The 116,857-nt window shown below is 31.9% G+C and overlaps 3 protein-coding genes across 6 annotated transcripts; 1 reads left to right on the forward strand and 2 right to left on the reverse strand.

The window, feature by feature from the left end:
• Positions 1 to 5,342: 5,342 nt before the first annotated feature.
• On the reverse strand, positions 5,343 to 18,524 carry LOC143072890 (DENN domain-containing protein 10-like). Of its 2 annotated transcripts, XM_076248032.1 has the most exons (8): positions 18,457 to 18,524; positions 14,632 to 14,828; positions 13,303 to 13,531; positions 11,641 to 11,758; positions 10,588 to 10,728; positions 9,927 to 9,994; positions 8,707 to 8,801; positions 5,343 to 6,546 (listed from the first exon to the last, which is right to left on the reverse strand). In XM_076248032.1, exons 1-8 carry the CDS (start codon positions 18,503 to 18,505, stop codon positions 6,373 to 6,375), a joined length of 1,071 nt encoding a protein of 356 aa, XP_076104147.1. In that variant the 5' UTR covers positions 18,506 to 18,524; the 3' UTR covers positions 5,343 to 6,372. The 2 variants fall into 2 exon arrangements, with proteins under 2 accessions (XP_076104147.1, XP_076104148.1); XM_076248033.1 differs by lacking the exons at positions 14,632 to 14,828; positions 18,457 to 18,524 and adding an exon at positions 13,709 to 13,920.
• A 5,691-nt stretch (positions 18,525 to 24,215) lies between these two features.
• On the forward strand, positions 24,216 to 76,763 carry LOC143072891 (eukaryotic translation initiation factor 3 subunit A-like). 3 transcript variants are annotated; one of them, XM_076248035.1, is made up of 23 exons: positions 24,216 to 24,361; positions 35,628 to 35,818; positions 36,521 to 36,657; positions 37,310 to 37,473; positions 38,065 to 38,123; positions 38,428 to 38,568; positions 39,082 to 39,290; positions 40,308 to 40,479; positions 46,895 to 47,086; positions 48,631 to 48,747; positions 49,090 to 49,275; positions 51,255 to 51,392; positions 51,977 to 52,186; positions 52,809 to 52,913; positions 56,271 to 56,384; positions 56,987 to 57,109; positions 57,502 to 57,655; positions 58,241 to 58,415; positions 61,118 to 61,243; positions 67,226 to 67,686; positions 67,750 to 68,049; positions 72,535 to 72,603; positions 76,445 to 76,763. In XM_076248035.1, the coding sequence occupies exons 1-23, from the start codon at positions 24,313 to 24,315 to the stop codon at positions 76,495 to 76,497; spliced, it is 3,645 nt and encodes a 1,214-aa protein (XP_076104150.1). In that variant the 5' UTR covers positions 24,216 to 24,312; the 3' UTR covers positions 76,498 to 76,763. The 3 variants fall into 3 exon arrangements, with proteins under 3 accessions (XP_076104150.1, XP_076104151.1, XP_076104149.1); XM_076248036.1 differs by having other exon boundaries at positions 67,226 to 67,641; XM_076248034.1 differs by having other exon boundaries at positions 67,226 to 68,049.
• A 7,807-nt stretch (positions 76,764 to 84,570) lies between these two features.
• Positions 84,571 to 94,239, reverse strand: LOC143072893 (uncharacterized). Its single transcript, XM_076248037.1, has 5 exons — positions 94,171 to 94,239; positions 93,121 to 93,751; positions 91,675 to 91,713; positions 90,932 to 90,986; positions 84,571 to 86,864 (listed from the first exon to the last, which is right to left on the reverse strand). Exons 2-5 carry the CDS (start codon positions 93,748 to 93,750, stop codon positions 86,065 to 86,067), a joined length of 1,524 nt encoding a protein of 507 aa, XP_076104152.1. The 5' UTR covers position 93,751; positions 94,171 to 94,239; the 3' UTR covers positions 84,571 to 86,064.
• Between the last annotated feature and the right edge of the window lie 22,618 nt (positions 94,240 to 116,857).

The following is a 116,857-nucleotide window of genomic DNA, read 5'->3' on the forward strand; positions in this document are numbered from 1 at the left end:
AGTCAACTTTGAATCGTTTTTAGTCAGAATAAAAATGTCTCTTGCATTGCCATTACCTTTGCTAACTGAACACACCAGACCTTTACTAACTGAACACACCAGACTAACACCATACCTAGACGCTTTGCAGACACAAGACCAAGACGCTTTTCAGACACAAGACCGAAACGCTTTGCAGGTAATAAAAATTGTCAACCTACGAAGGTTAAATAGGAAAAATTTAAAAAGAAATGATAAGAAGTCCGGAAGAAAGAAGCCTAGAGCAAATGACTATGACATTGATGTGGTACCAGCTCCAGATTCTGAGGCAGTCGCAACAGAAATTTCATCTCCTCCTTGCAGCCCTGTTAGTTTGTCACCAAGGACACCTAAACAGCGTAAAACACCTACGGTAAAAACTCCATGTACAGGAAAACGACTACGCTTTGCAGACAAACAAGCAGATATACAACCCATTTCACCTCGATTTACATGCCCACTACCAGTGAAAAAAAGGAAACTTTCGATGCAAAATTTTTCAGATAAAACACCATGGGTTAGTGATCTTACGCTCGAGCACAAAAATAAAATACTTACTAATACATGGCTTTGCTCAGACATCATAAACACTTGTACCGATATTGTACAAACACAGTTTCCGGGAATTGCTGGCTTTCAGGCAACTACATTGGCACCAAGATTCAATGAAAATACAAAGAGTTGGACTCAAGACTTTGGAACTTTTCAGTCAAAACAAGCCCCGTGTGTGCAAATACATCACACAGGAAAATCACACTGGGTTACTTCACTTCAGCAAACAAGAGACACCACAGTTTACGTTCTAGACAGTCTTAACTCTTTACACACCATAACAGCGAGTCTAGAAATACAGTTGGCAGCAATATATGGAGATAAAAAAAAAAACTTCAACGTGAAAATACCAGAAGTGCAACAACAATCGAATGGAAATGACTGTGGATTATATGCCCTGGCTAACTTATTGGAATTTTGTGTGAATCAAAATTTTAACCCTCGTTTAAAGATCGATTACGACGAACAATCAATGAGAACTCATCTTGTAAGTTGTTTGGAACAAGGATCTCTTATTGAATTTCCCAAGATGTTAGGCCTTCCTTCTGACATTCATGTTAAAATACATCAGAGAAAGATTGAATGTGTTTGCTTATGTGGGAAGCCTGATTTATACGAAAATATGATAGGGTGCGAAGCAAAAAGAGGAAGAGTTACATGTAGCAAATGGAGTCATCAAACGTGCGCAGGGGTTACCAGTGATTGGTTTTGTGATGAACATAGGCAGTGTATTTAACTTCATGAATATACAAACATTATATTAGAGTAAGAGTCAAGTTATATGTGATTAAAGTAGACTGTGAATAATATTGCATTTTAATGTTTTTTAGTTTTAGTGTACTTTTACAGTATGTAAACGTATTTTTCTAAAGGCAGATTTTTTTTATTCAATATTTTAATTAAGTATTTTTTAATACGCTATTATTCTAAAATATTAACACTTTTACAGTATGTGGAGTCACTCAGTTTTCTTTTTAATGAACAAAAATCATTTTTTAAGTATTTTTAAGAGGAATATTAATCTTGGATTAAACTTTTTTTAGATTTGTATTATCATTTTGTTTTTATAAGCGTAATTACATGACAATTAATAAATTTGTTCTATAATATTTGTTTCAATTAGTGTTTTCATTGTTATTTATAATGTGATTTAATTGTGTATAATCATGTAATTATGTGTAACTGATAAAAAATCATTTTAAGCTAATCGTTAACATTAAATATTTTTATCACAAGTTGCTTTTGACTCTTCTTGAATAAAAATGCAAATGTTTTATAAGCTATGTTGAATTAACTATATATATATCCAGGTTCATTCAGGACTTCATTTTTCATTCAACAGGTCCGACGTTTGTCACAAAGTGCAGGTTCCAGACTTGGGACACCACAAAAATTGTGACGGGGTTATTGTAGTTTAAAGACACCAAACCTTTTTTTCAATTATTTATTTCTATGGTATATCTCTTTGACTTATAAGTTTTGACATCCGAGTTTTGATTATTCTTTGGTATCTTCAATCTTTATCATATTACTATCTTCTGTCAATAAAAATTAGAGAGATGTGGTGTGATACCAATGAGACAGATCTCTACAAGAGACCAAATGACATCGAACATGAAAAGTTATCAATCATATTTTTCGTCTACGTTTATAATTTTCGTTTTAAAATAATGTGGAATTTTAGGCTCATTCAGATTTTGAATTTTCCGTTCAGGTCCGAGTTTTGACACCCCAACAATATTTTTCACATATTTTTTTTTCATATTATCATTATATTGAACTTTTTGTGTCACAAAATCAAAAGTTGAAAGATATCCATTGAATATTAAAAAAGTTATTGTAGTTAGAATTAGTCCGACATAGATTTTCAGGTCCCTTCAGGTCTTTTCATTTCTCCGTTCAGGTCCAACTTTTGGCATCAAAAAATTGTTTTTTATCTAAATTTTTTAAATTTTAATGAAATATAAATATTTACAATAAATAAAATTCCAACTTGAAGAAATTCCATCCAATAATAAAAAAGTTATTGCAATGGGAATAATTTTAGTCGTATATTTTCAGGTCTTTTCAGGTCTTTTCAGGTCCACTTTCAGGTCTTTAGTGTAACCCCTACTTCCGGTTGTGGGCAGAATGCTATCTTTTTAAAAACGAAATGATTCTGTAAAATTACCAGTTTATTATTTTCATTATCAATATATTTTTAAAGATGAAATTTCACCGAAATAAGTACATTTATTGTTGTTATTAAAAAAATCAGAAAGTCAGAAACTAATTTGAATGAATTCGATAATACTAGAGAATTCCGAATGTATATGGTAACTCTAAAGAATTTCATCGATCTTTTATTTTGGAGGTAAAAAACGTATCAGAATTAGGGGAAAGAAACTGAGTCAATGAAAACAAAATAAATTTACTGCGATGTCAACCGGAAGTAGATACATTGGAAAGATGGTAGTTGAACTTTTGGACATGGTTTAGTGAATTGAGAGTAGATTACCGTGAAGAGGAACACTGTGGGGATTATGAAATTAGTTTAGTGTTAAAGGAAAATATTTACTGAATCGATTCATATAAGGTAGGGATTTTTAGCATTAAGTTGAAGGGTAGAAAAAGCGTCCCAAGCGGAGACTGTCGTGACCTAAAAAAAAATTCGTTAGCCACCTTCTTCTATTTATATGGATAGTCGACCTTCGTATGGATAGAAACAAGTGCCTGTGGTGAGGACCTCGGACCACCGCTAATTTACACACATGCCTCTAAATTGAAAAGCTACGAAAATTTCTTTTTCTAATTTGAGAGGCCCCTCATGGGGGGGTCCTAGTAATCACATAATCACCATTTTTTTGCCAATATAATCACATAATCATTAAATATTTGCTTATCTTTAGTAATCAAATAATCATAAACTAAAAATACAGTCCTAGGTAATCAAATAATCATGAAATATTTGGCTTAATAATCAAATAATCATTAAAAAAACAGCCAAGTAATCACATAATCAAAAACCCCATGAGGACCCTCATTTGAAATTGCCGCCAACAGCATGAACTTATTATATAATAGACTACTGACGTAGTTGTACTACGTATTGATGACAAACAATATCCCTACGACTTTTGCCATTTGGGAAATCTAAACTACTTGTCTTAAGAGATTTTCGGCAATTAAATAGTTCATACAATTGTTCTTTGACATCTTGGCTAGAAGCACAAGTCATAATGAACTGCACAAGGATTCTTAATAAGCACTACTTCCTATGTGTAACTTCAAAACTTTTGGATAAATCGACGATCATTTAAGGTTTTTCTGGTCATATTTTTTGTAATCCAGAATAAAAAGTATTAAAAAAGTGTTCAATTAGTTATATATAACATAGTAGCGAGCTAGGTAATAACAATGGCAAGTATTTCAGCATTTATTGGGTAGAACACAAATCTAGGGTGCGCGCATAATGCAGCTTAACTGCATAAAAATCGAAAAATTAATCAGGAATAACCTTTATGTTTTGATTTATATTATTGATGTAAATCAAAACATCGTGTTATTCCTGATTAATTTTTCGAATTACTTTATTAAGGTTTTGAGAACCTTTGGTGACCCCACAGTTAAAGTGTCTTTGACAAGTACATAGTGAGCCGTGGTCGTTACAGCAGGAACATATATATTAGATATACTGTTTCCAGGTTACAGACAAACGTTCACATAATCTGTCCCAGTCAAAGGGATAATTTAGGTCGTCAATCTATGGCCACAGCCACACTGTTTTGAATATGATTCTATATGGTTCTTGAAATTAAAATGAAATTTCATTTTAATTGATGTTTGACCAACCTGGGTAAGTACCTAGCACAAAAACAACATAGTTTAGGTCAGTGATTATCTTTTGTTTCTCTATGGTTAGTAGGGGAGTTTTGTGTAAAAAGAGATGACATGATCAAGATGAAGAGTATTTAATCAAACCGTTGACACAGATATGTCGCCTTTCTGTTATTTTGATAATGTAATTGTTGAAAACTTTATATTGCAAATATTCAAAGTCAATGAACCATGACTGACGGTACATGGCTTCACATGGGTTCACCTTAAACTGATCTAATCACAAACTAATACATATTAACTAAGCTAAAGTATATGTCAATTGACCGTGACTGAGAAGCCAGGGCCAAATATTCTCCATGGAAATGAGATTTATTAATTCTTATACAATTGCATACCATTTAACATTGGCCTACCACTAATGGTTCCCCTTGAACTGACCTAGTCACAAACTAATACATAATACATGTAAATTAAGCTAAAGTATTAGTCAATAGAGGCCAGGGCCAAATATTCTCCATTAAAATGAGATATGTCAATGCTTATACAACTACATACCAAATATCATTGACCTACCACTAGTAGTTCCCTGGAAACTGACCTAATCAACTAACACATGTAAACTAGGAAAAGTTTCTAAGACAATAGACCATGACTGAGGGGGCAGGGCCAAACAAACTACACTGAAATAAAATTTGTCAACATTATACGAGTGGTTCACCATAAACTAGACATTATCACAAACTAATACAATGTGTTGACACTGCCGCCATCGCTGATGCCAGGAACAGTTACCTATGTCTAGCTATTTGACTCCGTCAAGTGGAAACAAACAAATTGTTCAATTATTTAAGATTGCTTAATGACATATGTACCACATTTATACTCTTTAATAAAATAAAAATATTTGTAGATATTTGAAGGAATAATATAATTTTTTTTTGAATAACTCAAAATTAATTTAAAACGTGCAATTTTAATTCAATAATATTTTATGATGCATAATTTTAATTTTTCATAAAAGACACATGCATAAATAACATATATAAATAATGATATTTTTTTTACATATTTACTTTTAACAATTTATATTAGTAATAATTTTTATAACAATAACATACATAAATTGAGGTGGTTAAATAGTTTTATCTACAGGTAATACAATACAATGTTATTAAAGTATCTTGCATACAATACAGTTTTCATACTATAGGCCAATGGTCTCAACTTGTAAAGAAGCTATATTTTCATTTTTTTTAATTTTCTAAATTGTAATAAAAATACCTGTATGTGATACTTTCAGAGATAAATTGTGTAAAAATTTACTCAAATTTTCTTTTCTTTTTTAATTTTTTTTATCTTCTGCACAGATATATCCAATCTTGTAGTTTCAAAAGATAAATATTTTGCAAAGATATTTGGATATCTTCTTTATATAACTTTGCTTTTAAACTGTGTAACAGTTCTTGAAAAAAAAAATCATATTAATTAGATTACATGATTTTCGAAGAAAAACACTGCATTTTTGCTGTATATTTATCTTATTCAAAAAACAATTCAAAGGTGATTTTTTTTATTTAAAAATTAGTACAAATTAATAATCTTCCAACATAATAAAGTCAAATGACAATTTTAAAAAATTGGAGTCCATATACTTATTTTCAATTAGCTAATGATAAAATCAGTGGAAATATACATCTTTTCCAATACGTATCATTATAATGTCGCAAAAAATACTTTTTCCGATATAAAACCTTAATTCAGTATTGGAATATAAGGAAACATATTTCAAAATTCTAACTTTAATTTAGAATCAATCATATATAACATTCCATTCATTATAACAGTCTTTTAAAAACTAAAATACTTGTATACCTGGTAGTTGGAACAATATACACTACATTTGTATACACATGGAAGAGTGTTTATACATTTAGTATTTCACAATTTTTGACACCATTTGGGTATTTTGTTACCAAAAGCTATTCACATTTGCACCAGTCCTTCACAAGCTGCTAAACTGAAAAGAAAATTTTCCGTGGCTGGAGTCATCTTTCTTTCTCTTAATACTTCTATTGTTATGTATTGTTTATTATCTTCCCCTGTCACTGATAAGGATTTTAAGTTGTTGATTAATTCTCTGGTTTTGGAAGCTATTTCCTGAAATAGAAAATGGAAAATCTGGAAATATACACCTTTATTTGAAAGAAATAACAATAAAAATTGCTGATAATATTAATCCTCTGTCAATTTAATATTATAGTAAGTACTCTGATTACAAATATTAAGGTTAAAGAAAACATAAAACCATGAATTTGATCATTTCAACATGTTCTACCAAAGTTTATCCTAGCAAGGGGAGGTAAGAGTATCCATTAAACTAATAAACATGGTTACTTTTGTAGATAGATGTTTTTGTGTTCTGTTAAATTGTTCCTTTTAAAATTGTTACACGATGATGACTGCTGTACCCATATTTTGAATATTTTATTTATTATTGTCTGTTTAGTTCATGCATCATTGTAAATATAACAGAATTTGATGAGACTGTCATCAAAGGGAGAGGTTTAGCACTATACAACCAGGTTTAATCCACCATTTTCTACATTTGAAAATGCCTGTACCAAGTCAGGAATATGACAGTTCTTGTCCATTCGTTTCTGATGTGTTTTGTTATTTGATTTTGCCATGTGATTATGGACTTTCCAATTAGATTTTCCTCTAAGTTCAGTATTTTTGTGATTTTACTTTTTGCTTGCATTCTTTTTGTATTCAGAATTTTATGCTACTGGTTATCATTTCCAATTCTTGACAATTATTAATTTTGTTTATATACCTTTCATTCAATTCTTTTAATATTTTTCTCATTTTCTAAGACTTCACTTATCTTTGCTCCATATTTCTTCTTGTGGTGGCTCGAGGGTTCAAAAATTTCAGCAAAATTTTAAACATTTTTTTTTTTCATTACAAATTTTATTTATTATACTATTAGTCGTTACTTAATGATATGGAACAAAAATCAAGTTTTGGTCCCAGATGACTATTAAAATGTTTGTATCATTGAAAAGCTCTAAATTATCTCCCTTTGATCCAAAAATGCCATTTTTTGGCATTAAAATTGATTTTTTTTTTAACTCATCAGTCACCTATATTTTTTATGCTTTTTTCAAATAACCTTTACTAACACTAAACAACTCTTTAATTTAAGCAATTTTGGTAATTTAGTTCTTTTTTTATTTCTTCTATTAGTTCAACAGAAAAAAGTACCTTAACAAAAATGCATGCTTCTTGCGCAGTCAGATTGTGAACTTAAATGAACTTTGACCCCATTTTTTAACTTTTTTTCCTATAGAGTATATGATAAAGTTCATTAATAGAAAAAAATAGCAAAATCTTATTAAAAAATAAACGGATTAATACCCTCGAGCCCCTTAAGTTGTATAACATATGAAATTTCTACAGCAATCTAATTGAACTATAGATCCTGTGTCAAGGCTTAGCTTAAAAAAAAGGAACTGAAAATACCACATTCCTCTTCCTGTTCTGGAAATTATTACAAGAGCCAATGAAAGTTTTGCCTACAAATTTTTGAAGGTTCGTATCATTATGAAAAAATGAGAGGATTCCGAAAGATCTTTAAAACAGAAAGTAACATGGAGCATTGTCGGATCAGTATAAGTGTAGCTAGAACAGTATTTAAATAAGATTGTTGCTTCCAATAAATCTTTTTTTCCTGTTAGAATAAGAATGAAATATCCCCTTGTCTACACAAACTAAGCAATCAAACAAATGTCAACTTGAATCTGCAAAACTGAACAAATATAGTATTGCATGAAAAGTAGGCTACCTTGACATAATTTTGCTTGCAGTATTCCAAATTGTTTTTGATACTGTGGATTTATCTTTATAAATGAGATGATAAAATTCTTCTTCATTTCATGGGTACCATTCCACCATAAATTAAAACGCTGTCGAAACAATTTCCCTTGTTATAAACTTGAATGGTTGAATTTGTAAAAACTATGATTTTAAGTAACATGAACCTGAACAGCTGGGGCAAATTTGGACACAATATTCAAGCTTGATACTGTCTGAATTTGGATTGTAATCAAATTTTTGAAATAATATAGGTTTCTGACACAAAATAAATGTGGTCCTAATATGTCCCCCTAATTCCTGCATGTTTGGGGCAATTACCCCCAAACTCAATCCCAGCATTCGCTTTGTTTTATGGAAACGTGTGGTCAGAGAGATTCATACACTTACAAGTTATTCCCCTACTGGAATTTTTTGCAAGACATTGTTCTTTTCTAAACCCACCTTAATTAGTTGTTCATCTGTAACATCTTCTTTTTCAGCACACTGTACCATAAACATAGCTGTATCTTTGTGTAGCTTTCCCATTGCAAATGATTCTGTAAAATATAAGTTGACAAGTCAAGACCCACTGATCATACATTTAGTAATAAAATAAGGAGATGTGGTATGATTATGTAAATTCTGGGGTAAAGTCATCTTAACTTATATCTGGTTCACCTGAGCAATAAAGAAGATATCAGTCCCATAATATAACAAAATTCTTGGACATGTTTTGACCATATAATACAAGAAAGATGTACAGTTCTTTGGGAAAGTTTCTTCAAAAGAAAAATAGGTGCCCTTTTTGTCTATGAAGTGGTTTTTACAACAAAACAAAAGCTTTTATCACTAGGAATTGATCCATCATTTAAGGTGTAGGTATAAATTGAAAGGTTACTCCCTTTCGAGGGGTTGTTCCCAATTTTTTTGAAAAGATTTCTTCATAACGACAGTTTTCTTTTAGTCTAGACCATCGTAAATGAAAAAGTTGAGACGTATAATTACGCTTGAAACATGTCGTGTCACACAAACAACTTTAAAGTACTCTTTAAAAAAAATCAATTATCTATAGCAAAGTCAAAGGATAAAGTTTTAAATCGGAGATTTTTCTTGCTTTTACATTTTTTTCATCATACCAACAGTTTTCTTTTCTGGATTATTATTTAAAGAAGGAGAGGAGACGTCAAAGGCTTGCTTTGAACAGGTGCGTCGCAAAGTAGTTAATAAATGATCCTTTTGTGACATGTGAAGGACGCCATTTAACCATATCATTTTGTCAAACAATATAATCAACACCTTTAGTCCTTTGTTGTCAATATCACAAAAAGCAATCAGCTGATTATTGATTTTCTGTCAAAATCAAATGAGTTCAAGGTGAATTCCAAGTATATTGTCTGATGAGGTAAAATCCGAGAAACCCGAAAAAATGTAAATAAACAAGATGGCTGAAAATAAATCGTATATATATCTCTTTCGCCAAATTCTTTCGCCAATGACTTATTTTAATCGCCATAATAATTATTTTTTCGCAAATGGCGACCGCCAGCGGAAACCCTGATCAACTTCAATACAAAACATGTCTCTGTAGTTTCATATGCAATTTAGATTGAATGGAAAAGGTTTTAATATTTTTTATGGTTTCATCAGGCTGTAAACAAAGTTTGTAAAATATGCATATATACCTTTGGCATGAGTGGCTGTAGTTATCTGGCTGGTCGAAGGATTAACAAATATATCATATAAATCGGTTCTGAAAGCAAATAAATAATAAACTGTTAAAAACTTGATTTCTTATGGGAGCTTTATAACTATTCCATATGAAGGGGGAAAAAATCAAACTTTAATTTTTATGGTCTTTGAAATAGTCAATATTAATACATGAAAACTTCTGTTGGAGTTATCAGGTATACATTAATGAGACTGCAAACTAACAACAGAAAAAAATAAAGACTTTCAGCACAAAATATCAAAGTAAACAAGAGATAAGGTTAAGCCTTTAAAAATTGCTCATAATCTTGAAATTCATTTAGACTTTAAATTTGCTACCTATTCTGAACTCTCAAAGAAAATAAAAGCATTCAGTTTAGACTTCAAACAACCATTGATGACTTGGGATATGAACATAAACATGGAAGCAGGGTTAACATCGTACTTTAGGCTATTAATCTTAATCTGTTCACACCAAAATAATTATATGATATCAGAGAATGCTCACAGTTATCTAAAGCAAGATCAAAGTATTTAAGAAATCATACTCTGCTATTGACTTTAGGTTAAATTTTGCTCCACTAGACAAGCTAAAATAATTATTTATCAACTATATATTATATATTATCAAATTACCTTCCTTCTATAGAAGCATCTGTAAAACCTGCTACAAAACTATGTTTCTGTGATAAATCTTCTAATTCTGTAGAATCAAGCTCTACATAAGGATAGGCTATATCCCAATTCTGTCTATGCCATACAAAGGCAGGCAAGGATCTAAAATGATAATGAAAAAAAAAGTGTATACATTTGTCCTGGTTTTGACCATGATTTAATAAAAAAATGATATTACTACCTTGCAAAAACTAAAAATTAAAACATTTCCAAAAATCGAGACAAAAAGCACAACCTAGAGACTAAATGATGAACAGTCACATAGATGTATTATAGATAAAGGAAGATGTGGTATGAGTGCCAATGAGACAACTCTTTGTCCAAGTCACAACATGTAAAAGTAAACCATAATAGGTCAAAGTACTGTCTTCAATACAGAGCATTGGCTCACAACAAACAGCAAATATGCCCAAATAACAAATAAGCTTTTCTTCAGAACAAACACTGATAAGCTATAGTGGTCCCCAATAAACTGACCCTATCATAAAATAATACACAAGCTGCATCGGATAGACATCGACCTTATGCAAGTGTACGTAAATAAGTACATGTATTAAAATCTGATTGATTTTGGAACATTCATATACAAAATACAATGCAATAAAAGATGAAGTTTGTTCCGTTTTGTAGCATTTGATTAACAATTCAATATGCAGACAGTCCCAGACTTTCCGTTTATTTTTTTTTCAAAACCGAAATAGGTTGAAAGATGTATAGATGTTGATTAGCATAAGGTCGATTTCTATCCGACGCAGCTCACATGTAAACTAAAAGAATATGTGATGACAGAAAAATTTCACAATATGATTAACTCTTCATACCTAACTGTTTTGATTAAATAGGCCATTCTTGACTTCACAGAGACATACTGTATAGAACATTTTGTCTATTGTAGAAGACATTATGTTGACATCAGAAGAATTGTGAGGAATTATTTTTGCATTGCTTGGTTGCTGTCTCATTTATGAACACCTACATCTTCTTTTATTAATGTAATTTCTAATGAAATAGTACCTAATAAACTGTAATAAATCTTCTAACTGGTTCTGAGGATAATAGACAGCTATTCTTTTCTTTAATAATAATGCTGTATATATGAGTATTGTTTCTAATCCAAATGTGGCTACTATGTCTGTAAATCAGAAAATCTGTTATCAATATGTGATTACTCAAAAATAAAAAAATATTATAAAAAAAATAAAAAAAATAAAAATAGAATCAATCAAATAAAAATCACTAACCATAAATTCTGGAAAGGATAATTAAAAAACAATCAGACTTTACTATATGTAAAAAGATAAAATCTGTGTCAGCCATATCAATCACACAGAAAAATTGTTTCTTCAAAAAAATATGCAGCTACTTAATAAAAAGGTAACACTACTTTAAAGCTTATACTTGTAGTTGTAAAATATTGTGATAAGATGTAAACTCTATAGCTCACCAATGAAACCCTTACATCAATTGTCAAGAAAAGAAATAGGTACATAAGTATTACTACTATTTTCTATAAATTTTCCCATATACCATGTATACATCCAACCAATATCCTGTCTTTTTCTCATTGATAATTAAAGTATGCATCCATATAAATTTGGTCACAGATTCAATAATACTGCGAGATCATGATTGATATTGCATGGTGAGAATGTGGATGTACAAGGTGCACCAGTTATTCTATGTTTAAGAAATTTAATAGAAGATGCTTACAAAAACTAAAAATCTACCCTTCCAAACCTATCAGACACTGAAATTGTATGATAGTTTTTCAGATGACAAAACAAAAAATGTCATCTTAATTATTTAAAAAATATAATTTACTCAATAAAAAAAATAATAGTATTTTCAAAGTATATTTTTACTATTAACCTGTGTTTTAATACTTTAAACTTATATCTATCTGCTTCATCAAAATATTACTATTTCGACTCTACTTTGTTAAGGCGTGCTGATCTAAAATAGTATTTATTTGCAAGATCATCCTGTATAAAACATAAATACAAATGAACTAAAAAAATGTATATATATACAGCTTGAAATCGAAAGAGGGATGTATATTGGTATAAAAGCTGAAGACAGAAAATGCAAGCTATGTAAGAACATAGTTAAAGACAAACTACATTTTCTTTTAAAATGTCCTGTTCTAAAAGACACTAGATCTCAACATCTGTCTTATTAAAATTCTAAATTCAAAATTTTAACAAGGTTATCTGATGAAATGAAATTTGTTTGGATACTTTCATCTGCAGATTCATTTGATATTTCAAACTTTAGTCTTATCTAGTTTATTGCACTCACTTTTTGAAGAACAAAAGAAACTCTTAAAAAATATCAATGTAGTTTGAAAAGGTAGAGATTTTTTTTATAAATATATATGTAATAAAATTGATCAGGAGTTGTCTCCCATAGACCAAGGACTATAAAATTATGAAATTTCTCCATGTCACAGTGGCACCCAAAACAACTTTATGTTTTGTCAATAACATGGTTTATAATCATGTTACCTTTTGTGAATGTGTATTCATGTTTTTAGTTTAAATGTACTTTAATCATTCTGATAAGTCTAATCATTTACTGTTCTTTATTTTGTTATTCATTTGATTGTATAGCTCAAATTTTGGGCACCATGATTGGTTAATAAAATTATCTTATCTTATCTTATCTTATGAACTATACCTTTTATTTTTGAATTGATAAAAGCTCTTTTTACATCAAAATCTCGAACAGAAAATCGACCATTTTCATCAGTTGCACATGATCCCCTTGTTAAAACATGTAAGTATAACTCTAACATCGATGCTGGATTTCCTGTTTTTCTGTATTTCATGCATAAAATCTTACAGAGTACTTCATATTTTTCAGGATTGAAGTCTTTTGTCACCAGGACTAGTGAAAAATGTGTTACCTAAAAAAATATGGAAAATTAAAACTTTTATCATACAAGGAGAAAGTACGACTCTGTTGCAAATTTTGCACATATTTGTTATATTGATCATTTTAAAAAAAGAATATTGTGCTTATCAGTTTAAAGAGAATTTAGCAGGGTAAATGTTATATTAATTTAAATTAAATCAAATCTTACCAGAAAATCTTGAAACAGTTATTGATCAATTGGTTACTTGCTGCTGAACATACATCATCATCATTCATGGAGATATAAAATATAGAATTATGATTGCAAATTGAGACCACTCTCCACCACAGACCAAATGACGTAGAAGTAAACATACATGTACATATGTCATCATATAGGCTTCAATAATGAGCAAAACCCATATCAAGAGTATATTTAATGGTATATGGATGAACCCCCCGCAATTTTGCACCTGTCCCAAGTCAGGAGCCTCTGGCCTTTGTTTGTCTTGTATGATTTTTAATTTTAGTTTCTTGTGTATAATTTGGAGTTTAGTATAACGTCCATTATCACTGTACTAGTATACATATTTTTTAAGGGGCCAGCTGAAGGACACCTACGGGTGCGGGAGTTTCTTGCTCTATTGAAGACCCATTGGTGGCCTTTGGCTGTTGTCTGCTCTATGGTCAGGTTGTTGTCGCTTTGACACATTCCCCATTTCCTTTCTCAATTTTATATATATCATCAGTTAACTAGATATAGAAAAATTTCTTTGAAATGTATTAATAAAGCAAATTAATAAATTTTAACATGTATTTTTTTTGGGACTTCATTTATGTATCATTGTCATGTTGATAAGTTTTTTTTGTTATCTATTCTGACATTGGACTCAGACTTGTTTTAAACTAAGTACTGTGGATTCATTTAAATTTCATGGGTACCAAATTTCGTTGATTAAGGAAAACTTCCATTTCTGTGAATATTTGATTTCGTGGCTTTGCCAAAGTCTGCATACTTTCCTATATATAAAATTTGGAATTTGTTGGACATTGAAATATGTGGTTCCAAGGTAACCACAAAATCCACAAAATTGGTATCCAACAAAATTTATAATAATGAATCCACAGTATACATGTATGTATACTACAAACTCTTGATAGATGATCCTCCTCTGTCACTTGATATGTCTTTATGTAATACCAATTTCTTTTCCATTGACTATATATGAAAGGAATTATCCCATCTGTAGTCATGGTCAACTGACTCTTCTGAAGAAAAAAGTTTCTTTCTTCTTCTGAAACATTTGGATAGGACCAGGTCCATAAAACATCTCCATTTGTGTCTCGTTCTAAAATAAAAGTAATGCAGTAATGTAACAACATAAATCAAATCAAAAGCTTTACTTAAAGTCTGCATGTCAAACAACACATATTATTACATTAGATAAACATAAAAAGTCATTATAAAGTGTGTCATCTATGTACTATCAAATATTACATGCCAACATCTTTGAATATGCAGCAATGAAATCCATTGTGTCAACTTGTAAAGTAACAAACTCAGTAAACAATGATCACTTGCAATTTCAAAACTGCAGTACATTCATTACAGTTTAGTCCAATAAATTTGTGTCTCTGTGTATAATTTAGAAGCAAATATGTCAAATGAATGGAATGGACTTATAGAATGGACAGAAATACTAGCTACCATTATATACTATGATGAAAATGTAATGGCAACATCTAATTAAGTAAAACCAGATGCTCCGCAGGGCACAGCTTTATACGACAGCAGAGGTCGAACCCTGAACAGTTGGGGCAAGTATGGACACAACATTCAAGCTTGATACAGCTCTGAATTTGGATTGTGATTAAATAGTTGACACAGCATAGTGTTCTGACACAGAATGAATGTAGTCTGATGAACTTAAATTTTTTTAATTTACCTATTATGGTCCAATATCCAAAATCTAAATACATATGGTCATGGATTGATTCAGCATATCAAAGAATCCCAAGAATTCAATTTTTGATGAAAACAAAATTAAATTTTGAACCCTTTTGACCTCAATGTGGACCAATTTGATAACAGGGTCCAAAAATCTAAATAAACGGTTACATTTAGATATAGCATACCAAAGCATCCCATACATTCAATTTTTGTAGAAATCAAACAAAGTTAAATTTTGGACCCCAATTTGGACCAACTTGAAAACTGGGTTCATTATCAAAAATCTAAATACATGTACATGTTTAGATTCAGCATATATAGCATAATCAATGAATCCCAAGAATTCAATTTTTGTTAAAATCAAACTAACTTTTATTTTGGACCCTTTGGGACATAATGTAGACCAATTTGAAAACGGGACCCAAAATTAAAAATCTAAATACACGGTTAGATTCAGCATATCAAAGAACCTCAATAATTTAATTTTTGATCAAACAAAGTTTAATTGTGGACCTCATGTGGACCAATTTAAAAACGGAGACCAAATTCCAAAATCTTAATACAAGGTCAGATTCAGCATATTTAAGAACGCCAAGAATTAAGAATAAAACCCCATTGAAATTGGTCAAGAAATAAGCAATTTATACAAAGTATTAGAAAAGTATTGTTTTTGGTCCCTTTTTGGCCCCTAATTCCTAAACAGTTTGAGCCAACCACCAAAATTAATCCCAACCTTCCATTTTTGGAATGGAACCTTGTGGTACAATTTCAGAAAGATCCATAAACTTACACACAATTTATTGTCCCAAAACTTGAAAAATACTTATTTTGACCCCTTTTGGGCCCGCCCCTTGTTCTTAAACTGTTGGGACCAAACCCCCAAAATCAATCCCAACCTTCCTTTAGTGGTTGTACACCTTATGTTAAAATTTTATTGATTTCTATTGACTTATACTAAAGTTATTATCAATATACCATCCGTCTTCGGACGACGCTGACGACAACATACAAATGTACCAATATACGACCAATTTTTTTTTTAATTTTTGCGGTCGTATAAAAATTTGTATTATATGTCTTTATAATGGTACTTCTACTTCATTTGTACTTCTATGTGGTTAATCTGCAGTCAAAGTTTCCATAACAAAGATATACATATAGCCATAGGTAATGATGAAAAGTGAAAAATAAATAGATATGGTATGATTTCCAATGAAATAACTCTCCACCAGCGACCAAATGAAGTAGAAGTTTAGAAACTATAGGTAACAGCATAGCATTCAACAATGAGCAGACCCATTGTGCATACTGTATAGCAAACTATAACAGGGCACAGGATGAAAAATGTCAAACAATTCATCAAGAAAACCAATACACCTTAACGCTATTTAGTCCAATCCGGAAATAACTGTCATTCAAACAACTTCCTGTTTGGGTCAACAGGCAAAAAACAAAGCTCACCAGTAATAATTCCAGGAAAAAATTAAGAAAGCGATCTTCAGGAAACTTTGACAGAATGTGATTCATTTTTATGAAACTCTAATTATAGTAAAAAAAGTATTTACGATTGTTTAAGCATGTGAGTTCTTGGTCTAGTGGTTAAGACTGATGACTACAGTGCTGAAAGTCCCGAGTTTGGGGGTGCTAAAAATATCAGTACATTAAATGGATAATTTCCACCCTCTCACACACATGTCTGGTACCCAGACCGGAGTTTAAACTAGAATGGGTACTTTGGGCGCCTCGGTTGGTCAAAGTTGCTCCTGAATTTGATCTGGAGATTAATCTGCTGATATCTCTGGTTTTCTGTTTCCGTTGAGTGGCCTGGTGGTTCTCTCAGAGTATTTCGGCTTCCTCAACAATAATAACAGATACTGCCCGGTGTCCTAACATTCCCTGGTGTTGGGTTGGGGATTGTCCTTGTAGATATTGAACATTGTAACTATGTTAGTATATATATATTAGTGTTGTCAAATCGTACACTTTTGCCTAACCGGTTACTCGGATAATCGTTCGACCGATTAACCGGTTAACCGGTAGTTTTAGTTGGTGCTTGAAAGCCTTATCAATAGTACCCTACACATAGATATAACATGTGGCATGAGTGTCAATTTGACAACCTTTATAAATTGAGTACATTCACATTGGTTTGCATTTCACAATTTTTTAGTTAGCATTTCTTTTAAAGTAAGATTAAGCCTTGCGCGACGGAGGTTGTACATTTAGGTGAAGGTTTACATTATATTAGATCAGAAACGAAATAATGAAGTAAATCGTAAAATTTAATCGCTTACTGATTTAAAGTTACTGTTAAAAAAAAACATGTATACTAATTATGTTTCTTTAAGATCCTGCCCTGAGCTGAGAGACAAGTTCTAATTAATTTTATGTGTATAGGATTAACAATAGCAATCAATTTACTGGACAATTGATCTGTCAAATTAATTACCAAGACGACAATTTTTAAATAAAACCTAACTATTTAATGATTTCAATACAAATTTATATCAAATCTGTCAAAATTGAAAAAAGTCCGGTTAACCGGTTAACGTTTTTGGTATTCGGTATTCAGTAGTTCGACCGATTAACCGGTAACCGTTGACAACACTAATATATATCTTTATTCTCACAAACCAAATTACATCTCCATTAATCCTGATAGGGAGTGTACATGGATTCCACTGTAACCTCACAGCTCTTAAGGGGTTCCTCGGATATCAGAGGATTTTACCAGAACATACATACAAACTTTCATGTCTCATTAAAAAGTATCATTCATGGTGCATTGTTTAAACAGGATCTCAGATTCAATTGGATACAAAAAAGTTGCGTAACTTTAGAACTTATCCGGAATGGAATAAATAGCGATTTGTAGGTGTATAATTTGTATGATTTATGTGATGAATCTAAATCGTGAATACAGTTTTTTTTGCTAGTTCTGTTGAACATTATCTGCACATAAGTATTAGAAACTATAATCTGACTTAATTTAACTCGCTCCAAGTGAGAATTAAGCAATGTTTTACCAATTAGGCCAGCTGATTTACTGGAAATGAAATTCATGGGCGCAGACATTTTGTTAATCACGTGACATTCCCTGTCTCTAGTTTCGGAGTTAATATTTTTATGGTTTTCAGTTATAGGAAGAAAATCAGTAAAAATATGTAGTAACTTACAAAGTAATATATTATTTTATTGCAAAGTTAAGTTATACATAGAATGGTATGTTTTTCTTTTTCTGGCTACCATACTTTGCGGAGACAAGGATTTGTATAGTAATCAAATATATAAATATAAATATGTTATTATTATTTTGAGGACTCTCAGGAAGATTAGTTTTAACTAATGGGATCATCCTCTTGAAATAAAGATTATTTATTTTATTTATTTATTTATTGTATAAATATACGTATTCATGTGATGTCTTCTCTGACGTCCGCGCAATCAACATAAAGTTTTTGGCGAATGCATTTAAACAGATTTTTTTTTTCAAACATTAAAGAAAGTTAAAAAGTGAAATGATAATTCGCTTCTGGCCCCAGTATGGATCAATTTTGTTAGAATAAGCTAAAAACATCGATGATGAATTACTCACTTGCAAGTGAATAGTTCGACCAGATTGAATCCGTATTCATGTGAACTTCAATGTGTCCCCTTAACTTGAGATGGATTACGCATTATTTATGCGTGTTAAGTTATTAAAATAAATATGAAAATTTGGGTCAAATCGATGAACATGATTTTGACAGCTAGTTTAAAAAAATACAATTACGGCTTAGGCTATCCAGGAACATAGTAAGATGTACTGTTCCCAGGGCTATCTCATAAATTATTACTTAATAAACTGAATTGTGTAGTTATAAGACAAAGGGAATATTAAAAAAAATGTTAGTATGATAAGCAAGAATAACGTGTGTCTTCCAACTAAATATCATTTGAATATAAGTATTAAAAGAGGTCTTGACTGAAAGGCAAATTAGTTTTCTGTTGAACGAAATGTTTGAGCCTTATACCATATGGGTTACCAAGATTAATTTTTCCAACAAGGTGCTGTTCATTTCACTGCATTATGGGCATACACTGGCCACTATATCTGTCGTTTTTGCGTTTTTATTTTATTTTTTTGGCAATTCACGGTCGTCGACTTATCATCGAAGTTTGAATATCCCGCCTTTGGTATCTTCGGCCTCTCTCTAATCAATAAAAGGTTGAATGATTTGTTTTTATATTCAGTATAAATTCCTGGCTTATTTATTTATTTGTTTATTCAGTTTGGCATATATTTCATATGTGTACGGTCCGACCTTACTATACTCGTACGGTGTAGTACGAGCTCGACCATACACATGTATATGTTACAGACCATACGAGTATTTGGATCGAACGCGTACGGTCTGAACCGTATGCGTACATTTTCAAAATACGCATACGGTTGGACTGTCTGCCTAATTTAAGATGTTGGTCAAGATTATTAGATACAAATGTAAATTACAGATCAACATAGCTGAAAACCCCCTTATAGGTTTTAAAAAGATTAACTGTAAATGAAATAAAAACTTATTATTTTAACTATTTAAAAAGTCACGTTGATTTAACCGTTAAGCTCCGTGTATTTAGTTTGCCAGTAATTATTATATATCAGATTGAGTAAAGATAATGTTGGAAGAAACGATTTTCGAATGTTTAGGAACTTTACTACAAAATCCGTCAAAGATACTGGACAAAAACTATTAAATAAGTCCATTGAAAATACAACGAGAAAATATAATAAAAATGTGTCGAAAACTAACGCAAAGAATGGATAAGCTAGGTAGCTTTTTTACTGTAATAATACCAGTTGTTGATAGGTTCTTCCTCGATTATGAAAGAGGGTTGATGATATATTTCATGTTATTAATCTAATTGTAATAATTTTAATTTGTAAATTCGAAAGATTTTGATAAATGTTTGTCTGAAATGAACCAATATGGTCCAAATTCATACATGGTCCAGTTCGTCATAGACCGTATGAGTATACTAATATGGTCCGTACGTACGCGTATGGTCGGCCGACCGTACATGTATACGCATCCAAATACTCATATGGTCAGGAAAATATATGAAAACATGTAGGTTGATTTTAGACAGGCATTTATCAAAATCTTAAATTAATACTTTTTCATTTAAAGATGAATAAAACTTTTTTTTATAAAGGAATAAAGCGAATACCCAATCAATTAAAAACATTATTTATTCAATTGTCTATCTGAATCCTTCTTGAGTACTCTAGCCCATTTTTTAATTATAATATTTAAATATTTAAATTATTTAAATTTTAAACGGTCGTGAATAAAAATACTTGTGTGTTTTCAATTCATAAAGCATGATTTTAAATCCTTGCAGCTCACAACAACCGTAAAAATATAATTTACAATAATCACAACAAAATTTAATTACAACCATAATGTTGATTATTTTATACTGTTTTAGTATGGATTTAGAAGTCTTTGCTTATATTTTGTATAGTAATATATTCACATAGTGGAATGTTAGAATTTAAAAGTAGATTCATTCGATAAATAAAATGTCCATCCGTAAATACTTGACATTCGTGTTTATTGATATTATATATATTCAAAAGAATTTGAAAAAAAAGTTACTGACAGGAACGTTAGTTTATTATAAAATTTTAATTCAATTTTTGTTTGTTTGTTTTAATAGTTTAACCTTATAGCATCTACATATTTGTACTATGATACGGTTTTGAAAATTGTATTCATTGTGTTGACCAACTATCCTACACGTCTTGATTCATTCACATTATAGATCACATTTCAAAAGCACACTATCGGTTTGCGTTCTCACAAATTCCGGATAAAATGTCAATGAATCCTGAGTCAAAACATTTAGTGCAGGCCGTTTGACATTCGAATTCAACTATTAGATTAAGATATGTGATGACGCAAATGCGTATTCTTTTCCTGAGCTTTCTATTTACTATTTCGTGCGCTAAAATACTACTTGCATGCAATACTATTAAATTCACACGTGAAAGCTTATTTTCGTTTTTGTTATCTAAATTCAGGACACGGCAGAAAGAGCTTTACATATGACTTTCAAGCACGATCATTACTAACGGTATTCTAACCTCGAGTTGTTTCTCTTTTGTTTCTTTTTTGAGTCACTGTCCTATTATAAACTTTGACCTTTTCGAAAAGCTAAGGATTGTCTACCCAAGGAATAGATTCCTTAACTTTGAAATGTATTTAGCCTTTTAACTTTTTTCATTCGAGCGTCACTGATGCTTTTTTTGTAGACTTAACTCGTGTCTGGCGTACATCGTTTTAATTCTGGTATTTTTTTATATCTACATACCTTTTTATATAATTTTTTTAAAAATGTGCACAGGTTTATAAACTTCTGAATTAAGAAATTCTTCGGCAAAACTAAGCTTCCCTGTAGAATGTTTGAATTGATTTAAGTAAAATCAGGAAATCCTTAAAGATTGAGATGTTTTATGAGACCAAAATAAGTCTCTTCATAAGAGGTCCCAATCAATTGCATGCCATAGGTTTCACCACATACAACATCTAACATGAGTAAAGACAGCTTCAAATACGAGTCGAGAATATAAAGGCACTCATGAAAGAAACAAAATATAAAGATATGATAGATAAGATAAATGCATCCTGAATTCCAGATTATAAAGCAAACTCAGTGCATAAAATATTGCGATAGGTTTGTGCAATTTGCATAAGTCATCTGGTTAGTAGAAATTCGGATAGCCAAAGGGTTATAATCGGGAAAAAAATATGTACATTCCCAAGTGATAAATAAAATAGTCGAGCTTTAAAATAGCTATGCAAATAGAAGCTGTAAATATATACTTTCAACAGGCTTCTTCTATTCACAGTCAATTATTTCAATTCAAAAGCAAACACAAATTCAGCAACAATCTTTTGGTGACCCGGCAGCCAGCGGTCTTAGGTTCATGTATTGCTTTTCTTTTTTTTAAGAAAGCAACTTGTTTTATACATTTATTTGTCTCTTCATGCATATTCCTTTCCATTTGCATTTTTGATTAAAATTTTAAATATATAAAAATAAATTCTTCCCACATTATATATAGGAGCAGTGGCGGATCCAGAAATTTTCATAAGTGGGGGCCCACTGACTGACCTAAGAGGGGGCCCGCTCCAGTCACGCTTCAGTGATTCCCTATATAAGCAACCAAATTTTTTCCCAAAAAGGGGGGGGCCCGGGCCCCCCGGCCCCCCCCCCTAAATCCGCCTATGAGGAGATTGCTTGAACATATTAAATTAACGTAACTTTTCTTAATAGTTAGAATTTTCAGTTTTAATTCCATTTACAATCGGCGAACTTTTTGAATTAATCTAAGATTTCAGACAAGATGATCTTCAATATACATTTGTATTTACTTGACCAACCTCTTAAACCAAATAAGTTGGCTAATGCCAAACAAATTTGTAATTATACGAGACAATGCCTTATCTTAACAAAAATATACTTGTAGTTATATATGTTCCATATCAAATGAGTATTTGGACCGTACGCGTACGGTCTGGACCGTTTTCAAAATACGCACACGGTCGTACTGTACGCGTACGGTCAGTCCGGCTAAGTTTAATCAAGGTCATTGCATGGTCAAGTTTTGTATTCAAATAGATATAGGAAGTTGTTGTATGAGTGCCAACGAGACAACTCTCCATCTAAGTAACAATTTATAAAAGTAAAGCGTTATAGGTCAAGGTACGGCCTTTAACGCGGAGCCTTGGCTCACACCGAACAGAAAGCTATAAAGGGCCTCAAAAAGGACTAGTGTAAAACCATTCAAACGGGGAAACCAACGGTCTTATCTATATAAAAACAAAAAATGTATATTAGAGATCAACATAACTGAAATCTCTAATTAATTTTAAAAGTTTAATTAATACAAAATAATATTTAACTATACTGTATAAAAGAATTAAGTCACGTTAATTTAATTTGTTAAGCTCCTGTATTTAGCATGTCAGCAATACATAAAATTAAACTATGCTAACTGAAATTGAAGTTACCAGAAGTAAACGTTATATCGAAAGATTTTTTTAGAATATTTAGGAACTTTACTACAAAATCGTCAAAGATACTGATCAAAAACTAAAAAAAAAAAAAAAAAAAAAAAAATTAAAAAAAAATCCAACGAGAATGCAATGAAAAAATATAATAAAAACATGTCGAAAACTACTGCAAAAAGTGAATAAGGTAGCTTTGTTACTCTAATGATACCAGTTGTTGGTAGGATCTTTCCCGATTGATTAAAGTTGGGTCTGAGACTACTATTACACATTTTTATAATTATAGTTGACGCCGGATATATTTCACTTTATTCATCTAATATTGTAATAATATTAATTTGTAAATTCTATAAAAAAAAATGTTTGTCTAAAATTAACCCATAAGGTTCAAATACATATATGGTCCGGTTCGTCCTAGACCGTATAGGGTATGTATTTTAATTATGCCGCTTGAAAAAAATGAATATAACTTTGGTAAAATAAAAACGAAGGGCTTCATGATCATGCACCTGCCGGAAGACACAATGTGGAGTTAGATAGACAGATTCAACTGATCTAAAGTATACAACCTCTTTAAAGTATAATTGACACATATTTTAAAGAACGATTGACGAAATTAAATTACAAAGACGGATTTACGTACGGGGTTATCATGTTTTCCGTCAAAGTTTTATAGAAGAACGTACCATGATCTCTTGTTATTTATATCGTGCCCTTTATCTTATGGGTCGGCCATTTTGTACTCCACATGGCCGGGAAGACACAGTGAAGTGCGACCTAAGAAATTTTTATCGGTTTTATACATTATGCACATAAACTGAAAAGATGCCAACATATTTCCAAAGACCAGAGAATGCTCTGAAAAGAGCTAATGGTACTAACCCCTTAACAAATACTCTTCTTCACTTGATGTTTCAATATTTGCGAATAATGATAAATTATGATTGCCATATGTCGTCGACTACGAGTCTATTTATCTGCTGTGTCTGCATTAAGGGTCTTGTAAGGTAGAGAACTATTGATTAATATAACAAGAAAACAAAAAAAAAGTTTTCAACAAATAATGAAATTATACGATTACTTCATTTGTACTTCTCAGTTTATTATTTTTCCCGCTCCATTTACAAATGATTTTTGGGGTTTCTGATCCCGGGTCCCACTTACTGCCAGTCCAGTATGGGATCCATACCTTAAGACAGAGACTGACAGACTTGAGATGGTACAAAGAAGAGGAGCTCGCTATGTATCTAACAAGCATCATAACCACTCCAGCGTTAACTTGATGCTACAACATCTGAAATGGACATCCCTAGAACAAAGAAGGGAAGAAGCGAGACTCACAATGCTATACAAAATAGAAAACAACAAAGTGGCCATGTCAAAGGAAGGTCGTCTAATACCACCGAAAAGAATGACACGAAACATGCATGATAAATCCTTCCAAGTACCATCAGCATCCTGTGATTACCGGAAACACTCATTCTTCCCAAGAACCATCCGGGATTGGAACGCTCTTCCTCCTGGGGTCGTATCAGCACCGTCAGTCGAGGCCTTTAAAGCCTCGATGACAAAGCTGAATTAAATATCTAAAATTTTGGGGGGAGGGGGGTGGTCGAATATGCGCACCAAACCATGGCAGAATAATCAGTCCGTTGATTGTGGCCATTACCTGGCAGAAGCAGAAGTACTGTTTTGTCAGATTCCTGTATCCCGCTTACACTAAGTACCTAAGCAATTTTCATTTTTTTTTGTAATTTCCCATGTCCCCTTAGACTTCATTTCCCGTTTTCACGGCACAATAATTAGATTTTCACGTGTCACGCATACTAAAAATCAGCAATCCCGCATCATGCTTAGACCCCAATGAGACCCACATTTATGATTGTAGACCAGGTTTGTCCGTGTTAGTCCCAAATAATTATGACGTCTAGGAGGGCTATTTTAAATTTTTGCTTTGACACCTTCAATGTCAGACATCTTAAAGAAATAAAGAAAAAAATATATATTGCTTCTTGGCGTCATAATTATTTGGACTAAGCCAAGGTTACAAGAGTACAATTATTCCTAATGCTTTTTTGGAAAGATTGGAACTTGTTCTAAACTTTTCCTTAGGCAATGGCCTCCCTAACAACACAACAGGTTAGCTACTATTACTAAATGTATTCACACTGAAATATATGTAGAGTACAATGACTAGGGTACATGTATTTTCATGTATTTTATTATGACGTGTGATAGACGTAAGATATTTTTGATGTATGTTTTAAATTGGTATTAATAAAGCATACTGTCTAATATTCTGTATTTTTGATGTAAGTTATGATGTAGGAAACAGTAACTGTGTGAAATAACTTGTATTATACTACTTGTAATACTTGTAGTCTGGAACATATGATAATTGAAGCAAATAAGTTTTAATTAACATTTAATAAAGTAAAGTTAGAACAATTATAATATTATGATTCTTGTAGAAATATTGAATTGAATGTCATTTGTATATTTGATTAAACCATTTGAAGTTCATGTTATAATTTACCAGTTCACAGTAATAATCCACTGTATAATCCACAAATAGGTGTCGTCTGCAAATTAGGGCATGCGGTCATCATGCTTGGTTGAATCCAATTTTAACTTTCAGTTGATTAAAAATCGATAATCATAACTTCTCTGTATTGTAAAATCTATGCATTCTATGATTACATCTATCTGTCATTATATGTTGATTTTGGAAGCCAAATGTCTTGTATTTTTGTGATAATCCAATTTAAGCAACTGTAGTAAATTCCACGCACCTGTGCTTGAATTTTATGAATGAAATGTATTGACATGCGCAGTAGAACCCATGTGTCACTTGGGACGATTGTTCAATAAAAACACTATTTTTACGTGTTGGCAACTGTTTTCACATACTCCTTGTAATTCCTTTTAGTATTTATAGTAAACGTCTTCAATGTTTTGTAGATGTTAATGCTCACTATCCTTGATATTTGTCATTTTGGTCCGCCGGTGACACACATAACTTTTCGCAATGTTGTTTACGTATTGTGACTTCCGGTGGCGCTGTATATATTGTTGTATTTTTAGTTACTATAGAAACTTGTTTAGTACCATGCAAACTTTGTTTATTATATAAAGGTTACTAAAATTGTATATAATTATGATTTTTGTAATTTATTTAAGAATGTAAATATTTAGTTGGACGGCAAGCGCGCGATCCAACAATCCAACTTTCCAACTTTCCAACAATCCAACATTGACGTAATTTCGACGCTTGGTCGTCAGTTCTGCTAAAACTTTTGGTTCTTACAGTTAGTATTTTATTTGCTCGTAAATTATTTCAGTAAAAACGGTTAATTTTTCTTACAAATTTCATTTATTTAAAGGTTAAATTGTAAAGGAAAATAGTAAAGTTAGCGTTTTCAAAGTTTAAAAGGAATATTTCATTTTAACGGACTTTTTGAAGTTTTATTTCTAGTTCATCTTTTAAAGTTAGGATTATTGGAATTGTTCATTGAAGTTTATATTTACTGTTAACGTTTGTCTTTTTGTAATAAATAGTATTAAATAGGAAAACATTTGACAAGTAAGGGATAATTTCCTAAAGGTCTGGAAATTATAATAAACAATACAGTTTATGTATGGTATAAACTGTATTTCATTGTTAGTTATTCAGGAAAGGCTCTGAATATATAACTAATAATAATAAACATTTTTTTTTATGTAACTGGTGAGGTATCAGTTACAACTATATATAAATATGTCAGAAAGAGGTCTTCTGACTAAATTCACTTCAAGTTAGGATTTTCTCTTAGGGTAATTTATTTTATTATTAAGATAGCAGGACTCAGCCTTTTTATGTATTTTTCTGACACACCAACATATTATCTCTTGAGTGTAGAGATAAGTTAATAAATATCTCTTGAGTTTAGAGATAAGTTAATGAATATCTCTTGAGTGTAGAGATAACTTTGTACATGTATCATACTGAATAGATTCTTGTCATATCATTTAAATCTATAGTTTAAGTATATTACTAGTTTAAATTGTTGTTTATCTTGAATATAAATGAAAATATATGATTCTAGAAATGAATAAAAGATAGAAACTTATTTACGTGACTTTTAGCAAATGCCTATATCATACTGACCAGCTCATATCTTGTCGTACTGACTTTGTTATTTACAAACTACTCATATAATTTGAGTAAAAACTCTTGGGTCGAAGCATTTCAAGCCCCTGCCCGCTACATAATTTTGGCATCCTCGGTGGGATCCATTAAACTTTATTGGATCCTGTGATACGAACCTTTTGAAGTGTAATAGATAAATAGTGCAATGGGTAAACCAAGGTCTGTTCGTTCAAGAAAGACCGACACATATATTAATAGGGGACATAGTAGCCAATATGACACAGAAGACAGTGAAATTAATACTCTTTATACCACTGATGATGAACCATGTCATTCTGAAAGTGACCAAGTTAACGAAGTTTCTAATGACTTGTCTTGTATAGAGACTGAAGAAGAAGAAACAATAGTCTTAAGACCCAGATCGAAATTGAGTAAGAGGCCAAGTCCTAGAAAAACTGGCTCTCCAAGAAGGTCCTCCAGATATCAAAAGCAAAATGATATAGAAAACAAGTCTGAACCTCAAAATCAAGGTGATTCTGGGGTATATGACAGTATAAAAGTAGCGATACAAGATATGACTGGTCAAGTAGTATCAGCCATTCAAAATGCTTTTACTGGCATTACCAAACAATATAAGCATAATGCTTCAAGTCAGCAACAAAAACATGCTAAAAGTACAACAATTGCTAATAATAGCAATTCTATATCTAAAGTTAGAAAAAGTAAACCAAGTTTTACATCTTATAGTAATTTAGATTTCACATCAGCATCTGAGTGTGATGAATCTGATGATGAAATATTTAGTGATGCATGCTCTGATATGGATACAAATAGTATTGATACAGATGTAATAACCCAAAGTAAACGATCAAAATCTAAATTTGGGTTTTCCAATGCCAAACTCCCTTCTTTCACAGGAAAAGAAAAATGGGAGGTCTGGATAAATAGATTTGAGGCAGTTGCAAATCTTCAAAATTGGGATAACAGAACTAAATTGGGGGAATTGTTAACCAGACTTCAAGGGGAAGCTGGTGATTTTGTGTTTGATCAGCTTAATAGTAAAACATTAAAGAATTATTCAAAATTAGCCACAGAACTTAAGAATAGATTTGGGGTTTTTGAAAATAAGAGAGCATATAAGGTACAATTTAATAGACGTACCCAAAAACCTAATGAAGACACTGCAGACTATGCTGCAGAATTAAAACGCCTATATGACAAGGCCTATTCAAACCGACATGCAAAAATTAGGCAGGAAGACTTGCTCCAAAGATTTTTGATGGGACTGTCGGATACTGAAGCAAGAATTTATCTTGAACTTCATAAAGACCCAAAAACTATAGAGGAAGCAGTCCAAGAGGTCATAACCTATATGGAGACAACTTCTGAACTACATGAGGGCATTAATTCAGGAAGAAATACCAAAGTAAGGCAACTAAAGAAAGAGAACACCAATTTCAACAAGCAAGATTCCACAAGTTCAGAAAAAGATGTAATTTCATTAACCAAAGATGAATTACAGAAAATATTTGACCAAATGTATTTGGAAAAGAAAAGAAATGATGAGATACAGACATCAGTAACGGGACATAGTCGTCATGATGAAAGACAGTTGGACAGACAGCCCTTCAATGTCAACGCCCCACCTTATGTTCCTAATGGGAATTATAGGAAGAACAATTGTGACAGAAACAATAACCCAGAAAACATCCCAAAATGTTACTATTGTGGTCGACCCGGTCATTATGCAAGAAAATGCTATAGCAATCCCAATAGGCAACCTGATTATAGAAATAATATGGCTACTCCTCCAAGACAAACAAATAATCCTTACACTCCCCAAGACAATAATAGTAGCAGGTCACAAGGTGAATTTAGATCAGACGTATATACATTAAACTAGAACGGGTTAACTCAGCTGACCAGAAGTTAGCCCTTAAGTTTAATGAAAACGGTCATAAATTGGATAATATTGGTTTAGGTGAACCAACAAGCAGTATAACTTTTAGTAATAGTAAAGAGGAAAATATTAGCAATAGTAAAGAGGAAAATATTAGTAATAGTAAAGAGGAAAATATTAGCAATAGTAAAGAGGAAAATATTAGTAATAGTAAAGAGGAAAATATTAGTAAAAGTAAAGAGGAAACTAGTAGTAATAGTAATAGTAAAGAGGAAACTATTAGTAATAGTAATAGTAAAGAGGAAACTAGTAGTAATAGTAATATATCTTCTGTCACTTTAGAAGATACAAATTTAGTTTGTTCTAACCCAATTTTAGGAAGTGAACAATCAGTTGCAAGTAATGTTATTGCAAGACAAGTACTCCGAAGTGATGGAGTCTATGTCGAAGGACATATCCAAGGGTCTGAGGTTAATTTTACTGTAGATACAGGGGCAGTCCGGACAGTATTATCCGTGTATGCCTTTAATAAAATTCCTCATGTTAATAGACGAATCTTGGAAAAGTCTAATACTTTAGCTTGTGCTGATGGCAAACCCCTGAAGGAGCTAGGGAAAGCTATTTTTGAAATTAAATTAGGAAATTTATGTTTTAATACAGAAATGATAGTTGCAAATATTGAAGACGAAGCTTTGTTAGGACTAGATGTGTTGATGAAATCTCAGTGGGGTCCTGCTGACATAAAATTGACAGAAGGAAGTTCAAATAGCTATGAATAAATTCCTTGGAGACCTTGCCTATTTGAAGGAGAGTCCAGCTCCTCACAGCTTCAATACAACAATAAGAGACTATGTGCCTCTGTCTCCGAGTGAGAGTGCAGAATTTTGGGCAACCAAGTCCCGTGGCGAGCTAATGCCACCCTTGAATTCGCTGCCATTACCTCAGACCGCTAACAGGTCAAATCCTGTCAGCCTTCCACCTGCTTACCAACATATGCCACCACCAACCCCTCTTGCCAGTACACAACCCTCATATCAGTATATGCCTTCCATGACACCTGCCACACTTGGAAACCTGCCGCCAACTGCTTATCAGTATCTTCCAAATATGTCATCCACCATACCTTCTCATCATTTACCTTCACCAACTATGTCTCAGTTGCAAACTGCCACCATTCCATCACATTTGACAGGACCACCAGTATTTTCAACAGCTACAGCCACCAGTCAACAGCCACAATCCACCATATCATCAGCTTTAACTTATCAGATGCCTACAACCACTCATTTATTTACAGCTGAGCCTTTGGATCCACCTTCAAACACACCATCTCCTTCTGTCAAATCAACCATTACCACTACCTGTACAGCTAACTTGGCATCATACCTCCCAATTGATATGGCTGAAGTCAACGAGTATGAAGCTTTTTCACCAGAAATTGGCTCCCCTACAAGGCAGGTTCTTGAAAGAGAGGTGGTTGCTATGGCCAAAGATGAGGAAGAAATGGAAAGTATCTTGCCACAGTTGTTGGGGGAGGATCCACCAGGTAATTGTAGTAACCTGAATGCCAGGCATGTCATTTCAACAGATGAGGATTCCAGCCACAAATTTATTCAGGCCCTGTTTAACTTGAATAAAAGTCAGCAAGTTATTTTACAAGAGTTGGGGCATTTAAATAAATCTGTAACCACTTTGTCTTCGGACATTTCATTTTTGAGAGGTCAATTTAGACAACAAGAAAGGATAATCAATAGGCAGCAGAGGTTACTGGACCGTCTCAACACCACTTACAACTTAAATAATAGAATAACACGACCCAACGCCCGAACTACACCATACATTAGACCCACTGTTAAGAGGACCCAAAAGAAACAGATGAAGTCCGTAGTTGTTAAAGACAGTTAATATTATAATTAGGTTTAATAAAGTTGTAATTTTATATTTAGTAGAAATTTTAAGAAAATGTTATGTGGGTTCTTTAGCATCAAAAGTTATTAAAGGTTAAAATAATTTAGAATGAAAATTTATTTTGTAAAGTTGAAAAGTTAAAAAGTTATTTATATTAGATATAGTCAAAGCTTTTTCAGTTTTAATAGTTAAATTTTGGGTGTATTTTTGAACTTATATTTAAATATTTTGGTACTGTTTGCATGATAACTAAAATTTTCCTTCAGAAACCTCTGGTTCTTAGCCATGTTCCAGTTTGTTCATAACATTCAGTAATTTTCCACATTTGGTACATATTTATGTCTGTTTGGTATCTACTGCCCTCGTGCTGATGGTCATAATGGTGAAACTTCAGGTGTATCTGTAAAATATAAAATAAAAAGAATATAATCATGATAATTATGTATAATTTTTACATATTTGGTATTATATTATGATGTATTTGGGTTATAATCATAGATTGTAATAATAAGAAAGCTAATTTCATTCAGTTTTAGAAATAATTTCTTTTTAAGAAGAATATGTATTCAAGACATAGAAAAATTTGAAATGGAATCTTTTGCAAGTTTAAAGTATTTGCGGGGACGCAAATAATGGAAAGGGGGTAAAATGTAGAGTACAATGACTAGGGTACATGTATTTTCATGTATTTTATTATGACGTGTGATAGACATGTAAGATATTTTTGATGTATGTTTTAAATTGGTATTAATAAAGCATACTGTCTAATATTCTGTATTTTTGATGTAAGTTATGATGTAGGAAACAGTAACTGTGTGAAATAACTTGTATTATACTACTTGTAATACTTGTAGTCTGGAACATATGATAATTGAAGCAAATAAGTTTTAATTAACATTTAATAAAGTAAAGTTAGAACAATTATAATATTATGATTCTTGTAGAAATATTGAATTGAATGTCATTTGTATATTTGATTAAACCATTTGAAGTTCATGTTATAATTTACCAGTTCACAGTAATAATCCACTGTATAATCCACAAATAGGTGTCGTCTGCAAATTAGGGCATGCGGTCATCATGCTTGGTTGAATCCAATTTTAACTTTCAGTTGATTAAAAATCGATAATCATAACTTCTCTGTATTGTAAAATCTATGCATTCTATGATTACATCTATCTGTCATTATATGTTGATTTTGGAAGCCAAATGTCTTGTATTTTTGTGATAATCCAATTTAAGCAACTGTAGTAAATTCCACGCACCTGTGCTTGAATTTTATGAATGAAATGTATTGACATGCGCAGTAGAACCCATGTGTCACTTGGGACGATTGTTCAATAAAAACACTATTTTTACGTGTTGGCAACTGTTTTCACATACTCCTTGTAATTCCTTTTAGTATTTATAGTAAACGTCTTCAATGTTTTGTAGATGTTAATGCTCACTATCCTTGATATTTGTCATTTTGGTCCGCCGGTGACACACATAACTTTTCGCAATGTTGTTTACGTATTGTGACTTCCGGTGGCGCTGTATATATTGTTGTATTTTTAGTTACTATAGAAACTTGTTTAGTACCATGCAAACTTTGTTTATTATATAAAGGTTACTAAAATTGTATATAATTATGATTTTTGTAATTTATTTAAGAATGTAAATATTTAGTTGGACGGCAAGCGCGCGATCCAACAATCCAACTTTCCAACTTTCCAACAATCCAACATTGACGTAATTTCGACGCTTGGTCGTCAGTTCTGCTAAAACTTTTGGTTCTTACAGTTAGTATTTTATTTGCTCGTAAATTATTTCAGTAAAAACGGTTAATTTTTCTTACAAATTTCATTTATTTAAAGGTTAAATTGTAAAGGAAAATAGTAAAGTTAGCGTTTTCAAAGTTTAAAAGGAATATTTCATTTTAACGGACTTTTTGAAGTTTTATTTCTAGTTCATCTTTTAAAGTTAGGATTATTGGAATTGTTCATTGAAGTTTATATTTACTGTTAACGTTTGTCTTTTTGTAATAAATAGTATTAAATAGGAAAACATTTGACAAGTAAGGGATAATTTCCTAAAGGTCTGGAAATTATAATAAACAATACAGTTTATGTATGGTATAAACTGTATTTCATTGTTAGTTATTCAGGAAAGGCTCTGAATATATAACTAATAATAATAAACATTTTTTTTTATGTAACTGGTGAGGTATCAGTTACAACTATATATAAATATGTCAGAAAGAGGTCTTCTGACTAAATTCACTTCAAGTTAGGATTTTCTCTTAGGGTAATTTATTTTATTATTAAGATAGCAGGACTCAGCCTTTTTATGTATTTTTCTGACACACCAACATATTATCTCTTGAGTGTAGAGATAAGTTAATAAATATCTCTTGAGTTTAGAGATAAGTTAATGAATATCTCTTGAGTGTAGAGATAACTTTGTACATGTATCATACTGAATAGATTCTTGTCATATCATTTAAATCTATAGTTTAAGTATATTACTAGTTTAAATTGTTGTTTATCTTGAATATAAATGAAAATATATGATTCTAGAAATGAATAAAAGATAGAAACTTATTTACGTGACTTTTAGCAAATGCCTATATCATACTGACCAGCTCATATCTTGTCGTACTGACTTTGTTATTTACAAACTACTCATATAATTTGAGTAAAAACTCTTGGGTCGAAGCATTTCAAGCCCCTGCCCGCTACATATAGTTATCTATAGTTCACATGTATGTGCACATAATATACATTTAAACTGTGAAAAATGGGTATTTTTTTGGAGCAGTTCATTCAAGAATAATGTCATTATAATTAAGGTGTGTTGAAGTGAAGGCTTTTTAAAAACATTTTGATGAGGGAATTGAGTATTGATACAATGCTATATGATTGACAACTGTCATTATCATCAAACAATCAGGGACAAGGTGGACCTTTAATTACAATGCCCCACCTCCTAAACTGTCAATCAAATTGACATCATTACTTATCAACCTCAGTCTTACATAATTATACAAACCTTACAATATGCGTCCTAATATACAAATATCAGTGAATATTTGACCTCATAATTGAATACACAAATGTATATTTTAGATGTTTGATATATAAGGAAGATATATTTATTTATTGCCTATTACTTTTGATCAACATTACATAAAGTGATTCTGTAAATTATGTCTGAAAGATAAATGATTATTTAAGGATTAACAAGATCTTAAAAAAATAAAATATAATAAAATATAAAAATGAATATGCTTGAAACGGTTTTAAAATTTTAAAACTTTTAATTATAACAAATTGTTTTTTATTAGTTTATTCCCCATCAATCATTATGTCTATTTTAGTCATTTGAATTTTTATTAGAAGTGAATGTATTTTTTGCAATCAAGAAAAAGTCCACATTTCAAAAAAAATCAGTCTTAATTTGTTTACATTGAAAAATACCTTATAAATTGATAAAAGGCATTCTACAACTTTTAATCTTCAATGGCATATAACCTATGTTTCAACTTATAAAAAGCCCCAAAACAAAATTTTTTAGATTATTTTTGTTGACACTTTAAAGTTTTTAGCTGTTGGTCTAGATCTTATGTCTTACAAGGATAGTTGGTAACATTAACTAGAAGAATTTTCAGTTATAGTGTTTTGTTGTTCTTTTATCCCCACAATACCTTAATATGAAGTTATTCAAACTACTCTTCCAATCTTTCCATGAGTGATTTCCATCACTTTGATTTTATTGGGTACCAGTGCTGTTCCGTTTTTTATTGTTGGAAGTCTATGCATACTAGCGATATAGCAGTTTGTGTTACTAGAAATAGCAGTTTACATGATAACCAAGAAATATACATTTTAAGTGTTCAGACAGCTAAATTTGATTTAAAATGCAGTAGAAAAAGATGGTTATTGTATTTTGCTGAATGAAAAAGGCATATTTTTTTTAAGGTTCATAAATAGACAAAAATGGTACTTTAAACACATAAAAAATTGCTGGCGTCGGGGGTACCACGATTTCCTGAGGATTGCAAGAACAAATTAATATTCCAAGGATAATCGGTTTAATATGACAAAGAACATATAGAAATTATTTTAAAAAAAAATGTTAAATCAAAGAAGCAATTATCTCAAAACTGAATTGTGACTTATCCTGTTATTTTCTGTACTACAGTCATACTTAATTTATTTTCAGAGTTTATAGATGTTGGAAAAAAGCAGAGAGCCTTGGATGCACTTTATGATGTCATCAAAAGTAAAAAGCATCGAACATGGCAGAAAATACACGAGCCCATCATGGAGAAGTATCTCCAGTTATGTGTGGAGTTACGGAAGAGTCATATTGCCAAAGAGGGTCTTTACCAATATAAAAATATATGTCAGCAGGTAGAAATCAATAACAATTGACTTTAAATTTTTAAGGTGGTATTTCATATAAAAAGGATGTGGTATGATTGCCAATGAAATAACTCTTCATAAAGATACCAAATGACACATAAATTAACAATCAACAGATCAATTGAGAAAGGCTTGACTCATCAGATGAATACAAATACTCAAATAGAAATTCTAACAAAAACTGAGTGTATGTGGCCTGGTACTTGTACATCCCAACAATCAAAAGACACTAAGCACAGATTAGTGAGTACTTACAGCTACTGATATCTAGTTCAAAGCCAATAACAACTTATAACAAAATCTTGCAGCTAAGACTAAATTATCAATCAATACACATTCAACATCCATTGGATTTAGTGAAAAGAGGTCATATTTGTATTCATGTCATGCAAGTCATTACATTATATGAATATAAACTTGCATATTTCATGTTTAAACTTATACAAATCACATGACCATTAAAAGGAGAAAAAACATAGTTTTCTTGTTTTCCAAATTTTTGTTAAAAAAGAAATTTCTAAAACTGCAAAAGTCCTAATCAGATTTTTCATTTATGAATTATATCTTAGCCTTATAAGACTTTTAATGTCTTGTGTCCTTCAAGTTACATTTTTATAATACATGTGGCATATAATTACCATTACACTTTTACTAGTATAATTTTATAAACTAATAATTGATATTATCTAGGTAAACATAAAATCCTTGGAAGATGTAGTAAGGAAATACATCAATCTAGCAGAGTTTAAAACAGAGGAAGCAAGACAGGAATCTCATCAAGTTGTTGTAGATATTGATGACTTAGAACAACCAGACACACCTGAAAGGTATAAATAACTCTTCTGCTGTTTAAGCAAGTACTAAACAATCAATTGTTTTAATTTAATCATGTGTTTGAAAAATGTATTACTATTATAAATATTCAGCCGATTTCAATGAGAGTGTAGCTAAATGTAAAATCTTTGGTTAGCTTGCTTGCTAAACCATGAAGTCATTGTTCAGTCAGGTATACTTCTTTCCTTTCGAAGTAGACTAGTCCTACAGACAGCTAGCAAGCAAGCTAACCAAAGATATTAGCTTTGCCTACACACTCATTAAAATTGGCTGTAAAAGTAATGAGATGTGATATGTTTGCCTATGAGACAATCATCCACCAAAGTTCAAACAAAGTGTATGCATAAGTATAGGTCAAATAGTACATCACTATAATAATCAGAAGCTGACTAACCAATTGATGTACAATACAATAAATTGGTTGGTTGAGGTATTTAGCATCACTCATAAAGTCTTTGGCTATATCATGCATGGCTGTCTGTTTTTATTGGAGTAAGCCTGCAGATAACCACATACCTTCAACAGGAAAAAAATCATTTATATTTTAAACTAAATTTCTACATTAAAAAAAAAGCCTTTCTATTATATAACATACATTTTATATGTAATTTGTGAGTCATATAAGACTTAATTTTATTTTTTTAGTCTGTTGTTGAAAGTAGTCAGTGGGGAAGACACCCAGGACAGAACAGATAGAGCAATCCTGACACCATGGGTCAAATTCCTATGGGAATCATACAGACAGTGTCTTGATCTTCTTAGAAACAATTCAAGAGTAGAAAGACTCTATCAGGATATAGCTCAACAAGGTATAGTAACCATATCTTTTATAACAAATCAAGATCACCTATTCAAATATGTCCTTTAATGAGAACACAACATTGGAAACAGTATTTTTCACCAAATTTGTGGTTGAATATAACTTAATAGTTACCAATTATAGGTTTAATGATATCTATATTGTATGAATGACATACAGGATAAAATCTGCAAAATCTACCTTAAAAAGTTGAACAATTTTATCACAAAATAATTAGACTGAGGAAATGTCATAAGCATTCAAATTTAAATGGAGTTTGTGAGTATTTTTCTCTGACAGGTTGTTCCCCCCTCCCTGGCTATATTATTGAACTGGGTTATTTTAGGGAAAACTAATATCTGTATAACTGGAAGCCATTAATTATTTAATATCTGCTTTTATGTTATTCTTACTGACCACTAGGGGAGCTTTAAAAGAATCAGTCTGGAATTCAACCCAGTGTTAAATTTGGGTTCATCAATTTTATAGCATAATTCAACCCTAAAAGTTTCAGGAGAATTTGTAAGAAGTAAAAAAGACTGAATAAATTTGAAATTATCCTAAAACAACTATTGAATTGTGTTTTTTCCTCTGTTTTCAGCATTTAAATTTTGCTTCAAGTATGGCAGAAAGACAGAATTTAGAAAGTTGTGTGATAATGTAAGTATTTGATTTTGTTGAAGTAGATCTATAACCATGAATGAAATGAAGAAATAAACAAATTATTATAGAAATTTGAATTCAATAATTTCAATTATTAATTATGATGCAGTTAAATGGAACCCTCATTAGAAATTTCGAGGCAATTTGGTCACTATAGACTTTTTGTACTACATATAAAATTCATACATACTTTTGAAATTGCATATGTTGTTTATTTTCTGACACCAGAAATTCAAACTCTTATACAGATACATGTATATTACTTGTTTAAACAGTGGCATTTTTTTTCTTGCAATTGTAGCTTAGAACTCACTTGAGCTTGGTTCACAAGCATCAGCACCAGCAAACTGCCATAAATCTTAACAACCCAGACTCCCAGGCCATGCATCTAGAAACCAGATTGGTTCAGTTGGATAATGCTATCAACATGGAACTTTGGCAGGTGAGTATTTTTTTTTCAGATGTTGTTTGTTAAAACATGCAATATACACTATAGAATAATGTCTTTGATGCTTCTTATCTGAAGGTAAAAGACAAATTACAACATAGTGTTGTTTTACCTCATTTTCCAGTTTCTGCATTTTCACATTTGTTTAATAAATTGTATCATTATAAAGAACAAACTACCCTGTAAAGATTTTATTGTGTTTGGTTTAATATATAAACCTTCTATTCTTTTATTGTGAGTATCATTTTGTTGTTTCTGTGTTCAAAAGTTTAGTCCATAAAAAAATATGACTTTTTTCACATTATTTTTTGATTGACAGGGGATGATGAAAAATGTCATCTGCTCATGCCAAAGATATTTATTTTCAGGAAATTTTGAGTGCTCTCTAAACCTGTTTTCTTTTTTCCTGATGTTTAATGAATAATTTACATATTTTGTGTCGGTAATATGGTTAAGTGTTCATTTGTTTCAAAGTTTACCATTTATAAATACCATTTTGTTTTACAGGAAGCTTTCAAGGCAGTTGAAGACATCCATGGGTTGATTGGTTTGTCAAAGAAGCCTCCAAAACCTTCACTGATGGCTAACTACTACCAGAAATTAGGTTTAGTCTTTTGGAAATCTGGTAACCAGTTATTCCATGCATCAACACTTCATCGAATGTTTCATCTGTCAAGGGAACAGAGAAAGAATTTGTCACCAGAGGAATTGCAGAAGTATGTTCTAAGAATGTACTATTTTCTGTAAATTCAGAAATTATTGAGTGCATTTATTATTGCGATTTTGTCATTTAGACTAAAATGTGATTTTAAATTTTGCAATATGAGAAAAATCCTATTTAATTCATAAAAAAAATTCAAAATTAAATTATTGCGATTATAACCCTGTAACATTTTTCGCAAAATTTCTGAATTTACTGTAGAGTACCAGTCTCTTTATTTCTCAATTCACGTCCATGCATTGTGATACCTAATGAGTTAAAACGTTTCTGTTGATGATTTTTTAGAAGCATTTCAACTCGTTAGGTGTCACAATTCATAGGCGTGAATTGAGCCAAAGAAAAGTATAAGTCACCAATCATGGATTTTAAATCCCAAAAGACAATGCATGGAATGAATTTTAATTCCCAGTAAGAGAAAAAAAAAATCAAGTTCTCACATTGCTTTTTATGCAATAGTGAATTTTTCAATTCTTCTCCAATTAGAATAACACTCTTATAAAATGTCTGGGCTGTAGGGCTTGTGGTAAATTTTTTGAAGACGTGTAAGTTTGTTGCCTTGGAGTTGCTAGACTGTATTTCATTACTGTTTTGGTGTAAAACAGGGCAGATATAAAAATTATTGCATTTCTACTTGGGATTTCAGTTGTTGATATTTCAATGATATTGCTTATCTGACAATATATTTATTTTATTATTTTAAAGTTATGTAAATTGCACTATTATATTTCATAATGATATAATAATGTTTAAGATTGGAAGTTTCATTTCTTATCCAATCAGAAATAATTCTCTTAAAATCGATAATCCAATCAAAGATTTACCTAAGCTCTGTTCAAGGTATCTGTAGCTGGTACATTATTGGAATACTTAGAATTTATTTGGTCAAAATAGTTCATTTTCTTCGATAAACATGCAAGAAACAATCACATTATCCCATATTTCGTTTTAAGTTTTACTCCACATTATTTACGCATCAAAGGATTTGTTGTATATGTTTGAACTTTCATTGTAGAATGGCATCGCGAGTGCTCTGTGCTACACTAGCCATACCTATTCCTGCCTCTAGAAATGCTATTGATCAGCTTTTAGAAAGTGACGAGGGATCAATGGAAAAACAAAGACGCTTAGCTCAACTCTTGATGTTACAAAACCCACCAAAGAGAACAGCCCTTATTAAGGACTTAGTAAGTTTGATTTAAAAAAAATTGTAACTGAAGCCAAATGGTTCATGTAATAATAAATCCTGTTATGTTACATGATGAATATCTGTCTTTGGGTGTGTTGCTGAACATACAATTGGTCTTTTCCTTGCTTCACTGAGTGTATAGTTTATATCATTTAGTGTTCTAGGATTCCCATTACCCGTTACCCGGGGTAAGTGGATTAGGACAACGGGTAAGTCATTTTTTAGCCTTTGTCACCCGGTGGTAAGTCAATTTTCAAGTTCGGGGAAGCCGAAAAACTCTTGAAATTTCCCGTCCTCTTCAATTTTCCCATATCTGCTTTTTATTTTTATTAAATCACGAGAAAAAACTTTGATAAAAGATCGAAGATTTTGTCGATATCTATCGGCGCTTTTATTCAAGCACTTGTTTACTAGGTGTAGTCAAGCGCAAAAGAGACCACATTCTTCTCCTATCATTCTAAAAGTCGGTCACGGTGTCGGTAAAATCGGAAAATCCGGATTGATAACTGGTGCTTAAATCGGGACATAAACGATTTTTTTCTTGTCATCGGAGGAAAATAAACTTACAGTTGCATTTATTATAGCTCTTAATAAATGACATAGTAATAACTATAACATATTTGTCAAATTTAGTAAGAAATCGTTTTTTTTAAATTTTGTACAAAATTCAATCGTATCCGAATCCAGCTTTGTTCAGACAAACTTCACAACATATAATTTAAAGCATGTCATAAAAGTTTTTAAATTTAAAATCTATGTGCAACAAATGACTTATCCTTAATCATTAATGTTCAGTGAATCAGCCTGAAAAATATTCAGTATTTTATAAAGAGCATGTCTGATTTTTAAAAAGAGTTGCATGTAAGTCCCTTATTTTTTTTACAGTGGATTATTGGTATGAAAGTCAGTGAAGTACTGTTATAGTTCAATGTACTTTTCTGGTGGTATAGGTATATAGTTACAATTAAGCCATATATTTCAAATACTTTTCAATACACTTTAGTCATCATTGCTTCATACAAAACATCATTTGACATCACAAAAAAGGGTACTTTCTGAAGCATGAAAAAGGTGCCAGGAAATGGCTAGAATGCAGGATTTTGCATCATTTACCCCAGAGCTTCTGGGGGCCTTGAGCGGCCTTGGCGTTGCTAAACTGTATTTTATTGCTGTTTGGTGTCAAACGGGGCAGATATTGAAATAAATAACTTTCTACTTGGGATTTCATTGTTGATTTCTCAAATGGTATTATTTGACAGAACATTTCTTTTATTTTAATTTTATATAATCTGCTATAATATATATATAAATTATGATAAAATAATAATGTTAAAGATGGGAGGGAAGTATGACCATCAGTATGTGAATTTTACTGTTTTATTTTGTAATATTGAAAAAAATGACTGAAAGCTAATTGAATGTTTAATGAATAGTGCTCATAACAAGTAATTATATGGTCTTATTCAGTCATGTAACACTGATTTTATAATCATGAAAAAGAAGAATGAATTGTGGCCACAACAAATGAAGCACATTCATGGTAATCTGTGACTCAGTTAAATCTAATTGGAATAAACTTGTCTTTTTGTCATCCATGCTTATTTCATTTCCAGTCCATAGACATGAATGAGTAAAATATGCTTTAATTTAACATGTTTAATGCACAATTTAATGTAAAGTAATTGTTGCCAATAACTAAAAGATATATCTATTTTTTATTCAATGTCATATATATATAGAGGAAGGTCAGATTTATCTATACTTTGAATATTTTATCTGCTTGAATTGTTTCAACATAGACATGTTATTGCCTTGGCGTTGCTAGACTGTACTTCATTACTGTTTGGTGTCAAACGGGGCAGATATTAAAATAAATAACTTGTCTACTTGGGATATCAATGTTTGATCTCTCAAATGTAGTTTATTTGACAATATGATATTATTATAAATCTGTGTTAAGTGACCAGTTTCTTTTGTGTGCTTAAGTTGAGAATGTTGCCTTGGCGTTGCTAGACTGTATTTTATTACTGTTTGGTGTCAAACGGGGCAGATATTAATTGAATAACTTGTCTACTTGGGATTTCATCGTTGGTGTCTCCAAATGTTGTTTATTTGACAATATGATTTTGTTATAAATCTGTGTTCAGCAACCAGTCACATTTCTGGGATCCAATTAAGTATGTTGCCTTGGCGTTGCTAGACTGTATTTTATTACTGTTTGGTGTCAAACGGGGCAGATATTAAATGAATAACTTGTCTACTTGGGATTTCATTGTTGGTGTCTCCAAATGTTGTTTATTTGACAATATGATATTGTTATAAATCTGTGTTAAGTGACCAGTTGCTTTTGTGTACTTCAGTTGTGTATGATGCCTTGGCGTTGCTAGACTGTATTTTATTACTGTTTGGTGTCAAACGGGGCAGAAATTAAATTAATAACTTGTCTACTTGGGATTTCATTGTTGGTGTCTCCAAATGTTGTTTATTTGACAATATGATATTGTTATAAATCTGTGTTAAGTGACCAGTTTCTTTAGAGTGCTTAATTTAAGTATGTTGCCTTGGCGTTGCTAGACTGTTCTTTATTACTGTTTGGTGTCAAACGGGGCAGATATTAATTGTATAACTTGTCTACTTGGGATTTCATTGTTGGTGTCTCCAAATGTTGTTTATTTGACAATATGATATTGTTATAAATCTGTGTTAAGTGACCAGTTGCTTTTGTGTACTTCAGTTGAGTATGATGCCTTGGCGTTGCTAGACTGTATTTTATTACTGTTTGGTGTCAAACGGGGCAGATATTAATTGTATAACTTGTCTACTTGGGATTTCATTGTTGGTGTCTCTAAATGTTGTTTATTTGACAAGATGATATTGTTATAAATCTGTGTTCAGCGACCAGTCACATTTCTGGGATCCAATTAAGTATGTTGCCTTGGCGTTGCTAGACTGTATTTTATTACTGTTTGGTGTCAAACGGGGCAGATATTAAATGAATAACTTGTCTACTTGGGATTTCATTGTTGGTGTCTCCAAATGTTGTTTATTTGACAATATGATATTGTTATAAATCTGTGTTCAGCGACCAGTCACATTTCTGGGATTCAATTAAGTATGTTGCCTTGGCGTTGCTAGACTGTATTTTATTACTGTTTGGTGTCAAACGGGGCAGATATTAATTGAATAACTTGTCTACTTGGGATTTCATTGTTGGTGTCTCCAAATGTTGTTTATTTGACAATATGATATTGTTATAAATCTGTGTTAAGTGACCAGTTGCTTTTGTGTACTTCAGTTGAGTATGATGCCTTGGCGTTGCTAGACTGTAATTTATAACTGTTTGGTGTCAAACGGGGCAGTTATTAAATGAATAACTTGTCTACTTGGGATTTCATTGTTGGTGTCTCCAAATGTTGTTTATTTGACAATATGATATTGTTATAAATCTGTGGTAAGTGACCAGTTTCTTTAGAGTGCTTAATTTAAGTATGTTGCCTTGGCGTTGCTAGACTGTACTTTATTACTGTTTGGTGTCAAACGGGGCAGATATTAATTGTATAACTTGTCTACTTGGGATTTCATTGTTGGTGTCTCCAAATGTTGTTTATTTGACAATATGATATTGTTATAAATCTGTGTTCAGCGACCAGTCACATTTCTGGGATCCAATTAAGTATGTTGCCTTGGCGTTGCTAGACTGTACTTTATTACTGTTTGGTGTCGAACGGGGCAGATATTAATTGTATAACTTGTCTACTTGGGATTTCATTGTTGGTGTCTCCAAATGTTGTTTATTTGACATTATGATATTGTTATAAATCTGTGTTAAGTGACCAGTTGCATTTCATTTTGTGTACTTCAGTTGAGTATGATGCCTTGGCGTTGCTAGACTATTTTATTACTGTTTGGTGTCAAACAGGGCAGAAATTAAATTAATAACTTGTCTACTCGGGATTTCATTGTTGGTGTCTCCAAATGTTGTTTATTTGACAATATGATATTGTTATAAATCTGTGTTAAGTGACCAGTTGCTTTTGTGTGCTTAAATTGGGTATGGTGCCTTGGCGTTGCTAGACTGTATTTTATTACTGTTTGGTGTCAAACGGGGCAGATATTAATTGAATAACTTGTCTACTTGGGATTTCATCGTTGGTGTCTCAATTGTTGTTTATTTGACATTATGATATTATTATTATACCCTTTTACCCCTGTTTTACCTCTGTTTGTCCATCCATCCATCAGTCCGTCCGTCCCATGAATGTTTTTTGTCGCATTTTTCTCAGGAACTACAATACAAGGATTTCTGAAATGTGGTTTCAGGGTTTATATAAGTCAGCTTTACCATTTGATGCGTTTTCAGATTCATCACTTGACAACTTCCTGTTTAGGCCAAAAAAAAAAATAGGTGTGTTTCCTGTTGCATGCCCCAAAAAATTAGGGTCGGTAGGTAGGTATTTTTTTTTTTTTTTTTTTTTTTTTTTTTTTTTTTTACTGGCCTGCTTCGGTTGTTTTTTGTGTATTTTTATAATCAGTTTGTTATTCTTTCAGGTTATTTTCATCAGTTCATTGTATAAAGTATACAAGATATGAATAGTCCATGTTCAAAAGTTGCAGAAGACTTGGCCAGGACTTCCAGCTTATAAAATTTTCAAACTTTTCAGAACTGATACGCCATCTGTACGGGTCAGGCTATAGTCTTACACAGAAAGCCCATCAAAGTCTGTCTCAGCAAAGACCTGTTTTATAATCAGTTTCTTTCAGACAATTTAGTTCACAGAACTGATGCCAGCTTTTCTACAAATACCAAATATTAATAACATGATAGAGGGATGGGTGAAAATCTTTGAAATTTTGATTATATACTAGCTGTTTAAAAGAAAATCAATTACAAATTGAGTTTTGGGGCTATGGTTGAGCAAATATCAGATATTAAAATTAAATTTAATCCTAAATTGAACGTTTGGCTTCCCTCTTGTATTAGAAAAGACTGTCAGAAGTAAATGCCAAAACATTGTAAACTTGTTATACTGTCAATTTTATTCCTATAAAATTCTGAACAAATTATAAACATCGAAACAACCGAAACATTCAAATACACTTTGACTGATGGCCATAGCAGAAGCCATGCCGTTGTTTGACTTCAATCTGTATCACACAAATGCTTACTGTATTAAAATTTTATTTGAAATCAAACGTTTAAAAGATGCCATTCAAAGGCTATACTAAACAAAAACCGTTTCTGGAAAAAAACGAAAAAAATCCGGATTTTTTTTTTTTTTTTTTTTTTTTCGGGAAAAAAAAGTTAGGGTCGGCGCCAAAAAATTAGGGTCGGTCGGGCGACCGGAAACACACCTATTTTTTTTTTTGGCCTTACCGAACACTTGTATGATTTTACACATGATAGCCAAGTTGAAAATTTTCGTCACATTTTCAGGAACTACAATACAAGGATTTCTGAAATTTTGTTTCAGGGTTTATAAGTCAGCTATACTGTGTGATGCGTTTTCAGATTCATTACTCGACAACTTCCTGTTTACCGAACACTTGTATGATTTTACACATGATAGCCAAGTTGAAAATTTTCGTCACATTTTTCTCAGAAACTACAATGTATTACAAGGATTTCTGAAATTTTGTTTCAGAGTTTATATATGTCAGCTATACTGTGTGATGCATTTTCTGAGTCATCACTCGACAACTTCCTGTTAACCGAACACTTGCATATTTTTATACTATCAATATTATCCACCTGCGGCTTGGGTATCATTAGTGAGCAGTAGCTTGCAGTTTCACTTGTTATGATACTGTGTTAAGTGACCAGCTGCTTTAGAGTGTTTAATTTAAGTATGTTGCCTTGGCGTTGCTAGACTGTTCTTTATTACTGTATGGTGTCAAACGGGGCAGATATTAAATGAATAACTAGTCTACTTGGGTATTCAATTATTGATGTCTCAATTGCTGATTATTTGACAATATTTTATTTTCATTAACCTATTTAAGAACCACTCCCATTTATGTTAATAAGATTTATATGAAGTTGGTTCATGTTTTTCGTTGAATATTGAACTGCATTCAAAAGTATGTGATTTATAATAGATAAATAGGGTTCTTTTGAATCTTACAGTATAAAATTTATATTTGTTAAAATAATTGTCATTGCAGTGTTAAGTTCTTTATGCCTTTACGTTGCTAAACAAATATTATTGGTTGGTGTCAAATGGGGCAGTTAAAGACTTTCTATCTTGGTTTTATTTGAGGTTTCAAGAAAGTAGTTATCTGACAAAATATATTCTATATGATTGTATAAACCATAATAAACCTTTTATGATTTTCATATTTATTTGGAAGATTATCCGGAATAGTTGTGCTCAGGGGGAATAAAACTTTTACATTCAATTTTTGTTTTGTTTTAGGCAAAGTACAATGTTCTCCAGTATGTCAGCCCTGAGTTGCAGAACTTATATCAGTGGTTAGAGGTAGAATTTCATCCTCTAAAACTGCACGAAAGAGTCAAGTCTTCAATGGAGTTCATTAACCAGAATGATGATCTTAATCAATACCTTAACTCTCTTGAAGAAATTGTCATCACAAGAGTGCTGAAACAGGTAAAATACTTAATACAGGAATTGACCCATTCAGGCATGATAATGCATTCTGGGGAATGTCTTAGAACATTTTGATTGGTTCAAGCATCATTTACATGATGCTTCAAGTGCAGCATAATTTTTGAGGAAGTTAAATTTCTGAATTTTCATGCGAAAGTAAACGTTTTTCAGGGGCGGATCCACCCATTTTAAAAGGGGGGGGGTTCCAACCACATGTCCCCATTCAAATTCATTGATCGTCCAAAAAAAGGTGGGGTTCCAATTTGCAATTAAAGTTTTCTGACAAATCAACGAAAGAGATTAAGGGGAAGTTCTGTGCAGATGTTTAAAATGACTGACCAGGTTTTGTGCCTGTAAATAGTCAAAAGTTACAGCAAAGCTTCATAATTTGATTTCTAGATTAATGCACATAGTGATATTGAAATCCTAAATTTCTATTAGTTTCCAAATTTTATAGTTCCACAGAATATCTTGAAAAATCATGGAAAGTGGCAGTGTTAAAAAAAAGGGGGGACAAAAGTGAGAGTGAAAAAACTTAATGGCTTCATATTTTAGGCCTTACTGAGTTATAATATTATTTTTTTTATGTGTATAATGTACATGCAAGTCCTTAAACTTATTTGAAGCTATTCCTCCAAAGAAAAAAATATATCTGCAGAAGTAATTGAGTGCATTTTTTATTGCAATTTTGACATGACAAACCAAAATGTGAGAATAATTAATTTGATTATAGGAAAAGTTGACCACTAAATTATGTGTCTGATTTTGTAATGAGAGTTAGGAGATAACTGTATTGTATTTTAAGCTCCGACGGCATCAATTGGGGATTTGATGGTCGCAAATTAAGTTTACTGGCGACGCGTTAGCGGAGACAGTAAACGGGTATTTGCGACCATCAAATCCCCAATTGATGCCGTCGGAGCTTAAAATACAATATTGTTATCTCCATTCTAATGAAACTGACAGAAAACAACGTTAAAATATGTATTTAAAATATGTCATATGCCGTCTGCGCTTGCGCGTACGTCCCATAGCATCAATTGTCAATTGATGCCATGTAAGAAAGTGACGTTATCCAATCAAAATGAACGTTACAAACGTTGTTGCATTAGAATTCTTCTTATTTCAATAATCACACTACCATTATTTGCAATGACAAATACCTCGCAATCATTCTGAATTTACAGTATACATTGAATTATCAGTTCAAATCAAGATTTTTAAAATGCTCATATAACAGGGTGAAGTAGGAATGCTGCTGCAAAAGTACAAAATATAAATGTATATAGGTGGTCATTGTAAATATCAAATATGATAAATGATAATTGCCTTGGCGTTGCTATATGGCATCTTGTTGCTGTTTGGTGTCAAACGGGGCAGAGATAAACTCAGATGATTTGTCTCCCTGAGGATTTATTTTGTTAAATTCTCAAAAGATACTTCATTTGACAAGTATTGAATTATTGTATTTGTATAAAATTATCTTTGATATGCAATGCATTTCTATTTATTGGACTATATATCCAACGGAAATATAATTGAAGGTGTCACAGGTATACCAGACAATTGAATTCTCAAGACTTGCAGCACTGGTGCCATTTTCATCCAAATTTAGACTTGAGAGGTTGATTGTAGAAACAGCGTTAACATTAGAACTCCAGGTAAAGTATTATCCGATTAAGTAAAAAAAAAAATCATAACTTAATGTATCATGGCTAATAAAAAATAGACAGAAGATTAATACACAGATGTTATTGTGATATCCTGTATATCATGTTCAGATTTCTTTTTAATGTTGGGACAAGTAACTGACATAACTCTTATGTTTTTCTATGTACACCTCAAGTGACTGGACATAGTTGCAAATCAAATGATTAATGATGTGTTCTTGAAATTTGAGGCAAATTGTGTTGAATGTCATTAACATTGGGCAACAACTAGAGGAAAGATGGATTTGTTTTAATAATACAATTACTTATGCTTGCTATGTTTGCATTGTCTAGGTGAGAATTGACCACAGAAGTAAATCATTAAGCTTTGGTACTGACTTGATGGTAGCTCAAAAGGAAGATGTTCCAGAAGGACCATACATACAGAGCATGCCCAGTGAACAGATCAGGAACCAGTTGACATCAATGTCCCGCTGTTTACATAAAGCTATGACACTCATTCAGCCTGAAGATAGACAGGTATGTATCTGCCATTTTAGCTTCAACTTTCCTGTGAATGCAAATGTGCCATCTGAGAAATTGAATGTTTAAACAATGTATAGTAATAAATAATAATATTTTAGAAAAAAATAGGGGAAAACAAATTAGGCCTAAATTAAAATATTGTTTGTTTGCCCTTTTCCGACACTATGTTTTGAAACAGGGTAGGTAGGTAGGTAAAATATTTAATTTTTTTCCCCAAAAAAATAATTTGGCTCGGTATATTTTTTGTCATGGGTAGGCAGGTAGGTATAATATTTTATTTTATATTGCAAAAAAACATGAAACCCTGACGGATTAAAATGCAAACATAGTACATTGTATACACAAGTGACAAGAAACATAATATACAAAATCTGCATAATGTCATTTTTGTCTGTTTTGCTTTTGCTAATAAGTTGATGGGACTATTAGTATAATAGTCCCAGGAAGTTTTGAAAAAAAAAAATATCATGTAGAATGTGAAGTTAATTCATATGCAAGACTACTTTGTTTTCAAATATCAAAATATAGAGCTGTGCCGCATATTTTCAACGTGTATATGCCTGGAACTTTGAAGAGTTTTAACTTGCACTAATATTCTGTACTACGTACCTTGTACGCTGACCTCTACCTAAAGGTTTTCTGTATATTATAAGCGATTACTTTGTCCTGGTAAAATATGTCCGGGCAGAGATACATTACTAGTAGAAAAAGTCCCTAGACTAGAGTGTTTAAATTTTCGTGTGTGTCTGGGTTTCCAATAAAAATGCTACAAGACTTGAACTCAATTCTGAATCTGAATAAGTACGTTGCAGGGCCAGTATATATGGCATCAGTGGCAACGGGAGAGAGGCGCTGGAAAATTAATCCAACGTTGTGAGAGCAACCGAAGTTTAAAGCTCTCAATTGTCTTAGCACACACGAGATTGTCTGGTAGTCTATTCCATTCGGGTACGTATTCTACATCGCAATTTATAAATGATCTGTTTGGAAAACTTGGGAGCTTTTACTGCCAAATATTCTCCACTTTACAGGCATTTGCCACCTTTGGTTCATGTTGGATATAAATAATACAGCAATGCTGGTCGAAGGCATCTTTAACATAATCATCCTGATCTACGGATGACAAAAGGCCATCCCTACTATACATAGAATACAACGTCCGTTTACAAAAAAGTTTGTACACACGTTGATAATTTTGTATTAAACGAACTTTTTTGTAAGTGAACCCTGCTCTCCAAGTATAAAGATACAGAGTAACGTACGTCATATCTAGCTGCGAAAACGTAGCTCTATTGTCCTTTGATTTTTTTTTTTGCCATAGATCTATGGTCCGCAAATATCAAAAATCATCAAAAGGACCTTAAGAGCTACGTTTTCGCAGCTAACGTCATATCACCATGTTTTCTCAAAGCGTTCAACATAGATTTCAAACAAATGCTTTGAAACTCTATATGCAAGTGTTCATGTCAAACGCTCACGAGATACCAAACGGACTAGACCTTATACGGTAAAGATAAAACCCAAGGATTCCGGTAAAAAAGTTTTGAGCGGGAAATACAAATATAAGATTTTTGGTAGGAACGAAAAGATAAAATAAAATAAAATCTTGCTGGTAAATACAAATAAAAGATTTTCAGGCGGAACGAATTGACAGGGTCGGTCGGTAAAGGGCAAACAAACAATATTTTAATTTAAGCCTTATATGTATTCTTTCTCCCCCTTTTAAGTTCATTTCACTAAATGCTGTTAAAAAAAACCCCAACTTATCTACAGAATTTGATAAGGCATCCCTGTTCAATAGTTTGTTTAAAAAGCAAGGAAATTTTTCAGTAAATAACAATCAAATGTTGGTTTTAAAATCTATATCTACTACAGATTACTACATAATTTATATTACAGAAAACTGATCTGACGCTCCATGAATTGGCTTCGAAATATTTTTTTTGATCTGGTCATTGTATGTATTTTTTCAGTCTATCAGAGATGAGTTAAGAGTAAAGATAGCTAACAGCTACAGAATGACTGCCAAGAAAGATCATGTCAATGTTCTCCAGAGAAGAAACATCATTGAACAGAGAAAAGAACAGTTAGAACACATGAATGATCAGAGGGTTTGTAATTCTCAAAATTAGTTGTTATATATCATATTTATGAATTGTCTTACAGCTTTTCTATAAAAGCATGCATAACAAAACTTTGAACGACTTGCTTGCTATGTTTGCTTGTATGTTTGCAAACAATAGGTAGGCGGTGTTTCAATATATAACGGGATTTGATGGGACATGAATTGAAGTTAATGTTTATTGCCCAATCAAATTCCAGTATATAGTATACAGACTACCTATCTGTTGTTTACAAATATTCAAACAAACATAGCAAGCAAGTTGATCAATGGTTTGCTATGCATGCTTTAATAGAAGAGCTGTAATAAACTTGTATTTGAAAGGATATAGGTTTTAAAGATTATAAAACTTCTCGTCAGTAATGCAGTACAGAAAACTTATATAGACACCACAACAGGAAATGTAAAATATGCTCTTAATCTTGTTAAAAAAAATCCGGAAAAAGTGCATTGAATTACAATTGACTGTATATTGGAAAGATCTCAATATCTTAATGAATAGGTGAAATATGTATTAATTTGAAAGGTGAATTAGAAATAAAAGTTGATTATCATTTTTATTTTACAATACAGGAAAAAGAAGAAATGGAGCAACAAGAAGAACAGAAGAAGAAAGCCTATGATGCTGAAATGGCTAGACTTGAACGTGAAGCTAAGGAGAGAGAGAGACAGAGGAAGGTTGAGGAACATAAAGAAATGCAGAAGAAACATGCACAGGAAAGAATAGAGCAACTGAGGAAAACTGAACTTGGTGCTAAAGTCTTACAAAACATGGATGAAGATGTAAGACTTAACAGGGACCTACTCACTAATGGCCCTTAATATTTTGTGTGGGCTCCTAAAGTTTCTGCTTTTCTTGTATAGAACTATATATATTGGCTACAATATTTAAGCTGTTGGCTACCATTGCCAAAACCTGAACTCCAATCCCTGCTTAACATGGCAGAATTGTTTTGGGGGGATGGAAGTTATTTATGTTTGATTTCATTTATTAGGCTTTTTAAAATCAGTTTGAACCTGATATAAATTATGCAATGAAAAGGAATTATATAAAGATTGTGTTAAATCCAATTCAAGTACTAAATAATCTCAAAATGAATATGGTAGTCACAAGAAAACAGTTTGCAAGAAGGCACATCACTCTAGCCAGACCTATTACTGTATTCTTAATACGAGCCTACCTGTCTGCTCTTACTCCTTAATGTTGTGTGCTTAGCAGAAGTAGCATATACCAATTATAAAGTCTTTGGTTTGAACCTAAAACTTCCCAAAATCTAGGTGAACAGAAGACCATCAAGGGCATTCATAGACTATGTTATGTTGAAAATATAGCAGATACTAGATCTTCGTTGTCGTTTTGAAAATTAATTTCAAGAGAGTTTTACAGTAGTAAATTTGTTTTCAGGATATTGGCACTTTAGACATTGAAGACATTATGGCTAAACAGGTTGAACAGCTGGAAAAAGAAAAGAAAGAATTAAATGAAAGATTGAAGTCTCAGGAGAAAAAGGTGGGTGTTGAACATATTCAATGTATTTCTGGTATTGTATGACAACGGAGAGTCAGATATAGAAAATGTTTAGACCTTTTTACCAAGAAAAAGAAGGGACATTTAATAGCAAAGGTTAACCATATCTGATAAACATACAACACTTGTGTCCTAACTTCCCTTATAAGGATCTGACAACACAGATCTGTTAGTTTTAACATGTGACAATGGTATTTCAGCCTAAGCTTTTGAAGGTGTGCAGGGGTTTCATTATTTTTTTAGACTGGTGGTACCTTTCAGATTTTAGGGGGAACCAAACCCAAAGGGCAAGGGGTCTGGGGGCCGCCTTAGGCCCCCATTGGGTCCAGGGCTAGTCCTGGTAGGGGGCCAGCTGCTGGATTTTAGGGATTTCAGCCTTAATTTTTTACTTTAAAAAATAGGGAAAAGTCTGTAATATTTGCTTCAATTTTGGGTAAGTTAACATTGAATTGTTTTTTTTTTCTCGAGTAATTATCTGAAAATACATTGATTATAATTATTTTGTAATCAGTTATAAAATATGTATGACCTATAATGCAGGGGTTTCATGTGAAATGTTGTTTAAATGTTTTGTTTGTTTTTATACTTTTATTAAATGTTTTGCATTTGTTCAATATTGTCAATTTGTGAATGAAATTTCATAAGTTACATACAATGTAGTTTATTATTAAAAAAAAATGATAATAAAACTTGTAGCTTTTTTTTATTGCTTTCAACCTTTTGTTATAATCATAAGGGGGGGGGGGGGGACAAATTAATTATAGGCTTCTTAACTATAGTAAGTAACTGTAAAACTGTACAAGTCCTAAACACCCCTTCTCACACAGACATTACAAGAGGTCCGCAGGTCTTACAACTGGAAGTGGACAATTCTTCTGGCATAACCGACCAGTGTATGCTATTGCTACTTGGAGTTCTAATAACATTGACCATGATAGTTTTGTGTAGTTAGTTATTTATTTTTATACGACCGCAAAAATTTTAATTTTTTGGTCGTATATTGCTATCACGTTGGCGTCGTCGTCTGCGTCGTCGTCGTCGTCCGAATACTTTTAGTTTTCGCACTCTAACTTTAGTAAAAGTGAATAGAAATCAATGAAATTTTAACACAAGGTTTATAACCACAAAAGGAAGGTTGGGATTGATTTTGGGAGTTTTGGTCTGAATATTTTAGGAATTAGGGGCCAAAAAGGGCCCAAATAAGCATTTTCTTGGTTTTCGCACTATAACTTTAGTTTAAGTGAATAGAAATCTATGAAATTTTGACACAAGGTTTATGACCACAAAAGGACGGTTTGGATTGATTTTGGGAGTTTTGGTTCCAACAGTTTAGGAATTAAGGGCCAAAAAAGGGCCCAAATAAGCATTATTCTTGGTTTTCGCACAATAACTTTAGTATAAGTAAATAGAAATCAATGAAATTTAAACACAAGGTTTATGACCACAAAAGGAAGGTTGGGATTGATTTTTGGAGTTGAGGTCACAACAGTTTATGAATTAGGGGCCAAAAAGGGGCCCAAATAAGCATTATTTTTGGTTTTTGCACCATAACTTTAGTATAAGTAAATAGAAATCTATGAAATTTAAACACAAGGTTTATGACCATAAAAGGAAGGTTGGGTTTGATTTTGGGAGTTTTGGTCCCAACAGTTTAGGAATAAGGGGCCCAAAGGGTCCAAAATTGAACTTTGTGTGATTTCATTAAAAATTTAATAATTGGGGTTCTTTGATATGCCGAATCTAACTATGTATGTATATTCTTAATTTTTGGTCCCGTTTTCAAATTGGTCTACATTAAGGTCCAAAGGGTCCAAAATTAAACTTAGTTTGATTTTAACAAAAATTGAATCTTTGGGGTTCTTTGATATGCTGAATTTAAAAATGTACTTAGATTTTTAATTATTGGCCTAGTTTTCAAGTTGGTCCAAATGTGGGTCCAAAATTAAACTTTGTTTGATTTCATCAAAAATTGAATAAATGGATCTTTGATATGCCAAATCTAACTGTGTATGTAGATTCTTAATTTTTGGTCCAGTTTTCAAATTGGTCTACATTAAGGTCCAAAGGGTCCAAAATTAAACTAAGTTTGATTTTAACAAAAATTAAATTCTTGGGCTTATTTGATATGCTTTATCTAAACATGTACTTTGATTTTTGATTATGGGCCCAGTTTTCAAGTTGGTCCAAATCAGGATTCCATATCAAGTATTGTGCAATAGCAAGAAATTTTCAATTGCACAGTATTGCACAATAGCAAGAAATATCTAATTGCACAATATTGTGCAATAGCAATTAATTTTCAATTGGAGTTATCTTTCTTTGTATAGAATAGTAGTTGATAATATATGTTGGAAATTTGCCAGACATGACTATGATGTCATTTTCTATTTTTATTTGCCAATAACTTTATGTAAATAACTTCATTGGAAATTTGCCAATATAAAATGTTGCTGATGAAGCTTTTTTTCCTTATCTTATCTAAAATGTTTTTAGATAATGTATGTTGGACATTTGCCAGACATGACTATGATGTCATTTTCTATTTTTATTTGCCAATAACTTTATGTAAATAACTTCATTGGAAATTTGCCAATATAAAATGTTGCTGATGAAGTTTATTTTATTGTTTTATACAATAAACAATGTATATTCACTTTTACTACCAACCAATCTTTACCATTCAGTGATAACAAGCACTTTATTTTACATTTTAATATTTTATGATGTATTTAAAAGAGTAGTTATTGTTGCAAACTCCATTAGAAATTTGAATTGATATCAGTTTTGGAAAAAGGGAAACGGGGATGTGAAAAAAAAATGGGGGGTGGGGGTTAAATTTTTCTCATTTCAGATTTCATAAATAAAAAGAAAATTTCTTCAAACATTTTTTTGAGAGGATTAATATTCAACAGCATAGTGAATTGCTCAAAGGCAAAAAAAAATTTTTAAGTTCATTAGACCACATTCATTCTGTGTCAACTATTTAATATTAGATTTAAATAAGTTTGAAGAAGAAATCTTTAATTGATTTGTAAAATCTTGACATTTGTTTTGTGTAAAAAAAACCATGTAATGTCAAAAATTTGATCACAATCCAAATTCAGAGCTGTGTCACGCTTGAATGTTTTGTCCATACTTGCCCCAACTGTTCAGGGTTCGACCTCTGCAGTCGTATAAAGCTGCGCCCTGCGGAGCACCTGGTTAAACTAGTAAAAATAAAACCAGGCATATTCTTTCATGCTGAATGACCTTTTCTGGATTTTAACACCAGCCAAATTTTCATCCGTTTCAAGCTTGTCTGTGACAGAATGTCCATTGAAAGATCTTTGTTTCTTACAGATCGACTTCTTTGCTAGAGCTAAGAGACTGGAAGAGCTTCCTTTGTTGAAAAAGCAGTATGATTCAGATCGTCAGGAGTTGAAGGGATTCTGGGAGCAACAAGAAGAAGAAAGGGTAAGAAAAATTTGAATGATTTTTGATAGTGTTTACTTTTGAAACCACTAAATTCATCTTATAGCAACATATATGTTAATCCATACTTATTGAAATAATTGTCCAGCCCTAACAAAAGTTTCTCCAATGTCATAGAAATTTTTTCTTGTTTTACAATGAGCACATTTGTTGTTTACTTTTTATACAGTCTTGGGATTTCGCAGTGATATGGATGACTTGACTACTGGGTTCTTAACACAAAGTAATGTTTTATGAATAGAATTATCACAAAGTCTACTCAATGCAAATAATTGAGCATGTTAAGTGTCCTTCATAGCAAGGGTATAAAGTTATTTTAGAACCAAAGACCAACAACAATAATGTACTGTGATGATGACACAGACCTGTCCTGACATCAGACTGATGACAGATTTATAAATCTGAGTACATTAAGCCACCCCATCTGTTAGGGAGGAAATTTGTAGTGAGAATGCTAGCATGTAAACATTTTACCAACTTGTGAAATGCAAAATGATTTTACATGTGAACCCAGTGTGTGCATTCATATTTTATATTATTAATCAATTCCTTTGTAAGCATTATTCTGCTATTGTTGTTTTTAGATTGAAAAAGTTAAGAAAGAAAGAGAAAATGCCCTACAACAGAGGGATAGACTAAGCAGAATGAAGAAGGATAAAGATGAATTTGTCAACATGTTGAGAGGAAAGAGGAAGGAACAGTTCAAGGTAATTAATGTTATTTAGTTTGGTATCTTCAGCTCCTCTTTAACACAAGAGATATAAATAGAAAAAGATTTTTTTTCCAAGTTAACAGCAGGACAGTTACACCGTTTATTGTTTAAAGTTTGGGGATTTATATATATAAAGTGTCTGACTGCAGCTGAAGCTAGCACCTGCTATTTCACAAATGCAATGTAATGTTAGAAAATGAGAAAGGATGACTATTTTGATATGATAAAGCTTTGCATATTTAATTTTATAAATAAAAGGAATGGCCTGAATATAACTCAAAAGTTTGTCTCTTGCAAAAGAATGGGATTATTTATATAGAATATATGTATTCATTCTGAAAGTAACAGTATTTGCATTTCAAAAATGAATTCAATTTTTTATTAAAGCAAAAAGTGAAAGAGTTTGATCTGAAAATGTCTGAAGAAAGAAAAAAGAGACTGGCAGACAGGAAAGAAAAACGAAAGGAAGATAGAAGGACTAAATGGATTGAGGAAAAGAGAGAAGCTGAACAGAGAGCTAAAGATGAAGAGTTGCTCAGAGGTTGGTCAGGGTATTGAAATAATCTCCAGTTGTTAAGAAGTCTGTCATAAGAACTCTTAACTGTTTCTTAGTCTAGGGTTTCTAGCATCTGATTATATATTATTCAAACAAATTTGAATGTATAAAGTTTTCCTTTGCTTAAATTGCACATTTAGATTGTTAAAATTATTCCTCAAATATTTGATTGATATTATCTTATATAGTGTGTCAATAATAATGAAATATTTAATTTCAGTAAAAAGATAAGTTCTCAATACTGATAATTTGTCAATGCAGTAATGACAGGTTAGGTTGGTTAATCCTTGTACATGCTACACATTCCAGGATTAGACCTATAGATATTGTTACATATTGCTGTGAATTGACTTAGTGTTGCTCTCCACTTTTTGAAGTTGATTCAGAATTTGGACTCAATTGGGATTTGTTTGATCAAACTAAACTGTTAGCTGGTCAAAATATTAACTGCTGTAGAAAACAACAGTCAAGTCAGCAAAAAGCAAGTTGATGAAATAAAGCCTAGTTTCAGAATATTAAGATATGTTTTTTATATTGTTTTTAATATCAGATACATGTATATAATTTCAGAGAGAGAAGAAAAAGAACAGATGGAGAAGGAGAGAATAGAAAAAGAAGAAGAAGAATACAAAGAGAAAATAAGGAAATTGGAGGAACAGACTGCCAAACAGAGAGCTAGGGAAGTAGAGATAGAAGAAAGAGAGAAAAGAAGGAGAGAAGAACTTGGAGGAGGAAGACCAGGAGGGTGAGTTTTGTTCAAAAGTTTATCATAACTGCTTAATGACTAATGTTATTTATTAAATAGAAAATGCCAAATAAAGTACATAATATTTGAGGAATTTTATATGTTGTTTTTGTCGAGCCTGCAACTTTTGTTGCAGAAAGCTCAACATAGGGATAGTAATCCGGCGGCTACGGCGGTGGCGGCGTTAGCTCACTTCTTAAAAGCTTTATATTTTAGAAGGTGGAAGACCTGGATGCTTCATACTTTGTATATAGATGCTTCATGTTACGAAGTTTCCGTCAGTCACATGTCAAATGTCCTTGACCTCATTTTCATGGTTCAGTGACCACTTGAAAAAAAGTTCAAATTTTTTGTAATGTTGAATTCTCTCTTATTATAAGTAATAGGATAACTATATTTGATATGTGCGTACCTTGCAAGGTCCTCATGTCTGTCAGACAGTTTTCACTTGACCTCGACCTCATTTCATGGATCAGTGAACAAGGTTGTCAAGTCCATATCTCAGATACTATAAGCAATAGGTCTAGTATATTCGGTGAATGGAAGAACTGTAAGGTGTACATGTCCAACTGGCAGGTGTCATCTGACCTTGACCTCATTTTCATGGTTCAGTGGTTATAGTTAAATTTTTGTGTTTTTGTCTGTTTTTCTCATACTATATGCAAAAGGTCTACTATATTTGTTGTATGGAATGATTGTAAGGTGTACATGTCTAGTGGGCAGATGTCATGTGACCTTGACCTCATTTTTCATGGTTCAGTGGTCAAAAGTTAAGTTTTTGAGTTTTGGTCTTTTTATCTAATACTATATGCCGTAGGTCAACTATATTTGGTGTATGGAAATATTTTATGATCTTTATGTCAGTCGCGCAGGTTTTATTTGACTGTGACCTCATTTTCACGGTTCATTGCACAGTGTTAAGTTTTTGTGATTTGGTCTATTTTTCTTAAACTATAAGTAATGGGTCAACTATATATGTTGTATAGAAGCATTGTTAGCTGTACATGTCTGCCTGGCATGGTTCATCTGACCTTGACCTCATTTTCAAGGTTCCAGGGATCTCCATGGCCTGTTTAACGATGGCGCCCCGCCATCGTTCAAATGTCTTGCGCCATCGTTAAATTGTCTTGCGCCATCGTTAAATGGTCTTCCGCCATCGTTCAAAACTTCATCGTTTTTTGCAGCCCGACCATTTTTTTTTATCAATTATAATCAAATGCATGTAATTGCATAACCCTTAGGCTTTTTATGTTATAATCCAATACAGTTCTAACGCCTGAGGGATATCCGGATTAAGATCGCTAATCACTTGTACCTGAGCTTGTACAGGTAGATCAACAAACCAGACAGGAGAATACTATCTGAGGATAGACGATCCATTGTCGAATTAATCAACTAAGTTTCAGCAAATGATTATGATAATTTAGATTAAATAAATAATTAATAATCCAGTTACAAAGAAAACAGTTTAACAAGTCGAACACGTGCTTTATTTTGACTTACGCAATCAGAATCCCCCTTTTTTAAGAAGTACAAAATAAGACGCAAAACAGTAAATATTATTTCATTGCAAATAACTCGAGTACTGCTGTAACGATAATTTAGAATTACTTTAAAAGTTTAAAAGTAAAAACTTAAATATTTCCTGTAAAGAAATATCGTATCGTAATTCCGAAATTCATTTCGTATATTACAATCAAATTGTTACATCCACGTTTCCGGTTTCTATTCAGACTCGAAAGATGCATGTTGCACAGCATCAATTTGCCAGATAAAGTCATTAAAAACCTTTTCATTTGTCAATGTTTGCTTTACAAATCTCTTTAACCTTTTACATAACCCGTACGAATCGTTTTGTTGTTGCTGCAAATCAGCCATACCGGTAATGGGTTCTGAATTTGACATAGTCCGAGATTACTCTGACGTCCAACGGCTGTTTTGCCAGACAAGCTGGGGCCGACTAAATTTGACAGTGTCCATGAAAAATAAGCTCCACATCATATGATTTTTAACCCCCATAACAATTACCAAAAATACAAGAAATCTACATGAGGACCTTCATGACAGCTTTTGGTCATTCTCGACTAAGGGGGGACCATGAAGACTTGGCATTTGAATGGTTAAAAACGGCAATAAATGAAAATATTGATACTTCTAATTCTATAATAAAAATTCAAATAAATATAATTTAAATAAGCAATGATTTAGCATGTTCACCATTCCTTGTATGGAGGGATAAAATACTTCCGATCGCGCTACACTGTACAGCGTAGACACGGTTTGTAATGGTGAAAGTTCCTCCATCGTTCAATTTTCATCCATGGAGATCCCTGAGGTTCATTGAAATTGTTCAATTGCTCCCATCATCCTATGGGTAGTTTGTATATTTTTAGAATGCATTTCTGGAATTTGTATATTTTTAGAATGCATTTCAGGAATTTGTATATTTTTAGAATGCATTTCAGGAATTGACTCTGTTAGGTGTGTTTAAATGTAAAATCTTTTACAATCTTGTATTCTACATTCTAATCTGGTCTATTTGGTTCATCAAGAAAGAACAATTACAAGGTTTTTTTTCTCAACATTTTACCTAAAATTTAAAAAATTTACAGTATCTTTGTAGCTATATACAAGCAGGTTTTTTCAAACCCTGTGTAGTATATGGTGATTCAAAACATGAAAATGTAAATTTTGTATTACAGGGCTCCTTCAGATGAGGGTCGTAGATCATGGAAACCATTACAAGGAGGTGGAGGTCTTGGATGGAGAGAGAGGGAGAAACAGAGAGCAGATAGCTGGAAAAGGGATCCTGATGCACCACCTCAAAGGTAATTCATTAGATTAGATGAGTAATACAGAATTAAGTCCATATGTATTGTAAAAGTGGGTATTGAAGTCAACAGATGTTAATAGCTTCATAACTGTAAACAACAAGTATACAATGAATAACCAGTATTCTGGAATAATATGCTTTGCCTTTTAAATGCTGAACAGTAAATATTATTGTTTGGTGTGAAACGGGGCAGAAATTGAATGATAACTTAACGACATGAAATAATCATTTTTGATATTCCATGAAAGTAGTCATCTTACAAATATGTTTTATATCTTATACTAACATCAGTCTTTTTAAGATATTAGTGAATCAGGGATGATTTCAGGTGTTTTCAAATGGGTCCCTTGTCCATCAAATTGGGAATTTCTAACCAATTGGGAATTTTTTATGCATAAAATCTAAGATGAAATAAATCCTATTCTACCTATGCATGCATTTACGATAATTATTGATAATTTATCATAGTTTATCAATGATTATCGTAAATGCATGCATAGGTAGAATAGGAACACAAAGAGGTATATTATGGCCAATAGGAATCTAGTCTGTAAAATATAGGTCACCGTTTTGTAAAAAATCCGTAAAAACGGACATTAAGGTAGACCTGACTTGACAATAATAATTAGCCAGCAAGACACTTGAGTCCAATTTACTCCCAGTTAGCATGAATGGACTGCTGTTACTATAGGGTAATACTTGAATGACAAAGAAACGCAGGTCTGCTTTATTAATGGCACCCATTTTTTTTATCGACCTGCTTGGCGATCTGCTTTTACGAGATCAAATACTCCCATAACATTTTCATCAATTGAATCCGGCTGCTAAAATCGTTTTACCACATGTTGACATAATTTAATCGTTGTTAATAAAGTGCAATCTTTGACAGTATTAATCTTATCCGGACTTTTAAATGTTTGACGACGAACTATGCAAAATTATAGTTGCCTAAATGAGTGAAGGAAACATTTCCGGAAATATCGATTTTTATTTTATTTTTCCAGAATAGGGAATTTATATTCACATAAATTTGTTTGGGCCGCCCGCCGATTTAAGGGCCGCTAAGCAGCCCTAAACTATATAGTGGAATCATCCCTGTGAATGTTTGATAATTTATAAAATTTTAGTTTTGAAAAATAAAAAAATAGCTGCTAAAATCAAATTTATAGCTAAAATAGGCCCTTCTGTAAAAAATAAAATGTGAAATTATGAATTGACAATTGAAAGAATAATATTTAATTGGTAAAATACAAAGGATGTTGTAAAATGTTTTAATTGTAAATTTTAAACATTAAACAAGCTCTTGATTTAAAATGCTTGATGATAAAAGCTTCATAACTGTACAAATATTTATCAAGTTTCACATGCAATTAATGTTTTGTAGTGTTTAGAAAATTTGTGATGATGCTGATGGAAGATGAACATGTACACAATTTCTTATCTAATGAATTTAGTCACGGTTTTGATAATAATATACTTTGCCTTTTAAATGCTGAACAGTTAACATAATTGTTCGGTGGGAAACGGGGCAGAAATTAAATGATAACTTAATGACATGAAATAATCATCTTTGATATTACATGAAAGTAGTCATCATACAAATATAAAAATAAGGAGATATATGATTACTAATGAGACGATTATCCACCTAAAATCAAATAAATGGATGTAAACAATTTTAGACAACTGTATGGCCTTGAACAATGAGAAAAACCCATACTGTTTGGTTGGCTATTAAAGATCTGACATGACAAATATGAAACAATTCAATTGAGAAAACTAACAGCCTAATTTAAAACAAAACAAATATGACGGACATGAACCAATGACTAGCAATGAACTACAGGCTCCTGACTTGGGACAAGCACTTATTGAATAAGGTGGGATTAAATATGTTTGTGAATACTTGTCTCTCCCACTAACGTAACATTACACCATAAGGAAAAGCTTATGTTTTGTAACTCTAGTATTTCATGAATTAACAATATTATTAAATAATATGCTTTGCCTTTTAAATGCTTAACAATTTACATGATTGTTTGGTGGGAAACGGGGCAGAAATTAAATGATCACTTAACGACATGAAATAATCATTTTTGATATTCCATGAAAGTAGTCATCATACAAATATGTTTAATATCTTAAATTAACAGAAGTCTATATAAGAAGTTAGTTTAAGTTTGATAATTAATAAAATTTCAGTATTGAATTATAAAGAAAAAGTAAAAAAAAAATCTTTTCAATTAGTACAATAGGTATTCTCAAATGTTCTAATTGTGAATTTTAAACATTTAACAAGCTCTTGATATAAAATGCTTGTTAATCAACCAGTGATATTGTTTGCCTTAAATTAGTGGAGAATAAAAGCTTTTCCCCCTGGAGACGAATCCCAATTTTAAAAAAAATGGCTTAAAATTATTCCCAAAAAGACAACTTCTTTCCCAAACAGTTCAGTCTCAGTAGTTAATGTGCATGAATGCAAACTGAAAGACACTTTATATACATTTTTCATGCCTAAAATGACTGTTTGTGTAGATTTGAGGGTTTATTTATGTATCATCACTGACAAAAAGGGGTCTTATTTCAAAGCAGGATTTCACTCATGAAAGGGGGTCTGTAAAATTGAAGTTTCAATCAAATTCATGGTTTATTTGAAATTTCTCTATTTAATGAAAATTGCGCATATTTTCCCAATAAAAAAGGGTAGAGGTAGTTTTGAAAAAAGCAAACAATATCACTGTCAACAGATGATAAAAACTTAATAACTGTAAAAATATTGATCAAGTTTCACATGCAAATTAATGTTTTAGAGTGTTCAGAAAATTTGTAATTATGCTTCTGGAAGCTGTTGGTTTTCTATGGAAAAAAAATATACATGTACACAATTTCTTATCTGCTCAATTTAGTCTAGGTTTTAATAATAATATACTTTGCCTTTTAAATGCTGAACAGTTAACATAATTGTTTGGTGGGAAACGGGGAAGAAATTAAATGATAACTGAACGACATGAAATAATCACTGTTGATATTACATGAAAGTAGTCATCATACAAATATAAAAATAAGGAGATGTATGATTACCAATGAGACAACAGTACAACATAAGAAGAAACTATTAAAAGCAATTTTGTAACTCTAGTAACACATAAATTAACAGTATTGTGAAATGTTATGCTTTGCCTTTCAAATGCTGAAGTTTACATAATTGTTTGGTGGGAAATGGGACAAAACTTAATTGATAACTTAACAACATGATATAATCATTTTTGATATTAGGTGAAAGTAGTCATCTTACAAATATGTTTGTATACATCTATCTTAACAGTCAGTTTAAGGTGTTGGTTTAAGTTTTATAATTAATCAATTTCAGTGTTGAAATAAGAAAAATAGCTGCTAAAATCATTTGATAGCTAAATTAGGCCCTTAAAAATAAAAAGTAAAAAATAACTTGTCAATTACAAGAAATAATCATCTGACTGTTGCTGTATGTGTTTAGAAAATTTGTAATGGTGCTTCTTGGAAGCTCATAGTATTCTATTGAAAAAAAGTTGCACAAGAGTGCAATTTCTGATCTGTTTAATTAATTTCAGGGTTTTATATTTTAATTCTGCAGAGAATTTAGATCATTTAAGATATATACATACAGCATAGCTTTATTGTTTATTTCAACTAGTGCTACATGAATTAACAGTATTCCGAAATAATATGCTTTGCCTTTTAAATGCTGAACAGTTTACATAATTGTTTGGTGGGAAACGGGGCAGAAATTAAGTGATAACTTAACGACATGATATAATCATTTTTGATATTCCATGAAAGTAGTCATCTTACAAATGAACTGTGAAGAAAATTTGTAATGATGTTTCTGGAAGCTGCTGTTATTCTATGGAAAAAATATAAACACTAATTAAGGCCAGAGTTATATAATTTTATTGTTTACATATGTTTAATTCTGATTTGAAAAAAGTCTTGAAGATCTATTTATGTGCATATCTTTATTGTGAACTTTGACTAGTGATTCATGAAGTAATGGTATTCTATAATAATTTGTTTTGCCTTTTAAATGCTGAACAGTTAAATTATTGTTTGGTGGGAAACGGGGCAGAAATTAAATGATAACTTAACGACATGAAATAATCATTTTTGATATTCCATGAAAGTAGTCATCATACAAATATGTTTGTAAATTAACTACAGTTAGAATAAGCTTAGAGTGTGAGTTTTCAAATTGATCAAATTTAAGTATTGAAATTAAAAGTAAAAGCTAAACTAGGCCCTTCTGTTAAGAATTTCCTAAGAGTTGTAAGATTGGCATATGTGCATAGTTAACTGAGTATTTCAACTAGAATTCCATAAAGTAAATGTAATATAAAATAAAATGCTTTGCCTTTAAAATGCTGAACAGTTAACATAATTGTTTGGTGGGAAACGGGGCAGAAATTAAATGATAACTTAATGACATGAAATAATCATTTTTGATATTACATGAAAGTAGTCATCATACAAATATGTTTGTACACATCTATCTTAACAGCCATCTAAATTAGATGCTGGTGAATGAATCCTAATCTAGAAAATTCAGTGCTGAAGTTAAAAATTATGTCATAAAACATTTCTTCATTAATGATTAAAAAGAAATTCTGTGAATTCAGAAATTATTTTGATGTTTTTATTAATGCGAAAAATGTGACAGGGCTGTAATTGCTATAATTTGAACTCGCATTTTGAATTTTTTTTTCATGAATATAACATGATTTTTTGTCGAGCCTGCAACTTTTGTTGCAGAAAGCTCGACATAGGGATAGTGATCCGGCGGCGGCTACGGCGGCGGCGTTAGCTCACTTCTTAAAAGCTTTATATTTTAGAAGGTGGAAGACCTGGATGCTTCATACTTTGTATATAGATGCTTCATGTTACGAAGTTTCTGTCAGTCACATGTCCAATGTCCTTGACCTCATTTTCATGGTTCAGTGACCACTTGAAAAAAAAGTTCAAATTTTTTGTAATGTTGAATTCTCTCTTATTATAAGTAATAGGATAACTATATTTGATGTGTGCGTACCTTGCAAGGTCCTCATGCCCGTCAGACAGTTTTCACTTGACCTCGACCTCATTTCATGGATCGGTGAACAAGGTTAAGTTTTGGTGGTCAAGTCCATATCTCAGATACTATAAGCAATAGGGCTAGTATATTCGGTGTATAGAAGGACTGTAAGGTGTACATGTCCAACTGGCAGGTGTCATCTGACCTTGACCTCATTTTCATGGTTCAGTGGTTATAGTTAAATTTTTGTGTTTTGGTCTGTTTTTCTCATACCATATGCAATAGGTCTACTATATTTGTTGTATGGAATGATTGTTAAGTGTACATGTCTAGCGGGCAGATGTCATGTGACCTTGACCTCATTTTCATGGTTCAGTGGTCAAAGTTAAGTTTTTGAGTTTTGGTCTTTTTATCTAATGCTATATGCCATAGGTCAACTATATTTGGTGTATGGAAATATTTTATGATCTTTATGTCAGTCGAGCAGGTTTTATTTAACCGTGACCTCATTTTCACGGTTCATTGCACAGTGTTAAGTTTTTGTGTTTTGGTCTATTTTTCTTAAACTATAAGTTATGTGTCAACTATATATGTTGTATCGAAGCATTGTTAGCTGTACCTGTCTGCCTGGCATGGTTCATCTGACCTGGACCTCTTTTTCAAGGTTCATTGGTCTTTGTTTAGTTATCTTGGTTAATGTAAAGTTTATGTGACAGTTGTAATAAAGCTTAGCTTTATACTTAAGACTATAAACATAATATCAATGATTAGTATAGAAGGCGAGACATTTCAGCGTGTGCACTCTTGTTTCAATTTTGCAAAAATTAAAATGGCATTGTAGTCTAAAATGACAAATTCGTAATAATTTCTGAATTTACAGTATTGAAAACAATAATTCTTTACTTCGTTGAAATTGTTGTGTTTTCATTGCAGAGGTGATGAACCACCTGCTAGAGATGATAGAGATGGATGGCGTGGAAGGGGAACACCATCTAGAGACGAGAGGGCACCACCTGACAGAGACGACAGAGGACCACCACCAGGTAGAGATGAAAGAGGACCACCTGGTGATGCTTGGAGGGATAGACGTGACGATCGTGGTCCTCCTTCAGGGGAGTCTGCCTGGGGTAGAGATAGAGGGAGAGATGATAGGGGTCCTCCTGGAGATGCATGGGGAAGAGATAGAAATAAAGATGACAGAGGCCCTCCTGCAGAATCTTGGAGAGACAAAGGTAGAGATGCTGGGGCACCACCTGCTGGCAGCTGGAGAGATAGAGCTGCAGCAAGGGACAGTGAACGAGCACCTCCAAGGGAATTTGATAGAGGACCTTCAAGAGACTTTGATAGAGGTCCTTCAAGAGACTTTGATAGAGGACCTTCAAGAGATGATAGAGGTTCAAGGTTTGCTTCAAGGGATATCAGAGAGGAGAGAGGTCCTTCAAGAGACTTTGATAGAGGACCTTCAAGAGATGATAGAGGTTCAAGGTTTGCTTCCAGGGATATCAGAGAGGAGAGAGGTCCACCATCTAGGGATTACAGAGAGGATCGTGGGCCTTCAAGAGATGACAAAGAAGAAAGAGGTCCATGGAGACGAGGTGGAGACTCAGATAGATATGGTGGTGGTAGTGACAGTTCAAGGGACGATAGATGGGGAAGCCGAGATAGACCTTCAGAGAGGTCTAGAGAAGACCGTGGACCTCCGTCACGTGATGATAGAGGACCACCACCTCAAGAAAGGGAGGATACTTGGCGAAAAGGTAAAATATATATTGACTTCCAGTGATCTGGAAGGTTTTTTAACCGGATTTTTGTGTCAAAAATGTTGGTTATTGATTTGTTTCACTATGGGCATGGGCCCCTCAAAAATAAATTCAATGGGCCATTTTAAAAAATAATGGGCCATGTTGTCAAATGAGTAGGCCATTTGAATTGACTTCTGTAAAAAAAATAAAAAGTATCATTATTTTTTGGCAAATAGGTGTTGTTACTTACCTTTATAATTTTAAATAATATCATGGATATTGTTCCTGTGATTCTGTAATTTAAATGAATATACAATAACTTCTTCCAAAACGGACAATATTAAAGATAACCTTTATTTACAATGTTTAAACTGGTACTGTTGCCTTGGCTTGTTCATAGTTTTTTTTTTAACATTAAATTTGGGTCTTCGTCAATACCATACTTATTCCAAACGCTCCGTATGAAAGGACATTTCAGACACTTCCTCTGCACTTCTTGTATTATTATTATTACTTCATCATGATGACAAGAATAAAAGTAAAGAGTACCATTTATTGATAGAACAAAACAATAATTCGCTGAAGTCATGTTTACAAAATGTCAAAACGAGCCAAAAACCAAAAATGACAAGGACAGTTAAGCGCCTTTTATGGAGACAAAAACTATATTCATAAAAAGGCTTCAGGGGTTTTCAATCAAAATAATAGCAAGCTGAACTAAATTAAAAGATTATTATTAGAGTTAAATATTGTCTGTACAGTCGATTCCACTTAATTGCATACCGCTTAATAGCATAATTCGGTTAATTGCATACTTTTCTCCTGCACAAAACCATTTCCCATTCATCTAATGTTAAATTGTCCGGTTAGGCCAACTAAAATTAATTAGTAGATTTTCATCCAAATTTTTGAAAAAAATGGGGCGGGTGGGAGGATTTTATTTTTTAAATATTATTTCATATGAAACCATTTTGTGACGAGTTCTTCATATATGCATGTGTAATAATAAGCTTATATCATGTATGCACAGGTATGAGGAATCTTACATTATCTTTCAAATCCTAGAATAAATGTCTCTAATTGCGGCTTTAGAAACTAAAAAACAAAAACGTGTAGAAATGCTCTCTTTAGTTGGACTTTCTACACTAAATGTATTTGGGTTTCTAAACGATGGTTTTTAGTCCCCGTAAAATGAAGAAAATGCATTGGTATGCAATACAATTATTACGAGAACAATAAAATCAAAACTTAAACAGTGTTGAAAATAATAGGGATGGTACTTATGCATTTAGGCAAGATGAAAATATAATTACCATGTAAAACATGAACTTAATAAAAAAATAAAAAGAAGTTGTTATTTAATGACTCTTTTGGGGTATTTGGACATTTTCTTTTATTCAACAAGAAAAGACAGTCATAGGTAAAATCTAAGGGCTTGTGTAAATAAAAAGTGTATGTTAGTCGACTTTTTAAACTCAACATAGGGTCATAAAAGGCATAAATCTAACAAGTTTGAGTTTGTGTTTCAATATTTTTAATCCAGTCATGTTTTCTGTATCAATGGGTTCCACGAGTCTTGCGCTTTGGATATGTCTTTCACATTTAAACTTCCTGTAAAAAGTCATTGCATAAAAAAATTTAGTCCCAGATTACTCTGACGTCCAACGGCTGTTTTGCCAGACAAGCTGGGGCCGTGGGACTACGGGCCCCTGCTTGTCTAGCAAAACACCCGTTGAACGTCAGAGTAATCTCGGACTAAAAAAAACAGTTTTCTAATCACAGAAATTTGGGACATCTCGCGATTTGTGGACTAGGACACAGCGTTTTTTCTTGTATCACGATATTTCACATCATTCTCGTTATCAATCTTTACTCTCGGAAGATGATGTTGTCATCATAGAGCAGCAAAATATGTCGGCAATCATGTTAGATTTCTTTGAAGTACAAAACCGAAATTTGAAACAGGAAGTTATAAATGAAATGAAATTTTAACGGTTATCGGTAACGGAAACGAACAAAATCCGTAAATCGTAAATTTTATAAAATAAAAAAAATCGGGGCGGGTCGATTTCAGAGGGGCGGGCGGGGATGAAAATCTATCAATTAATTTTAATTGGCCTTATATGCATAGCCTTACAAGTGGCATTTCGGTTAATTGCATAGAAAATAATCGCCAGCTAGATATGCTTAGTTAAAACTGACAAGATTTTTGACCGGAAACGGCAATTTGGTAAGTATATTTTTCTTGACTGCATCATTATTTTCGTTATTATTTTACATTTACTTCTGTGTTATTTAAATAAAGTTTTAAAACAGTTTCTTTCTTGTTTATATGATTATAAAAAAGTCCTCGATGTGTACACAGGTAAAGTTTCCCATATTCTAATTTAAGCCTCGAGGTCATAAAAATGTCAATCAGCTGATTGTTGTAAAAACAGAACCATTCTATGATCTTCTATTTCCAAAGGTGTTAATTATTGATTGGGTTTCAAACATTGTTCATAGATAATATTTTAGGTGAATTTTAAAAACATTAACGCCTGCTAATTATCGATCATTATCCAATGTGTTAATCTCGTAATTCGGCTAGGGGTGATCTACATTTATGCTAAATATTACAGGACATTTATATATGGTTGAAGAATTTTGTAAATCAATCTTTCATTTTTAATATTTTTTTAAAAGAACATTTACTTCCAATTATTATATTATCTAACTTTCAACACTCGTTTCCAGCAAATAACCCGTACAGGGCCCCATTACCTGTTAACTGCTTTGCATATACGAAACTAACGAAGTTAAAGTAACAGTGTTACATCACTGTGCAATCGGTAAATACTGCATATCAAAGGCAGTTCATTACACATTTATTGTTTAAAATGATTATAAACTGTACCATTGTTAAACAGTTTGTTTTAATCAAAGCGTAACAATGTAATGTGTACATCCGGGTCATAGAAACAAATCTATTTTTAGAACAATTTTATTTTCGTATCACAGGTAAAGGAAAAGTCGGTACATAAACAAACTAAAAACAAAATTTGTTTATAAACTTTATTGAAAGAATGCACAATGAAATAAAATGTATGACACTAGACAAATAACTTTTATTAGAATAAATAAGCATTCCATATGTTGCAAGTGGGTTATGAACGTTCACCTTTCTTCAGGGATTTCCTTTACTGATCTGCACTACCGATGTTATTTGACTCCGTAATTTGGCATTTCGGATATAAGCATACTCCGCTTTATTGCATAATTTCGTCTGACAAATAGGCTATGCAAATAACCGGAATGTACTGTAATAGCCAAATTTCACAAATTTAAAGTTGCTAATAAAAGATTATATCATGAATGATGGTTAATTACATTTTTGGGGTTATCAGTTAAACCGCATGGTTCTATTATATTACCATAGGAAAACAACCGAGACTTAAACCGCATGGTTTTATTACCATAGGAAAACATCCGAGACATCATAAAATTTGTAGGTGCTCCTATGATTGGAGGAACATTATACAGTTGTGTACAAACACATGGTGGCACGGAACACGATCGGAAATCCATTTGACAATATCTAAACGTTTCGAAACGATGTGAAAAATATCGTGCGCCATGTGGGCGCTTACATTTGTCACTTTATGCGCCATTTCTGGTCAATTTGCACTATAGGCGCAGGGCGCACATCCTTCCCGATCACTGACTTCACTTAGAGAAAACATACGTCATATGTCTAATTTGACTGTCACTATGAACGCTATGGTTAATGTTCAGTATAATTTTCAAATGATTACTCATTGATTGTTCTATTGATTTATGCTGCATTCAGTGGTGAGAGTATGTTACTATATCTTGATCGTTGAAAAACTTGTATGCATCATATGTATATTAGAATTATAGATTATCGTTGATCATCTCAACGAGATTGATATTCTTGCTTGAGCCGGGACGGAATAGTTGTCGGGATAGTTTATCACTATTTTACCTATGACGACGTGTCAATTTCATGTCAATTTCGTTAGAAATGCCATTAGCCTGCTTAGTTTCTAGCAATAATTTTGCATCTCAAGCTAGTAGCATGATATGAAAATTATCACAAAAAAAGATCAAAGGAAAAATGCACAAAATAGCGATTATATTTAATTATACTGTGGATTCACCCATATTCGTTGGATACCAATTTTTATGGGGACAGGAAACCGTGAATTTAAATGTTCAACCAATTACAAATTTTGAAAAGAAATGTTTGCAGACTGTCAAAACAATGAAATTTAATATCCACAAAAAGTTTTCTTCAATCCACCAAAAAATATTGGTACTCACACAAAAATAAAGGAATCGTCAGTACTATATATCGCTGACAGTGTCATGATAAATGACAATTTCTCCCCAAGTTCTTTACACTGATGTAATTATAAAATGTATAATTAAGGAACAGTGTATATGTGTATGTATTACTTAACAAGGAAGACTTGATTGTAAGAGAATTTTGTTTTCCAGGAGGTGGAGGTGCACCAAGTGAAGGTGGACCACCCAAGACAAGCTGGAGAGATAAACAACCAGAGAAAGGTAACTTGTTTATAGTTCTTGTACTGGATTTGTTGGAAGTATTTTGCTCATATAGATATTGTTTAAGCTAATAGAGCCAGAAAGAAGATGTGGTATGAGTGCCAATCAGAAAACTCTCAATCCAAGTCACAATTTGTGAAATTAAAACATTATAGCTCCAAGAATGGCCCCAACACAGAGGTTTGGCTCACACAGCAAGCTAAAAAATGCCTAAAAAATGTTTTATTGTAAAACTATTCAAACAGGAAAACCAACTATTTTAATCACTCTCCCGTAATTTATATGCCCACAAATTCTTTTTGGGTTGTATATATTGCTATCACTGTTGCGGCAGCATCCAGACACATTTGATTTCTGGAGAATTACTGTAGTAAATGTATGTATCTCTATGAAATTTTAACAAAAGGTACAATACCATAAAATGTTAAGGAATTAGGGGTCCAAAACTCCAAAACAAGCATTTTTCTAGTTTCAGGACAATAACTTGTGTATAGGTATTTTGATAGCTCTGAATTATACCACAAGGTTCAATCACTAACCTGGGACAGTGGTGTTGTAGTACAACATAAGAAGAAACTATTAAAAACAGTTTTGTAACTCTAGTAACACACGAATTAACAGTATTGTTAAATATTATGCTTTGCCTTTTAAATGCTGAACAGTTTACATAATTGTTTGGTGGGAAACGGGGCAGAAATTAAATGATAACTTAACGACATGAAATAATCATTTTTGATATTCCATGAAAGTAGTCATCTTACAAATATGCTTGTATGTATAATTTTTTTAAACAGCAGGGAGTATAAGGTGTTTTCTGAAGATTTCAGAAATTTTAAAAAAGAAAGTCTGAAAATAGCGTTACTAAACATTGAGCAACAGCAGTGTATTGCACAAAAGCAGGAATTCTTCAAATATTCCTTCAAATATAAAATATATAAATTCAAATCATATTACCAATTTCAAGTTCCTTGACTACATTTATTCTGTGTCAGATATTTAATTACAATTCAAATTAAGACCTGTATCAAGCTTGAATATTGGGTCCATTTTTTGTACAAACTGTTCAGGGTTGGACCTCTGCAGTGTTATCTAGCTGGGTACTGTGAAGCCGTTTATTACATTTTATAATCTTTCCTTGTAAAAAAATACTTAGCCAATGGAATGTAATGTATGTAGCTCTTGAAATTCCTCATTTAGTTCTGTATAAAAAAAAAATGACCTACAAGTGTTATTTTAATAGGTAATTTTTATGTCCATTATGTTTTCTGATCTGTGCATCCATCTCTTCGTTCATTCGTTTGTCCACTAAAGATTTTTTAATGCCAAATTAGAGTTTTTACACAGTTCTCACAGTTCACTGAACATAGAAAATGATAGTGTGGATGGGGCATCTGTGTACTATGGACACATTCTTGTTTTAGAATTATTTGCGGATCCAGAAATTTTCTTAAGTTGGGGCCTGCTTTGGTCATGCTGCAGTGATTTCCTATATTATCAACCAATTTTTCCCCAGAAAAGGGGGGGGGGGGGGCTTCCCCCTAAATCCACCTCTGAGAATGTATAAATCCTTAAAACAGAATTATTAGTTTCTGCTAAGGCCAATTAAAATTAATTGATAGATTTTCATCCCCGCCCGCCCCTCTGAAATCTTCCCGCCCCGATTTTTTTTATTTTTGAAAAAATTACGATTTCCGTATTTTGTTCATTCCGTTACCGGTAACCGTCAATAATTTCGTTTCATGTGAAACTTCCTTTTTCTAATTTCGGTTTTCGTATTTCTTAGAGAATTCTTACTGAATGATTCAGTCGATATATTCTGCTGATATATAATGACAACATCATTTACCGAGAATAGAGATTGATTACGAGAAGGCCGTGAAATATTCGGTTTACGAGTAATACGCTGTGTCCAAGAACGCAAAACGCAGTATGTCACAAATGACACAAACTGACAAATGTTTGTGAGAAAAACACCTTGGATTTCTTTTATTTATACAATGACTTTGTGTCAAGAAATTTGGACTGTGAATGAAACCCAAAAGCGTAAGAATCGTGGAACACGTTTGACTGGAATACAGAAATTGACACAAGCATGGGCTTTATAGATTGGTGACCGTATTTTGAGTTCAGAAAATCGACAAACATACGCATTTTTAATTTATTAATTTATAGCAAGCTCTTAGATTTAGATTTATCCATGCCTTTTCTCTTTTTGTAGAAAAACAGCAAACATCCTCTGTCCCAATACCCACGATAGAGTCACTTTATGTTCTACATTGTAATTATATTTGCATCTTGCATATTAAGGACCAACCCTATTATTTCAACTCTGTTTGAGTTTTCATTTTATTCCGTACTTATTGTGCTCGTGTTGCATACCAATGCCTTTGTTTCATTTTATTAGGACAAAAAAAAAACATTGCTTAGAAAGCAAAATACATTTGATATAGATAGTCCAACTTCAGAGAGCATTTCTCCACATTTCTGTTGTTTACTATAAAATAGGTTTCTAAAGGGGCAATTACATGTAGAACAGTGGTTGCCAATCAGATATATATATTTACGAATTTGAAAAAGCGGCATCAGCATATGGAGTATATGTGTCTCAATTTATACGTTACTCTAGAGCTAGCTAAAAGTACCTTAATTTTGTTGAACAAGGAATACTGCTTTCTCAAAAGTTGCTAAGACAGGGCTATGAATCAATCAAATTAAGGTCATTACTCAAGCAATTTTATGGTCGCCATCATGAGCTGATTGGCCATTATGACAAAAGAGTGTCAGAAATCATATCTCAGTGATATTCTTCCTCAATCATAACAACCTTCCATCATTACCGAACTGAACAAAGAAATAACATGATGGGTGCCATATACGGTGCAGGAAATGCTTACCCTTCCGGAGCACCTGATTTCACTCCTGGTTTTAGTGGAGTTCGTGTTGTTTCCTACTTATTATTTGTAACTGTTGATGTAAATGTCTTTTGGTTTTATGAGTCTTTGGTTACTCCTTGGTTTTGATTGTTATTGTCTTATACACGATACCTTATGGATGTATTTACATGATATAAGCTTATTATTACACTTGCATATATGAATAACACGTGACAAGAAGGTTTCATATGAAATAAAATTTAAAAAATAAAATCCTCCCACCCGCCCCATTTTTTTCAAAAATTTGGATGAAAATCTACTAATTAATTTTAGTTGGCCTAAAATTAAAATTTATATTGTATTTAAAGTTACTTGTTTGTCAAATATAGTTTACATCAAATATTAACCTCTCAAAACAATTAACAGAATTAAAAATTACAAGCTTACAGTGATGATGAAACACAGACCTGTCCTGATTGTTTTTGATGACAACTGTTAAAACATCTGAGTACCTGTAATTCTTCCTCAAAACAGTTAAACTCCCAGAAAATATCTATTAAAAATGTTTTTCTACCATTGCCTTTCCTAGAAGAGGTGTCAAAGATGTGTAAAATTAAATAAAGTTAGGAATATAATAGCTAAAGAATTTGTTTTGGTAAGGGAGTTTGAACTTCAGATTTCTTTTTTGGAAACATTTAGGCCAATAGAACAATTGTTCATTCCTGTTTTATAAGTGCATATATGATTTAACATTTACTAAATACAGATATGGCTGACAGCAGTGAATAATATGGTACCTTCAAGCTCTTGTCCTATTTATGATTTCCACATACAGTGTTTATATTTTTAGCATAATGTGAAAATTGATTGTGAACCTGGATATGATAAATAAGGTTAAGTATTAATAAATCTTGTTGACTCTTAAATTCATGAGATTAATCGGATATTTGTTTTTTTTTTTATTACAGAAAGGAAACCTGGTGAAGGGGATGAAGGATGGTCAACGGTCAAATACAAATAACTCTGGATAACTATAACATACTGGACAGTGGAATTTATTACAATCTTTTTATTGACCAACTCATATTTATTGAACACTTCTTATTGGACAACTTTACCATAATGAATGACTAATCTTATTCAACAACTGTCAGATATTGATCATGTAATAATATTAAACAACTAATAAGTTCTTCTTGGACAACTTTACCGAAATGAATGATTCTTCTTATAAGACAACTGTCAGATACTGAGCATGTTAAATTAAACAACTGTGAAATACTGAAATCTTCTTATTGGTCAATCTGATGCTGATTACTTCTTTAATATACTATTAGATGATTTTGAATACAATTTAACATAGACTTACTTCCACTATTTTTACAAAGCAAAAAACTTAATATTGAACAGCTGTGCTATACAGAACATTTGATACAAACATTGTACAGTACTACACACTTATAAAAAAATCATCAGTTATTTATTGTCATTTTAAGCTGTAGCATACATGTATGTGTGTCTTGTTGTATTTCATCTTTCTTGCCGTTTTGGAAATTATTGTTTTGAGAGTAGATGGGCATTTAAGCCATTTATTCTTTAAAATGAATTATTGGTGCATTATACATTGTTATATTTCCATTAAATATTATAAAAATATTTAGAATTCTGCAAACAAAACAAAATATATTGTGGGTTTGGAATTTAAGTGCCCTCCTAAATATATATACACATTGAATAATGGTAATCTACATTTATATTTTCTAGATTATTCAACAACTAGATGCATGTATATGATAAATTTGTAGGAACAGTTATTATAATTTATTAATGTTGTTAATGGTTTTCTTTGTCATTTGAAATGTATGGCTATTACAAAATTTATGTAATTGAAGTGCTAATTGTTAAATAATTATGACATTGATTGTAAAATAAATTTTAATTGCACAATTTGTATCAGTTGTCCTCCGGCATGTCTATTCTACTGGAAATTATACCCCAACAGTAATAGGGAAACTGATAAAATTGAGAATGAAAATGAGGAATATGTCAAAGAGACAACAACCCGACAAAAGAGCAGAAAACAGCCAAAGGCCACCAATAGGTTTTCCACATAATGGGTAAAATCCTGCACCCTGAGGCTGGCCTTCAAATAAAAATGGGCACAAAAATGTTGCAAGGTTAAACATGGTTGGTGAAATCTCCCTCTATACCTCTAGCCAATGTAGAATCAACAAACACGCACAATATGCACAGTAAAACTCAGTTTTAAAGAAGTCCGAGTCTGATGTCATAACAGGCAACAAAAGAAACTAAGCAAAATGTCATTGATAAATAAATTAACAAAGGACTAAACAGACATGATTTCCTGCTATTTAAAAGTTCTTTAAGCTTTGCACATTTTTTAGTCTCCTACTGACAAAATCTTAAGGTTTGCACTCCGTCTGTCTGTGAGTCCAGCAAGTCAGTTTTCCACACTTTATTAGTCCCCTACTGACAAAGTTTTGATTTGATATTTTTATCATGACAAGTAAAAAGTTCGATTTTCATGATTTTAGCTCTCCTTGTTCAGTTAAAGCCCTTTCCCTAGAATTAAAGAAATACTTGCTTATAACTAGATTTTTGTTCTAAGGGAAATAACTCATTTTTTAAAAGATTTGTAAAAGACATTGTATAAAGATAAATGGCATTTTGGATTATTTTTTTTCGTTTTCTTTAGTAAGTTGTTTGAAGAATGAAGTGGTAGGTGTGTTTGTTGATTTATGTAGTTTACACCCTGACAAGTTATAGATCAAGTTGGAATTTCGTTTCATTACAATGAGTTTTTTACCGTTTGGGGACTGTATTGCAATGCAATACTCACAGAATGCTTGTTTCTTCATGTGAAAAGATATTGATTTGGTATATAGTTTGATTGTTGAGTCTGCGACACAGAAAGCTTGACAGGATAGTTATCCAGTGGCGGCATAAGCTAACTTCTTAAAAGCTTTATATTTTAGAAGGAGGAAGACCTGGATGCTTCATACTGTGAATATAGATGCCTCATGTTACGAAGTTTCTGTCGCTCACATGTCCTTGACCTCATTTTCATGGTTCAGTGGCTACTTGAAAAAAGTTTGAAAAAAATTTAAGGTTAAATTCTCTCTTATTAAAAGTAATAGGATAACTATATTTGGTATGTGCCTACCTTGCAAGGTCCTCATGCCCGTCAGACAGTTTTCACTTGACCTCGACCTCATTTTAAGGATCAGTTGACAAGGTTAAGTTTTGGTGGTCAAGTCTATATCTCAGATACTATAAGCAATAGGTCTTATATATTCGGTGTATGGAAGGACTGTAAGGTGTACATGTCCATCTGGCAGGTGTCATCTGACCTTGACCTCATTTTCATGGTTCAGTGGTTATAGTTAAGTTTTGTGTTTTGGTCTTTTTTTTCTTTAAACTGTATGCAATAGGTCAACTACATCTGGTGTATGGAATGATTTTAAGGTGTACATGTCTAGCTGGCAGGTGTCATCTAAACTTGACCTCATTTTCATGGTTCAGTGGTCAAAGTTAAGTTTTTGAGTTTTGATTTTTTTTTAATACTATATGCAATAGGTCAACTATATATTTGGTGTATGGAAATATTTTATGATCTATATGTCAGTCACGCAGGTTTTATTTGACATTGACCTCATTTTCACGGTTCATTGCTCAGTGTTAAGTTCTTGTTTTTATACGACCGTAAAAATTAAAAAATTTTTGGTCGTATATTGGTATGATGTTGGCGTTGGCGTCGTCGTCATCGTCGTCCGAATACTTTTAGTTTTCGCACTCTAACTTTAGTAAAAGTGAATAGAAATCTATGAAATTTTAACACAAGGTTTATGACCACAAAAGGAAGGTTGGGATTGATTTTGGGAGTTTTGGTCCCAACATTTTAGGTATTTAATAGGGGCCAAAAAGGGCCCAAATAAGCATTTTCTTGGTTTTCGCACTATAACTTTAGTTTAAGTAAATAGAAATCTATGAAATTTTGACACAAGGTTTATGACCACAAAAGGAAGGTTGGGAATGATTTTGGGAGTTTTGGTTCCAACAGTTTAGGAATTAGGGGCCAAAAAAGGGCCCAAATAAGCATTATTCTTGGTTTTCGCACAATAACTTTAGTATAAGTAAATAGAAATCAATGAAATTTAAACACAAGGTTTATGACCACAAAAGGAAGGTTGGGATTGATTTTGGGAGTTGAGGTCCCAACAGTGTAGGAATTAAAGGCCAAAAAGGGGCCCAAATAAGCATTATTCTTGGTTTTCGCACAATAACTTTAGTATAAGTAAATAGAAATCTATGAAATTTAAACACAAGGTTTATGACCATAAAAGGAAGGTTTGGTTTGATTTTGGGAGTTTTGGTCCCAACAGTTCAGGAATAAGGGGCCCAAAGAGTCCAAAATTGAACTTTGTTTGATTTCATCAAAAATTGAATAATTGGGGTTCTTTGATATGCTGAATCTAACTGTGTATGTAGATTCTTAATTTTTGGTCCTGTTTTCAAATTGGTCTACATTAAGGTCCAAAGGGTCCAAAATTAAACTTAGTTTGATTTTAACAAAAATTGAATACTTGGGGTTCTTTGATATGCTGAATCTAAAAATGTACTTAGATTTTTTATTATTGGCCCAGTTTTCAAGTTGGTCTAAATCGGGGTCCAAAATTAAACTTTGTTTGATTTCATCAAAAATTGAATAATTGGGGTTCTTTGATATACCAAATCTAACTGTGTATGTAGATTCTTAATTTTTGGTCCCGTTTTCAAATTGGTCTACATTAAAGTCCAAAGGGTCCAAAATTAAACTAAGTTTGATTTTAACAAAAATTGAATTCTTGGGCTTTTTTGATATGTTGAATCCAAACATGTACTTAGATTTTTGATTATGGGCCCAGTTTGCAAGTTGGTTCAAATCAGGATCCAAAATTATTATATTAAGTATTGTGCAATAGCAAGAAATTTTCAATTGCACAGTATTCAACAATAGCAAGAAATCTTCAATTGCACAGTATTGTGTAATAGCAAGAAATTTTTAATTGCACAGTATTGCGCAATAGCAAGAAATCTTCAATTGCACATTATCGTGCAATAGCAAATATTTTCAATTGCACAGTATTGTGCAATAGCAAGAAATATTTAATTGCACAATAATTGGAGTTATCTTTCTTTGTCCAGAATAGCAGTTGAATCAACTTAAATCATTGTTTTATACAATATACAATGTATATTCACTTTTACTATCAACTGATAAATTAAAACAATCTTTACCATTCAGTGATAACAAGCGCTTTATTTTACATTTTAATATTTTATGTATTTAAATGAGTAGTTATTGTTGCAAACTCCATTAAAAATTTGAATTGAGATCAGTTTTGGAAAGGGGGGGGGGGGTTAAATTTTTCTCATTTCAGATTTCATAAATAAAAAGAAAATTTCTTCAAACATTTTTTTGAGAGGATTAATATTCAACAGCATAGTGAATTGCTCAAAGGCAAAAAAAATATTTTAAGTCTCATTAGACCACATTCATTCTGTGTCAGAAACCTATGCTGTGTCAACTATTTAATCACAATCCAAATTTAGAGCTGAATCCAGCTTGAATGTTGTGTCCATACTTGCCCCAACCGTTCAGGGTTCAACCTCTGCGGTCGTATAAAGCTGCGCCCTGCGGAGCATCTGGTTTGGTCTTTTTTTCTTAAACTATTAGCAATAGGTCAACTTTATTTGTTGTATGGAAGAATTGTTAGCTGTACATGTCTGCCTGGTATGGTTCATCTGACCTTGAGCTAATATTCATGGTTCATTGGTCAATGATTAGTTTTCTTGGTTAATGTTATGTTTATGTGAAAGTTGTAATAAAGCTTTATATTTAGAACTATCAACATAATATCAATGATAAGTAAAGAAGAAGAGAATTTTGTGCACTCTTTTCATGACAAGTTACAGATCAAGTTTGAGTTTTGTTCCGGAATGATAATAAGTAATGTTCCTTGGACATAGAAAATTCACTGAAATATTCAGTTTCTGCACTTTTTTTCGTCATGCTAAAAGATGTTGTCTGAACTTTTGGTACATTAATTTATCATGACAAGTATATAAACAAATCAAGTTAGAATTTTGTTCCAGTCTAATGATTTTTTGCAGAGTTATGGTCCTTGGACTTAGAAAATTCACTCAAATAATCAGTTTTCTACACCTTTTTTTGTCATGCTGGAAGATAATTGGTTCTAGTGGTAGTCCTAAACTTGTAGTGAGGTGAGAGTGTTTTTTTTTTTTTTTTTTTTTTTTTTTTTTTTTTGCTCCGTGTTGATGGCCTCACTGATAATAGCGCTGTTCCTTTGTTTTTTGTTTGTTTGCTGTGCATGTTCTGAATTTTTAACATAGATGAATACCCCATATCCTTAAAATTAGTTTTTTTTTTTTTTTTTTATTAGATAAAACAGCATACACAGGTAAATTTTAAAATAATAATGTTAGGAGTACGGAAGTAAACATTTTTTACAAAATTGATATTTGTTGTTCATAGTTCGAGTACAGTAGTAAATATTCATTGTCATACTAAATGCTTATGAAAGGTGGTACATATTAAAAATAGTGACACGAGATATAACATAAAATAAGTAAACATTGAATTACAGAAATGCAAAATTGTGTTAACAGGTCAAATTAATTCAAAAGTCCGATTTAATTTGAGAGTACTCGCCGTGACTGAGTGACAGTGCAAGCTAGTTAAAAGCCAAAAACAATTAACAATAAAAATTCATGCATCGGAGACTAAAATCAATTAAAACATATCCAAGAGAGTGTTTTAACGCCATAGACAACATGACTTGTGCAGTGCCAATATCAAAGTATCGACAGGCAGTAGGATCAAACCTTGATTTGACATGCGACTTAAACTTCACCCTAAACTACCTTCATCCAATTTTAACCTGATTCGGGGTGAACGGAGGAATGGACTTACGAACGAACGATCGGACTGGAAAATATCACTGTCATATAGTGTTTAGTATAGTAATTTTGTCATAGTTTGGTTAATTTGCTCATGGTTTAGTTGGATTACTTCCCAGAACGATTGCATCAGTTCTTTTCAAATGACTAAATAAAAGGCAAATAAGATGTTTTAATCTTTATTGTAAGTCAGACGACCTACATTGAAATTGGTGTTTTAAGAAATTAACGCAGGATAACCAAAATATCGAAATTGGTAACGTTTGGTTAAGCGAATGACATGGTTATGTTACGTGTCTTAGAAATTGGTCATGGTTTTAATCAAATTTGCCATGGTTTAGATCTAATAAATACATATATGTTTCACCTTAATATTGATAGTTTGTTTGAAGCCGCTTGTGAAAGAACGAAGGTACACAATTTACTAATTAACTAAGAAGAAAAATCCTTTTTAACCTTTGGTGGATGTAATCTGCAAACCGTACGTTATACATTTTTACTTTTCTCGTGTTTCCTAAGATAGAATTAATATAGCCACTGCTCTTTTAACTGACATTACATCAAATAAATAATAGAAATCGTTGTTTCTGTTTCCACCAAAAAATATCTCCGTATGTTCATTGTAATCTCTGACGGGGGTTTCGTATGCGATGTCGCTAGTCAAAGACGTCTACATAAAGTTGCAAAACGTAGCAAGCTTGTCAAATAAAAAAGTTTATATTTATTTTTCAGGCAGTAATTGGGCCCCGCCTATGAAAATTTCGGAGACGCTCTGATTATCACTGTAATTTCTTTATAAATGCATGTTCTATAATAATAACTATGTTACATTGAATCTGATAGGACAAGGATACATATTATGCCAATGCATGAATATTGATAACTAACCATAAAAAGATTCATATCAAGGCATAAATCGAATTAAGGCTAGGCATAAGTAATTATGTCTAGGCAGGGCGGTTGGAGGTTTTGAGAAGCGTTTTTGAACATTATAGAAGTTTTTCTTGTTATACCAAACTTTAAATTTTTCTTTAAGTTTTTCAATAATTGAGGCACATTGTTTGATCATCCAAAAACTTTTTAGTTTAGTTTAATTATTTAATTTACAGATCTTATCCACCCGTTTTGTAATTGCTACATCTATTTCACTAGCCGGCTTATCATGCATGTGCGAGAGTAAAGTCTTGTGTTCTAAATAAGGCTGTTTTCGTGAGATTTTTATTCACCATTTGCTTTAACCCAATTCTGAACTGGTTTCTTAACAAACTGTTCGAAGTTGTGAACAAAACGCAAAATTTGCAGTAATTCCGTCGTTTGATGTTGAATAGACAGTTCATGTCATGGGAAAAAGTGCAGCCACGCATATTTCTGAGTAGATTCTTCTTCTCTTTTTAACGCAAATAACACTTTGGATCATTGTGCCAATCCCTTGCAAAATGCCCAAATTCAGCACAGTTATACAGTTAAACAGTCTAACGTCAAAACTATTTTCCAATTCCAAATTCTCCCCAACCTCTTAACCCCAAATGCAACGAATGCAATGTTTTTATTCCCCATTATATTACTACACTAAAAAAAATTGCATCAAAAACTAAACATTTCCATTTCTGGACAATAGAAATATGACTTTCTAGAAAGATTGTTGAAATATTTGAACATTTTAATTTCTCCTTTAGAAATCGATCATTCATTGATTATATGGCTGTGACGTCCAAAATATCACTTAGGGAAGGGAAAAAAGTACCAAAAACTGTATAATGACACATAAGGGAGCTACCATTTGATTTTTATGGGGGGGGGCTAGGATGAAAAATTTTGTCCTGAATTTTTTTTTAGCTGAAATCTCTGTCCTGCCTTTTTATTTTTCACTCTGTTCGGTCCTGCCTTTTTTTTTTAGTTTATCCTGACTTTTTTTTACCTAAATTGTCGTCCTGACTTTTTTTTTTATAAGTGTCTCATCCTGCCTTTTTTTTTTACTCAAAACTCCTGTCCTGCCTATTTTTTTCAAATTTCATCCTAGCCCCCCCCCCCCCCCCCCCCCCCCCCCATAAAAATCAAATGGTAGCTCCCTAAGGTATTGTCAGATCAAGCAACAACAATAATATTATGTTAATCACATATTATTTTTATTTTGGTCCTTAAAGAAAAGTAAAACTTACAATAAACTACCAGTAGAAGCTGAAGACATTTATAATTCAAATAACCAGCGACGAAAAACATAGACACCAATAACAAACACACTGGGTGTTATGTAGTACATGTTCAATATCTACTAATGTTTTTCTTTTGTAACATATAAAAAGAAAAATTGGGGTACATGGGCAAAAAATATTGAAGCATTCAAATGAATAAAATCAGAGGATTCCGAAAATTTTACAAAAATCCCAACATTCGGCAACCCTCGGTAGAATTCGCTACTCTCCTTCTGATGAAGGTACGGAATCGGCCGAGTTGAGACGAATGAAATCCCAAAACATGACAAGCGAACATCTTTTATATTCTAACGGGGCGATGGATCATATAATTATGATACATTACACAAAAAAATATAATATATAAAAATTCTAAAAGGGTACAAAATCATCAATAAAACACAAATGTTAAGTATTTCCGGATATAACAGATACCCTTCATCAGTATGATCACTATGTAAAATCATGAATCATGTCAATCTATTCTAATTATAAAACTATAACAATCTTGAAATTTATACACACAAAAAAAATAAGCGAACATCAGAGACGCTGGTACAATTTTAAAATTTCCAAACAGAAGCAAACACTGCAAAGATATGCTATGAAATGGCACAAATTCCAAAGATGACGATAGTTAAAATGATATAACAACTGCGTGGGAAAACAGACCTAATAAACAGCCCTGACCGATCTATAAAGTTGGTAAAATATTATACATTTGACAACGGTAGGGCAATTGCAATTTTTGGTGACATATTTATATCAGATAAAAGACTAGCAAACAAACTTTAACTTTAAAAGGCAGCGGATGCACTCTCAAGAAGCATCTGATCTAGTTCTTAAGGAATCCTATCAGTGAGACTATATACACAATATTTTGTTTGAAAGATAAAACTATCAATTCATTTTGCGAAACGCGCATCTGAAGCTGTACAATTTGTAGTTGAAAGCTTACTGCAATTCCATTCAAAATATTTCCAACCGCAGTATTTCTTTGCTTCAAATACTTTTTTGGCTGCATAGATAGTTATAATACTAGAAAGAACATTGCTGCTTATTCATGTATATTTTTGTCAGTTTTATGATCACACCTACAAGTAATGAATATATTTACATTTTTCTCTTCAACTATACACCTGATTATAATTATGAATCAATCCAACTCCTTAAAGCTGAAACGTCGCAATTTTTGAAAATTTTCGAAATCTTACAAAAGCACATTTTTACTGTTATAATACTGCACATTATAATGACAAATAAAAAAAAATGAAAGCTGAATGTTTTAGAAAATAGACACAGAAATGATTAATCCGTATATACTCATAAACGATTAATCTGTATATACTCATGTTGGTATAGACTATGATGTATATATTGATTCAGTGTAGGGTTTGCACTTCTTCGGAAATAATTCACTCCTTCTCATAAAAAATCTCTAGAGTATCATTGCATTTCATGGCCATGAGTTTTTTCTGTTTTGGATTATATTGAATTATCTCTAACTCTGTTTCGAGTCCTTCTGTTGTGACAGTTTCATACTGTTTCCCATCAGATGACACATGTTGTACTGACTTATCATTACGCAGCACATACAGACTACCGTCCTGTAGTGTCGTCAATTTCCTAGGTAGTGATGGTAAAGAGATGGTGTGATTACTGTCATCTGTATATCTGTACCAGTCTAAGTCCTTGTTGTTGTAAAAGAAGGAGTCATTAGAACAGTCAATCTTTATTGACTGTACCACCTCTTCTTTCTGGTGATCTATGATGAGTAGTTTGCGATTATCACACACGACTAACTTGTTGTTTAATGTTGTTATGCCTGTCAACCCCATTCGAGGTACTGATAGTGATTTAAGTTTGGATTTATTGTTGATGTCATACATCTCTATACAGTATTTATAATACATAGTAACAGCTACCGTAGAGTTGTTGACTGCCGTAACACTGTAAGGGTTATCACGTACCTTTATACTATCCACCTGTGATCCATATGTATTACAGATCAGTAGTCTCCTCTGGTTCGGTAAACATAGCACTATTCTGCCATTATCCATCATCTCTAGATCTGATATGTCTCCGTTCAAGTCATCCCCAACTACAGACTTCAGGTCTAACTGATGGTGTAGTGTGAATATTGATTCTCCAAGCTTAAATCTATCTGGTTGTTTTGGTTTACTTCTGAACAATTTGACAAGAGATGATAAAGCACCTAAAAATGCGAATACACTAAAGTTTTCACACATCTTAATCAGTAGTTAAAAACAATAACAATATTCTTATATTCAATGAACAATTAGTGCTATCCAAAAAGTGGGAAAAAAATATTTTTAGACATTTTCGGTAATACGTCTATCTGCTTTTGGTTAATAATAGACGTAGCTTTCTACGTAAAATTTTGAAAACATAACTGCATTGACAACTGGAAGAGTCTTTGCAGACCATCTCCATGTTTAATATTTATCACATTCGTGAAATGGGATTGTAGTAGCGACGTAAAGAACATCTACGATATCATCTGTGAAACGAATATTCCATAACTGTCAACGAACTCGTGATGGCATCCGTAAAATTTACGAAGGGATAACCTAAACTTTACCATTCAGATTTTTTGGTTTAATAGCTTTCTTGTGAGCAACAACCCTCTATCAAGGAAATCATGATAGGAAACACAGGCCCGGTAATACCATAAAAAAACACACACAAAGATGTAAAATATCGTTTCATCTCGGCCTTTGGAAGTGTTTTACTACTGATTAATCTTGCAGTACTGAGTTTATTTACTACTTTCAAAGAACTTATCATTAACTTGCTTTTGACGGTACTTTTGATTTGGTTGACAGTTCTTACTTTTCCGCTATTTGAAATACACTTTCACACAATCTTTTCTAAAAAAAAGTTTTCCTTTTAATTAAATGGTTGTTTTAAAAATCTGATAGCAAATTTATTTGCTGCAAAGCATACACAAACCTTTTCTCTAATGAGAAAGGTACATTTGCTAGAAGGCTTGCTAAAGGTGTGATCAGATGATTTAGGTTCACCTAGGCAACATTTATGTACGTTTCGGCAAATTTTTATCGACAAATTTTAACTATTGCTATGGACACCAATTATACCCTTTGATAGCAGACGTGTTTTTAAAATGAATCACAGTTTATCACCAAACTCAGTTAAGGTCCGTCTAACAGTCATTTAATTGATAAATTTAACAGCACCTACCGTTATCGGGATGATATTTTTCAGTTAATAATAAAGAATTCTCTAAATATATTGGCGAGATTTCCCCAAAGGAACGCTAAATAAATCAAATATTCACGCAATAAATAGATTAAGAGATGTTAGTTCCTAATTGTTAATTTTCCTTTTGTGGACGGTGATGTTTTTTTGGCACCGTCTAACAGTGGTTGTAAATTCCAACTCGTTCGCTTTACCAGTGTCCGAAGTGACTTTTGATTTCAATAGAGCTTTCTTACAAAATGACGAAAGGTACGAACGAACGTAAAGGGAGCACGTATTTCATTTCCACAATAACTATTTAGAGTCTTTACTTTATTCGGTAAAACAGCGTTCTTTCCTGGATCAAATTTATCTTTCAAAAATAAGCATATCGCAAATAATACACGCTTTTAATATAAGAAAACAAAGAAAAATAGTGTCAAATACACTTACGTCCGATACGTTACTTGTACGTAAACCACGAGTACACAAATTTCCGCGGGAATAATTTACGCACGAGTTTCATGATTAAAATTTTAATGGCATTATTGAGGTACGTTAGTTTAAATTTAACGACAAGATTCACATTTTTTTTTTTTTATTATTTTTTATATTACACTTTCAGCAAATTGTTAACGTGAAATATCGAGATTTGCAAAACAATAATGCTGCATTGTTTTGAAAAAGTAATGTGAAATGAATTGTGATCATTTTTTTTTCTATCTGAAACTATAACTTTAAGTTATGATTGCAAATTCAGTTAAATATGAACGTTACAAAGTCCACACTGTGAAACAAGTATAAAATGGGGGAAAACAAGTTACGGGAGCAACCAACTTCAAAAGAGGAGGGGTAATGTTTTTTTCTTTTCTTGGTTTTTCGACGCTATAAAGCAATTGATTTTTTTTTTCAAAATTTTAACACAGGTAGGGTAAAGGGAAAATCTGGATTCAGAATTTTTTGTTTGTAATCTGCATGACCACAATATGTGTTTGTGATTAAATTATTTAAATTATTTGTTTTACAAATTTTGATTGAAGTTTGAATTTACATCCACGATTCACAGGATCTTCATCATACTTTTGACAAATTTTAATCGGGAACGGTCCTGTCAAGGACGGCAGTAAAAATCGTGAATGTGTGACCCCAGCTTAAGGGTTTTTTTTTTTTTTGTTTTTTTTTTACGGGCATTTTTTCTTCTGAATTCCCTAAATTTAGGATATTTTCATGATAGAGTTATCTCCTTCCACCTGGTGGTATTATATGTTAACCTATCGTACGTCCCGAAATCCTATATGTCCTATATATCGGGAAAAAAATGTCGATGCATGAAGGGTAATGGTCTGTCTGAGGTTCCATGACTATTATTTAGATATGTCAAAATAAAGGATCCCTAAAACGAGTCTTACGTATGATTCGTCATGCGTACGTACCTTTCGTCAATTTGTAAGAAAGCTCTAATAAGCGTAATATATGTATTACTGATAAATTATAAAATCAGGGATTTCGTTACCACAAAATTCTCACAGAGATACAAAGATTTTGTTTGGAAGTTTGGTTGCACCTGTAGAAAAATATTTCAAACGGAATAGCACATCTTAAATTTTGTTGTTTTCTAGCCCGGCAATTTAGAAACGATCCTGGTAAACTTATCAATCATTTAAATAAACTTATTCTGAAAGGTTATTAATTCAACACTATAATTGCTCTCGGAAGCTTCTTCTTTGATAAAGCCATGGTTTAACAAGTTTTATATCTTTGATAATTTTTTATATAGAATGAAATTCAAAACAGTGTAGCTGTGGCCATTGATTGACACATTAAAATCATCCATTGACTGGGACAATTTAGGTGAACTTTGTATGTAACGACCAATGCTCACTATGTACTTTTTAAAGACACTTAAACTATGGGGTCACCAAAGGTTCTCAACACCTAATAAAGTAATTCGAAAAATTAATCAGCAATAACACGATATTTTGATTTATATCAATTATATAAATCAAAACACAAAGGTTATTCCTGATTAATTTTTCGAATTATTTTATAATTAAAGGCGTTAAGAAACCTTTGGTGACCCCATAGTTTAAATGTCTATCGTAGGTAGGTCGTGAACAGTGGTCGTTACAGACAAACGTTCACCTAAATTGTCCCAGTCAATGGATGATTTTAATGTGTCAATCAATGGCCACAGCTACACTGTTTTGAATTTCATTCTATCATTATTTATGACAAGATATAAAAAAAATTATGCTATTTGACAGATTTGCAGTTTTGCTTGAACTGCAAACAAAAGTATGGTCGACATAATTCATATTTGGACTTGATTAACATTTACGACTTGACTGCGTTTTTTCTTCATCAGTTTGATTGAATTTTCTGACCGATTGAACAGTTTAATTTTATGAAACTATTTGTAATTGGATCAGAATTTCGAACGAACCACAAAAGGAGGAGAGTAACTTTTTTATTTTTTTATTTTAAGGATTCAAAAGGTTATCTGATCATATCTTCTCATTTCTCTAATTATTAAAGCAGAATCAATACAGATTCAGAGAATAAACTGATAAAGTTCAAGTTTAAGTTCTGTAAGTTGTTGCAATAACAGTAATTTTATCTTGAGAATGGGAGTGGTGTTTCATTTTGTCTTTTGTGGATAGTTGTCTCATTGGCAATCATACCGTATCTTTTTTTTTATATTATAAAAATTTGTGCAAAATTCACCATTCAATAACTAACGACAGTTGTGTTGCCATTTTTCAAATGAGACAGAAGAAAATTTTTCTGAGCTGTTATGTAAAAAGTAACAAAATATCGAACTCCAAGGAAAGTTAAAAAACGGACAATCTCTTTTCAGTATAGTTGCACTGCATTTGGAATTCGGCTTTTTATTTTGCTAATGAACCTGAGATTTCAATTGTGACCCATGTAACACATACTTTTATGTATATATTTTAAAATGCACAAAGCAAGCCAACTCGTTCAAAACATAAGTAATAAAAATGACAATACAGAGTGATCACATTTCAAATTGAATAAATCAGGAGACTTAAATATACTTACGTAAGAAGATAGACTCATTCCTCATAGTTTGATTTCTAAGTACGTCGTGAATTTCCTGTAAAAAGCAATTACAGTTTGTTTACTTGCGCACAACATAGGTGTTCCGTCTTTCTTATGATACATTTTCTAATTATGTTCATTTTATTATATCATGTATGATACGTCACAGATGCATCAGGGTCCATTTATTGTACATTTATAATAATACAATAAAAGTGCGCTCCCTTAACGCTCCTCCAATTTGTGATGTACATCATCCAAGCAAAATTCATACTGGCTGAATCTAAAATTGTTCTTTGAAAATAACAGTTATATCAATATTTTTCAAAACGCCATCACATACTGAGGTGCTATTTTTTTGCAAAAATTAAGAGCTTTAGATGTCTATTTTGAGTGACCTTTTATATACAAATGGTTATGTCAAATATACTGTCTTATGATTTTGTTTGATTGTCAAACTTCTTTTTATGAATGGGTTTCATTGTGAAAAAAGAAATTTCAGTTTGTCCCCTTTTGAAAGTTTTGTGATAATTAAAGTTTCTTAATATACTTTTGAAACCATAACAAGTAGCTGTAAACTCTAACGATCCCGAAGGGCAGATAAATGTGGTTTAAAATTGATCTTATAGATATTCAATATCATATATCATCATAGCCTGTACTGTATTCAAGACACTTCTGCACATCTACTGAAGCTTGAAAAATTAAACTATAACACACAAGATGTACGAATTTCAACTTACCTGTAGTAGTTCTGTTTGATGGTCCAATTTATTGTCCATCTGAAATGTTAGTTTAAGTATATGTAACACATTTGTTCACCGACACTTCCCTTACATTCACAAATCCATTTTTTGAAGACGGTCAAGCTGTATAGTTGAAGGAAAACAGGGACGACATAAACAGTAAGACCGGAAGATAAATGGAGCGCTGTAGTCATCATGGACAAATGTGATTATAGTCAAGATATCAGATTGTTAGTTGCTTAAAGTCTAGTGACAATAAGTTCATGCATGTTCAAGACAATATTTTAGAGGCAGAACGTCAACTTAATGATGAATAATTTCAAAGAAATTATACTCAGACCCAGCGCATACATTGAGTAGATGAAAGCACATTTGAACACACAAACCAGCATAAAAAAATCAAAGCCTCTTTTGCCTTAAATACACAATATAAAAAAGAAGATGTGGTATATGATTGCCAATGAGACAACTGTCCACAAGAGTTTACAATGTTTACAATTCAGTTAGACCAATAATAGAGTCTGTCAATGACCACCACACAGAAAAAATATGAGAATCTATTGAATTGCATTTAGTCCACTCAGTATCATACATGCAAGATACAACATATTGATTTTAATGGAATCCTTGAACCCTATTCCACCCGAAACAATCTTTGATTCGCTTGAAGTTACCCCTAACATGGCAATAAAGATGTCATTGAAGCCTGCAGGGATGTCTGAAACCCTCGAATTAACTGACAACCACCAACTGTATGTTACATGTAAAGTACAGCTTTTAACTATGGTATTTAAAGTGCAATGTAAATTCAATGTTGAACAATATTTCCAGAAATGGGAACAGTCCTATGTCAATATTTGTATGAGCAAGTTCTTATTACTTCTCTGTATTAACTCCTTTCTAGGTTCATATACTACTACATTGACGACATTGATATGAATTTGGAAAATACTGGAAAAGAACGACAATCTGCGCAATAAAATTTACTTATGCAATATCTACTTATTTGATCACATTCTTCGATACTACTTCACAAGTGAAGGATGGAATCATAATTAAATATTTGTATTGAAAGCCCACCGACAAACATCAATATGACTCTCATTCGATAAATTTAGACAAGAAGTACGATCACATCATACCATGCACCGAGCATTCACCAAGTATTTTTATCGGCTGCTTGTAATTTATCGATGCCATTACAAACTTCTTTGGTAATCTTCAAATCTTTGCACGAAAAAGCACCTGTCTACTTTTAAAAAAGACCTCGTTACCCTCTACAAATGAAGGATCCATCGTTTTGTCGAATGATTTGATAAGTGAACAACGAAACATACTTTGTGAACGTTTTTATTCAGATATGTTTTTTCGTAGTTCTTTAAAAAAAAATAATGATTTTGCTTCATGTATTTTACGAAGAAATATAAAAAAATCCCTTCTTACCTCATCTAGTTTTTTGTGGAGGTCAAGTAGACATGTTAGGTACTTGTCACACAGTTGCTGGTCCAGGGGTCTCTGTTCTATCCTGATAAGGTCATCTTCCTTATTAGGATCAAGTTGTAGGATGAAGCTTTCAAGGTCGGCCCAAAGTGTATTGTATTCTGTTTCCGATATTCTACCTTTGGTGTTGTGACTCAAATAATCATTTTTGTACTGTCGTAATTTTCGTACCACATTTTCATCATGAGGTCCCAAATGACAGCAGTTTAACAAAATCAAACTTCCCAATGTGATATCAATGTCATTCAGTTGGACATGATTGGCTAAAAACTGGCAATGACAGTTGTGCGAACCTGGTACTGGACTTACTTTGTACAGCAGGTCCCATTGGCTGTAGTTTAATGGAAGTGCTTGGTTATTATAACAATGGACTTGATCCTTACAGCAATATGTGTTTCGGTGTCTCAGATGGAACAGGATGTGTATTACCGATTGGCTGCTAATGAAAGTGTGGAACGATCTAAACCCTTGTTTCATGTAGTCATGTTCTATCTTCTGTCGAAACAGGGGTGTTACAATCTCCATGAAAACGGAACCAACTATAAAGTAACGTCGTTGATCTTCTCTGTCCATTCTACAAAAAAACAAAAAAACAAAAACAACTAGTGTAAGCATTTTAGTAATTGCTTTTTCGTAAAATGTATTGAAGAATGATTCATGAAAATAATTTTGTCTTTTGAATCCTTTTTGAACTCACTTGACTGCTAGATCCGTTGTGATAATACCTCCTTTTATTCCAATAGAAAAAAGCTCGGATAACAAAAGTTGAGCTTGATTTCGGTGATTAGCTTTTTTTTGAAGATTTTTGGTGGCCATTGTTGGTATTGATAAAAAAAGATTCAGGTGAGCATTTTTAAAATTTACCTGCTTATTATATTACCACGCTAGATATTTTTTTGATATATGAAAACACCGGATTTGAAGTACTTTTTAATTATCACAAAATTTATCTGGTAAATAGTAAAGATGTTGAACAATAACTTAAGTACTCACTTAAATTAAAAGTTGACTATTCTTCCTTTTCTTTCATATTGTCATAGAAAGACATCCGTTGGAAACTACCTGTACTATATTTGATTTAACACATTGAATCGTTTTCAAAATTAGAAAATTAAATTTAACGTCAAGGTTGAAACATACAAATCTTTACAAAATAAGGAAATATGATCAGGATGGTTTCACGCATTTTGTAAGCAATCTAGAATTTAAATACAGTAATGAATTATTTAGGAGTATGAAAGCATAGGAAATTCCCAATGAAAAATTCAAATGTGACTATTAAATGTCTTGAAAGAATGAAGTGACTTTTTGATTTTTCATCAACAATAACTGCTTGGATGAATAATAAGAAAATGGCAAAGGACAAAAAAAAAGGTCGATTGAAACGTTTTTTACTCAAACATCTTGTTTTAAGTACAAAAGCAAGCCAGATTTGAACATTCTTCTGATTATTTTGTTGTTAAGTCACAAAGTCATAGAATCAATAACACCCCACTCTATTTTAAATTGTCGATGATATAATTTACAAAAGTTAAAACAAACAGAGAAAACTTTAACAAAATAGACCGTAAAATAATCTTGCAAAAAGTTGTTTAAGTAACACAAGCTAAAACATTTGAAGTCAAGGTTGAAGAACAACATTGATTTAGTAGAAAGAAGAGTCTCCGTTTTAATATCCAACAGTGTACCAGTATTAAAAAAAATTGAAACACACAAAGCTTCAAACTACCGACCAGTCGTATTGACTTCAATCTGCTGTAAGCTATTTGAAAATATTGTTCATAACACCATCATGGATTACTTTGATTATAATCACCAGATCCTATGTGACCATCAACACGGTTACAGAGCAAAAAGATCTTTCGAAACCCAACTCCCGATTATCCTAGATGCAATTGGCAAGAATTTAGACTAAGGAGAACAGACAGACATCATCCTGCTAGAATTCTCCAAAGCTTTTGACAAGGAGCAACACAAGAGACTCCTCCAAAAAATTGACCATTACAGCGTACAGGGAGAAACACTTAAATAGATACAAGACTTTATAAGCAAGAAAACACAATCTGTATTGCTTGAATATCCGACCCCTAGACATCATCTCAGGGGTGCCACGATGGACTACTTTTATTCCTGGCTTACATAAATGATCTGTCACATTCTACAACTACTGGAGTCACGATGGCAGATGAGTTTCCATCCCGAGACTGGCATCGTGATACAGATTACCAACAAAAGAACTGCCAACTAAATGGCCACACCTTAGATGAAGTTGAGCATTGGAAATACTTAGGAGTCACCATCAATCACGACCTACAGTGTAAGGCATAAATCAGCCAGATGGTAGGTAAAGCATCAAGGACACTAGGATTCCTGAGAAAGAACCTATGACGGTGTAAACCAAAAGTCAAAAGCCAATATCACCATGGTAAGACCAACGCTTGAATATGCTTCCTCTGTATTGGAACCAACACAACCTTGAAAAAGATCTAGAATAAGTGCAGAGGAGAACAGATAGGTTCGTGTTCAATGAATACCAAGACGTATCCTCAGATGTGTCAGCTCTCTAGTGGAGAGACTTGGATAGGTACCACTTAAGGGCATACGATACAGTTACAGGGGAGGTAATGACGTTGCTAACGTAAATTGTTATTTTCGCGACGTCAAACTATGACTTATCGGGAAAAGATTCAGTTTTCGACTGATTTTTATCATTCAAACTTAATATTTAATTTGAAAACGAGTTCATGGACCCCTATTTTTTAAAATGCCATTTGGTTTGATTACGTAAGAAGATTATGTGTGTCAATTTTCATGAAAACGTAAATAGTGCAATTGTTTTAAATTTGATAAATATACAGTAAAAAATGATTGTTTTTTCTACATCCATGAACATTTGATAATTATAAGTTATTTGAAAAACAAAACGCACAAATTTAAAGGACATTTGTATAAAACAGAATTTACAATTAATTTAACAAAAAACAGTTTGTGTTTATCTTTTAAAACAAAAAAAGTTATGTAGTTCTGTCGAAAGGAAAAGTACGTCCAGAAATCCGAATTTTGAGCTTAAATATAAAATTTCGACCTCATTTTACTCAAAAGTAGCACATGAAGGTATATTTTTTATTAATATTTCATTTAATCAGGCAAAATATAGCCTATTTGCAAATTGTCAGCATTATTTCAATATGGAATCAAAACTGTATCGTATGCCCTTAAAGATCACCGATGCAAAGACCCCCATACCATGGCCTACAAGATGTAGAAAAGATTGGTAGACATTGACTCGTCGCATAACTACAAACCTTGAGATTCAGGGACCAGAGGAGAACCAGAGAAGGGCATTGCAAACACCATTTTGTCCGTAATTTCTGAATGGTTAGGGCAATTACCCCAAAAATTAACCAAACTTTCCGCTTGTGGTATACTATTGAACCTTGTGAAACTTCCCATCAATCAAAATACTTATACAAAAGTAGATGTCCTGAAACTAGAGCTTTTAAAAAAAAAATTATTGATCTTTTTGGTGGTCTACAGTGCATACATACATTTTTACAAAACATAAATGAATGACATGATATTTATGGCATTGCTATACTATTGATATTATGCGAATGAGACATAGCAAACATTTACAAGTTAATGAAGTGAATACTCAGTATATGATACGTCTTAAGAATACTTTGGAATACATTATAATATAATGATATTAAAAATAAATTTAATTAAATAACTTCCATAAATCCCCCCAATTTGTTGACAAATGAATCGTGTTTGTCTTAAGAAAGATAAAAATATTCTAATATTTCCAGACGTCTTTTCAAAAATTTAAGAAAAGCTTGCACAGTTAATAACAGTCTGTTTAATTGTGTGTTCTTTACATAATTAATGTAATACTTCTACAGTAGTTAAGAAAAGTTTTTATTTTTCAAGAAGATAACTATGTGAGACTATTCTGTGTAACATTTTATATTGGAAAGCTTGTAGTTTGCTTTCTATAGCTAGTGAATAAATATTTTTCCATTTTTCGTCACTAATTTCTATATTAAAACTTTTTTCCCACCTTTGTAGTGAAATAGGAGAAACGATTCCCCGAACGATAAAAAGTGAATATACATCTTTAGCAAATAATTTAATGAAAGACATTTTTTATTCTCATGCTCAAAGACGAATCCAAATGAGTTGCTGTTAGGTGACATGTGTTGTTGTAATAACAAATCTTTCCAGTCATGTGGCATAGCAAGTTCAAAAGATATATGTCTACAAAAGTAACATTCAGGTTATATTATAAAAACTAAAATTCATATCTGCTCATAAATAAATCCTTTTAATCAAAAAAGGGAGAAGAAGGCTTTGGAAACATGTTTCCATTTGGAGTCATGTTCTCCTCCCTTTTCTAAAAAAAACCCCCAATCTTTCCCTCAAGATACGGTCATAATCTCAATTCAAATTTCGAATGGAGTTTGCAACCATAATTACCCATTCAAATACATGATAAAAGTCTAAAAAAAAAAATTGACATACATAATCATTGCTTAAAATAAATATTCCTTAATCAGCATTTTTTTAAATAGTAATTTCTAAAAATAAATTGACAGCTAATCACATCAAGACAATGCAACAATTCTTAATACATTATTTAAAATCAGTGTAAGTGAAGTAATCCAAACATATAATTTGTACTTTTTTTATTGTCCATTAACAAGGAAACCCTTGTTTTCCCCCATTTTTGCCCCTAATTACTAATTCCTAAACTGTTGGAACCATGACCCCATAGTCAATTCAAACCTTCCTTTTGTGGTTATAAACCTTGTGTTTAAAGGAGTAGGTTCGGTAAGGTCCTAAAATGGCCCCCTGTTTTAGCGTAAATTTCAATTTAGGATTTATTGACCAATATCACAAGAAATTATAGCTAATACATTGACAAAATAGGAAATCAGCCATTTTGTTGAAAATTTACGTTCCTGCGTTTTATGATGACGTCACAAGTTGTACTCATATTGATTTTCCACGAAAAAATCAATAAAATTGGTTAAATTTCCATAGATTATTGGACAGGAAACATAGAGCGCATACGTCGACAACAGAGATCTTTTAAAATAATGTTTGTGAAGATATTTCACATGTCTAGTTTGAATATTTAGTTTGTCGACGTCTACGCTCTATGTTTTCTGGTCCTAAATATGGTTGAAATTCAGCCGATTTTGTCCAATTTTAACAAAATCTCGTACTATTTAACTTTCTCACACGTCTTTAAGTCATCTTGAAACATTTTTTGTCTTGTAACATTGAACTTGGCCAAATATGGCCCTTACCGAACTTATTCCATGGATTTCCATTTCCATTTCCATTTCCTATAGTAATTGTCCGGAAAACAAGTCTTCGGACGACGCAGACGACGACGACGAGATACCAATATACGACCGCGATTTTTTTTAACGGTCGTGTAATAACCTTTAAGGCCTCTGTAGTAACAATATTAAACGAAAGCCTACTTTACTGTATGTAGATGTGGCAAGCCATTTATAAGTTGCAATTGTTAATTTCAATTCTGTGGAAATAAAATTGTGCCTATAATAATGACTCTACGTAGTGAGTACATTGTAAGAGCAATGAAGTACTAGCATATACATATATTACAGATCAGCCAATAAATTGAAGATTATTAAAAATATACATGTATGAGTATATCTGGCTTTTTAATAACTTGTTAATAATAATAAAACCTTGGATTTTCATCATAATGATAGGATAGATTGTTCAGTAACTACTATACAAAACATAGAAAACATCAAAGTTCATTTAAATTTTGTCATAACAAGATGAATGTCCCTGATTCTACCGACAATGGAAGATGTAATGTACAATTATTATTTGACTAGTGGAGCAACCATAACAAATCACAAACAAACTTCATAACACTTCACTACAAATATTAACAATGAGAGCATTCAGGATAAAATAGTGGCTGCTGAAAACCCTAAAATCAATTCAATATCTTCAGGTACAGCTAAATAGTCAGTAACCTGTTATACAGAGAAGATGAGAAAACTACTTTTACTGGAGATGGCATTATTAATATACATATAATATCTGCTATATAAATATTACTCATTCATTATCTAATTATATTCAATTTTGAATTTTAAAAGAGAAAAGATTTATTAATATTTGTATATTTTTAATATATTGATATGCAGTTTGATTGAATTGAAGATTCTGTTAATATTGAATTTGTTTGGGATGTTTCATTTTTGCACAAACTTCTGAATTGAAAGCGTGTTTATGTACTGTAACTAAAGACAAAATCATATGCCATTAACTATTGGTTACTTATTTCCGTTTTAAAACTAGTAATGATGATACAACATATCAGCTCAATATCTTTAAATAATTAAAGCAATAATAACAAATAATGACACTGAGTTTTCATACTTTTACAAATATCAGTCTCATTTTAAAACAATATCTTAATGCAATACAGTTGTCGTTATACAAGGGTCTGAATGTTCTTCATTTCTTTATCCCTTCATGGAGAACAAAAGTAAAATCACAAAAATACTGAACTCCGAGGAAAATTCAGAACCGAAAATCCCTAATCAAATGACAAAATCAAAAGCTCTAAAACATCAAACGAATTGACAACAACTGTCATATTCCTCACTTTGCAAAGGCATTTTCTTATCTTGAAAATGGTGGATTACACCTGGTTTTATAGCGAGCTTAACCTCTCTCTTTGACAGTCGTATAAAAATCCATTATATTGACAATGAACATGTGTGAACAAAACAAACAGCCTTAAAAGATAAAAATGTCAAAAATAGGAGTACAGTAGTCGAAATCACTATAAAACAAACATTTACCATGACACAATAACACAATGACAGGATGTATTAGTACAGAGCCTCGTCACATGCAAGAAAGACAAAAAGCATGCAGAAAAAAAGTTTGTAAAAATAAAAGACAAGAATATAAAAAGCATAGAACAATGACGTGATGTATAAGTACAGAGCCACGTGAAATTGATACCATCAAAAACAGACTAAACAGTAAAAGTAATATTTATAAGGACAAATGAAAGAATACTATTAACATGTTAAAAAGATGATAAACAACGTCAGTACCCAGAATATATACTTCAAGACCATTGTGTATTATTTGTGAGGTTGATACTGAATATTTATCAACAAGGTCTTGGTACCTTACGATGAACTTTTTGTTTACAAAAAGGACTAGACGTTCTTTGACATACCCCTGGTTCGTCAACTTTCTGCTCAGACACTGGTGACGTTTTATAGTCTGAGTAGTTGCTGCATGCTCTTGAATACCGAATAAGTGGGGAAATGTATATCCCATATGCAGGTGAAGTTGGTATATTCCTACTAAGGTGGGGGAAATTGATAATTTCAAAATTAAAATCGTCTTGTTTGTCATAGATTCAAAATTTAACTTACCGATATCCAATACCTTCCATATGAACTAAATAACTGTTACTTATCTACACAAAGGCGGTAGTATGAAAATGTCGTACAAGTTTTAATGTAGGGGAATTAATACAAGGATTGTGACTATCAAGTGTTTGTAGAAGATATATTGCTACATATAAGGGTTCAGTGGACCTGGATGCTTCAAATCTTGTTTACATATACCTTATGTTACAAAGTTTCCGTCAATCATATGTCCATTGTCCTTTACTTCATTTTCATGGTTAAGTAGACTGCTAGATAATAATTTGAATTTGTTTGGCATGTGAATTTCTCACTAATTCGGATAACTTTATTTGGAATGTGGGTTTCTTGCAACATCTGTCACAGATTTCATCTGACCTCAACCTCATTTCATGGATCAGTGATCAAGGTAAGAAGTTCCATGATTTATATGTCTGTTTCTCAAATATTAGTTTTGGTGTATGGAATGATGATATTGGGTTCAAAACAGTCTGGCATGATTAATCGGTCCATGGCATCATTTTCGTGGTTCTTTGCTCAATGTTAAGATTTTGTGACATTATGTCTGTTTTCCAAGTACATGAGGCAAAAGGTCAACTATATTTGATGTAAGGAATGGATTTTTGGTGTACATGTCTGTCTGGCAGGTATTATCAGACATAAACCTCATTATTGATTTTTTTAAATGTAAAGTTTCTGTAATGCTTTTAGTAAAACCTTTTTCTTAAGACTCAACAAAATTCGTAAGGGTTCCGTGGAACCCAGTGTCTCGACTACTTTTGCTATTAATTGCAGGCTCAAAAAAAATGATGAAAAAAAATAATAAAAAGATTCCTCAGTTTTTCAACAAAAGTGTAAAGCTCATCAATAAAATCAATTGACAGTACAGCAGGCTAGACATTTCAGCAAGTACAATCTTGTTTTAACAAAACATTAAGGATCATTGCAACAATATCAAGCAAAATGCTGAATTATAGGGTTTACTGTGAACTTTAACCTCCAACTGCAATTAAAAGTTATGTGTTATGTTGCAATTATATTGAAATATTACAAATTGCATTAAAAAAAAGTAACACTAATCCACTCTATATTTTTTGCTGTAACTTGATATTTTAATATTGTATCTTATCCATTTAAGGAAACTTAAGTTTGTAATGAAAAATGGGAAAATTTGGAAATTAAGTACTGTAAATTCAGATATTATTGCGTGCATTTATTATTGCGATTTTGTCATTTTAGACCTAAATGCGAATTTAATTTTTACGATGGTGAGAAAAATCCTGTTAAATTCATATAAAATATTTCAAAATGCGAGTTTAAATTATTGCGTTTACAACTCAGTCGCATTTTTCGCAATAATAAAAACCTCGCATTAATTTCTGAATTTACAGTAGATGCTTAGATTTATGCTCAAAGGAGATTGCTGAATATAATTGGTATACTTATGTCACTTTGGTTGATTGATTTGTTAGTTCCAAAAAGCACTCTAGGCTATATTGTGGCAGTCATGTTTTCTTAGTGAAGATAGCCAGAGGGTTCACAGAGAACCACCAACCTTAGTAGGAAATCTGGCAATCCTAGTTGATTAATATTGCAGTCAAATGTTACCATGTGCAGTTTTTGAACTCAAAAACTTAAATTTGACAGACTAGTGATATTGTAGTTGAAATACTCAGACAAATCATCTGTCAGGGTCCCTTTTTCAGTCTGATGATCATACATAATAGCAATGAATGATACATGTATATATTTAACAAAACTACATTGAGATTTAAATTTTATTCTAAAATGTAAATAACAATCTAACAGATTTTGGAAAATAAAGAACACAGTCTGGAGAAGTTGACAAACATCCACAATAAATCCACAATAAATCTTCACAATATAGCACTTCACACTAAAAATACCATTTTTACCCCAAGCCTGCAACATGCCCACATCTGGCACAAGAAGGTTGCTCTTACATGAAAACTAAATACAAAGTGTTGAAAACAAAATTAGTATTGTAGCAAATTTACTAAATTATTAAGCAGATTTTATAAATGGATGCACTAAAAGTTGTATAAAATAGCTGCCACATTTTTAAACAAATTTTTGACTTTCAATTTTCATGTTTACATAAGAATCTACATGTACCAAAATACATTTTACAAAATTGACATAAATAAACCAGTTGAATCTGACATCTTAAAAAAATAACATCACTGTTTATAAAGAAGCTTTGGTATTTCAGATTGTCACTGGTTGAAAATTTTTCAATTTGCAGTATGAATTAACTTTCCCAAACTGGGCTTCTGATGAAAAACCTTTAAAAGTCCACTGAAGCATCAATACTAGATGAAAGTCTGCTTTAGTGTATGTAGATATGGCAAGACATCTATATTCTATACCAAAAACACTCATCATAGATAACAGGATTAAAATTTTAAATATTTGCCAGACGCGCGTTTCATCTACAAAAGACTCATCAGTGACGCTCGAATCAAAAATACCAAGTTACAATTGTTAATTTCAATTCTGTAAAATTTAAATTGTGCCAAAAATAATCTTTCTACATAAATATAGTAAATATATTTCAAGAGCAAGGAAGTACTAGCATATACATATATCACAGATCAGCCAATAAATTAAGGATTATTAAAAATATACATGTATGAGTATATCTGGCTCTAAATTATTTGTTAATAATAATAAAACTTTGGATTTTTATCATGGTAAATAGGGTGGATTGTATTATCATTACTACACACAAAACATGCTCACACATTCATTAAAATAGTGTCACAACATGAAAGCCCCCTGCCTCCACCTACTAAGGAAGATGCAATGTGACTATTGGATCAACCATAACAAACCACAAACAAACTTCATAACATATCACTACGCATATTATCACAAAACCAGGTGCTCCGCAGGGCGCAGCTTTATACGACCGCAGAGGTCGATCCCTGAACAGTTGGGGCAGGTATGGACAAAACATTTAAGCGTGATACAGCTCTGAATTTGGATTGTGATCAAATTTTTGACATTATATGGTTTTTTTACACAAAACAAATGTCAAGATTTTACAAATCAATTAAAGATTTCTTCTTCAAACTTATTTAAATCTAAAATTAAATAGTTGACACAGCATAGGTTTCTGACACAGAATGAATGTGGTCTAATGAACTTAAAATTTTTTTTGCCTTTGAGCAATTCACTATGCTGTTGAATATTAATCCTGTCAAAAAAATGTTTGAAGAAATTTTCTTTTTATTTATGAAATCTGAAATGAGAACAAGTATGGACACAACTTTTAAGCTAAAAATATTTTAGATAAGATAAGGAAAAATAAACTTCATCAGCAACATTTTATATTGGCAAATTTCCAATGAAGTTATTTACATAAAGTTATTGGCAAATAAAAATAGAAAATGACATCATAGTCATGTCTAGCAAATGTCCAACATGCATTATCTAAAAACATTTTAGATAAGATAAGGAAAAAAAGCTTCATCAGCAACATTTTATATTGGCAAATTTCCAATGAAGTTATTTACATAAAGTTATTGGCAAATAAAAATAGAAAATGACATCATAGTCATGTCTGGCAAATTTCCAACATATATTATCAACTACTATTCTATACAAAGAAGGATAACTCCAATTGAAAATTAATTGCTATTGTACAATATTGTGCAATTAGATATTTCTTGCTATTGTGCAATACTGTGCAATTGAAAATTTCTTGCTATTGCACAATACTTGATAAATCATATGGAATCCTGATTTGGACCAACTTGAAAACTGGGCCCATAATCAAAAATCAAAGTACATGTTTAGATAAAGCATATCAAATAAGCCCAATAATTTAACTTTTGTTAAAATCAAACTTAGTTTAATTTTGGACCCTTTGGACCTTAATGTAGACCAATTTAAAAACTAGACCAAAAATTAAGAATCTACATACACAGTTAGATTTGGCATATCAAAGAACCCATTTATTCAATTTTTGATGAAATCAAACAAAGTTTAATTTTGGACCCCCATTTGGACCAACTTGAAAACTAGGCCAATAATTAAAAATCTAAGTACATTTTTAAATTCAGCATATCAAAGAACCCCAAGGATTCAATTTTTGTCAAAATCAAACTAAGTTTAATTTTGGACCCTTTGGACCTTAATGTAGACCAATTTGAAAACGGGACCAAAAATTAAGAATCTACATACATAGTTAGATTTGGCATATCAAAGATCCCAATTATTCAATTTTTGATGAAATCACACAAAGTTCAATTTTGGACCCTTTGGGCCACTTATTCCTAAACTGTTGGGACCAAAACTCCCAAAATCAAATCCAACCTTCCTTTTATGGTCATAAACCTTGTGTTTAAATTTCATAGATTTCTATTTACTTATACTAAAGTTATGGTGCAACCAGGTGCTCCGAAAGGGCGCAGCTTTATACGACCGCAGAGGTCGAACCCTGAACAGTTGGGGCAAGTATGGACAAAACATTCAAGCGTGATACAGCTCTGAATTTGGATTGTGATCAAATTTTTGACATTACATGGTTTTTTTTTTACACAAAACAAATGTCAAGATTTTACAAATCAATTAAAGATTTCTTCTTCAAACTTTTTAAATCTAAAATTAAATAGTTGATCATGACACAGCATAGGTTTCCGACACAGAACGAATGTGGTCTAATGAACTTAAAAGTTTTTTTTTGCCTTTGAGCAATTCACTATGCTGTTGAATATTAATCCTCTCAAAAAAATGTTTGAAGAAATTTTCTTTTTATTTATGAAATCTGAAATGAGAAAAATTTAAACCCCCCCTTTTTTTTCACATCCCCGTTTCCCTTTTTCCAAAACTGATATCAATTCAAATTTCTAATGGAGTTTGCAACAATAACTACTCTTTTAAATACATCATAAAATATTAAAATGTAAAATAAAGTGCTTGTTATCACTGAATGGTAAAGATTGGTTGGTAGTAAAAGTGAATATACATTGTTTATTGTATAAAACAATAAAAAAACTTCATCAGCAACATTTTATATTGGCAAATTTCCAATGAAGTTATTTACATAAAGTTATTGGCAAATAAAAATAGAAAATGACATCATAGTCATGTCTGGCAAATGTCCAACATACATTATCTAAAAACATTTTAGATAAGATAAGGAAAAAAAGCTTCATCAGCAACATTTTATATTCGCAAAGGACAAGGTATGATAAGGGGCATTTTTGGCCCCCTCTTCAAATGACTTCATATTCAATCCATCACTAGTCTATGCAAAGTGACTTAAAAAAATGTTGAACATTTTGTGTTTATGTGATTATTTGGTTGCCTAGCAACGGGTTTTATAAAACGAACTATAATATCAATCTTTATTGCAATTGCCAAAGGAAAAGACTTCTGAATCTATTAAAATGAATGGTGATGTGTTACCAAACACTTGAATATTTACTATTGTTGGGTCTATCATTTTAAAAAGTTCTTAATAGTAACCTAGCAACCACAATGTTGCCTAGTGACCACACAAAAGTACTTTTTTATCCAATGCTATCCATAAAAAAAAAATGAAAAATTCAAATGTTTTCATACAACTCATATTAAGTCGACTCCTATATTGATATATTTAGTAACAATGTTTGCATGAAAAAACAATTTGATTTTGTATCTGTATAATGCGTCAAATCAACCCGAGTTTTCCTTAGCAACGCATAGTTAGTTTTAAGTTAACAGTTGAAGAACATTTAAAAAGATGTTTAGTGTCACTGAGGGTACTAACTTTTAAGCTCTAAATGATATTTATGAGTACCTTTAGTGCAGATGTGCAATTCTAATATAATTCTTAATTCAGTGTTTCCATGGTTACACAGGAACGTATCCATGATATAATATCTTGCTTAGCAACCATCGCAAATCAGATAAAATAATTCTTATGCATATCTAAGTATGTATTTTCATATAAAAGAGAGACAGCAGATACATATTTTTTTAGTTTTGCATACTGTATAATAATCTAGGATTCTTTGCTGCTAACAACATCCTTATGACATTTTCTTCGCCCAAAGATTGAATAATTTAACTTAAATTAATGGAGAATGTGTCCATTGACATAGAGACTCAGTTGATTCCCCCGCTAACATATAAAGTTATACAGAGACATATCTCAAGAATTTTAAAAGTGACGCTACTAAAATTTGAACTGAAACTGAGTTTTGTGGCAATAATCATTATATATGCAACTCAAGATAGAGATCGGAAGAAAAAAAATCAGCATTTTTTTTTCATTTGTAAAGGAGCATAACCCTAGAATAGAAAAAAGAAATCACAAAAATTCATACTGGGTCTGTGTTTTGTGGTAATAAGTATTGTTTATAAGTTTCATAACATTTGGTTGAAGCAAACTAAAGTTAGAGAACGGAAACGAACAATTCGGCAATTTTGCTTTTAGTACAGGGGCATAACTCTTGAACTGGAAAAGTGGCGCCATCAACATTCAAACTTTCTCTGTGTTTTGTGGTAATGAACAGTGTGTATAAGTCTTATATCATTTGGTAGAGACAAACTAAAGTTGGAAATCGGAAACGAAAAATTCAGCATTTTTTCCTTTTGTTAAGGAGCATAACTCAGTAAACTCTAGTATCAAGTGACACCAGCAAAATCGAACTTGACCTGTGTTTTGTGGTGATAAGCATTGTGTATAAGTTTCTTAACATTTGGTTGAAGCAAACTAAAATTAGAGATCGGAAACCAATTTTGGAACGTACAGACGGACGGACCTATGTATGTATGTATGTATAGACGGACAAGGGAACAACTTAATGCTCGCTCTGGTACAGAGAGGACGTATGCATGCTCTTTACTACATACGTGGAGCACAAAAAAATAGTTGAGAATTATAAGAGTAGGAATTATTGATGTATAAACTTGGCTGCTGACTTTCAAAATTTACATAAACGTCCAATTTTTTCAACCTTTTAGTTGTAAAATAAATTTTATGCAGTAAAAAGTAGTACCATTCATATTATTATTTAAAACATTGAGTAAATTGGTGCATACTGTACACTGTGATTGTTAAATTGATCTACATATTGATATTTTTCCACTGGGGCCGAGATGATAGGGACGATGACTTTGGGTTCTTTTACAGTTTTATTTTTAATCTAAGACAAAAGATGAATATATGATGAAAAAGTATAATAATAACATATATATCTTTGGGCAATCCGGAAAATGATAGGAGTCTAGTGGTTTTAGTCATTTTGTTCAATGCATTTATTATAAATAAGAAGATGTGGTATGGTTGACAATGGGACAACTCTCTACTCAAAAGACCAAAATGACACAGAAATTAACAACCGTACGGCTTTCAACATGAGCAATGCCCATACCGCATTGTCAGTTATAAAAGGCCCCGAATTAATAATGTCAAACGATTCAAACGAGATAACCAACGGCCTAATCTATGTAGACAAAAATTAACCAAAAACAAATAAGTAACACATAAACAAACGATAACCACTAAATATCAGGAGTCGGTTTCACAAAAAAAAAAACTTACGACTAAGAATGATCGTAAGTATACTGAATTGTTCATGACTCACGATCAATCTTAATCGTAAGTTTTTTTTTGTGAAACTGACTCCATGCTCCTGACTTGGGACAGGCACATACATAGAGAATGCGGCAGGTTTAACATGTTAGCGGGATCTGAAACCTCACCCTAACCTTGGACAGTGGTGTAACAGTAAAACATAAGAACGAACTATAAAAAGGCTAAGATCAATAAAAATACAAATATTACAAATAAGTGGACGTGGCCGAGTACTTGTACTTTCCAAAAACAAAAAGACAGTCACACTGAATCTTTTTGTTCCTCAGTATCTAAAAGGTTCTTCTCTTGAGTAAGGAAATGTATTTTTTACATCCCTTGAGAAGATACAAAAAATACAAGTTTAATATACATTGTCTAAAATTGGAATGGACTGGATAGGGGATGTGTTAAAAAGTGAATTTATTTCTTTTACAAAAATTAGTTGTTATCCTTTTATCGATTAACAAGTCGCACACATAGCAGCTTCTCCTTTTATTTTATATATATTAGAGAAAAGATTCCAAAAAAAGAAACAGTAAAACAGAAATAAAATAAAATAGTCACAGAAAAGATAGTATTATATTTCTTTTAACTGAAGCTTTTATCATTTTATAATGTCAGCTTTTAGCAAGTAACAGCTGATGAGCTTATATACGAGAGTAGACGCATGGATTTTCGTTTTAAAAAATTAAGCATGCATGCATGCATCTGTAATGTATCTTCGGATTTTGAAAGTCGAATTTTGTTGAGATTATTATATAGTATCATATTTGACTTTGTATTTTTTCAAAGGTTTACAATATTTGCATACACTTAATTAAAGTTTCAAAATTATATCTAAACCTTGCAGTATTTCTTTTTAATACATGTTATATATTTAAAATATTTATAATAAATTTAATGAGTTAAGATTTTTGTTTCTTTAAAATTATTTAAAAAAAAAATAATTCAAATAATTTCCTGTATAATCCATTGACAGGGGAGGTAATCTTGGTTCTAATTTTGTTTCCACGTGAAATCGATTTAAATTTCCAGTTGCCATTTACGTACTATATGTACACCGATAAAAAGGGTTATAATTTGGTCAGGGTCTTTATTCATTTAGTGTTGTTGAATGTACAGTTTGCTGGTTGTTCTTTGACAAAACTGCAACTGACATTTTTAAAAACTGATACAAAATCACATGTTCCTTTTCTTTGCCCAACTTAAAAAAAAAACGTAAACATGATAAAGAACCAAAAAGCTTTTTTTCCTTCCCGGCATTGAAGTTTTGTAACTCAATCAAGATCACCTGAGTTAAAATAAGATACTCGAGCAGATTCGGAAATGCAAGTTCGTTCCGGTCCTTGGTTCACATATTATCGACGTTTCCGTAAAAACAAGGAATTTTCAGTGTAGAATTATTGAATTTTGAACATGAGCGGACGCGAGTACCACGAATATATTTAAAACAGTGAATTATTTCCTTACAACAAACAACACATTGAAATATCTTCGTGGTACTCGCGTCCGCTCATAGTTTAAAATTGCTCAAACGGACGGAAAAACTTCGGATTTTCATAAAATTTACGTTTTTCATGAGAAAGAGAGAGGTATTTAATATTTTTTTCACACGGAAAAAGAAAAGTTATATTGATTTTTTGTTAGATGAGACATTATTCTCTTTAGAAATAGCCATGTTTCTTGGATACTATGCATTCTAATTTCAACGAAAATGGGGGGCCAGTTGCAATAGCTTATCGTACCTTGTCCTTTCCAATGAAGTTATTTACATAAAGTTATTGGCAAATAAAAATAGAAAATGACATTATAGTCATGTCTGGCAAATTTCCAACATATATTATCAACTACTATTCTATACAAAGAAAGATAACTCCAATTGAAAATTAATTGCTATTGCACAATATTGTGCAATTAGATATTTCTTGCTATTGTGCAATACTGTGCAATTGAAAATTTCTTGCTATTGCACAATACTTGATATGGAATCTTGATTTGGACCAACTTGAAAACTGGGCCCATAATCAAAAATCAAAGTACATATTTAGATAAAGCATATCAAATAAGCCCAATAATTTAATTTTTGTTAAAATCAAACTTAGTTTAATTTTGGACCCTTTGGACCTTAATGTAGACCAATTTGAAAACTGGACCAAAAATTAAGAATCTACATACACAGTTAGATTTGGCATATCAAAGAACCCATTTATTCAATTTTTGATGAAATCAAACAAAGTTTAATTTTGGACCCCCATTTGGACCAACTTGAAAACTAGGCCAATAATTAAAAATCTAAGTACATTTTTAAATTCAGCATATCAAAGAACCCCAAGGATTCAATTTTTGTTAAAATCAAACTAAGTTTAATTTTGAACCCTTTGGACCTTAATGTAGACCAATTTGAAAACGGGACCAAAAATTAAGAATCTACATACATAGTTAGATTCGGCATATCAAAGAACCCCAATTATTCAATTTTTGATGAAATCACACAAAGTTCAATTTTGGACCCTTTGGGCCCCTTATTCCTAAACTGTTAGGACCAAAACTCCGAAAATCAAACCCAACCTTCCTTTTATGGTCATAAACCTTGTGTTTAAATTTCATAGATTTCTATTTACTTATACTAAAGTTATGGTGCAAAAACCAAAAATAATGCTTATTTGGGCCCTTTTTTGGCCCCTAATTCATAAACTGTTGTGACCTCAACTCCAAAAATCAATCCCAACCTTCCTTTTGTGGTCATAAACCTTGTGTTAAAATTTCATTGATTTCTATTTACTTATACTAAAGTTATTGTGCGAAAACCAAGAATAATGCTTATTTTGGCCCTTTTTGGCCCTTATTTCCTAAACTGTTGGAACCAAAACTCCCAAAATCAATCCCAACCTTCCTTTTGTGGTCATAAACCTTGTGTCAAAATTTCATAGATTTCTATTTACTTAAACTAAAGTTATAGTGCGAAAACCAAGAAAATGCTTATTTGGGCCCTTTTTGGCCCCTAATTCCTAAAATGTTGGGACCAAAACTCCCAAAATCAATCCCAACCTTCCTTTTGTGGTCATAAACCTTGTGTTAAAATTTCATTGATTTCTATTCACTTTTACTAAAGTTAGAGTGCGAAAACTAAAAGTATTCGGACGACGAAGACGACGACGACGCAGACGACGCCAACGTGATAGCAATATACGATGAAAATTTTTTCAAATTTTGCGGTCGTATAAAAACCAAGAAAATGCTTATTTGGGCCCTTTTTGGCCCCTAATTCCTAAAATGTTGGGACCAAAACTCCCAAAATCAATCCCAACCTTCCTTTTGTGGTCATAAACCTTGTGTTAAAATTTCATTGATTTCTATTCACTTTTACTAAAGTTAGAGTGCGAAAACTAAATGTATTATGAAAGTTAAGTCAGACTGATACTACGGCTGCTGAAATCCCAAATCCAATATCTTCTGTAACAGCTAAAGTTGGAGAACCTATTCTACAGAGGAATAAGAAAATGATTGACATGAGGAAACTACTTATATTGGAGATGGCATAATAAATATATATATATATCTGCTACATAAATATTACTCATTCATTATCTAATTATATTCAGTTTTGAATTTTAAAAGAGATGATTTTGAAGTATTTGTATATTTTTAATATACTGATATGCAGTTTGATTGAATTGAAGATTCTGTAGATACCAACTTGTTTTGGGATGTTTTAATTTTTGCAATTTTCTGAATTAAAAGTGTTTTAAGTACAATACATAAAGACAAAATCCTATGCCATTAATTATTGGTGATACAATATATCAGCTCAATTACTTAAAATTAATTACAGCAATAATAACAAATAGTGATACAGAGTTTTCAAACTTTTACAAATATCAGCCTCATTTTAAAACAATATCTTTATGCAGCACTGTTGACATTATACAAGGGTCTGATTGCTCTTCATTTCTTTATTCTTTCAATTTTTTAAAACTTTTTTTTAACTATTTTTTTATTTATTTTTACCCTGATTCTGTATTCTTTATATTTCAGCACCCCATCATTCTCTATTCTTTACTTTTTGGTCTATTTTCTCTCTATTTAATATATTTTTGCCTTGTATTTTGCACCTTTTATACTTTATTCTTATTCAGTAACACATCCAAACCTACATATACCTAGACTGATACACATTTTCAGAGGTTCTAGTATCTATAAAACATTCAATGTAAATAAAAAATACTACAAGTGGACATAATATTATAATTACAATAACATAAACAATAACAATTATGGCAATTTATAATTAACAAGGAAAAAGGTTAAAGCTCAGTTTACCGGTATAATCATCGTTATAATTCTTTACAACAAATAATTTTGAGGTTGTGTTAAATTTGTCCTATCAGAGATTTCCATAGAAGGGAAGTGACATAACTACTTTATCTGAAAAATCTATCATGAATGTGTAATAAAAGATCAAAACATGATTTGCTTTAACACTAGAGAGAAAGTGATATTTCAACATATATCATAAATACACTACAGTGAATTTACGCAGCTTAACCAAAACAAGATTAGTTGTCAAATAAATATTTTTACATCTATGAGTATTGTCTAATTTTAATTACGTCCATTTACATATGTGTATATTTCAATGTAACTAACTAATTTTATTCAGTAAACATGTATACAAATAGGAATTGATAGACTTCATTTTCAAGTTATACTACCTAATCACCTTATCAAATAAAATCTATCTACAAATAAATCAAAATTAATGCAAAATGATGGTACATGAAAGGCCACATTTTTGCTGTTTAAAGTTTTCACATATATCCTCAAGATTTTCTTTAATGATAAGCCTTCTGTCAGTGACAAGACAAGACAAGACAAGACAAGACAAGACAAGACAATGAAATTGGTGAAAGGATGACATGGATTTGATAGTCTTAATAAACGAGGTAGCTTTTTCTTTTGAGTATAACTAGCTATTAAAATAAAATGAACATACTAAAATAAATTCTAGCATAAAATGTTCACAAATATGACTTACAAACTAACAAACCATGGGTAATTTAATGAGATGTGCACCAAAAAAGCATATAAATAACATAATCTAATGAGTTAATCCTACAATATTCAGTAAGTGTATACATCTTGTAATGTGTAATGTATACCTTATTTAATGCAAATCATTTGATTAATATATTTTGTATGATTTAACACTCACTAAAGGTTGAAATGAGTTTTCTATCATCATGAATAACAACCTTTTACAACATATATTTTCCCTTTATATTATATGACCATATCTAAATGCAAAATATCATTTCAGAAGTTATTAAGTTACATAGAATTTTGGAAAACTTCAACAATACATTTTTTCAACTTAAACAATATCACTATTAAAAAGTGAACATATTGGATATCAAAATAAAACAATCAAATAAATAAAAAGAAGATTTTATAACTTTTGAATAACTTTTCTGTAAAATGCAGTTCTTATAACTGAACAAAAATAAAAAGAGATTGATCTTATAACTGAAATATAATATAAAGCGATATATGGCAATAATATATGATGAAGACTTATTATCTATTACTAACAAATATCTAAATGAAAAGTGTTATCATTAAGAAATCATCATATCATTAGCTATTACAAAAATAACTATAAATGATTTATGGACTATTATAATTTACTATATTCAACACTGAACAATCCATTTAGCACCATATTAAGGGACATTAGCACTACATGTTATAACAATTTACATATATGATGATATGCTTTTGTACAAATGACAGTGAAACAATTCACCGTTAAACATCTTCATTATTTCTGACAAATTTCAGTTATAGAAAAAATTGTAATGTATTTATATTGAAATTTGAAAAATTATTTAATTTCAATTTTTAAATATTTCTATTATAATATAGTAATTAGTCAACTAAAAATAGCTATAATTTAAATGCACAACAATCAGATCTGTGAGTATTCATGATCTAAAATAAGAATATGAGTATTTCTCTCATAATATAAAATCTTTGGTGGCTGAGTGATATAGCTGTTCGTGCTTACATCCTGGGTTTTTAAAATTATTGAATAGTCAATGGAACAGAATCATTAAAACACTGTTTTAGGTGTCAGACCACCAATTACTCCCTCCAATTTAGAACGTATGTAAAAGTAGTCCTACTTTGACACAAAATGGTGCTTTTGATGTCATTGTTTACTTAAACTAACCAACAAATTTGCAGAAATGAAACTTTTGGTGAAAGGGAAATATATTTAGACCATTTTGAGCCAAAATTCACTTGTCTATGAGTTTGCATTAAAAATTCAGGATTAATGCGCTACATAGTACACTAATTTAAGATTTCCAGAAAACCGGGAGTTATTTTGGTAGTACCTGTCTTTTCAAAATCAGAAATTTGTTACAAGACTTTAAACATTGGTTGAAAATTGGCATGTAGGAAGGTGATACATGTACAATTCAGGATATACCTGGTTTCCTTGAAGTTAAACTTAAGGTAAAATACTTAGAAAGCTGTGAAAATTGCAAAATTTGGTTGAACAGATAGGGATTTTTAATTGGTGGTCTGACACCTTTAAATTATCACAAATCTGATGGATGATAAGCTCATATAATATAGTAATGCCCAATTCAATTGCTATGAATATCATGTTGTTTAAGTGATTTTTAACTAAATAACTAAATGATTGTATTCTAATGCTACAACATAGCAGAACATCAATATATATATATATATATTACAAAGGTCCTTTTTGGTATAATTTCATAGCTTTTATAAACTAAAACAGCTATCATTTAAAATAATATCATGACATGATATGATTTGATATCATATAATATAAAAATGTGTTGTCTAGTCATCAAAATAAAGTGATATGATATGAGTTTTGACTAAGAAAAGATAACCTGTTAAAATCATCATTAACAAGAAGTAATTGTAACAGGATGCTGTTACGAAGTCTCCCAAACAAAGCTCCCATAACTCGCCATTTATATGGTCCCATGTTCATTTGATTTGATTTTTTGTCCAATACAAGAATATATATGGCTTACGGGTGGGGATCTCCACCATTTACAAGTTTTCAAACAGGAGGGGGTGGTGGTGACCCCCAGGGACTTTACCTACATTTCATTTGATTTGTTTTATTGTCCCATACAAGAATATATGTGGTTTAGGGGTGGGGATGTTGACCGTTTACAAGTTTTCAAACAAGAGGGGGTGGGGTGACTCCCTCGGGACTTCCCTTTTATTTCATTTCATTTGTTTTATTGTCCCCTACAAGAATATATATGGTTAAGGGGTGGGGATCTGGACCATTTACAAGATAATAGCACATTCTCAAATTGAACGGGGTGGGGGGCAACCCCAAGGAACTTTCATTTAATTTCATTTGATTAGTTTTATTGTCCCATACAAGAATAGATATGGTTAAGGGGTGAGAATGTTGACCGTTTACAAGTTTTCAAACAAGAGGGGGTGGGGTGAGCCCCTAGGGACATCACTTTAATTTCATTTCATTTGTTTTATCGTCCCATTGAAGAATATAAATGGTTTAGGGGTGGGGATCTGGACCGTTTACAAGATAATAGTACATTCTCAAATTGAACAGGGTGGGGGTGACCCTCAGGAACTTCCATTTAATTTCATTTGATTAGTTTTATTGTCCCATACAAGAATAGATATGGTTTAGGGGTGGAGATGTTGACCCTTTACAAGTTTTCAAACAAGAGGGGGTGGGGTGAGCCCCTAGGGACATCACTTTTATTTCATTTCATTTGTTTTATTGTCCCCTACAAGAATATATATGGTTTAGGGGTGGGGATCCAGACAATAGCACATTCTCAAATTGAACGGGGTGGGGATGACCCCTGGGGACTTCCCTTTAATTTCATTTGATTTGTTTTATCATCCCATTCAAGAATATATATGGTTTAGGGGTGGGGATCTGGACCGTTTACAAGATAAAAGCACATTCTCAAATTGAAGGGGGTGGGGATGACCCCCCAGGGACTCCCCCTATATTTCATGTGATTTGTTTTATTGTCCTATAATCATTTCTGAAGACTGCATGTATCTATCACTTACAGTTTTCAAGTTATATTCATTTGAAAATTTTAGAAAATAAAATCCCATTGGGTTCTATAGTAAACCCCTCCCTCCTTTCTACCCCCCAAAATACCCCTTAACAGACCCCAATGCACAAACGAAAGATTGATGGCTCACCTAGACATGTTAGTCTAACATATTGTAAAATCCTAAGTAAATCTGACAAGCCGTTTAGGAGAACCGCTGCGGACAAGTTCATTTTTAAAGTGGCGGAAGAAAAAGAAGAGGAAGAGGAAGAATAACTAGAATTGCTATTGCAAGCAATAGCGGATGTCACCCTTCCCCCCATTGCCACTAAGCGGCAGCCATTTCAAAAACTTTTAACAGTGAATGCACATATTTGCATGGCTATACATTTTTCTGTAAATTTTCAGTACATTTAGATCATTTTTGCCAAAATCATCCCAAAGCAGTATATAGTGGGCACCTACATTGTATTAAAATCTAAAGATTTTAAGGTTAAGCATTCTCAAACAATTCACCTAACTCCAAAATTATATTTTTTCACCATTTT

Source organism: Mytilus galloprovincialis, chromosome 4, assembly GCF_965363235.1.
Source record: "Mytilus galloprovincialis chromosome 4, xbMytGall1.hap1.1, whole genome shotgun sequence".
In the NCBI taxonomy this organism is placed as follows: Eukaryota; Metazoa; Mollusca; class Bivalvia; order Mytilida; family Mytilidae; genus Mytilus; species Mytilus galloprovincialis.

Excerpts from the sequence above, each read along its gene's own strand:
- LOC143072890 (XM_076248032.1), bottom strand. The coding sequence starts at position 18,505 with ATGTCTGCGCCCATGAATTTCATTTCCAGTAAATCAGCTGGCCTAATT. Across the intron at positions 10,729-11,640 it reads GATTTATTACAGTTTATTAG|ATCCTTGCCTGCCTTTGTAT; the intron begins GTACTATTTCAT and ends TTATCATTTTAG. Across the intron at positions 9,995-10,587 it reads GATGCTTCTATAGAAGGAAG|AACCGATTTATATGATATAT; the intron begins GTAATTTGATAA and ends ATTTGCTTTCAG.
- LOC143072891 (XM_076248034.1), top strand. The coding sequence starts at position 24,313 with ATGCCAACATATTTCCAAAGACCAGAGAATGCTCTGAAAAGAGCTAAT. Across the intron at positions 39,291-40,307 it reads TCACCAGAGGAATTGCAGAA|AATGGCATCGCGAGTGCTCT; the intron begins GTATGTTCTAAG and ends CTTTCATTGTAG. Across the intron at positions 52,187-52,808 it reads TACAAAACATGGATGAAGAT|GATATTGGCACTTTAGACAT; the intron begins GTAAGACTTAAC and ends ATTTGTTTTCAG.
- LOC143072893 (XM_076248037.1), bottom strand. The coding sequence starts at position 93,750 with ATGGACAGAGAAGATCAACGACGTTACTTTATAGTTGGTTCCGTTTTC. Across the intron at positions 90,987-91,674 it reads ATCAAACAGAACTACTACAG|GAAATTCACGACGTACTTAG; the intron begins GTAAGTTGAAAT and ends TGCTTTTTACAG. Across the intron at positions 86,865-90,931 it reads GAATGAGTCTATCTTCTTAC|GTGCTTTATCATCTCTTGTC; the intron begins GTAAGTATATTT and ends TCGCATTTTTAG.